Source organism: Typopeltis vanoorti, chromosome 6, assembly GCF_054136105.1.
Source record: "Typopeltis vanoorti isolate ZY-2024b chromosome 6, IOZ_Tvanoo_1.0, whole genome shotgun sequence".
NCBI classification, from domain to species: domain Eukaryota; kingdom Metazoa; phylum Arthropoda; class Arachnida; order Uropygi; family Thelyphonidae; genus Typopeltis; species Typopeltis vanoorti.
In genome coordinates, this window is record NC_143554.1 from 149,450,603 (window position 1) to 149,594,781 (window position 144,179).

The following is a 144,179-nucleotide window of genomic DNA, read 5'->3' on the forward strand; positions in this document are numbered from 1 at the left end:
TTACTATTATTATCTGAGACCTCCAGAAAGACAACAGCTCATCAGGCGAGGCAGTAAATCATCCAAACCAACTATCATACCTTCCCTTAAATTCATTCACACTAGATGCACTAACTACCAGTAAGGGCAAATTATTCCACTCACTCACTGCTCTCTATGAGAAAAACCGAGCTCTTACCCCTTTCTTGACTGCAAATCAATTTAACTTCCATGGATGACTCCACCACCTTTCATATAACGAAAAATTTCATCATTTGAAATGCTATAACACCCATTCAAAAGTTTATAGACCTCAATCTTATTATCCCTCTTTCTCCTGTCAACCAGAGTCTGCAATCCATATACTCGCAATCTCTCTTCATAGTCTAAATCTCATAATCCGGAAATAATCTTTGTGACTTTTCTTTGCACCCTTTCCACAGCTTCTTTATCCCCTTGGAACCCAGGAGACCAAATCTGCGCACAGTAATCCAAGTTTGGTCTTATCAAAGCCTTATAAAGAGGCAAAATTACTTACTTATCCTTACATCTCAAGGTTCGCTTCAACATAACAATTATCCTCTGAGTTGTATTTGCAACTTTTGCTATGTGACCTTTGAACTTTAAATTCTAATCCACCAATACGCCAAGATCCTTGCCTCTTCAGTTTCTTGTAGCATAATCCCGCTAATATAATATGCCGCTGGAAATCTAATCACACCAAAGTGCATAACTTACACTTACTAACATTAAACTGAGAGCTAGATTCGTTTGCCCAGATTTCCAGTCTATTCAAATCTTTTTATAACTGCTGAATATCAGTAGAATCCCTAATTGTTCTGCCTTATCTTCGCATCATCGGCAAACAATTGCACATCAGATTTTAATCCTTCCTGATGTGATTAATGTATAGATTAAACAACAATGACCCAAGAACTGAACCCTGAAGTACTCCACTTGTAACCGTAAATCTGGCTGATTCAGAAATGCCTTAGAAAAATCCAACAGTGTCATAGTGTATCCATTCCCTTTATCCAACTCAGCCGTAACATTGTTATAAAATATGAGGAAATTGCTAAAACATGACATTTCTTTAGTAAACCCATGCTATTCCTTGCAGAGTATAGCATCTTTGTCTATCCATTTCTGTGTGCGAGTTCTTAGCAACTTCTCTAAAATCTTTACTACCACATCAGTTTTTGTACCACCCTTGTGCAATGGAACTATCATACATGCCTTCCGTTCCTGTGGTATCATTCCTGAGCTGAGACTCAAGTTATACAAACACGTGAAAGGCGTAGCCAGTTCAGCTGAACATTCCTTTAACAAACGGACAGATATTCCATCTGTCCCTATTCACAAATTCTTATCCAGGTTATGCAAGAGCACTTCAACCTCATTTTCATGAACCTCTAACTCTTCATCCAACGTAGCAATAGCACCATGCACCATGCTACATACACCATCCGATACTCAAGCACCATCTTCATTCAATAAACTTATTCTTCCACATTCATTCTTTCTTTTGCTTGCGGCATAATGATAAAATTCTTTTGGATTGCCTTTAGCTTGCATGGCCAATTTCTTTTCATGCTCCGATTTAGCTTTCCTCACCATACTCGTTACTTTTCTGGTCGGAGCTTTAGATACTTTATAACTCCTCTCACTCTTATTCTCACGATATTCTTTCTACATCATCTTCTTCTTGTGGAGTTCTCGCTTAATGAAGTTGGACATCCATTTCACTCCCAACCTCTTTATTCTTCGAATTCTAGGGATACCGGTTCATTTGAGCACTTTTTCAAAGTTTCCCGTCCGTTCTGACATTTTTCCCATTGATACCATGTAACTGATACCATGGGACCAAAGATATTGTGGATACAGTGCAAATAAGAGTGTTAAAATTATATTAGAATTGTGGATTACGGATTTTAAAGACAGATTGACATTTTATATTTTGCAGATAGTATCAAACAGGAGAACGATAGGTGATATGATTGAAACTCACAAACTTCTGCAAGGATCATATAGAATGCAAAGAGATGGAATTTTTTATTTTATGGAGGGTGGTGAAAGGAGGAGAAGGCATACTTGGAAATTGAGAATGAATGCCGTCAAAAACGGTGATGATAACTTGATTTTTCTCTCAAAGAGTGGTGTGTGGCCTCCCTGGATGAATCCCAGACTCTCTGGGCTATTAATAATAGTAATATTAATATTAATAATAATAATGATAAATCAAAATCAGCTAACGCCTTTTATTTTGGTATAGGAAGTAGGTGAAGACGCTTTAGCCCTATCTCACTTTTGGAGGCTGAGAGGCAGTTCAATCTCCACCAGTAGCCAATGCAAAATAGTTGGCCTAAGACTAACACTAATTATACATGGTTTCCAGTGAAGAGAGGAGAGTGCCGCCATCTCGTGGTCCCTACTCCTAACACTATGGTTCCTGTCTGAAAATAGTGTGGGTTCCATGGTGAATTTAATTTTCTTGAGTTTACAGGAGGAGAAACCCGAGAGTTTCCGGGAGGAAAAATCCGGAGATCGGTTAACTTGGGAACCGATTCGAAAAAAAAGGCTTCGCAAAAGTTCCTCTAGACTAGAAATGTACTTACAACAATGGCCGATCTTGCCGATTTTTCTATGGCCGATCTAGTGCCATAGATCGTGGACCACATATGCCACTTCCACTGGGCTACAGGCGCTAAAGGGACTCAAATAATAATAATAACAATAAACTGACCTACTTGGTAACCGGTCGAAATAACGTTTACTAAAAGTTCATCTAGACTAGAACTGAACCTACAATGATAACAATAATAACAAATCAAATAAAAAATCATCTGAACCTACAATGATAACAATAATAACAAATCAAATAAAAAATCATCTAACACTTTTTATTCTCTGATAGGGAGTAGGTGAGGCCGTTTTATTCCTATCTAACTTTTTTGGGAGACTGAGTTGGCAGGTGAATCTCCACTAGCAGCTAATGAGAGACAGCTGGCTCAAGGCTATCCTTAATTTAAGTGGCACCAGTGAAGAGACAGCAAACAAGTGCCGCCATCTGTTGGTCCCTAATAGAATATTTTTAATGTCTGAATTAGTGTGGGTTCTACGTTCGATTTTATTGAGTTAATGGGACGAAAAACCCGAGTTTCCTTGACTAAAAACCCTTTTGTCTCTGCCAGAGTCCACCCGTTGCACTTGGGAGTGCAACCTCCATTTTTACTTAGCTACGCAGGTTAATTTAATAATCATTTAATCCATTGAATTTAATAGTAATATTATTATTTAATAATTTAATAATTATTTCTGAGGAACGAACATCGGCCTTGAATAAAGGAACTGTATTCATTTTGTGTTATACATTACATATTTATGTTTGTATATTCTGTGTAGATATTCAAACATGATGTTAGCAATCACAATGTTGGCTGCAGGTGACATCCCGCAATAATGACCTGAAGTCCATAAACAGACTTCTTGGTATTTGGACGAGAAATCAGCCGCTAGCTGACCCTCTGACGTTGTGTACAGCGTGCACGTAATCTGCGCGATCAAACCAATACCACTATTCCTAGTTGAAGCAATCATTGTTATAATAAGTCTGTGTTCGACAATTAGATTTCCAGGGATATTTGGGATTCACCAATAATGAAAAAAATTGAATTCGTTTCATTATTATATCAAGTTGGCTTTCTTGTGAACTGCAGCAAATTGGAATGGAATAATTTATTAATGATCTTATTATTTACAAAAGGTAAACCAACGGCATGTGTTAAAATACAAAAATTATTAACATTATTTCAGTTCATAGCTGTGAATCGTTCTTTCATTGTACATTTCAGGTTTGATTATTGAAGGAGACTGATCAATTTCGTCGGGAATTTTGAACACCTCTTCTAAAATGTAGCAGCATCATATGCCTCTTTAATTTCGTTGGCGTTATGACAAGTTCGCATTCTGACTTTTTAATCTTTGAATACTCGCAATGCCGTTCATGTTCCTGGGAAAAAAAAATAAAATAAAATTAGCCAATTATTTTAGATTAGAAGTTAAAGCTTTATTTCATAATTTTTATACAGGTTAATTTTTATTTTAATTATCACGTTTGCCCACACATCTTGGATTAGCAACCTTGATAGTTTGTGCGATGTCTAATCTCAACGGTTATTCGCAGATGTAACTGAAATAAATATATTTAGGTTCTCATAAAAAATAATAAGTATATAAACATGCACCATCTGTCCAAAAAGAAACCGAACTTTTCGGAGTGGCGCACCTCTTGTATCTTTTTGTTGTCGAAAGCGGCAATCTTCATTAGTGTTGTGTCAACTGTTTATGACATTTGTTTCGTTAGAAACCGAGTTATAGTGCCAAGAGTGATAGTGTGTTTTGATGAACGGTCTGTCGTCACGATATTCATGCCGTACGCGACGAATTCTCGCTATCAATCGCTTCAAAACTACGAGATAAAACTTATCATTGACCGTTTGGCTAGGTGGAACGAATTCTTTCTGGATAATGCCCTTGGAATAGTAGAAACAAATCAGCATTGTCTTTACTTTTGACTTCTCCAAGCGACTTTTTTCCGATGCCCCTCTTCTGGTGGTCTCCACTCAGCACTCTGACGCTTTGTTTCTGGCTCATACTCAAAACACCACTTTTCGTCACCAGTAACGATCGTTTCAAGGAAGTTTGAGTCTTTATCAGCGGTTTTAATGAGATCCTTGCAGTGTTCAATTCGATACATTTTTTGGTCGTCGGTCAACTTGTGGGGAACAAATCGCGAATTCAATTTACGAAGACCCAAACTCTCGGTCAAAATGTTGCGCACAGTTCATTTGGAATCCCCAATTCATCTTCAATCAATCTCACGGATGATTTCAGGTTTTCTTTGATGAAATCACTCACTTTTGGAGGTTAACTTCGCTCAGTCCAATTTTTGGACGGCCCGGCATTTCGTCATTCTCAAACGTCTCACGATCACTTTGAATTCGCTTAATAAACTTGAGTACGGGATAACCATTCATTACCGTATGCCATTTGAAGCATTTGGTGCGTTTCGATAAACCGTTTACCAAGTTTAACAGAAAAGTCAATCGCAGCTCTCTGTTTGAAACTCATTTTCCGACTAAGGCGTATCTTAAAAGGTCTTTACGCTTGAAAATATTTATTTAGAGTGTTCGCTAAATAAATAAGTGATCGCTCTTTACCTGGTTTTGGATATCGTAGAATCATTTATTTAAATCATCATTAACTGCGCATCCAAAGTGCAACCAATATGGACATACGCTGCGTTTCTTGAAAGTTCTAGGTCCGAATCTCCTTTAGGATGTAAAGAATATTTATAAGTGTTTTAATTCAGAAGCCGAATAAACCAGTTAGCCAAGGATTTTTAACTGAGGGTATTGTAAAGAGATGTTGGACAGCTGTCACTCTTGTTTTAACAGATCCAACGTAAAGAGGTGGAATGATGAGTACCAGATGAATCTAGAAGTGCCCGCGGAAAGTACCTGTAAAAATATAGAATTAAAAAAAACAAAAATGTGGGGCATTTGTTGAAGTAACGTGTTAAAAAAGGGATCATGCATCAGCCCAATAAATCTCCTGTGGACAGCACCAAAAATAAATTTTAGAGTAGTTTAGCGACCATTCCAAACATATGACCAACAGCATTGTGATGGGAGATACGGAATTTATAGTGTTAGTAGTTGCACATGAGGAAAGCAGCATCTTGAGATGCAAGAATGTCTGGTTTTTAGAAGCTGGTGGAACTATTGATTTTATGAGTTAGGAAATGGTAGAGTTAATATCAGTTCAAGGGATGGAGTGAGAGATTTCGGATCCTATCTGAAGATAAGGGTAAGTGAGATAAAATTGCTTTGCAAAAAAAAATGGCAAGCTGCATTTTGTTAGCACACCGAAGGCGATCAAGTTATCCTTGACCATATAAAAAAATGTATGAAGATCTCTGTTTTTGGTACTTCTTATAGAGAATCTTCACGTTTCAGATGTCTAAATTAATTATTTATTCGATCAACTGTTTTTTGTTTGTTGTTTTCCTATAAATTGGCTTTCGTAAATTTTCGTTCGATAAATGTTCATTCAACGAATTATTTTTAACATTTCTTCATAGCGGACAAATTATTTGTGACTGAGAATGGGTTATATATGTAAAGTTAAAACTGTAGAGAGCGGAAAGAACTGAGTTCGTAGGCACCACTGCACTGGTAGAGAAGCTCGATGAAAGGAGCCATCTAACATAACATACAGTAAATGGCCAGAAAGAAATCTGGCTACCTACACCTGCAAAAACAGGAAAGTAAACCGAACGATGGCATTTTACTAAGCAGGCCTCAGTGCGAGACACGAACCGAGTTTCTGGAAATATCAACAGTAACAGCAGAGGTTTCTCTCTACAGCTTTTTGAATGACATTAAATATCGGACTCATAGCTTGCATAATTCACTCCAAAGCACAGAGATGGCAACTGTTGTCCCTAGCAGCATCCTTCATCTTATTTAATGAACCCTTTCTACGTTATTTTTGTAAGCAATTCTCCAGTGCATAAACATGAAGCATCTTTCAATGAAAATGTCAGTTAAAATGCAGTGATCGAACCTCCTCCAACCATTCGTAAGTCACAGCGTACTTCAAAAACATAGCTTTGAATACTTCTTAGAAACAAATCCGTCCCTGATCAACCCAAAAGAAGAAAATAAATGAACGATAGATTTGCGGAACATCTGGTTAGTTATTGGTTTGACATTTACGCGTATACCCTCACAGTACCAATGCAAGCTTTCTTAACCAGAATAAGATGTTTAATCTTTATTACCCCGGTATTTCTGTCTTGTATAATGCAGGTGTTGCTCTGCTTGGTTGACCTCCTTTGAGGGATGACAAGTGATAACTTCTTGGAGCAAAAATCCTGCTAACCGCGGTATGAGACCGGCTAACTCACTTTTAGTTAAAAGCTCTGATAAAGAGAGTAATTCGAATCCAGACCTTTCCAACCTCGATCACGTCCACAACATCCGTTCTTTCATTTACTCTTCGTTTGAGAAAATACATCACAGGAAATTAGTACGAAAATAATTAAACATACATTCTGTGGCCTTTGCCATTAGAATATACAAAGCTATAGAATATTAGGATCGTCGGAATCTAAAGGTTAGATAAATCTAAGTATTTATATATCTTATTCTACGGTTCTTATCGGGTCTGTAAGCGCTCATACGGACAAAGATAACTTTTGATTTCGAAACCATGATAAGGTGGTTTGTATTGGTTGGTTTACTGAGAAATAAAAACCCAAGTTTACAGGCGAAAAAACCCTGCCATCTCCGTATAAGACCTGTAATTCAATTTAGCTTAAAAAGCATGGATAAAGGCTTCTGTGTCCTAGTGGAGATCCGAACTCATGTCTTTCTATCCAAACGGTATCTTTGAAACCTACTGATCTACGAATGCCACTCCAATATTTCTATATGTAATAAATATAATTTATTCATTATATGATTCAGTACGATTTTATGTAATTAAAGATTACATTCATTTATAAATTTAATTTTAAAATAATTATTAAAAATGCACCTCCGTGTAGTTCGTAGCTCTTGGACATATTCGTTCGTTGGAAAAGTAGGCCTGAATGTCGTCCAAGACGCTAGGGTTCCTTTTGTTATCAACAAAACCATATGGATTAAGGGACCTTAATGTAAACAATTCGCTTTAGTTAGCCTTCGGTTGTTCTAAGTAACATTTAGTTTAGAAAAACGATAACTTTAACAGATTCACTCATACCTGATTAATGCGTACTACAAAATTATTCATACGAAGCAGCATGAATAACTGCAGAATTATTCAGGCATCAGAAAATTTCATTTTCTGATGATAAATATGGCAGAATGTTACTTACATAACCCATCTTACACGTATACTTGAGGTTTTTCTCTAGTCGGCGTGGATTATATGAATGTCTTTTGGTAGTAAAGAAATTTTGCCTTTCAGTTCCAGATCACAACCTCACTTACTGGATATTGGAAGAAGGGGCACCGTAATAAGTGCACGCAGATAATTGAAAAGTTCGTTAATGCAAGCATTACAGGTAAATTTGAAAAAAGATGTTAAAGGTAAGAAGTTTGTATTGGTGGATAGTAACAATTTAGCATGGATACAAATAAAGGACGTGGCATCCAATGTGTTCAAATGAAGTTTGCTTGGTATTGTTTGGGCATTCTGCTTTTAAAATGATATTGGAAAATTCCCATCACAGTCTTCTACGTAGAAAAGAATACAAATCTGCATTTGAAAGGTTAAATCCAGAAACAATCTGAAACAATCACAGGGGCTCACAGTGAGTACGGGCATGGCAAACCCGAGATACCCAAGCTAGACCTGATCTTACTTCATACAATATACACTTGGTATATCATATCTGTAGACTGATCTTCTACTCTTCTTTCCCTCTACTCTCTTACTTCTTAGTCCCCCCACCCCAGTGCTATTAGAGCAACTCGAGGGCGAGAGGGTGTCTCTTTCCTCTCAAACTGTAGTTTCCACTATCTACTGAAAGTGGAAACTACAGTTTCCACTTTCAGTTCAGTTTCCACTGAATTCAGGTCAAAGAGTGGTGGTTGACACTTTACGAAAACTTAACCATTGAAACCGAATGAACTCTAACCAACCTAAAGATACATGCCGGCTCGACCGTCGCCCGGTCAAACAAGGGTCATGCCCACTATTAGGGAACCAAGATAGGGAAAGCGAAAAATATATGCTATTGGAACAAAACATCACCTACTAGACAGGAAAAAACATAACAAGCATAGGAACATGGAATGTAAGAACTCTTCACCAGGAAGGAGCATTGGAAACAATACTACTGCATGAATTAGACAACTACCGATGGGAAGTGATTGGACTCTGCGAATCCAGATGGACTGGAAAAGGAGAATTCCACCATGGACAGTACAACATCTTAACTTCAGGCAGGGAGGACAACAAACACCAAGAAGGAGTAGCACTTATATTAAAACCACTCAAAACTCTTTAGTGTCCTACAATCCTATCTCATCTAGGATAATTAAAGGAAGATTAAAAATATCAATCGAATCACTAACAATTATTCAGTTATACTCACCAACTTCGACATCATCAGAAGAAGACATTGAGGGGTTCTATATAGATTTGCAAAAAGCAGTACAGCAAACATCAAGTCAAGATCTCCTAATTTTAATGGGGGACTTAAAAGCAAAAGTAGGCAAAGACCGGGACACCTGGCCAAGAGTAATCGGAAAGTTCGGGTTTGGAGAAAGCAATGGACTTGGCGAAAGACTGCAAAACTTCTGGTTAAATAATAGACTAACAATAACCAGCACTCTCTTTAAACATCCAAAACCCCAAAGAAAATGGACATGGATATCACCAGACAGACAAACCAAGAATATGATAGACTATATTATTGTAAACCAAAGATGGAAATCAAGTATCCTAAATTGCAGATCCTTCTCTGCATATTGTGGATCAGACCATAAGCTAGTATTAGCAAACCTAAGAATAAAGTTAAAATCCGAAAGCACTTTTAGAGTCAAAAGGAGACTGAATGTAAAAAAAAAAACAGAAGACAACAATATTCTAAGAAAATATCAAACTAGAACTAGATAAAAACCTGAAGGAATTACCAAAACAAATATAAACATCGACGAACATTGGTGCAAATTAAAGGAAATAATATTAAATTCGGCAGAAAAAAACAATAGGTTACACAGAAAGAGGAAGTAAAAAGAATTGGATCTCGAATGAAGGAAAAAGGTTAAGCGATCAAAGGAAAAGCATAAAACTAAAACAGAACCATAACAGAAATGAATATAATAGATTAACGAGAGAAATTTTAAAACTGGTTAAAAGAGACGAGAATAACTGGTTAGAAGAAAAATGCAAAATGGCAGAGAAGCTATCAAAAGAAAATAACCTTCATGGATTATTTAAACAAATAGACCAAATTAGTAAGACACGGACAACAAAAATTATAATGATCAAATCAAAGAGGAACAACTAATTCAAAGTAAAACAAAAAGAATGGCCAGATGGGAAGAATACTTCAAAGATTTATACAATATAAACTACTCCCAGGATACTACGATTCCAGCCACTGAAATGGAAGAGGAAACAAATATCTTTACCAAAGAAATAATAGCACATAGCATAGAAAAACTCAAAACAAGGAACGCGCCTGGCATTGATCAAATACACGCAGAATTCTTAAAAGCAGGAAAGGAACAACTTTTAGGACCATTAAAAACATTATTTGGAAGGATTTACAAAAACGAATCAGTGACTACTGATTGGACCAAATCAGTCATAACTCCTATATACAAAAAAAAAGAAGATAAAACAGAATGCAATAATTGCAGAAGCATTAGCCTCATCAGTATTCCAAGTAAGGTTTTTACGAAAGTACTCCAAAAACAAATTAAGTCATGTATAGAACTGGCACTAGGAGAAGAACAAGCAGGTTTCAGACCAGGGCGAAGCACAGTTGATCAACTATTCACCTTAAGACAACTAATAGAAAAGACACTAGAGTACAACCAAAGCTGCTACATAAATTTCATAGACTTTCGTTAGGCATTTGATTCAATCTGTAGAAGAGAACTATGGAAAAATTTGGAAGAATTTGGAATTCCCAACAAAACCATAAGAATAATAAAGAATCTGTATGAGAAATCTGAAAGTGCAGTATGAATAGAGGACACCTTAACCAACTGGTTCCACACAGAGAGCAAAGTAAGACAGGGATGCAATCTGTCACCAATCTGTCAATCGTACACTGGAAGAAGCACCCAATAAGACCTTAAACGATAAAGACTCCGGAATCAAAATATATGGGGAAAATGTGACAAATTTAAAATTTGCAGACGAAATTGCATTACTTGCAAGCACAGAAGAAAATCTACAGCGAATTTCCAATAAAATAAACGAGGAGTGTATAAAATCTGGATTAAACATAAATATAGACAAAACAAAAATTATGCAAATAGGAAAAAGAAGCACCAATCTGAAAATTGAAATTCATAGTAAGAATGTAGAGCAGGTAGAAAACTTCACCTACCTTGGAGGAGTTATTGAGTACAACGGTGAAATTATAAAAGATATAAACAGACGAATCAGTCAAGCATCCCAAACTTTGGACGACTTAATAAAATATAAAAGACAAGAGACATCAAACAAGTAATAACAATATTAAGAATCTATGAAACAATGGTCCTCCCAATAGTCTTTTATGGAAGTGAATGCTGGAATCTCAAAAAGCCTGAAGAGGAAAAATTATTAGCGACTGAAATGGATTGGCTAAGAGGATTACTTGGAGTATCTCTGAAATAACAAGAAATAGCAATAATAGACAAAACCCAAGAAAGAAGATTGCGATGGTTTGGCCATGTGAACAGAATGGGAAAAAAAGACTGCCATCTAAAGCCCTGAATACAACGATGTAAGGTAAAAGATCCAAAGGACGGCCCAGAATTAGATGGATAAACAAAATAAAAGAGAACCTGAAAACCAAATCACAACAAGCGACACCAAACTGGACAGAATTGTTCGGACCGTCCCGGGACAGACAGAAATGGAAAGAGTTCATTTGGCTTCATCATCATCATCCACGTAGATGATGGAAGAGAGACGAAGAAGAATCTGAAATTGGTTATCGTGCCACCTTGCCATTTTAGAAGACCTCTAAGGCTTGTTAAAGGAAAAATAACGCTTAATAACTGAAAGTTTATTTTGAATCAGAAAATTCTAGTCGAACAGATCCCAAGTACAAAAGCCGGAATATTAAAAGGAATGCTTTATGATAAAAAATGAATCAGTTAATTGCTTCTATTTTGTGTTTGGTACACCAGTTGTAAGAGATTTTGAAGCTATTAATAGGTTTTAATATTAATGTTTCTGTCCTCATCCTTATAAACTCTCTGATGAATTCAAGTTACTGAGAAAACATATTTGCAACGGAATTAGCAGTTCCGATGGAACAGATAAAGAGATATAGAATACGTACATTACGGAGCCAGATTTAAGCAAGCAGTTGGTACTCATCTAAATGCATTTAAGAATACACACTATGCTAGTAAAGAAGATAAGTAAGATTCTTGATGTAAAAATAAGACTTGTGTTCATTATTAAGGCCATTGAATAGATGATGTGATGCAGCTCAAGTGTTCATAAAACTTTCATTGCTTAATCCTGATATCATCTTAAGCCAAGCAACAAAGAATAATTATTAAGATCTACTTATGATGCATTTAGCTCAAATAATAATTTAGAAAATATTGAACACCAATATAGGAAAATTAATTAACGGATTGGAGAAGACATAACGTCTTTGAAAACGTTGGGGAGAAGTTGATTCCAAAAGATACAGTAAAATTGTGGATGGGTATCAGTCGACACGGAATTTTAAGAATTTCGCAGGGAGTGCATTTAACTGGCTGGTCATACCAGCAAATAATGCTGTTGTTGAAAGAAAATTTTCTCTTTCTGGTGTTAAAACATGAGGCCAGAATGCGACTTAATCAACTAGATGAATTAGAGCAGATCTGCTCAAAAATCCGATGCTGCAAGGATTGCCCTGACAAATAGTACACAACCTCGAATGTAGGAAAAAGATGAAGAAGACATTGATTCCAACTATATTTCAATGAATTTTAATTTTTGTCTTGTGTTGCAGTATTTTATACACAATATAGGAATTTAGAAACCATCTGGCAACTCTGGTTTGGTTACTGGATTACCCTCTTTTCTCTCTCCAGTGATGCCTATTGTAGACTTATGGCAATTTTCCTAGTTTCCATAATGTTACACGGCTATAACACACACACACACACACACACACACACACACACACACACACACACACACACACACACACACACACACACACACACACACATTACTGTTCCTTTTTAATTCTAGTCGCCGACCATTGTAACATTTTCAGTCATTTATTAGTCCGAGTTAGTCGATCTTTGTCTCAGGCAAAATTATTTTTTCTTCTGGAAACTAGGTTTTTAACCATCAACAAACCAACAAATTCAAAAGAATTTGTTGGTTTGTTGTTTGTCTCCTTTGCAATTGCATAATATGCTGGTCTCGCAGCTCAGGCTGCGAGACCAGCATATTGCGTTTTTTTTTTTTTTTTTTTTTGTGTGCTGTGGTTTTGAGCGGTTCTGGATACTGGAAACCTGTGTTTTTAGGAATCGGAAAAATAAACAGCCAAATAACCACTACTTATGAGAACCAGCTATTTCGCTTGAGAAAAAAAAAAGTATTTCCTGCCATAGACGAAAGATTTTAATCTAGACTAAGTTAGATTTTACTAAGTAGAAAGAGTCCACCATATTTGAGACGATGTACCACTTATGGTTTAGGAACACGAGATGGAGGAAGTTACCTGCCTTACACAATCATCAGCACAAATAAGGGCAGAAACCAACTGCCTGCAGATTTCTAAAAGATATATCGTTATTTATTTTATTTTATTTTATTTTATTTTTTAAGAAAAATATTTAAGATTAAAAACTGCTTGAAACATACCTGTTTCACTTTCCGTAGAAGCTTCATTACACAGAAAGAACAGGTGACCTCCTCTTCTGGACATTCTTCATTCCTGTGCCTTTGCAAATCCTGTCGGACTAATTCAGTACGGCATCGTTCACACTTCACCGGAACTAAGTCACAGACACTTCTGTGGTTCTGGAAATAGTATGGAAAAACATGTAACGAGTAACTACAAAAAAAACGTTTAATTGTTAAAATAATTTCACTGAGTCTTCTAAGTAACGTTACACAGATTTATAAATTCATCGGTTAATCAATGTGCGCATGCGCAGATTTCTTCAGTAATTTGATAACGCATGTACTATCTAGCAAAAAAGTCGTAGCACTTGTTTCTAATTATATATATATATATATATATATATATATATATATATATAATATGTATACAGTGGAGTAGCTGGGGGGGGGGGATGTCATCCCCGTGCGGCACTTTGAACCTTACCCTATACGTCGTGTATTATTTGTTTTATTTTTTTGGTGTGTATTGAGAGGGGCGGCAAAAGCACGCCGTTTGAGTGTGTGTGTGTGTGTGTGTGTGTGTGTGTGTGTGTGTGTGTGTGTGTGTGTGTGTGTGTGTGTGTGTGTGTGTGTGTGTGTGTGTGTTAGGGGGGGATCTTCCCCCTTGACGCTACGGCGCCCAATCCCCCGAGTTCTGGGCTGGTAAGCCAGTTCTCTATTGATTTGAAACGTCCAACAAATTGTTGTCTCATGAAGGCAAACACATTGTTGGACGTTTCAAAACAATGAAGAGACAAAAAACGTGACATAAAAACGTTTCAAATTTCGGCTTATCAGCTTAATCCTCTTATCGGCTTATCCCAGCTCAAAACAATGAAGAGACAAAAAAACATGGTATAAACACGTTTAAAATTTCGGCTTATCTTTTTATATATATAGAGTAGATATATATACTTGCTTCTAAACTTACCGGCATAGCAACTTGTTCAACTTCTTGGTGGCAGAAGGAGCAGTTTACAAGGATCTTCGGGCATGCGTACTCCACATGAATTTGACTGCAGTTGCGTTTCAGTGTAGCGTCACATTTGTCACATTTCACCAAATCGCAAACCTCCTTGTGGCTCTGAAAAGCACATGAATAAATAAATAAAAACATTACATAATGAAGAAAAAATCAGCTCATAAAAATACCCTTAAAAATTCTTATCCTCCGGGATGTCAGAATTTAAGAATAGCATGAGTAGAAATGAATTAACAAATATTCAGAATTGACAAATATTCTGAATTATGAATTAACAAATAATCTGAATTAACAAATATAACATCTGGGACAGTACAATAATTACTAAAAGAAAGAGCCATACTGCTTCATTTTGGCGAAGTAAAATTACATCGGCAAAGTGGATATCAGATCCAACGTTATTTCCAAGCCGAATGTTTGTAGCAACTATGAGAGTTTCGTATGTGGATGAAAGTTTTAAGTACTCGTAGTGCGCTAGCAACAGAAAAGGAAATATTAACATTTATAAACATATACATATTTAAGACGTTTGAAGTATTTTATCAAAGAAAATTAGCTTATTCTAAACGTAAGTAAATACGAAGTTAGATAAAAGTATTTACAAGTCTCTGAGTCAAATCTGTATCTTTACACAACATGGAACTTTGTTCAAGTCACTTCAAGCCGTGAGCGGAACGGTGGTCTCCCACCGTTCGATAGATGGTGGGATATCTATCCCACCATCTATCGAACGTCCATCTATCCACAGGTAGTCTCCACCTATGGAGAGATGGACGCGATTATCCGTTGGTATAAGATGAGGGATTTGAACCCGCAAGTAACTTTCCTTAGATCATGTATTTTCAAAAAAAAAAAAAGAAGAAGTTTAATTTCAACAAATGAATTATATTTTTATCTTTTGAAATAATCAATTCTAGAAATAAAAATTGCATTTGTCTTAACTGCTAACTTCACTTGTAATTCTTCAACTAACGATCGACTCACCTCATTCTTCATTTATTACGTTAAATTCAATGGTCAGTTACAACCAAGTAACTTCGCTTCTTAAAAGCTAGTTGATATGTCACATATATTAGAAGCTAGTTGGCAATGATAGAAAGTTTTGCCGAAAATTAAATTTTCGGCAAAACTTGATACGCTATTTATAAAAGGTACTATTGACTACAACGACGTTCATTTATTTTAAGTTTAGTAGAGATTATTCTACCATAAGAAAGTATGTTTTTAATTCAGAATAATCGTCTGTAAACCACACATACATATACAGTAGTAGTTAGTAGTTAGGACGAATAAAAGATACGGGGTGCTTTCATCTAGCATAGAGGCAGATAATACACTCAACTACACGGATGATAATTCTAATTTAAAATTTCTTGTTTATTTTTATTAATTTATTAATTTTTTTCATTTCTTTATTTCATTATTTTTATAATGAGAAATTTTGCGCCTTACTTTGTATTCTTTTCGCAGAAATGGCATTCCACACCCGGGACATTTGACTTCTACCTCTGGACATTCGTTTTTGATGTGTCCAGGAAATTTCTTACGACCCACTCCAGCACTGCAGTGCCGGCATGTAATCATATCTGAGCTACAAGTACGTTTATGATCCTGTGGAAAGAGAAACATTTATTACTAATAAACTTGATTCATAAGTCAAAAAAAATCAATTTTCGTTCTGAAAAAAAAAAAAAAAACATAACCGGTTTTATGTTTTAGATTTATTTTTCTAGACATCCTAACACATTGCATATTGTTAAAGTATAATTATTATTAACTAGTTGCCCTGTTTTGTGGGATGAAAAACCTTCTACTTCCGGTTGAAACTGACTCATCATCAGTCGAAGCAGATAAAGGTTCCTTGCATCATAGACGAGAATCGAACTCAGGTCTTTCCACTCAAATGGATTCGTCTATACCTATTGAGCTACGGTGGCTCCTCAAGTGCAGTTGGTGATAATCTAGTCAATGTCTCCGTTATAGAAACCCAGTTCCATCTTCTTACCAAGAAGAAAAATCCTACTTCACTCCTCATTTTTGATAATGTACTAAATATCAGTTCAATAGCAGTTGTCCTTCTTGGGTTACTTCAATATCTCGCTTATTCAAACAAAAAACGCATCGCATCCATAGTGTGGTGTCCTTGACATTCAAAATCTTTGTATTCTTCCTTTGTTCAAAGAACCACTTCTGTCCAGCTCGATTCCTGACACTTCATAAATCCCGATATTGATCGATCTTAGAAAAATGTTCTCTCATTTCAGATGCTTCGCCCAAAACGTCTAAGAATTACGGATTATATAAAGAAAAAGTCAATCAGTCTAATAAGGTGACCCCTCTCATAGACTCCATCCAAGCACTTTCTAATATGAGCCTGTTTCTACATTATGCATTTTTAAAGTACTTTCATGGACATTTCTCTTACTACCTTGCCATTACCGTTCCTCTGCTTTTCTTTAATTATGTAAGAAGCAGCCTTCACTGTACTGTTTTCCTCAATAACTACAACCCTCTCCAAGCTCTTTTGAAAAACATCTTAATAGATTACCTCTTCGTCTTAACCTCTTGTCGAGATACATCTCTAGTATGCTATAGATCTTTACGTCTCTTGTGTTGTATTAAAAAAGAAGTTTCAGGTGATTTTATATCAAGAATGACTTGCGTGATATAAACATCATATAATTCAACGAACATCATATAATTTAGTAAAATTCATAAGCATCGTATAATTTAATACCTGTCAAAATCAAATAAAAAGAAATGCAAATATATTATCTGCTCACATTCAACAGGCATAGGAAAGCATGACCTATATTTTCCCAATGATTGTAATAAAATGGTTTAATAAAGTACAAAGTACGGCATACACTGGGCTGTCATATTTTATTGTTGTTTCATACTTGATATTCAAAAATCAAATTAAACATATTTGATCGTTTGAAAGTTAACCATAAAAAACTTATTGTTTAATACTGACCACATACAAATATTTTAACAATCTTTGCCTACCAGTTTCGCTAGCAAACTGTTCTAGCTTTTTCAAGGAGTTGACGGAAAAGTATAAAAAATACTAGTAAATGCAAATTGAAAGGAACATTTAAAACATTGTAAACACTCGAGTAGCTAAGGTTGCACGTTCGCGTGACAGAAACTGAGAGGACGTATTGTTCTTAATCATTATCACGCATGCGTGATAATGATTTGTTATAAACGCATAATGTGATTACTGGCTAGCTGTATTTCAGATGGATTTAGAGAGGGGATGAGGTTTTCCCATGAACTGTTAAGAATAGTAGCTTGGTTTCTGTTGAGGTTTCCGCCAGTTTTTAACACTACTGCGGCTTCCTTGAATAAACTATGTCTATAATCGTCGTCTAAATATGGCATGGAGCTATTTTGCCACTCTATCGTGTGGTTCGAAGTACAGAAATGATGTGCTAAGCCGGAAGAAATACTTCTGTTGTGGTTTACATCACCAACGTTCTCTCTCTGTCTGATCTCCAAACTCCGTGAAGTTTGTCCAATGTAGGCAAGACCACAGGAGCAAGGAATGTAATATACTCCTGGATATTTGTAGAATGGCACCTTATCTTTTGGGGATCCTAAAACCTGTCTGATGCTGGTGGTTGGTTTGAAGACCACTCTGATGTTGTAGGCTCTTAGTATTCTGCTATTTGATAAGAAATTGACTTGATGAAAGGGATCACTACAGTAGAAATGTGCTGGGAGTTTGGTTTTTCTTGTCTGGGGGTTGTCACCGTATAGATATTTTTTGATGATGTTCGGAGGGTATCCATTTTGTGATAATGTTTTGGCTATTAGTGATATTTCAGTCTGTGTATCCTCCTCTTCTGATATAAACGTACGTGATCTATTTTTCAACCTACGGATAATGCTTAGTTTGTGTGTCACTGAAAGATACCTTCTTTATACTTCTAACCATCACAAGACACACATACTAAGCATTATCCATAGGTTGAAAAATAGAGCACGTAAGTTTATATCAGAAGAGGAGGACACACATAGAGCACAGTTACTGTTATTCCATGGATTGCTTCTGCTGGACGGGATCAACTACAAAAACAGTCTTACTGCTGAGATAGATTCCAGACCAGTTTATCGTCCCCAAAACTGGTCAGTATAACACGCGCAAATTACAGCCAAAAGAATACTTGTAGACATAGGATTAACCAGATTATCCTCGAATTACAGTTACGAATTCCAGGAATACATGAAAGGGGTGGTTAGTGCCTGTTAAAACCACTGATGATAAAGATATATTTTTGTTGTTGTAAAACACTGTAGTTTGTTCAGTATTGCTAAGTAAAGGCGTCCGTTGAAGTTTGGTTTTAGTTATAATTCATTAGCAATGTGACGAGCTAATTTTCAGAAATTTGAAAACCAACATACGATCTCATAAAACTGTCGAGATTTCGGCACAACCAGTTGAGTACAAATGCACGCTAACCAAGCCACATTAAATATATAAATATATCTTTCCAGAGGTCATATAAAAGCGTTAGTAACTGACTTCAAATTTAGCTGAAAATATGACGACACATACGCTTCCTTCTAACAAGAAAAGTAGATGATTAGCTACAATGAAAATCAATTCGGTTAATAATACAATCAGAGTTTAGTAACTCTTCAAGGGCACTTACAAGGATGCTGCCTTGTTCTACCATCTGGTCACAGTTAGGACAATTCACAAGTATCTTTCGACACGCATATTTTGAATGAAATTCGTAATTTTTCTTTTTCACCATATTGCCACACCAATCGCACTGGACCTTCAACAAATCACATATTTGCATGTGCAACTGAAAAATAAAATACGATCTTACTACACGGAAATTCGATTAAATCTGCACACAACAACAACAACAACAACAGCAATAATAATAATAATAATAATAATAATAATAATAATAATAATTTTTTTTTTCACGTTTAAACATTTTATTATGTCTCAGATAAATTACATACATAGATACAGTAATAATTATAGTACATTACAATTGTGAATAACAGATACCTGAAAGTTAATAATATTTTTAAATAATAATAATAATAATAATTTTTTTTTCTGTATAATGTATTATATTCTTTCTTTGGGAGGCATTTCTGATTTCTTCCTCGAAGCTTAGCAGAGCTTATCTGAGGAAGATAATAAATGATGGATGGCGATGGTTTCATGGTTATGTTTCTATATTGGTCGCAAGCCAGGTGTTGATTTTACTGTTTGTTGATACGTGCTTGGAAGACTTCAATAGCTATTACAGTTTAACTTTTTTTTTTCTTTTTTCTTTTTTTTTTTTTTTTTTGCAAGTAGGGTTGGATTTAGATATGGTGTGTTTGTTTCCTTGTGTTCTTGTAGTGACGGTTTTTGAGAGGGGGTTTGTCATAGTGTGTGTGTGTGTGTGTGTGTGTGTGTGTGTGTGTGTGTGTGTGTGTGTGTGTGTGTGTGTGTGTGTGTGTGTATGTGTGTGTGTGTGTGTGTGTGTGTGTGTGTGTGTGTGTGTGTGTGTGTGTGTGTGTGTGTGTGTGTGTGTGTGTGTGTGTGTGTGTGTGTGTGTGTGTGCGTGCGTGCGCGCGCGCGTGCGTGCGTGTGGGGGGAGAGAAAAACAGGAATTGCTCTAATTTTCATTCTCGCTATAATATTTATATAGTGCCTGTTTCAGCTCTCTGTATGTTCCTAGGTTTCTGTCGTCGAACGGCAGTTTGTTTATCATGTCAGGTACGTAGAAGTTTCGGGCGGCTTTGCCGTAGTGATTGTTGTACTTATATGTTATGTAGTTTGTTGACTGTGGTCTTGTTAGTTGATATGTTGTTCTGGTTACTCTATAAGTTGGGCTGTAATAGTGTTTTAACATGACTGTGTAGTGGCATAAGTGTTTCACCTTAAATATTTTGTGTTTTGTCCGTGCTTCCTGCATAAGTGTGGGTTGTTCCCAGAATATCAGTTTTACCATTTTATATTCCAACCATTGTAACCTGTTAAGTCTGTAGTCTGCACAGAATGCGTATGATGTGATTGCATATCTTAAAATGTTTTCACATAATGCTTTATAGATTAGTATTTTTATGTGGGTTGGGGCAATGTCTTTTAATCTGTATAGTTTGCTTGCTATTATCCTAAGCTTGTATGTAGGTAGTTTGTATGGCTATTCCAACTTTGATCAGCATCCAAGTGAAGTCCAAGATAGCGTGTTGTTTTCACCTGTGTGATGGTTGTGGTTTTAGGTTCTGCACTTTGTTTATAGGAAGATGAATGTTGGACAGTGAGATATTTAGTTTCTATGGGCAGGGTTTGGGAGTTTTTGAATACCATTAGCTTTGTTTTTCCAGGGTTTATATATATGCCGTTTTCGGTTAACCAGTTAGTGATTTGATTGATGTCGTGTTGCATATTTGTGTAAGCGATATTTGCGATTTTACTTTTTAGGGGAAGGTGGCTTATATTGTGTGTGTATATGTTAAATAGAATGGCAGATAGGACAGCTCCTTGCTGTACTCCACAGGTTACGTGTACCTCTTTGCTGTACGCTGATCCTATACGTGTAGTGTGCTTCTGTTTTTCATGTATGCTTTAAACCACTGGAGTAGACGACCACCAATTCCGATATGCGTTAGTTTCGTTAACAAGGTTTTGTGTGTTAGTGTGTCAAATGCTTTTGTTAGGTCAATGAATACCACTAATGTTATTCTGTTTTTATCCAATGCACCGTTTATTAGATCTGTGAAATCTTCCAGGAGTGTTGCTGTTCCTTTACTTTTTTGAAAGCCATATTGTGTTTTGGGTATGATTAGAAATTTTTCAACGTTTGTGGAGAGTTTGTGATGCACGATGCGCTCCATGATTTGGTTGATTACAGACAATGTGGCGATGGGTCTGTAATTACTTATAATGTTTCTTTTTTCATGTTTGTGTATGCGTGTGATTAATGCAGTCTTTAGTATTTTTATTAAATAATGATTTAATATAGGTATGTGTCCCTTTTCGAAGATTTTATTTAACAGTTTTTGTATAACTGGAAGTAGGTCGGTTGAGTGTTTCTTGATGTCTTTTGGTCTGATTCCGTCTATCCCCGGTCCTTTGTTAGGGTTAATTTGTTGAATTGCCAGTGATAGTTCTTTTGTTACTGTGGGGAACCACATCGACTGGGTTGCTCGTGGACCTAGTGGAGAATGTTCGTTTATGTGAGGAAAGGTTGATTTTGCATTCAAACTATGAAATTAATAAATATGAAAAAACAAACTATGAAAATAATAATAATAATAATAATAATAATAATAGGAATTCATCCTTATTTCATAATTTAAATGGTTGAAGAAGAAAATTATGGTAATATACTTACTTCTTTCTCTTTTCGTATGAGAACTATTCCACAACCAGGACAGCTGATCTCCGCCTTTTCACACGTTTCTAAATGTTGTGGTAAACTTTTCCGGGTTACTCTGGCACCACAGAGGCCACATGTATCCATGGCTAAATTACAAGTACGCTGATGGTTCTATGGAAGAAGATATAGTACACTGATTTTGCATTCAAACTACGAACCACGACATAATGATTTAATAATCTGTTATTTATTATTTTTTAAATTTGTTTTTAATTTTTAAATTTTATTATTATTATTATTATTATTATTAGAAAACTACTAAATTCGACCTCATATTCTCGAAAAAAAGAAGAAAAAATCATGTATTATGTAATCCTTGAATATGATTAGTACTAATGCAAAGAAAAATGGGGGAGGGGAACGCAATCTTCCCCGCATATATTACGCGGATGCATCACAATTTGAGAACCCCTGGTGTACAGTTTCTTTTAATTCATCTAACAGCAGCAGCCATACAGATTTTCCGGAGTGTTCATCAAATTATCGCACGTTTCAACAAGGGTGATACAGATAATCAAAACTTGTTCACTAATATTTATAATGAGGTGTTCTCCAAACACTTACAAGAAAAATGCCTTGTTCTAACTCTTGCTGACATGCACACTTCACAAGTATCTTTGGACAGGAAAAGTTTATGTGAAATTCGAGGTTTTTCCTTTTTATTTTATTATCGCACTTCTGACATTTCACTTGTATAGATTTACAGGAATCCGTATGGACCTGAAAGGGAAACAAAATATAAAAACTAAATCACATAAATCATGCCTTGACATTCGTTTTAACGTAGCAATCGTAAAGTTCGATTAATGTATCTTAGATAAATAAAATACGTTTTCGAATAACTACAATGAATACCGAGGCAACTAATATCAAAAGGTAAACTCTATATGCCATTTTTTCCTTACAAAATACTGAACCTTTGTTAAAATTTACAAAAATGATGTTTTTCTTGTATGTGTGTGTGTGTTATGTTCCATCGAGTCGTTTCTGACTCCTGGCGACTCCACGAACATACACTCTCCAATCCGATCTGGCCCTGAACCATGTCTTTCAGAAGCTCCAAGCGCACTCCAGTTGCTTCTATAACTCCATCCACCAATCTAATTCTTGGCCTTTCTCTTCTCCTGCTTCCATCAACTTTAGCAAGCATCATCATCTTTTACAGCCTGTCATTTGCTCGCATAATATGTCCGAAGTATGACAATTTTTACTTGATGATCATAGCTTCGAGGGAGCAATCTGGCTTCATTCTGTCTATCACTGATTTAATGGTTTGTTTTCTAGTCCATGGTATTCTTAGGAAGCGTCTCCAAACTCATAATTCAATTGCACCTATCTTCCTTCTTTCACTCTTTCTCAAGGTCCAACTTTCACATCCGTACAGTACCACTTGCGAGGCTAATATCTTTAAAGATCTTGCTTAAATTTATCATTGCTTTCTTTCGAGTAATAATCTTCTTCTAATTTCTTCAATACAATAACCATCTTTATCAATTCGGGATCCTAGGAGCAACAAAATGGTTAACTGCTTCCCTTTTCTCCCCATCTACTTCAAAGTATTGTATATGAGGAAATCTTGTATATAAGGAAATGTTTAATCTTATAGTGCATTAGCACTGTTCAACAGTGTAGCTTGTTTTCGTTTTCAATGGCAAATCCTTAGCTACTTGTCCTTTTCTTAGTTTGCAAAATATCTGTATATTTCATAAAGTATCCTACCAGTGGTGCCCTTCTGCCACTGGCAACTGTCCTAATGCCATAAAGTTCTTGGGCCACTGGTACGAGGAGTGGGCGAAGAATTTTTTCTTTGTTTTTTAATTTTTATATTTTTTGTATTTTTTACTTATTTTTATAAAATCCGCAAATACTACTCTAGGAATCAAACATGAGCTAGATTCGAATCCGTATCAGATAGGATTGCACTGGCATTTTATTAATTTATTTCACTCAAAGATAAAATTACATTTTAGGCAAAAAACTCACAAAAGCTCACTCGCTATTAATAAACAGCACTATTGACTACACAGACGTTCATTTATTCTAAGGTTAGTAGAGATTATTCTCCCATAATTTATTAATATATAATTATAATAATTATAATAATTATATAATATATAATATTAGTTAGGATGAATAAAAGACACGGCGTGCTTTCATGTAGCACGACGGCAGATAATGCACTCAACTACAACGATGATAAAAGTAGAAACGGGAGCAGTCTACGAATTTTCAAAAGTTGGGAATAAAATGCTGTTACTTTCTCTTTAGGGAATAAAAAGGCATGAAAATATGTATTTAGTTCTTTTTTACTGATGAATAGCTCTATATTAATTGGCAAAGCTCATGATTATTAAAACAGTTTATTTAATTAATTCTAGTGTAAAATTTCCTGTTTATTTTTATTTATTTTTTCTATTTCTTTATTTCATTATTTCTATAATGAGAAATTTTGCACCTTACTTTGTACTCTTTGCGCAGAACTTGCATTCCGCATCCGGGACATTTGACTTCTGCCTCTGGACATTCGTTTTTGATGTGTCCTGGGAATTCCTTACGACACACTCTAGCAGTGCAGTGCCGACATGTAATCATATCTGAGCTACAAGTACGTTTATGATCCTGTGGAAAGAAAAACCATTACTACTAGTAAACTTGATTCACAGGTCAATAAAAAAGGATCGATTTCCATTGTGGGAAAAAAATATTAACTGATTTGTTGTTTTACAGTACTTTTTCTAAACATCCCGAGACATTGCATACATAAAATTCATATAATTACATATAAATAAAATAATAATACTAAAAAAACAATATCTAATATTTATATCAATTTCAGTATTTTGGATAAATAAACGATAGTATTCATATAAGATTCAAATATAATTATTATAATGGAAAATAAAATCCAAAACTTACAAAAATAGTTTCTTGTTCAAACTGCTGTTCACAGAAAGAACAACTGACTAGTATTTTTGGACATAAAGAGTTCATATGAGATTCCCGGTTCTTCCGATTCAATTTAGCACCACACTTCTCACACTGTTTCTTCACAAATCCGCAACTTTTCAGATGTTCCTAAAAAGAATATATAGGGATGGCTCTGTTAGTCAACTTTCACTTGCAGTTTATTATTATTATTATTATTATTATTATTATTATTATTATTATTATTATTATTATTATTATTATTATTATTATTATTATTATCATTCAACCATACCTTCACAAACAATATCACACAACTCAATAAAGACAATCTGCTAACGATAAACAAAAAACTACCGACACATAGTCAACAACAAACTATGTATTTTCCACCTGTAACAAAACAGGAACAGAAAGAAGAGCACTCTTACAACTAAAACCAAAGACCACTGCAGGAATAGACAAAATAAGACTCACAGACCTTATAACACACTTTGAACAAATAAATCCAATACTTTTGAAACTCGTGAACACAATATTCGACACGGGCATTATTCCACAATAACTAAAAACTGCAATAATGACTCCAATTTACAAACATGTTAAAAGAAACGATACTCAGAACTACAGACCAATAGCTATCCTATCAGTCATTTCAAAAATTCTAGAAAAAATAACACACACCAGACTACAGAACTATTTACAGAAGTACAACATCATCTCACAAAACCAATATGGCTTTCAGAAAACAAAAAGCACCATCACATTATTAGAAGGCATCACCGACGCAATAAACAAAGCTCTCGACAAAAACAAGTACGCCGACCATATACTGCTGGACCTAACCAAAGCATTTAAAACACTTGAACATGACATACTACTCACCAAACTATACTCAATAGGTATAAGAGGGACACTGCATACATGGTTCAGGAACTACCTCTCAAACAGAACACAGTTAACAAATGTAGTTACATGTCACAGCCGGAGTATACAAATAAAACACGGTGTCCCTGAAGGCGCCATATTATCACCCACTCTATTCAACATATACATTAACGATGTTCGTAACATGCCCATAAGAAGTCGAATATTTCAGTACGCAGGTGACACCGCACTACTAGCAATCCACACAGACATCAACACGGCTCTCTACAAAAGCACAAGAGCTAAATGAAATCACAACATACTTCTAACAAAATGCAATTCTAATCAACGGCACCAAAACACATGTTGATAATATACAACCCAAGAATCATGCGCCCCGCACCACTATTGATACATTGTCACACATACCGCTGTATTAATAACAAAAATAATTGTCAATATCCTGAAATCAAACCTGTAACACATGCAAAATACCTCGTTCTCTATATAGATTGCCACCTTAAATGTCTTTTACTAAACTCCGGATTATCGCAGCAAAACTCTTCCAAGTAAAAGACATTATTCCGTCTAACATAAAAAAACTCCTACCTGCGCATCCCTACTCAGATAGGGTATAACAGTCTATGCAAAAACATCAATCAGCCACCTAACAAAATTAGAAATATTACATAGGAAAATTGTGTCAACAGTGATTTGGACACCTTATACGATACCTTATAAGCAACAACCAATATCCGACCAGTACATGGCGATACACAAAATCCTGAATCACCTATCGAAACAACAGAGACGCATGTCGTATAACACGACCTACAACAACTCTCTATATCCCTACACCTTTCAGTAACTCATAAGGTTCTTTTTTGAGATCACATCAGATACCCACGCAACTCAACAACCTACCAAGAAATTTAAAACACACAGATAACTACAGAACATTAAAACACGAACTCTGGAAAATATACCAACAAAGTTACCATGCCATTAACGCCAATATACACATATACAAACACAATATACAAATCACCAGCCTCCAATGCCTACATCCCATCCATGAACAGTAATAACAACATAAATAGTGAAGGCTAATCCCACTATCTTCATAAAAGCTAACCCAAGCATCGAAGTAGGTGGGATTAATCTGCCTCACTTATCTACACGTAATCCTCATAATCAACGACTGCAAATTATGTTACAAAACAGTCAGTATGGCGTAAAATAATAATAACGAATTTGTTTCCAAAGAAAAATACTGAAAAGAAATAATGTGCCTTAAACCACGTACAGTATAATGTACGGAGCATCAAGTGTAAATTCATTAATTATAAATATGTAAATACTCTGTACGATGAAAATAGAAAAATTGTTATTTTATACGTAATGTTCATCTGTGATAATCATGTGTATGTAATTTAACGGAGCCATTATTATTATTAGTAGTAGTAGTAGTAGTAGTTGTAGTAGTAGTTCGTATTAGTAGTTCATAATTGAGACGTAGTTCTAAAGTTAGGCCATGCAATTGACATCCCCTTACAGCATAATAATATTCAGACCATAAATCGGTTTCCCAGGAAGAACAGAAAGCAAGGTTCGTCACGACCGGCACCAGTCATAGTTCGTCTGACAAGCAAGGCTACAAGAGACAATCATAAAAGCCAGCAGACTGAAAAAACCAGTAGTCAAGGATTTAAATGCATCGCAAGACAATGCACCAATCTTTCTATCTGAATATTTAACATCTTTCAATCAGAATCTTTTGTACCAAGCAAGAAAAGAAAAAACAGAAAAAAAGTATCAATTTTTATGGATCAAAGACGGCAAAATATTCTTGAGAAAGTCATAGACTTCAAAGTCTATACAAATAAAAAGCTCGGAAAATATAGACAGGTTGCCAGAGTGAATCAAAAGACTCTAACTTAGTTCAATAAGAAGATCTCAACACAACAAAAATGAATGTGAACCATCAGATAGATGTAATTACACCAGAATACATCAGTAATTGTACTTTCGAATCTCTTGATGCATGGAAACAAAACACGGTACAAGCGATAGGTCTCTCAATCTTGCATATTAACATCAGAAGCATCCGAAAACATTGGTTATTATTACAGGCTTATCTGAGGAATTACACTGATATTATTGATATATTAATTCTTACAGAAGTATCCATAACTAATGACGAAGCGACTGCTTTCCAAATTCCAGGCTTCCAACAACATAGATCATGCCGCCAAACAAGAAGGGGGGGGGGTGGAATACTAATATTTATGAAACAAAAATTAATAGCAAAAGAAATTGCCTATCAGTTTGAGCATGCTGAAACCATCTGCCTCGAAATCATTAATACCACGAATACACAGCATCCCATAATACTAAATGCTATTTACAGGCCACCAAACCTAAACATGGTAAAATTCTTACACGAACTCAATTGCTGGCTTTCAAGCCAAGAAATATGCTCAACCGAACACCTAAAGATAATTGGCGACATAAACATAAATATTGCAAATGAAAACCAGAAGAACACTGTACAATACCTAGACACACTATCCATGTACAATCTAATACCAACAATAACATCATGTACTATAGAAGAAATATTCGGAAATATTATCACTGCCTCCTGTCTAGACCATATAAACGTCCGAGCATCACCAAATAGTTACACTGCATCAGTCATAAAGTGCAAAGTAGCAGACCATTACTTCATCGCTCTAAACCTGCACACCAAGACAATACCCATGCAATGTCCCACAGAAGAAAAACGACAGAAAACAATAATAGACGAAGAAATAGTCAACCACGAAATAAGAAAAACAGACTGGGAACACCTGGCATCAGATTCAGCAGATATCTTATACAACAACATTAAACTCACACTGGAGGAAATATATAAGAAAGCTACAAAGAAAGTCCGAATTTCAAAAACAACACAAAATCCTTGGATAACACAAAACTTAATCCTAGAAATACACACACAGAAAGGACGCTTTATGGAAAGAATTAAAGCGATATCCAAATAACACAACCTTAAAAACTGAATATAAGATAACAAGGAATCGCCTTACAACACAAATCAGAAATGCAAAAAGAAGCTACTACAGAGACAAACTAACCTCCGCACAAAACAACATGAAAAAAACCTGGCATCTGATTAATGAGATGCTAGATTCTGTTCCCAACACCACTGCCTCCGAAACCATAAAATACAGCTTCATGAAAGACGCAAAACCTATCCAACAACTAGCAAATGACATTAACCAATACTTTGCAGACTCCATCCAAGAACTTCACAGAAATATTCCCCCAATCACAAAACGAGACCCTCCACTTGGACCGCGATCAAAACAGACATTATGGTTCCCAACCATAAAAGAAGCAGAACTTCTCTCAGCAATACATCAAATCAAACCAAACAAAGGCCCAGGAACAGATGGTATCAGACCTAAAGATATAAAGCAACATGCAACTAGTTTAAGTCCAATCCTACTAAAGCTAATAAATAAAATATTTAAAGCAGGACAGATACCAAGTATGCTAAAGACCGCCATAATTACACCCATATACAAACAAGGAAAAATAATTTAATCAGCAATTACAGACCCATAGCAACATTACCATTTATCAATCAAATCATGGAGCGGATCATACTGAAGAAACTCACACCATACACTGAGATCTTTAATATTATCCCCAAAACACAATATGGTTTTCAGAAAAATAAGGGAACAACATCTCTCTTGGAAGACTTTACAGACGTAATTAATACCGCCTTAGACAAAAACAAAATAGCCATGGTAGTCATTATAGATCTAACCAAAGCATTCGATACACTTACACATCAAACCTTGTTAGAAAAGCTGAGGCATGTTGGAATAGACGGGCCTCTTCACAGGTGGTTTACAAACTACCTCCAAAATAGAAAGCATATCACACGTATCGGATCAAACCGAAGCAGAGAGCTACCAGTAACCTGTGGAGTGTCACAGGGAGCTGTACTCTCCCCAACTCTATTCAACATTTACACTCACGATATTAATCAGTTACCACTCAAAGGTAAGATATTCCAGTACGCAGACGATACAGCAATAATATCCATCCATAATAACGCAAGCATAGCCCAAACAAATATGCAACATGATATAAATCTGATCATAGACTGGCTCACGAAAAACTCCATACACCTAAACTCAGAAAAGACAAAATTAATGATATTCAGAAATCCACTGACTCGACCAGTTGATAACAAATATATAACTGTCCAACATTCACTTTCCAACACAAAAAACACACAGTACAGCAAAACCACTACAATCACTCAGGTTGAAACAATACGATATCTTGGAATTTACCTCGATTCAGATATGAACTGGAATAGCCATATAAAACATCTACACAACAAACTCCGAACAATAAGTTGCAAACACTACAGATTAAAAGACATAGTTCCCATACGCTTAAAAACACTAATATACAAAGCACTATGCCAAAATATACTAAGATACGCTATAACAACGTATGCTTTCTGTGCACCCTACAAATTAAATAGATTAATGTCGCTACAGAACAAAATGACAAAACTGATCTTTTGGGAACAAAGAGAAAATCACGACCTTATAAATACTGACAGCAAAACATTTATGTCACTATGCAGCCTTTCTAAAACATTATTTCGATGCCAACTACAGGACAGTCAGAAATACATACCGTATAACAAGACCTCAGACTACTAATTATATCACATATAAATACAATAATCACTACGGAAAGGCCACGAGAAACTTCTACATCCCAGACATGATAAACAAATTACCTTTTGAATACAGAAACCTTACAAACTACAATAGCCTGAAAAGAGCTCTAAGGACATACTACGAACAAGAAACAAGCACCCAAAATACCGTACAAACTTAATGAAACACAATATATTCGCTCAGGCTTCCAGTTCAGCGACGCATCAGTACATTCCAATTTATTGTGTGTGTGGGGGAGGGGTGCGTGCGTGCGTGTGCGTGTGAGTGCGCGCGCTCGAATTTCTCAATCATAGATTCCGTAGCATCCAAACACAGCAAAAAAAAAACAATACATAATAACCAACTGGTGTCATCCTCAGATAAGCTTACATTTAAGCTTCGAGGATGAAAGGAAAAAAAAATTAGTTCTCATCCAAGATGTATCATATGTAACCAAATGCATGTAATGTACGTATTACAAGAAAACCAATGTGTGTATTATATGTAAACCAATGTACGTAATGTAAATATCACATGTAAACAAATGTACGTAATGTAAATATCACATGTAAACAAATGTAAGTAATGTATCATATGTAAACAAATGAATGCAATGTATATAATAATTCTAACAAATGTATGTAATGTATATAATAATTTTAACAAATGTATGTAATGTATATAATAACTGTAACAAATGTATGCAATGTAAAAAAAAATATTTTAAAAGTAAATCATGCGTTTACACCGTATGTTTGTGAAAATAAGGACACATATTATTCAGATTGCATATGTGTAAATACTGTTGTATAATCACACCTTTTCAAACTTGAAAAAAAAAAAATAGTAAACCACAACATGTAATATTTTACAACTTATGTAACTCTGAACAATATAATTGTAAATTATTATTATGATTGTTATATATAAAAAAAACTGTTATCATCATTACTATTTAAATCTCATTATATGTAGCACAAAGTGCTGAACCTTGTAAAATAATATACTGAATAGATGATCATTGTACATATGTAAATATTTGAAAGAACAATAAAAAAAAATTATTATTATTATTATTATTATTATTATTATTATTATTATTATTATTATTATTATTATTATTATTATTATTATTATTATTATTATTATTATTCCAGAAATAGCTGCGGATAATCTAAGAGACACTGTAATACAACTAAGGCAAAAAATTGGCTCTCCCATTGAATCAAGAGACAAAAATCAGTGCATCGGTTACCACAAAGAAGGAAAAGAGAAAATAATACCCGTCCTTCTCCCGTCGTAGTGCGACTCACCAACAGCCCAACAAAAACTACACTTATAAAAGCTAGCAGGATTAAAAAACCAGTAGTCAAGGATCTGAAAGGAGACCACAACAACACCCGAATATACTTGTCCGAATACCTAACGCCATATTATCAGAAAATATTCTACCAAGCAAGGAAAGTAAAAACGGAAAACAATTGCCAGTTTATATGGATAAGAGACAGCAAAATATTCCTTAAAAAGACACAAGACGCAAAACCAATCGAAATAAAATCCGTAGATGACCTCAACAGGCTGCCACATTGAAAGGAATATTGACAACTTGTAAAGAAGGAACAGCACACCAATCAACATGAATGCAGACCATCAAGCAGACGTAATCACCCCGGAACATGATAATTGCCACATTCTGAAATCAATAACGGAATGGAAACAAGTGACAATTGCCAAAAAGGACTATCTATTCTCCACATCAACATCAGAAGCATTCAAAAATACTGGCTGACCCTGCAAGCTTATCTGAAGGAAGATATAGACGAAATAGACATTTTAATACTGACTGAAGTATCTACGACAAATGAAGAGGCATCCACCTACCAAATGCCACATTTCCAACAACACAAACACTGCAGATAAACAAAACAAGGCTGAGGTATAATAATATTTACCAAACATAAACTAGAAGTAACAGAAATAAATTATAAATTAGAATACGCAGAAAACATATGCATCGAAATTAAAAACATCAAACAAGAAAACTCCGTGATATTAAACGCAATATACAGACCACCCAACTTAAGCACCACAAAATTCCCAAAAGAACTAAACAGATGGCTTTCAGCCACGGAGGTAGATACCTCAGAAAACTTGATGATAATAGGAGACATTAATATAAACATTAGGAACATAAATAACAACACAGAACAATACCTAGACCTATTATTGGCATATAACATAACCCCATCCATACAGTCGTATACACGAGAAGAGATAGTCGGAAACACAACAAACTCATCCTGCATTGATCATATAAATATAAGGGCCCCTCCAAACAGCTACACAGCAGCCGTCATAACATGCAAACTGGCAGACCATTATTTCACAGCATTACAGTTACACACTGAACCAGAACCCATAAAAATCACTGAGACTACAAAACAGTATTATAGCATTCTGAACGAAACAATAGTAAACGATGAAATCAGAAAAACGGACTAGATGCAGATAGCATCTTTAGACCCTGCTGAAGCAGTATATAATAATCTTAAACTTGCATTTAACAAAATATATAACAAAGAATTAACAAAAATAAAAATATGCCCCCAAACGAAACAAAATCCATGGATAACAGACAACATACTAACAGACATACAAAGAAAAGATGCCCTATGGAAACAACTTAAGAAATCGCCGAACAATATCGCTTTAAAAGCTGAATACAAAAGAAAACGGAATCTCCTAACAACGCAGATTAGAATGGCAAAAAAGCAACTATTCCAGCAACAAATTAACAACAGCTCAGAATGACATAAAGGAAACCTGGCACCTGATTAATGAAATGCTGGAAAATATACACAGAACCACTGCCTCAGAAACAATAAAACACAGCTTTGCCTGCGACCCCAAATCCCTCAAACAGTTTGTAAACAACTTTAATCAGCATTTCGTAAACTCTGTCCAAAAGCTACAAGAAACAACCTTTTCTTACACGAACGAACATTCCCCACTAGGTCCACTAGCAACCCAGTCGATGTGGTTCCCCACAGTAACAAAAGAACTATGACTGACAATTCAACAAATTAATCCTAACAAAGGACCGGGGATAGACGAAATCAGACCAAAAGACATCAAGACACTCAACCGACCTACTTCCAGTTATACAAAAACTGTTAAATAAAAGCTTCGAAACGGGACACATACCTGAAACACTGAAGACTGCATTTACAAACAGGGAAAAAGAAACATTATAAATAATTACAGACCCATCGCCATGCTGTCTGTAATCAACCAAATCATGGAGCGTGCATCAGAAACTCTCCCCATACGTTGAAAATTTTCAAATCAAACCCAAAACACAGTATGGCTTTCAAAAAAATAAAGGAACAGCAAAACTCCTGGAAGATTTCACAGATCTAATAAACGCTGCATTAGATAAAAACAGAATAACATTAGTGGTATTCATTGACCTAACAAAAGCATTTGACACACTAACACACAAAACCTTGTTAGCGAAACTAACCCATATGGAATTGGAGGTCGTCTACTCCAGTGGTTTAAAGCATACACGAAAAACAGAAAGCACATCACACGTATAGGATCAGCATACAGCAAAGAGGTACATGTAACCTGTGGAGTATCACAAGGAGCTGTCCTATCTCCCATTCTATTTAACATATACACACACGACATAAGCCAACTCCCCCTAAAAAGTAAAATCTTCCAGTACGCAGACGACACGGCCATAGTATCCATTCACAACAACAAATATCGCTTACACAAATATGCCACACGACACCAATCAAATCACTAACTGGTTATATATAAACCCTGGAAAAAAAAGCTAATTGTATTCAAAAAACCCCCAAACCCTGCCCATAGAAATTAAATATCTCACTATCCGACATTCATCTTCCTATACACAAAGTGCAGAACCTAAAACCACAACCATCACACAGATGGAAACAACACGCTATCTCGGACTTCACTTCGATGCTGATCAAAGTTGGAATAGCCATACAAATTACCTACATACCAAGTTTAGGATAATAGCAATCAGACTATACAGATTAAAAGACATTGCCCCAACCTACATAAAAATACTAATGTATAAAGCATTATGTGAAAACATTTTAAGATATGCAATCACATCATACGCATTCTGCGCAGACTACAGACTTAACAGACTACAATGGTTGCAAGATAAAATGGTAAAACTGATAGTCTGGGAACAACCCACTCCTATGCAGGAAGCATGGACAAAACACAAAATATTTAAGGTGAAACACTTATGCCACTACACAGTCATGTTAAAACATTACTACAGCCCAACATATAGAGTAACCAGAACAACATATCAAATAACAAGACCACAGTCAACAAATTTCATAACATATAACTACAACAATCACCACGGAAAAGCCATCCGAAACTTCTACGTACCTGACATGATAAACAAACTGCCGTTCGACAACAGAAACCTAGGAACATACAGAGAGCTGAAACAGGCGCTATATAAACATTATAGCGAGAATGAAAATTAGAGCAATTCCTGTTTCTCTCTCCCCCACCACACACACACACACACACACACACACATACAAACCTACGACAACCCCCCCCTCTCAAAAAACTACCACTACAAGAACACAAAGAAACAAACACACCATGTCTAAATCCAACCCTATTTGCACAAAAAAAAAGTTAAACTGTAATAGCAGTCGAAGTCTTTCAAGCACGTACCAACAAACAGTAAAATTAACACCTGACTTGTGACCACTATAGGAACACAACCATGAAACCACCACCCTCTGTCATCTATTATCTTCCTCAGATAAGCTCTGCTAAGCTTCGAGGAAGAAAATTACTAACTTGCAAGTATCTGTTATACACACTTGTAATGCGTTATAAATATAATATACATATAATTACTACAGCAACTATGTATACAATTCATCTGAGATAAAAAAAAAAAAAAAAAAAATTCTGTATAATACTTATTGTAAATACTGTAAATATTATTATTGTATGTAACTTATACTGAGACATAAAAAATGTAAAAAAAAATTATTATTATTATTATTATTGAATTGTGTGTGTGTGTGTGTATGCTGCATTACTGCATTGTATCGTGAATTGTGTGCACATTGGTGCCAATCCATATTTAGCTAGTTTAAAAAAAAATGTATATTCATATTTATAAAATGTACTCTGCATTTTGTATATCGAATTTTCGTACTGTACAGAAAATATAATATGTTTTTCATTGTGTGTGTGTGCAGATACTCTGTGATAGTAAACCTTATCATTTTAATTGTAAAAACAAATAAGTCGTTTATAAAAAAATAAAAAATAAAAATATTATTATTATTATTATTATTATTATTATTATTATTATTATTATTATTATTATTATCATTATTATCTATATTCTATATTCAAAAATTCTGTATAATCTTTATTGTAAATATTAGAAGAACATGTGTTGTAAATACAATAATACAGAGGCAAAAAGTATTTTTTTAAATTTTAATTGAAATCCATGGTTTCTGTTGTCGAATGTTTTACAGAAAATGTAGCACTTTGTGCTGAATTCTGTAAAACTATAAGTTGCAATGTCACTCAAGATGATTATTGTATGTGACATTGCAACTTATAAATATTTTAACAGATCAATAAAAAAATTTAAAAAATTATCAATTATGCAAAACTTCCGTGTAATCTTATGTTAGAAGAACACGTGTTGTAAATATACATGCAAAAAAGTATTATTATCAAATTTTAATTGAAATGCAATGTAGAAAATGAATCACATACGCAGCACTTAGTGCTGAATTTTGTAAAAATTACAAGCTGGAATGTCATTGAAGACAATTATTGTAATTGTGTGAAAAAATTTCAGAAATCAATTTAATTTTTATAATCTTTGAATTTTGTGATTTCTTAAATTTATAATGTAATTATTATATGTATGCAAAAAATAGTATTATTATAATTATTATTTTAAAAAACATCCATGGAGTCAAAGACTCATCGCTGGAGGTCCCATTGTTACACACAGTTTATCATACCGCGCCTTAAATATATTCACTGTCTCTGCGCTCACCACACTCTCGGGCAATGCATTTCAATTACTCAACATTTTCCATGCAAAAACGAGCTCCTCACCCCCCCCCCTTGCTCGTACACTCCTTATACAGCTTCCAAGGACTAAGGATGAACTCTATCTTCACCTGTTCTCTGCAAAACCTCCCCGACATTAATTTGGTAATAACCTCTTAACAGCTTATATGTCTCAATCATATCCCCCCCCTCCTCCTTCTATCCACCAATTTCTGCAAATTGCATTTTTTTTCAATCTGTTTTCGTACTCAACATTCCGGAGACCAAAATCCACCTTAGTCAATCATCTTTGGACCTTTACCAATACATTTTCATCTTTTTGAAAACACGGTCACGGTGACCAAATCTGTGCACAGTAATCCATGTCTGTCCTGAACAAAGCCTTATACAAAGGAGCCATAACATCCTTACTTCGACAAGTCAGTGCCCTCCGCATCATTCCCATTATCCGCTGTGCTGTCTTCACAATTTCAGAAACATATCCCCTCACAATTCTAGTACACAGGGACTGGTCTATAATTCAAAGTCCTCTTATCAGATTTCTTGTGAATCGGAACAATTTTACCCACTTTCCACTCGGTTAGAACTTGACCAGTGAGAGACTCATGTTGAAAATATATGTGAAAGCAGTTGTTAGCTATCTGGAACATTCCCTCAAAACACGTGATGAAATAGCTTCAAGTCCTACAGCCTTATTTACATCAAGTTTACTCAATTCCTCATATACCTCCTGCTCACTTACTAACAGTTCATCCTCCTCCTCTTTTCCCGCTGCATTCAAGTGCTGAAATACCTTTATAAATTGCTCATTAAATCTCAACTATACCCTCTGCAGTGGTTAACATTCCTCCGTTTTTCTCCAGTCAAACATATCCTACCATAATCATTCTTTCTTCTACTGGACACATATCGAAAAAACTTCTTAAGATTTTATTTTGACCGCTTTAACTAACTGTTGCTCATACTGCATTTTTGCTACCCTTATCAAGCGAGTCGCCTTCCTCATCTGTTCTTTGTACTTCTCATGCAACTGGTTGTTATAACCACTCATCTTGTGCTTCTTCCAGATTGCACACCTTACCTCGCGATTCATCCATTTCACACCTGCTGTGTTTATCCTCCTGACCATTAGAATACATTCTGATATTGCCTCCACCAAATAGTTCTTGGGTAGGCCCAAACATCATTGATATCCCTTCCATCAGATACCTTATTCCAAGTTATTGTTGCAAGCTGTTTCCTGGGCATTTCATAATTACAAGCCTTATAATTAGATACAGAGTCTTCGTAACTCAGTCGGTATAGATGATGCCCTTTGTTCGGAAAGACCTGAGTTCGATTCCCGTCAACGACGTGAGGAACATTTATCTAATCTCTTTTGACTAAAGGTGACTTAGTCGGTCTCATATTGAGGTGGGTTTTTTTCACCAGAAACTCTGGTTTTTCGTCCTTCAGTAGAACACATGCAATTAACATACAAGAATGCGCTTAGAGCCATATGAGTAACCGCCTTATCCTCATATTATGGTTGCGAAGAGTCTAAGGATACTTAGAAGGCCATGGGCGCTTAAGTGCCTGTTAAAAAGCGAATGATGGATAATTCCGCATGCATCCCTTTCTAACAATATGGAAAAATAAACATCTTAGAGTAGAGACAAAAACCAGAATTTAAAAAGCAGTAATCAGTCCTATTATGACATATAATGCAGAAACAAGACCAGACACTACAAAAATAAGACAAATGTTAAACACGGGTGAAATGAATATATTAAAAAAAATAGTAAATAAACTACCCTAGATAAAATAAAAAATGCAGATATAAGAAAACAATGTGAAATACAAGCAATAAACAATTGGTAACAACCCGAAGAATAAAACGGATTGAACATGTGAAGAAAAGTGAAGATAGAATAATAAAATAAGTTTATAGTTGGAAACCCAAAGAACAACAGAAGAACAGGAAGACCAGTCATTTCAGAACGTCTGTTAAAAAGGGGGACCTTCTTCTTTTTCACGCAACAGATATCACATCTAATGCATGAAGAAGAAGAAGAAGATCCCTTTCTAACAGATGTCTCAATTTTTTTTCTTTCTAACAGATGACTGGTCATCCTGCAAAGGATCACCTCGTGGTCACTTTCACCAACTGGTGAAAGATTCGACACCCCATTTATAATAACATCATCTGATGAGATAACCAAATCCAATACCTTTATCCTCATGTACCCTCCGTGAGGTGCTGCCTAAGGTAATTGTCTTTCAAAAACTCCAAAAATTCATTTTCTTTACCCCAGATGCAGTCTCTTGCTTCCAGTCTATATTACCATAATTAAAGTCGCCCATAATGATAAATCGTTTCTGGCTAGAAAGGGTAATTTGCCTATACATTTCCTTCTCATTACCCTCCATATTACCAGGCTTGTTAATACCAGGTCTACGAGTGTAGCAACACCGAACTAATTATTTCATCCAGGTCGCCTCTACTTCGCACTGAACTATTCAAAACCCTAGCCACTATTTGCACCTTGCAAATCCATCTTAAATGGGCACAACTCATCTGTTATCATCAACTGTACTCTTCCTCCTTTTCTTCCCTGTCTATCTTCACCAAAACTATCATATCCACTCAACTTTATTCTTGTCAGGATGTCATCATGATCGAACCATGTCTCGCTGATACCAACAATTTTGGGGCGAATAAACTCAAGGAATGCAACAATGTAGTTCCCCTTATTTCGAATATTTCTGGCATTAGTAAACAAAATGTCTTTTTTTTTTAAATTTTGGTCAAAATTTTGCAGTTATTTTAATGTTTTCATTATAAAAAAACACCAATTTCTTATTTATAAATGTTGACTGTTATTTTAGACAAAAAAGATATTATATTTTTCTATGAATAAGAAATTTTGAATCTTATTTCAATTTCAGCTTGTTTATTTTAACCGCTCGTTAATTAATTAGATTTTGATAATGCTTGTTAATAATCCAAGGAGATCTATGCTTACTTTCATCATTTTCCTTTGATATATTTTTCCACAGGCGGGGCATTTATCATCTAACTCCGGACATACATCTTTTTGGTGCGTTTCCAAATCTTTCCGACGTACTTCAGCATTGCACTGTTCACATATGAGAATACCAAACTCGCAACAAAGCTCGTGCGTCTGGAAAAAATAAAAGAAAACCATCAGATAATTTGTTAATTTTATTAAAGGAAATCTCCCGTGAAATAATTTTAACAATATGATCTATAAACTTCGTTTTTATCTGCTTCAAAAGAGAGTAGGAAAAGAAGAAAAAAAATGTATGAATGAAATTATTTCGTGATTTACTTCTTTTTCCTTCCTATTTAATGGTGAGCCTCGTCTTTGGACACTCACTTTTTGTAAATGTTCAGGTAAATAATGGCGAACTACTTCCATATCGCAGTGTTTGCACGTGATAATAGATCACATTACATGTTGCTGCATAGCTCTAAAAATAAACACACACACACACACACACACAACAAAATCCATTTTTTATATACTTTTGTCTATCGCTATGTCGCATCGCTGAGACGTTGTTTAAAGACCAAAGCAAATTTTCCTTGTTTATCCCAGTAATAAATAAGAGGGTGGTCTGAAGCGTTCTGTGCCTAACAATGAAAAAACGAATTTATAATTTGAAAATTATTTTTATTTTTCAACATAATCTCCCTTAAGACTAATACATTTATTCCAGCGATACTCCAGCGCCATTATCCCGTGTAGTGGTTCTCAGTAAGATCTGCAAAATACCCCTCTACAACTGCAATCACCTCTTGATTCGAAGAACAACGCTGACCAGCGAAGAGGATTTTTAGTTTTGGGAAAGGACAGAAGTCAGAGGGAGCCAAATTTGGAGAATAGGGTGGATGATCCAATAATTCATAGTGCAGATCCATCAGGCTTTGTCCTGATGAAGGATGTTTTTTTTCCCTTCTTCAAACCGTGTCTTTCCTCACGACTTTTTTCATCTAGTCTTTAAAATATCGAAATAATATTCTCCGGTTATTGTTTTACCCTTTTCAAGATAATTAATAAACAAAATGCAGCATCCCAAAACACCGATTCCATGACCTTTCCTGCTCATTGAACCGACTTTGTCTTCTCTGGCGCTGAACAACCGGCTTCTGTCCACTGTTTTGACTGCTGTTGGATTCTGGTGTGTAATGGCGAATCCATGTCTCATCCATGGTAAGAAATCGACGCACAAAATTAGTTTTATTCTTGTTAAAACGCTCTAAGCATTGTTCAGAGATTTTCATGCGAGTGCGTTTTTGATATGATGTGAACAAGCGCACCACCCATCTTGCTCAAAGCTTTTTTATTTGCAATTCTTCATGCAATATATATCTTACACCTTCTTTTGAAATGCCTCTGGTCTCAGCAATTTCATGCAATTTGACTTCACGTGGATCATCTTCACGGCCGGTACGGCCACGTTTAAACTCTGCAGCCCATTTCTTAATTTTTGAAAACGAAGGAGAAGAATGCCCATAAACTTTTATGAACTTCGAATGAATTTCTTTTGGGTTTAAATCTTCTTTCACAAAGAATTTTATAACATTACGATACTCAATTTTATCCATTTCAAGGAATACAGACAACACGTTTTCTACAGACAGCTGTATAAAACAAACTACTTGATAGAATGATTTGCAATTTCACATGGATGCTTATGACAAATGTACCAACTTAGAAAAAAAAAATCTTGCTGATAGTGTTGCCAAGTATGGTCGAGACCGAGAACATTTCAGACCACACTCGTATATCAACGTTGTACTAAATATTTAATAAAATAGAACATATAATTTAAAAATTTCAAATAAAAAAAATACAAATACTGTGACCAGAATAATGCATACATAAAAGATGTGCTTACTTCGATTGCTGATCTGCTATACAACTTTCCACAGGTATCGCACTTGACGGCGGTCTCTGGACACTGATCACGTAAGTGCTCCTCCATATTCCCACGAAGTACTTCAGCATTGCACTGTTCACACGTGACCAGGGTGAGGTCACAGCTTCTTTCATGAATCTGAAATGCACAAAAAATAATATATATATAAATGAACAGAGCCTATATTTCTACCCACTGCGAGAAGTTATATATATATATATATATATATTGTACAGACGAAGCCCTTTGGGTGGAAAGACCTGGGTTCGATTCCCGTCGGTGGCGTGAGGAACGACAATGATTAAAAGAAATATACCTCTATCAGGTGTCTTTCGACGAAAGCTGCGTTCGTCAGTCGCATACGAAGGTAGGGGTATTTTCATCTGGAAACTTGGGTGTTTCGTCCCATGAACATACGCATCTACAGACACAGGATACACCGGGAGGGAGAGGGCTAACGACCTTATCCTCGGGACTGGTACTATTTGGAAGGACTAAGAACAGCTCCGTAACAGGCCACTAGGCCTAATGCGTAAAAGGAAGAAAAAGATATTATCAATATATGTATAGTTCAGGTGGAGGTTGCGTGTGCTCTCCATCGCGCTAGATCACCTGAAGAAAGAGTGTCATAAATGCTATTCTAGTCGCCGACTAGAGAAACTTTTACTAAGCCGTTTTTCGACTTAGTGTTAGTGGATCTTTGGAAGGGTCAAGCGGTTTTTTATCCCCGAAACTCGGGTTTCCGTCCCGTAAACTCAAGAAAATCGACCCTAGAACCCACATTATTTTCAGACAGTAAAAATAGTATTAGGATTATGTTCCACGAGAGGGCGGCACTTGTTAGCCGTCTATCCTCACCGGACGCCATATACAATTTGTCTTGGGCCAGCTATTTCTGACTGGCTACAGGGGTGTGGATTGAACTTCCCCTACAGTCTCCAAAAGTTAGATGCGGTTAAAACGGAATAAAAGGCGTTAGTTGATTGTTATATTTTATTTTTGTTCATAGCACTCTTCAATAGTTATTTTGATAAAATCGAGAGTCATCTTGAGAGTGAATACGTGTCAAGCACTCCCATCTTTTTCCAGTGTACTGATATTGAATAGCAATTACTATTATCAGAAGTAGAAAAGAAAAAAAAGAAAAAAAAAGTGTTTTCGTTCTAGTCAATACGAGCATATTTGTCATGATAAAGTTCACTAAGATTATACCAACACCTATGATAAGAGAACTCTACTATCAACGTCTCTTTTTCACTGAATCATGATAATGCACGGAACAATACAGCATGTCGTCTGACTTTGATCAGATCGATCCTGATATAAGCTGGTATAAATCTTATTTGTGTTCACTATGTTGACTTTATTCGCGAAAAGATATATATGTGTATATATAAAGCTCAGACAACTCCACTATCATGAAATGACTTAAAAAATCTGTTCCGTTTTCATGTCGTGGACAAAACATCTGAAGGGATGAATTACATTTCTTGTTTTTGTTTACAACTGGAGGATTCAGCTCCCTAGTGCTTCGAATGATAATTGTCTATTTCACTTCCTTTTATCAATATTATTTTTCCTCCCGGTTTCTCATCTAGTAATCAACGATCTGCAATACTGGAGAAGTGTAGCCTTTCAACAAATGCACCCACGTCCGTTACAACAAATTCAGAAAGAGACACGTTCAATCACTAAAACAACATCGTTCACTCCTGTGTCTAAAGCTTTGCTCTAATTTATGAATCATGAAAAGTAACTATAAGTTCATAACTATAACGTATGCTACAGTAATTGACTTTTTAATAATATGTAAATATTTAAGTATCGTAAGACATCATCAGTACAGTTATAAATGACAAAAAACACATTAGTGCACATGCTTATATTGGAATCCCTCTAGCATGCGCGTTAATGTGTTTTTTTTTAATGTAATTCCTATTGTTGTTTATAACCGTGCTACTGATGATGTCTTACGATACTTAAGAAGAAATATTTTCATATTATTAAAACGTTAATTATTGTGGCTTACGTGTGAATTTATAGTTATGAATACTGCACAGGTTTTTCTATATAAAAATAATCATGAAAGATTAGATGAATGTCAATCTGAATCCACCATCTTAAAATCGGATATTACTGTACACACAGAGAGAGAGAGAGAGAGAGACTTAGTGCCTAAGAATGCAAATGTCCACGCCAGCGGTACATACGTGGGTGTGGGTGTGTGGGTGGGTGGGTGGGTGGGTGGATGTGTACATAAGGGGAGGGATTTTCCTCTATTAAAATATTAAACCCATCTTACTGAAATCCGCTAGTCCCTCTGCAAGTGAAAAAATTCGTATGAATGTTTATCGCGTCGAAAAGGAGGATGGACTCATCTGTAGCCACTGGGCTGAGGATGATATATCATATTACGTAAAACTGATATATCGACACGATATATCAATTGTTGATACATTCCACGTCTGATTGAAACCATCAGTTGACATCACGTTGGACATTCCTTGTTCTGTGTTCTAGGTTCACATCTTTCCAGGATGTGAACTAACTGAGCAATACAATTACTTGTATTATTCTGGCCAACCTGTCTACCTTGCGGGATGAAACGCTGAAGTTTCCTGCAGAGAACAAAAACTTCTCAACCGCCGTATGAGATGGGTTAACTTGCCTTCAACTGGAAAATTTCTTACAAGTCAGGCAACCGCAAATCACAGGTATTGATGGCAACATAGATTATGTTAAAAGGAATTCGGACTGTTGAAAGCATACTTAATGACTAAAGAAATGGTGATACACGACAGTGGAGTTGTTTTGGGCAAATCCGCCGTGAATTTTGTTTTGCCTTGTTTGCCATTAACATGATCTTGAAACTAGTCGACAAAATTTAATGAAGATCCTACTGAATATCAAATTTCATTAAGTGTTCAGTTATTAACATGTTCAAGCATTTCTGCAAACGTCTGCCAATAAAAGGACCGATTGAAACTAAATTCTACTTTGAGAGATTTTTTTTTATTCAAGAAACTCGGGAGGTTCCTTTCGTAACATAGACAGGTTGATCAGTGTTATACGCACAAGATAATTAACATATGGACTGTAAATAAGGCAAACATCATGTTGCACTAGAATTGTACATTTGTATATCTTAAAATTTAATTACAATGAGATAGTTTTCAGAAAATATTGAAAAAAGATTTTTTTTTTTTTTTGCGCAAAATTACTTGGTTTTAAAACCTTACCTCTAATACTTCTACTTTAAAACGCTTTGAACATCCACAACAATTCTTCCAGGCGAGTGGACATCTCCTTTTTATATGCCGTTCGAAATTTTTTTCCAATAGCAGAACACTGCAGTACGAACATTTAAGACTTTTGTGCAAACTACACTTGGCTACGTGTTCCTAGTAACAAGAACGAGTACAGTTAAGAATAAAATAATATAAACAAAATAAATAATTTAAATAATAAAATAAATATGTACACCTATCGACGTCGACTGCAATAACTGTCTATAATTGGCTTTCTTTTATATTTTTCCCACACATGTGTGAACAAGTGCTGGGTGAGAGTAATCCGATGATATTCTTCTTGAACTGTTGGAGATTGTAGTCTTTTGGAAATGTTTTAGGCATATCTTATGGGAACCACCAGAAACATGAGCGCAGTATTAGAATGTTTGTCGAATTTGGGATTTATAAAGAGTAAGTAATTGTTCGGCAGGAAAGAACCAGATTTGCCGGAAAAGAATGCCAAATTTTTGGAAGCTGTTGATGCTATAGAAGTGATATGATTGTGCCAGGAAAGGTTTGGAGTAAGAGTTAGTCCGAGAAGAGAGAGATTTGGATTTGGCTGTTGAGCTGAGCATTATCAAAAGAAAGTGGAGATGATCTGAGCTGTGTTTTTACGATAAATCTTCTTTCACAAAGAATTTTATAACAGTACGATACTCAATTTTATCCATTTCAAGGAATACAGACAACACTTTTTCTACAGACAGCTGTATAAAACAAACTACTTGATAGAATGATTTGCAATTTCACATGGATGCTTACAACAGATGTGCCAACTTTGAAAAAAAAAACAATCTTGCTGATAGTGTTGCCAAGTATGGTCGTGACCGAGAACATTTCAGACCACACTCGTATATCAACGTTGTACTAAATATTTAATAAAATAGAACATATAATTTAAAAATTTCAAATAAAAAAAATACAAATACTGTGACCAGAATAATGCATACATAGAAGATGTGCTTACTTCGATTGCTGATCTGCTATACAACTTTCCACAGGTATCGCACTTGACAGCGGTCTCTGGACACTGATCACGTATGTGCTCCTCCATATTCCCACGAAGTACTTCAGCATTGCACTGTTCACACGTGACCAGGGTGAGGTCACAGCTTCTTTCATGAATCTGAAATGCACAAAAAATAATATATATATAAATGACCAGAGCCTATATTTCTACCCACTGCGAGAAGTTTTGGTTCTACTACTCCCATGGTGACCCAGTCCAAAGAAAGAGACCTCTATCGTCCCATATATATATATATATATATATATATATATATATATATTGTACAGACGAAGCCCTTTGGGTGGAAAGACCTGGGTTCGATTCCCGTCGGTGGCGTGAGGAACGAGAATGATTAAAAGAAAGAGACCTCTATCAGGTGTCTTTCGACGAAAGGTGCGTTCGTCAGTCGCATACGAAGGTAGGGGTATTTTCATCTGGAAACTTGGGTGTTTCGTCCCATGAACATACGCATCTACAGACACAGGATACATCTGGAGGGAGAGGGCTAACGACCTTATCCACGGGACGGGTACTATTTCGAAGGACTAAGAACAGTTCCGTAACAGGCCACTAGGCCTAATACGTAAAAGGAAGAAAAAGATATTATCAATATATGTATAGTTCAGGTGGAGGTTGCGTGTGCTCTCCATCGCGCTAGACCACCTGAAGAAAGAGTGTCATAAATGCTATTCTAGTCGCCGACTAGAGGAACTTTTACTAAGCCGTTTTTCGACTTAGTGTTAGTGGATCTTTGGAAGGGTCAAGCGGTTTTTTATCCCCGAAACTCGGGTTTTCGTCCCGTAAACTCAAGAAAATCGACCCTAGAACCCACATTATTTTCAGACAGTAAATATAGTATTAGGATTATGTACCACGAGAGGGCGGCACTTGTTAGCCGTCTATCTTCACCGGACGCCATATACAATTTGTCTTGGGCCAGCTATTTCTGACTGGCTACCGGGGTGTGGATTGAACTTCCCCTACAGTCTCCAAAAGTTAGATCCGGTTAAAACGAATAAAAGGCGTTAGTTGATTGTTATATTTTATTTCTGTTCATAGCACTCTTCAATAGTTATTTTGATAAAATCGAGAGTCATCTTGAGAGTGAATACGTGTCAAGCACTCCCATCTTTTTCCAGTGTACTGATATTGAATAGCAATTACTATTATCAGAAGTAGAAAAGAAAAAAAAAGAAAAAAAAAGTGTTTTCGTTCTAGTCAATACGAGCATATTTGTCATGATAAAGTTCACTAAGATTATACCAACACCTATGATAAGAGAACTCTACTATCAACGTCTCTTTTTCACTGAATCATGATAATGCACGGAACAATACAGCATGTCGTCTGACTTTGATCAGATCGATCCTATTGTTATTTATAACCGTGCTACTGATGATGTCTTACGATACTTAAGAAGAAATATTTTCATATTATTAAAACGTTAATTATTGTGGCTTACGTGTGAATTTATAGTTATGAATACTCCACAGGTTTTTCTATATAAAAATAATCATGAAAGATTAGATGAATGGCAGTCTGAATCCACCATCTTAAAATCGGATATTACTGTACACAGAGAGAGAGACTTAGTGCCTAAGAATGCAAATGTCCACGCCAGCGGTACATACGTGGGTGTGGGGGGGGGGGGTACATAAGGGGAGGGATTTTCCTCTATTAAAATATTAAACCCATCTTACTGAAATCCGCTAGTCCCTCTGCAAGTGAAAAAATTCGTATGAATGTTTATCGCGTCGAAAAGGAGGATGGACTCATCTGTAGCCACTGGGCTGAGGATGATATATCATATTATGTAAAACTGATATATCGACACGATATATCAATTGTTGATACATTCTACGTCTGATCAAAACCATCAGCTGACATCACGTTGGACATTCCTTGTTCTGTGTTCTAGGTTCACATCTTTCCAGGATGTGAACTAACTGAGAATACAATTACTTGTATTATTCTGACCAACCTGTCTACTTTGCGGGATGAAACACTGAAGTTTCCTGCAGAGAACAAAAACTTTTCAACCGCCGTATGAGATGGGTTAACTTGCCTTCAACTGGAAACTTTCTTACAAGTCAGGCAACCGGAAATCACAGGTATTGATGGCAACATGGATTATGTTAAAAGGTATTCGGACTGTTGAAAGCATACTTAATGACTAAAGAAATGGCGATACACGACAGTGGAGTTGTTTTTGGCAAATCCGCCGTGAATTTTGTTTTACCGTGTTTGCCATTAACATGATCTTGAAACTAGTCGACAAAATTTAATGAAGATCCTACTGAATATCAAATTTCCTTAATTATTCAATTATTAACATGTTCAAGTATTTGTGCAAACGTCTGCCAATAAAAGACCGATTGAAACTAAATTCTACTTTGAGAGAATTTTTTTTATTCAGGAAATTCGGGAGGTTCCTTCCGTAACATAGACAGGTTGATCAGTGTTATACGCACAAGAAAATTAACATATGGACTTTAAATAAGGCAAACATCATGTTGCACTAGAACTGTACATTTGTATATCTTAAATTTTAATTACAATGAGATAGTTTTCAGAAAATATTGAAAAAAGATTTTTTTTTTTTTGCACAAAATTACTTCGTTTTTAAAACCTTACCTCTAATACTTCTACTTTAAAACGCTTTGAACATCCACAACAATTCTTCCAGGCTAGTGGACATCTTTTTATATGCCGGTCGAAATTTTTTTCCAATAGCAGAACACTGCAGTACGAACATTTAAGTCTTTTGTGCAAACTACACTTGGCTATGTGTTCCTAGTAACAAGAGCGAGTACAGTTAAGAATAAAATAATATAAACAAAATAAATAATTTAAATAATAAAATAAATATGTACACCTATCGACGTCGACAGCAATAACTGTCTATAACTGGCTTTCTTTTATATTTCTCCCACACACGAAAGACAGAAGAGACTGTAGCAAAGAAATGCCGTGTGTGAACAAGTGCCGGGTGAGAGTAATCCGATGATATTCTTCTTGAACTGTTGGAGATTGTAGTCTTTTGGAAATGTTTTAGGCATGTCTTATGTGCACCACCACAAACATGAGTGCAGTATTAGAATGTTTGTCGAATTTGGGATTTATAAAGAGTAAGTAATTGTTCGGCAGGAAAGTACCATCTTTGCCGGAAAAGAATGCCAAGTTTTTGGAAGCTATTGATGCTATAGAATTGATATGATTGTGCCAGGAAAGGTTTGGAGTAAGAGTTAGTCCGAGAAGAGAGAGATTTGGATTTGACTGTTGAGCTGAGCATTATCAAAAGAAAGTGGAGAAGATCTGAGCTGTGTTTTTACGATAAAACAAGCAAAACTGCTTTTGGAAGCATTCAACTGAACAAGTTGACTAAATTATTACTTTCAACCCAATCTAGATGCTGTGGAGATCAGTTTTCGGGACACTTATTACAGATTATTTTGAAGCTTTAAATGTTTGAGCGCTGCACGGCTTGTCCGAGTGGAGTGTGCTATCATCAGCAAACTCATGAAGAGGGTTTGCAGTCAATGACAGTAGGCCATTTATATAAATTATATAAATCAGGAAGTGGGTGAGTGAAATGGTAGAGCCCTGAGAGACATCGGCATTGACAGGAAAGTCTGAGGACAGAACGCTATCCACTATTACACGTAGGAAATGATCTAAGAGGAAACTAGCAATCCAGTTACATAATAATGAAGGTAGTCCAAACGATCGTAACTTGAAGAAAAGCCCTTTAGTCGACCCTATCAAGAGGCTTGGAGATGTCAAGAGAAATGTCACAGGTTTCTCCCAACCTCTCCATGGAATGGGTCCAAAGGTGAAGGATAGGTGATCTCCTGTGGATCTAGCCTGGTCAAATCCATACTGTGGGCATTATTAGTTTGCAGTTTTCAAAGTGTTGAAAAAGTTGACAGTTAATAGCGTTCTCCGTTACTTTATACAAAATTGGTGTGAGAGCAATAAGTGGATAGCTTGATGGTAAACATGTATCTTTTTTTTTATGAACTGGTTGTATATGAGCTTTCTTATATGCTGAAGAGTGGATGCCAGATGAGTACAGTTTAGTGAATAGATGTGTTAGATCGGGAGGATATCTCTTTCAGAACTGGCGGGCTTTGTGGTATACAATTTATTTAATATTTAATAAGTGGCAAATTAATTTTAAGCCACAGGAGGTCAAAAAGGGTGAGATTATAGGTTCGGGATACTTTGGCAAGTAATATCAGAACACATTATGACTCCGCCATAAGGGTTCCCTTATGTTTAGAGGGAATTTAATTTTTAGTTTAACTGCAGGGACACTGTACGTATTTAGGCTTAGTTGCATTTTTAATGTTACAAAAGGCGAAGAGAAAAAAGAGAATGGAAACATGCAGATTCTTGAACATATTTCTAATACAGAGCATCCAGTCTCAAAACCACAATGTGGCCTCAGCAGCGTCCCCCCCCCCTCCGGAAAGTAAGACTTTCAAGACACTATAAAAAAGTTTCTCCGGTCGGCAACTAACAATAACATGCAACTGCCTTTTATTTTTTTCTAATGTAGTATCATGAAGATTACAATGAGGATGTGCAGAAGCCCATGAAATAGTTTTAAGATATGAAACCATTCTAGCATCAAATGACAGTACCAAGAACAATAAAAAAAAGGAAAGAAAAACAAAAATTAGAAACATCCTCTTCTGATCAAATGCTGTACGCACTCCATGTTACTGGTTGTTAATATTAATATCCTATGATTTTAAACACATAAATAATATTTGAAATTTACATTTTATTGCATAATTAAAAATATAATTAATTTCATATAAATTAATTATATTTATAAAATGCAAGCGTCTTAGGTACCTTTGTGCAAATTTTCGTGACGCGAGGTGAAGAAGAAAAAGGCCTTAACAGGTTTGATTCCAGTCACGCATTACAATTCTTTTCAAAGCTCTTTTGCTTCCGATTGCAGAATTAGTCGATCTCTGACATAGCAAGTTTTTTTTTTTTTTTCATTTGGAAGAAACTTGGCTTTATAATCATTTGCAACTCAACAAAAAAAAAAAAAAAATGAACATAAAGCAAAGGAGCAACAATAATATTAGTTAGGATTATGAATACGAAAGGAAGCATATGTTTGCTGTATTCATTTGTCCCTTTGTTTTATACACACCAGTTATAATGTATCACAAAGTCATGGAAACTTATCACAAAACGATTCATAGGTACTCACTCTGGGGAATTAAAAGAGTGTTAAGGATTGAGGGCGATACAATTTGCAGTATATACTCTTCCAAGGAAAAGAAGTGGCATTTTGTTTTGTATAGAAATATAGACGGAGGAGAATAATTAATATATTTTATAAAGAATGCAAAGGAAAAATATGATGGTTAGAAATTGTTTCTCCAATGACCCTATGCTTCTTTTCACCAACTAAACATTTCATCATTTTTCCGACCTGCTTGTCCGAGTGGTTAACGTACCCCTTCTCCAACTAACAGGCCATAGGTCCGAATCCTGGTGTTAGCATGGATGTTTGTAATTGTCTTGAGGTGGGATTTTATCATGAAGTGTGAAACCATTGCTCTGCTTATTGAAGGCCTGAAGTGACTTGAAAAAGATCCATGTTTGTTATGGTTTCTGGACTACGTAAAAAAATATAATAATAATAATAATAATACAAGAAACAAAAAATAGAAACCATCCTTATCCTCTCTGTGGTGCTGATGTTACAACAGATTTAAATTTTTCGTGAATGGGAGACAAAAAAAATCTGGAGAAAGAGAAAACTTTTTTCCAGAATTAAGGAGAAAATCCAATAATAATTGTCATGATTTTGATTTGCTCATCTGCTCTGTGCCTATTCATCAGCATAGAAACAAATCTTTAGCATGCATGGGCCTAAAAGAAATGAGAGATAAAATTCAGCCATCAAGCTATCGGCCCTTTGTCTTAAACTCAGTACGCACCAAAATGAAGAAGGTCCTTTACAATCAACGTTTTCACCACATGGAGGCCTAAGTATTAATTTATGATCCCCAGCAAGGATTCTGCAACTTGCTCCACAGCATATCTGCATATTATATATATATATATATATATATATATATATTTACTTAATCCCCCCCCTCACCATCCTCCCAAAACTCCGCCAAAATCTAAGGCACTATTAGACTCTTTATTAAAATAGTTATAATAATAATAATATACTTACGTCGATATCACTCTTTTTAAATTTCAGTTCACAATTGGGACATTTTTCCATTCCTGGGCATGCGTTGGCGATGTGTTCCAGTAAACACTTGGCAAAGATATTGGTATTACAGTACACACAGCACACCTTGTTCACTTCACAGATCTCTATATGTGCCTATTCAAACAAACAACAGTCTCAGAAACGACGCATCTAAAATATCTTAATAGTTCGAGTAAGTAATATTATGAATTAACTTTAGAATGCTGAAATAAAAACTTTCATTTCCGTTCAGTTACATTTAGCATGACCACATCTTTACTAAATTCATCTAAGCAAAATGCAATATCAGTTACACGTTGCAGTATTAATTATAACAATGATTGTATCACATTTTAAAGCAGACACGTTATAACGTACTTCAAATGCTTCGATTCGAATTATTTTTGAACAGCCAGGACATGTCTTTCCCGTTCCTAGAGGTTGTCCCGGTAAAGCATTAATGCAGTTTGGCCATTTAATCTTGAATTTCTTTTTTTTCTGTTTCTGTTAAAGCAAATAAAATGACGATTAGTAATGGATTTTTTTTTTTTTCGTTTCAACAATGCGCATGTAGATTGCCAGAAATCTCGCATCTTGTATACTACGCATGCGTTAACTCTCAAAATAGCGTTTTACTTTCAAAAAGAATTAGGGGAATTAAAGCAAAGCCAATATTTTTAAAATGAAAAGTAATAAATTTATTTCTTCTCATATTCATGTTTAATATATAACTGGCATTCAAAAAATAAATACGAATAAATAAATCAACATCACAAATTAATTAATAAACAAATAATAAAAATAAATAAATATAAAAATGAATAAATATTATCAATAAATAATAAAAAATAAATGTATTTATTTTTATTATTATTTATTTATTTATTTATTTATTTATGAATAAATACATGTAAATAAATAAATACATTTTAAAAATAAGAGCTTGTGTAGCTTAGTAGAAGAGGCGGAACAAATTCCTCTCCTTCATACCTAGGATAACCCAGCAGGAGGCGGAAGAAATGTATGTCCCGATAACAGCAGCAGAATTCAGACAAACAGTAAAGCATTTACCAGACAAGAAATCCCCAGGAGAAGACGGTCTTACAAGCGAATTTTACAAGCACTGCTTTCAAAAATTCGAGCATTTATTATGAGAATGACGCAAGAAATATACGAAACACAAATAAATCCAGACAGATTCAGCACAGGGTACACCACAATTATCCCGAAAACTTCAGATACAGAGAAAAAGACACAAAGCAATGCAGAAGGATGACTCTTTTAAACACCGACTACAAGATTATCTCAAAAATCCTGTCTAATAGAATACAGAAGTACCTACAGAAATTAATATCTCCCGCACAGACCTGTGCAATTAAGGGCAGAAACATAGCAGACACAATTACTCATTTAAGATCAATATATGAGTACTATACTCTGACCAACAAACCCTGTGTCCTACTAAGCCTGGATATAGAAAAGGCATTTGCCACCATAAGCCACGTGTATATATTCAAAATTGTAGAGGAAATGGGATTTGACCCAAAATTTAGGAACTGGCTGCAAACGTTCTACGAGAATGCAGAAAGTCAAGTACTCGTAAATAAGAAGCTATCCACATCATTTAAATTGAAATGCTCAGAGAAACAAGGAGAGGGGTCTCCTCTTCATCCTTGCACTTCATCCTTGGCCCTCTTCATCCTTGCACTAGAACCAGTCATCAGAGCGATCGATTCCAACAGAGAAATCAAAGGAACAAACATTCACCGGGAGACCCAAGCGAATGTCTTGGCATATATGCTGACGACATCACGTTAACACTATAGACGGAAACATCAATAGAAGAGTCAATGAAATTACTAGAGGCGTTTGCAAGAACTTCTGCCCTGAAAGTAAACGTGAGTAAATCTCATTGCATGCTAATAGGAAAATGGAAAAAGAACCCTGAGATTCTTCCAGCAAAAGAATTCAAAAATACTTACCGGTTCTGGGAGTTAAAATAGGCGGCCCAGAAACGTATGAAGAACACTGGAAAGAACTCTACGCAGCTGTTGCGCGGAAAATAAATACCATGCGTCCAACACAACTATCTGTGAGAGGAAAAGCAAGAATATGCAACATATATTTACTCTCTCGCCTCTGATACAAAGTAAACAACATCCCGTACCATGGGAAGTGGGCAGACTGTGCGCCACCTATATCTGGGGTTCTCGGTACGAACCAATGAGGAGAACAACACTCTTTCACAGATTAGAAGCCGGAAGTCTAGGTCTACTTAATATCCACTTAAAAACAATTATCAACACAGCGAAGATCGCAGAAAGAGCAAACACTAAGTCATACCACGGATATGCAATAGCATTCCGACAGAAATGACTTCCACACAGAATAATCAGCACAATGCCAGAGATTCTCGGAAGAGTTCCCAGGATGTTTACAGAGATGGCGGAGGGATACGTATTTGTGATAGAGAGCATCAGCACTGAAACCTTAATAAGTCAAAAAACAAAAGCAACATACTACACACTAATTGGAACAACCTTTTCCATACCACAACATAGAGAATTAAGAAGAGGACAAATTACGCTCAGTCCTGTAATAAGCAATGTCTTCAAGCTACCAATAAATCTGAGATATAAAACCTTCTTCTTTAAAGTACACCATGCCTGCTTCCCAAACAAGACGTGGGGATAGTGGCTAAAGGTACACCTCTTGAAGGGCATGCAACATGTCAATTTTGCCGGGAACCGGAAACACTATACCACCTAATGATATATTGCAAAGAAGCGGAAGTAACTTACAAAGCTGTTAAAAGATGCTTCCTGAAATCCAACTAATCAACGAGGAAATATTATTCTGACTAAAAGGAAAACATATAAACAGGGTGCAAACAACAGTTAAAATCCTAACGATGTACGCAATTTGGGCGCACAGGTGCGACCATGTGTATGGAAGAGAAGACATTCCCGGAACCATATCGAAACTACATCTAGGAAGCGATCACCAGTTCAATCCAGTCTAGAAGAATGGCTTCAGAGGAATGGGCACACTTAACCTCCAATCTTACATCAGATGAGCAATCCATCCAGCCAACAACAGAACGACACCATCATCACTTCCCGGTGGAAATAAGGCCAATCGGAAGAAAATTTCCTAGCTCCCCACTTCCATCCGAAGAAACAGCGCCTGAATCATGTGGACCAGATAGTCCACCGCAGGAAAAAGAGCGATCCCCTATCTCAACGGAAACAGCGAACTCAGTGCTTCATATTTAACGAAAAAAAAAAAACTATAAGAAAAACTAAGATTCCAGAATATATTTGAAAACTATGTATATGACTATAACAGCTACTTATAATATAAAATAGAATAAATTCCGCATAGGATTGTATATGAATGTTATTTCGCTGCACAGATGGCATATATAATTGATTTTGTAGAGTATATGTGAAATATATATAATAAGTATGATATATATGGTATTTAAATATAATTTACTGCGCATTCCTTAAAAAAAAAGGAAGAAAGAAAAAGAAACAGTCTTAAACCCAACTGAGAGGGGAAAAAAAGCTAACAAAGCTGAAAAATACCTCAACTTAATTAATATAACAGAAAATAATGTATATGTAACTGCCAGTTATGAGACTTCCTGTTTATAAATGAAGGAAGTCAAGACATTGTAAGTGAGCAGTAAGGTATTGAAAACATTGTAATATAACAGATGAAACTTCGATTGAAATGATCGTATAACAACCTTATTTCGATATACATATTGTATGTATAATTCATTATGATGTAAATAATTGCAACAGTTGTTAATAAAGTTGTTTTTTTCTTGCAAAAAAAAAAAAAGTAGGTGTGGCTTTTGCACACCACAGCACTCGACCGCACGAAGAAAGTCTTGGTATCAAATCTACTCGGCAACTAGAGGAATTTTTTAAAATTTTTTATCGACTAACCCGGTTCCCAAGTTAGTCGATCTCTGGCACTGGCAAGCGGATTTTTTCTCCCGGAAACTCAAGAAAATCGACAGTTGAATCCGCACTATTTCTGACATTAAATATATTGTGTTAGGTTTAGGGACCAAGAGATGGCGGCACTTGTTCAGCTGTCTCTTTAGTGCGTGCTGCTTAATTAGTGATAGCCTTGGGCCAGCTATCTCTGATTGGTTACCAGTGAAGATCGAACTTCCCACTCAGTTTCAGGATAAAACTGCCTCGCCTATCTTTTTATTTAAGGTGTTAGCTAATTTTTTTCTGTATATCAAAAATAAATAAATACATCAATAAATAATAAAAATAAATAAATAAACACTTTTTAGAGTATCATACGCCGCCTGATCAAAAATATCGAGTCGTCTGCTCATCTCAGCTCTCTCTTTAATATGAAAGATATTAATATGGAGTTAGTCCACCCTTTGCTGTTATAACAGCATTCAATCTTCTGGTAGGGCTTCGACTAGATTCTGATACGTTGCTGCAGTAATTCGTTTGCATTCTTAGGATATTAATTACGTCAGCCAATGATGTCAAACGATTCGAACTAATCACAATCAGCGTTCCAATTTATCCCACAGATGATGGGGGTTGAGAAAAGAGCTCTATGCTGGCCAGTCATATTTTTCAGCACTCATGTCGTCAAATATCATCCCTACACAGTCGCCATTGTGCTGTTGTTTCATAGCATCACTTACAGTTGATTGCGGCATCTGCAGTTCTTTGTCTATGTTTGTCTATGAAGACTGCAAGACCGTGTGTTTCCGTGAAATATGGAAAGGCAGATAGCAGTCGACCAGAAATCCTGATATATGGATGTTTAAAAGTTTTACTGTGCCTGTAAAAGGGGGAATAGAACCTGAATACTAGGAAAAATTTAGCCAAGAATGCTTACGAAGAGGCTAAGAAAATTTTTTGAAAGAGAATCTTAGAAAACAGCTGGATTCAGGCCATATAATGGTTATATGGATCAGATTATCGCTTTAAGACAATTACTGGAGAAACCATGGAATTATAACAAGGATTTGTGCTTAAGTTTGCAGTGGATTGGAGTATGTGACGAAATGCTTAAGTTATATGAAGTAAACAGTATTATATCGAACTATTCGCACTACAATTCATTTAAGTGTAAGTCAGCGGTTAGAACTGAAGAAAGTAACGGAAGGTGGTTAGGTGTGAAAGAAGGTATACAACAAGAATGCACTCTATCGCCACTGTTTCTCATCATCTACATGTATCACATAAGGAAAAAAGGTCGGAATGGGCCTAATATGAAATCTAGATATCATAATCTCAGCTTTTTACTTCATTTAGATTATATTACTCTCCTATATAATTCCGGTACCAGTATTTAGGTGCTGAATAACTGGAGTAACAAATACATTCTGAATAGAACTCAGCAAAAGTGACGAAAACTATAAAAATCGCAGATACCAATACCTTAATTAGAAACTCATAGGCATGAGACTTCTAACGCCGATCTTCTTGAATTCCCTGCGTATATTGGGTGAGAAATGGTCGGACAGCCTTCATTAAATGCTTCTGTCGATTGCTGCACACAGTAAGTTTTGTTTGTCCGCACAATCCTTCTCAGACGACCGCTATCTCTTTCCTGACAGACTATCATCTGGTCATAGTTACGCCTCTTAGAGAAGCAAGGTGGGTTATCTTTCCATTGATTAACACGGGAATATCTCCCGCTTTTGAGAAACCAGTCAGCTCTGATGTGTTCAAAATGGTGGCTTCAGCCGGATGGGCATCCACAAAAAGCCCTTTATCGAACTCCGAACGAACCCTTGTTTTTCTCTTGTTTTTCTCTAATCATCAAAGTCTGATGAACACTTTGACGATTACTGACCATTCTTAAGTAGTTGCCTAAAACACATTGTGGTGACGTGCACGCGACCAAAAATTTTGCATACAAGCTGCGTAAATGACGTTTACGTAAATCTACATAAAAGCTTCATTTTGGTAGCGGCATGTGTAGATAAGCTGGATGCGATAGTGTTTCGTATAGAACTAGCAGCTAAAATGACGAGGCCAGCGTCAATAAATCGAGTATATTGTTTCGGCTAGCTTGTCTGTTGTGTTGGATGAAAAATCCTGAATCTCAAGTTTAAGAACCCTGCTGGCTCCGAATGACAGCGGTAACTTACCTCCAAACACGGAAAAGTTGCAAATTCTGTTTCTCCTAAACAGGATTTGAATCCGGTTCTTTCCATCAAAAGGGTGTCATCATTGATATCTACTGAGCTAAGAAAGGTCCTAAAATAGAAAATAGCATATCAGACATCAATTACATTTTTAATAGAAAAACCATTCGAAGAAGTAAAACATTTCAGCTGTTTAGGCACAGTTTTAGTGAAGATGGGAAATTAAACATGGAAATAGACAACAGAATTAGTACAGCTGGTATGGTAGAAAAAACATAATAAATTCATATGGAATAAGAGAGAAATTAGTCTTAGTCTAATTAGCAAGATACTGTTCAAAGTAATTTTTACTTATGGACCTAAGAGCTGGGTTAGAAATAAAACCACTTGATCAGAGATTGGCGACCATAGATATGAGAGCTCACAGGAAGATTGAGGAACTTAAAACATGTCATCAGTGGCAAAAAAACACATTAAAATAAAGAATATTATTATTATTATTATTATTATTATTCCTAATACCTCCAAGGAGTCCGAAGACTCATCGCGGGAGGACATCTTCAACTGTCTCTACACCTTACCTCTACTACGAATCAACGCCATCTACCGCCCACCTCCAACACCACCACAACTAGTAATTTTTGTCTGTAAATTGCGTGTGTTCTGAAGGGCCGATTTGTATGTATGCGGGATGAAAAACCCGAGTTTCCGGGAGAAAAAACCCTGCTACCTCCGTATGAGATCGGCTAACTCACCATCGATTGAAATCGACCAGATAAAGATTCCTCCCGTCGCGACGAGAATCGAACTTAGGCCTGTTCCAATCGAAGGGCGCAATGTACCGTCGTTCTTCCAATTGCGCTACGGAGGCGCTTTATAACATAACTTACATTGCTAGCATTCAAGAATGTGTTAAGAGAGCCTCAGGTGGTATGGCCACTTAAACATAATGCAAGAGGAAAGATTAGCTAAAAAAAGTGTACTTTGCCAGAATGGCAGGAAAAAGACCCAGAGGTAGTGCAAGATGAAGGGCGATTGATATCGTAAAAACGGGCCTTAGAAGACTATCTATAAGATCTAATAATACTGATAAATAACAATAATTTGGAAGAAAATTGTTCATTGGGAATAGTAATAATATAAACTTAATGTAATACATGAGGATAAATATCAGGAATTTGCTGATTATGTGATGATGATGATGGTCAATACTTAAATCTCAGTTGCAAACTACTAGCATCCAGGACAATATATCAATTATTATTCCATGCATACTACAGGAAACTATATATGTATATAGAAACTATAATCTATATATAAATAATATATATATGGGGGAGTCTGATAGGTTCTCTGCCTCGACCATAAATTGCAACATTATCGGCAAGATAGGTTTTCCCTAAGTTGCCACATATGTCATAAGCATCCATGTGAAATTGCAAGTCATTCTATCAAGTAGGTTTTATATAGTCGGAAGTCAAAGTGTTGTCTGTATCCCTTGAAATAGATAAAATTGACTAACGTGCGGTTATAAAATTCTTTGTAAAAGAAGACTTAACGAAAAATTTATTCGAAGCTCATAAAAGTTTACGGGCACTCTTCTCCTTCGTTTTTGACAATTAAGGAATGGGCTACCGAGTTTAAACGTGGCCGTACCAGCCTTGGAGATGATCCCATGAAGGACGTCCAAAAAGTGTAACAACACTGGAAATCATTGATTAATGCACGACCGGCGAGTCAAAGTTAGTGAAATGGCTGAGACTATAGGCATTTCAAAGGAACGAGTATGGTATATTTTGCATGAAGAATGGCAAATGAAAATGCTTTGAGCAAGAGGAGTGCCGTGCTGATCAAAAACGCACTCTCATGAAAATCTCTGAACAGTGCTTGGAGCGTTTTAACAAGAATAAAACTGAATTTGTGCGTCGATTTATTACTATGAATGAGACTTGGATTCACCAGTACACACCAGAATCCAAACAGCATTGAAAACAGTGGGCAAAAGGTGGTTGTTAAGCGCCAAAGAAGACAAGGGCAATGCAGCGGTGATTTGGGATGCTAAAGGCATTTGTTTATCAATTATCTTGAAAAAGGTAAAACAATAACAGGAGAATATTAGTCCGATCTTTTAACCAGACCAGAGTAAAAAATTCGTGAGAAATGATCCGGTTTTCAGAAGAAAAAAATCATCTTTCATCAGAACAATGCACCTGCCCACAAAAATAGTTTTGGCAATGGGAAATTAAGGGATCTGCAGTATGAATTGTTGGAACACCCATCCTATTCCCCAGATTTGACTCCCCCTGACTTCTATCTCTTCCCAAAACTAAAAATCTTCCTCACTGGACAGCGTTTTACTTCGAATCAAGATGCGATTGCACCTGTAGAGGGATATTTTTCAGATCTTACTAAGAACCACTATAGGATGGTATAATGGCGCTGGAGCATCGCTGGAATAAATGTATTAGTCTTAAGAGAAGAGAGATTATGTTGAAAAAAATAATAATTTTGAAATTATAAATTCGTTTTTTAAATCATTTTAAAAAACGTTAAACCACTTTCAGTTAAAAAGTCGTTATAATATTTTTTTACTTTCTAGCGGAGACATATAAGGAACTGCGCAACTCATGATGATAATTACATACATTATATTATCTGATGTGATTATTATTTTCATGAGTAACTTTGACTAATGTCTCTTTTAAGTAATTGAATTTAAGTAATTGAAAATTGCCTAAATTGAATAAAGGAATTACCGTTTGGAAAGATTGCTTTCATCGCAAACTTACATTTCCATTTTGAAGCAGTTTGGAGCGAAGAGAACAGTCTTCGAAGCAGTCATGACTCAAATGAAACTTCTTATCCTCACTGTAGATAATCATTCCACATTTGGAACATCTCATAATCTCAGGATTCCAAACATCTTCGTAAATCTGTTGAGAGAATTCAAAACAGTGAACACTAACTTCAAAGTAATTTATCGCTAATTATTTTTATTCCATTATTTTATTTATTTATTTTATATTCTAGAAGTATTGTCACAAAAATAGCTCATCCTTTGACTGTTTTCTGTCCACTGGAGGGCGCTTTAATTGAAGCTATTGTAGTCATTATACTACTTACACAATTTTCATATATTAATAAGCGATTTATTAAACTTACATCAAAACATTTCTTGGAAAATTTCTTTGAATAATTCAGATATTTCACGCATGTCTTTGGGCACATCTGTTTCTTATGATAGCTAAAACGTTTGCGTTTTAACCTCACCTTACACTGAGGACAGTCGATTATAACATCGCTACACCAAGTCACATGGTTCTGAAAAAAATAAAAATAAAAATAACATACATATATATATCATGCGTATAATTAACTAATCAGATCGATATGCATATAAGCAGGAAAAGAAAAAGCTATTACAGTGATATCAGTTATTACAATGAATACTATATTCGACTTACTTCGATGCCAGTTTTTTCAACCATGCATTTGCAGGTTGGACATGGGATGTGTAATTCTGGACATCTTGTCAGATGATCATTCAAGTGCTTAAAATTGATTTCAATGTTGCAGTGCAAACAGCGGAGAATCTTTGCCATTTGACAGTTATCTTGGTGTTCTTATAGCTAGAAGAAAGAGTAAGAAATAATATCTGCGTACAACATATGTATGCACATAACCTGTCTACCGTTGATATATTCCTGAAGAGTATATACTACTACTACTGTTTGGTTACTATTAACATCGCTTCGTTTGTTACTAAAAGGAATGGTTTTATTCTTGATATTCAAAACAACTAAAACTATGTCACTTACAGAGAGAAATCAGCAGCTTCTCTTCTACGTAAACCACGATGAAATAATCTCAACCACATGTTATACAAAGAGAATTATCAAAGACTGTTATCTGTTATTTTTATCTCTCAGTCGTTGGTTTTATGTTTGCTTTACCGACATAATTCGCAATGTAGTGCTATGACTGTTAACTGTGAGAACTCTAGAACAAAATGGTTGCCAGACATTTACTATTCAAGCGTTCAATTGAAATATGGCCCACAAATATTTGCGAGTAATTCGAAATGCACCTGATAATGCAATACATCAAAAAGACAATCATGCTATCATGCGCAGAGCGATGTGAAGTGATATTTTCAAAAGAAAGAGGGTGGGGAATTCCCTTTTATCGTTACGATAACAACCCAGCGCGAAGCGACCACCTACTCTTTACTGAATGCTACTTCGGGACCTTTCAAAAAGAAAACTCACTTCAAACAGTTAGTCTTCAGTGAGTTTTATTATTATTATTCAGGAGCGGCTCGTGCATAGGCACTGCGGAACTGCAGCACCCCCAATTTCTCTCGATATATAAATATATTTATTAATTTATTTAGATTTGCTTGTAATATTTAATTTTATCATCAACAATCCTATACAATTCTCTTATTTTGTATAAAAAATAATAAAAATCCATCTTGTAGCACTTAGGAGGACGCTAGCAGCACTGTGTTTACCACAGTGTCATATTGCTACGCGTGCAAACATATGCACGTCATAGTGAGATGCGAGCTATTAATGCAATGCGGCACTGTCCGTCGCGCAGTTCCACTATTGTTTATATGCAGTTTGCGCCAGTAGTACAGTGTTCATAGAGTATTGTACAGTAGACCCGATATGCATGATTATTGTAAATTAATGGAGTTGTTAAAATGTATAACAGAAAGTAATTTTGATTGTGTTCTTAGTGAAATTACTGTATTAATAAAAATTCTCTTGACAATTCCTATGACTACATCAGAGCCTGAACACTATTTTTCAACATTAAAGAGAATAAAAACATTTCTGAGGAGCACTCTGAATCAGGATGGGTTAAATGCACTTGCGATGATTTCAACGGAGAAAAAATTCTTCAACAGTCACACAAACCCGCTCACTCCGATTCTCGCAGATATATTTCTCAACGATTTTGAAGAAAAAGCTATTAACTCCTTCCACCTTAAACCAAAATTCTGGTATCGCTATATTGATGATATTTTCCTCATCTGGGAAGATGGTGTCAACAACCTCAATTTAATTTTAGACCACCTAAACAAGTGTCATGAAAAAATCTCTTTTTCCTTCGAACTGGAATCCGATGACTGCTTCCCTTTCTAGACCTGAAACTTACCAGATGTGCTGAGAGCATTAAAATCTCAATTCTTAGAAAGCCTTCTCATACTGATAGATGTCTTCATGCTTCCTCCCATCACAAATTTGGTATTATTTCCACCTTAGCTCACCGAGCCAAATCGTTACTTTCAGAAGAAACAAAAATTGAAAATGAACTTCTTTTTCTTAAAAAAAACTTTTATTAATAATGGTTCCTCTACTAAGAAAATTGTCAAATTTCTTTGCCCCAGGCACTCAACTATTTCTGAAGATCCTTCTTCCCCAAGAACCTTCATCTCCTTGCCTTACATCAGCTCTCTTTCACCCAAACTGCCAAAAATTCTCAAGAAGTTTAACTTCAGAACTTGCTTCACTACGCTCCCAAAACTTCCTTCAATACTTAGTAAACCTAAAGAGAAACATCTTCCAACTCAGTTTCCAGGAGTGTTCAACATTTTATGTGATTGTGGAAAGCAATACTATGGCCAAACTGCTAAATCCATCCTTCTACGTTTGGATGAACACCGTAGAGATATCTCCTATAACAGGACTAGAGCCAGCGCTCTCTCTAGTCACGTTCTCTTTTCAGTTAACTCAGACGAATGCCGCCAACACATTGTGAACTGGAATCGAACTTCTAACATCTATGTGTGCTATGATGAGCTCGAAAGAAAGATTGTCGAATCTAGAGAAATTTTAGTATCTTTTCAAACATATCATGTCATCTTTTTATCTCTCGGTAACAGTGATTAAAGTTTTTTAATAATATTACAACCAAGTAAAAATAAATTCTGAAAAAAAAAAAATATATATATATAAATGTTTGTGTGTGGTCTGTGTGTTCTTGGATGCAGTTGACGTGGTGCCTGACTCATTTCCAAGGTTTTGTTGTGTGGTGTGGGAATAGGGCGACGCAAACTGACCACCGTCGGGAAGCCTTTTGGCACAATCGAAGTAGATACCAATGTTCCTGTAGCCGACGACAGGTCAGATCGCAGATGACTAGGGGGCAGCATTCTGCTTCGGCGAACAGATAATAGGAGACATTGATCACAGACCGCAATTGTAAGCGGTGGCCTTCCTTCATTATATCTCCGGGTTGCTGTTTGTAACTGATGGACGTGGTTCCACAGTCTGTGAACCATCATCTGGCGATCTCCGTCTAATTTTGGTTACCCTCTTGTCTAATGATGGTTCTCTACCTGAATTCCTTGGTTAAATGATGTCTCGCATCCAAGAATTTTGATATCATAAAATGTCTTCTTCTCACTCCAGGCATGAAATAGAAAAAGATTCCAAAATGTCCGTTTTTATGCTGTGTCATTTGCATACACCGTCATATGCATATACCGCGCTCATTTATATACAATAACCAGTCTCAGAGCCTCTTTTCGTTTACACAAAGTACCTGACTTTCTAATTTTTCCCTTTTCTCCCCCAGTTATTGCGATTTTTCTCTTTATTCCTTAATCTATGAAAACCAGTGTATATGTTCTTCATATTTTTCTTCTTCTTTCAGCTTAATGGCCCATTGAGGTCAATTGCTATCATTAGGTTTGCTCATCGCTCTCTATCATACAATGCATCTGGTGTGAAGTCTTCATCCAGCTGTCTTAAGTGTCTCAATACCGCATCCATTCATTCATTGTGTTTGGGGGCTTCCTGTGAGTGTTTCTTGTCAATTCTATTCGTAGGTGTGTTACATAATATAAAACATTGATAATAAAAACATATAATTGTCCGTTTTAAAAATATCCTTAAAAGTAAAATAGAATTCCATAGTACACTTCCTAGTGATAAATCAGAAGCAAAAACCCCATGAATACAACTAACTAATTTTATTCTTAAGATGATTACATATTAGTAAAATCACTCTCTCTCTCTCTCTCTCTCTCTCTCTCTCTCACACACACACACACACACACACACACACACACACACATGTACTGATACCTACGACAAAGTATTTCTTTCTTGGCATACCAAGGAAGGAATCTTCAAATTCACCTTACCACATTTAAATTTCATATGCTGTCGCAAGCTTTTGCGTTTCACCATAACATTGCACTGTTGGCAGCTCCTAAGGCATAATCACATCTATTCTTGTGTTTCTGTATAAAGTAAAACAGAATAACTTTTAGTTCTATTTTACAGGGTGTATATTAACATATTCAGCGATTTAATTTAAAAATGAAATATAAATATGTTGTTTTTAATGATAAAGATCCTAACCAGGAAATATTGTAAACTTACATTAGCACCATATCTAAGCTAAGGATTTTTTTTATTTTTATTTGTTTATTTTTATATATTTTAAGATTTATTTTTTGTGTATAGTCAGGAAACCCAGTTCCAGAGACCGAATAAGCAACTTTTTAAAACTACTTCATGCATTTAATAAAGGGAGCGGTAAGCACACATCGAAGGATAAAATTCATGTCCTATACAGGAAAACTATATATATATATATATATATATATATATATTATTAAAAGAAACGTGATCACATGATATAACAATATAGCAACTTTATTCGGTGTACGTTTTTCCGACAATTGTTTTGCAGTAAGGACACCTGAGTGTCATTTCTCGGCATTTGACCAGGTGATAATTTAAACACTTATGAGGAATTTCGGTATTACAATGTGGTCAATGATCTTTTGACATTACACACTTGCTTTTTTGTCCCTGTTTAAGAAATACACTAATAAAAAAAAAACTATCAAGCAGTGAACTAGAAGAACTATGAGCTATGAGCTACAAAGTTTGCGCGTGAAGTATCTTTCAGGAGTGGGGCAACTCGTGGCAAAAGTGGTGTAACTTCTCATCACTTCCCTCAGTATCCCATAATGCAAAGCCATAATGCATTATGGCTTTGCATCATATTGGTTCATTCCTCGTTCAAAGCTACTCCCATTTCTGATGCTGATGACGGAAGCTGTAATGTGGAGCGAATTAGGAATCGTCCCAGAGATGTTCGATGGCGTTCAAATCTGGATTCTGAGCTGGCCAGTCCAACACTTCAACGTTGTTTGACACGCAGTCTAGTATGGCATGGATGGAGAATTGTCGTGCAGAAACATGCAAGGGTCACATCCGAAGTACTTCTACATCGTCGGAAGCATGACGTTTTACAGATAGCCATCAGATGATATGGTTTTAGGCATGTCCACCAATACACCAAGCTTCATCTAACGGAACATCTCCATACCATTACCGAACCGCTCCCAAAGTTGACAGTTGGAATGATACAGTCCTGCCGAAACCATTCCTGGGGTTATCTTCAGATCCAAACATGACCATCAGAGTGAAACATTTGGAAGAGTGATTCTTTACTCCACAGAACCCTTTTCCAATCATGTACAGTCCAGGAACGGTGTGAAAGACACTGGTCAAAACGTCTTTTTGAGAGGAGTGATGTATAGCTTGTTCGCAGCAGCTCTGCCGTGGTAACCAAAGGCATGCAACTCGATGCGGACAGTTCTAATGCTGACAGATGTTCCGGCAGCATTTTCCAGTTGACCGCGACGACCGCGGTGTAGATGTGCAGAATGCTCGAGCATTCTGAGACAGGTGGGTTTGGTTTATTTGGATTTACGGCTGAAGCAACTCGGACTATGAGGCCATGATGATCTGAGACAAAGCACTTCGATCTCTGTCTGTGAGTGTCAGTGATCTCCCAGGGCGTTTTCCTGTTGTGGTAGTACAATCAACTCTCCATACACGAATGACATAAGCAATGGTGGATTTCGATATACTGAGACGGATACCAAGGTCACAGAGGCCACTGATGTGACACCACCATCCCACGTTGGAAGTCTGTCAGTTCAGCTCAACGTGGCATTTTGCTATCGAGTACAGTGCAAAACATGCAGCACATCCTACATTTTATTACCAGACTTATGCAGTCACTCACTGAATATTTGTATTTGGTAGGATCCTAAATTTCCATGGCACGTGAGGTGTCTAAATACTTTTTTCAACATAGTGTATATTGTTTTACTTAAGTTCAATATTAAACTATGACAAATAATAATACAAATAACTATAAATTATTTGTTATTGTTATTAGTAAAAATATGTAAACTGTTCCCAATTATTACGATGTGCATCTACAATGCATATCTTCTTATACAACGTTATTCAAAGTTCATGTGTTACTTGCCAAGAACAGATAATGAGAGTCTTCGGTCAAATTAGCAGTCCAAACAAGCACACACACACACACACAACATATATACAGTATGTATACTGATAGTGTAATAAAAAACAAGCCCATTGTCTTGATAATCATCGGGACTCTGGAATGAACTGTGGTCATTATCTTCTCTATTTTGGATATATTTATCATTCATTGATTAATCATTTAATAATTCCCCTAAGATATCGATATAAGCTAAATGTAGTTGACTATTGTAACTTATTTAGCGAAACATTTTGATAAAGCTCTGTGTGTGAAATTTAGTGCCCCATGAAATAAGAAAAAAAACGTACATGTTGAGTTATTTAAATATAAAGAGCTAATAAGCTTCATTTCGGCGATATAAACAATATTTTAAATTAAGGGGATATAAAATCCACATTGTTTCAAAACCGAATAAGAAACTCAAAGATTGGAATCAGAGAGTTTCATGCCGAATATAGTAAACTATAAAGTATCGGCGACACTAGCGTGAGCTAATGCAAGTGACTCTAGTACGTAGTACTATACCGGACAACTCGTTGCAAAGGTGGAGAAAGTTCAGATCGCTGTCCTTAGGTATTTTCCATAATGTAAAAACACATTTCCTAGGAAATGTATGCTGTTATTACATTATGGAGGGAGGTCACTACCCAGACCGGTTTCAGCCTTATGAATAAGTAAAGCCGTCTCTAAACATTCGGACGATCCCTAGGCCACTCAATCGTGGGCGAAAGACCGTCCATCTCAGCGTTGACTCCACTCAGTGATGACCTTCCACCCACACGCCACCACCGAGTAGAACCGCTCAAATTCCGAAGAAAAGCATTCACCGACAAAACCCCTCAGCGGGCCGTGCCGGAGAACACTTTCGGAGAAGCCTCAAAAAAGGCTGAAACCGTACCGATTTCAGCCTTTTTTGAGGCTTCATCAGTGAGTAGCTAGACCATAATACCAAAGTGTATAGTGAAACGAACTTATGTACTCTGCTATACGAGTTTCCAAAGAGGTGCAACCATTACGTTTATAGTTTATTGTTTACACTTTATAGTTTACTATATATTCGGCATGAAACTCTCTGATTCCAATCTTGAGTTTCTTATTCGGTTTTGAAACAATGTGGATTTATATCCCCTTAATTTAAAATATTGTTTATATCGCCGAAATGAAGCTTATTAGCTCTTTATATTTAAATAACTTAATGGTTGCACCTCTTTGGAAACTCGTATAGCAGAGTACATAAGTTCGTTTCACTATACACTTTGGTATTATGGTCTAGCTACTCGCTGATGAAGCCTCAAAAAAGGCTGAAACCGGTGGGGGCTATTATGAGTTCGCTCTCTTAAGGTTTTTGCCTTAAGGGAGCAATTTGAGTCTCCGGGGAAAGTGTTTTCCGGCACGGCCCGGTGAGGGGCTTTGTCGGTGAATGCTTTCTTTGGAATTTGAGTGGTTCTGCTCGGTGGTGGCGTGTGGGTGGAAGGCCATCACTGAGTGGAGCCAACGCTGAGATGGACGGTCTTTCGCCCACGATTGAGTGGTCTAGGGATCGTCCGAATTTTTAGAGAAGACGGCTTTACTTATTCATAAGGCTGAAACCGGTCTGGGTAGTGACCTCCCTCCATAATGTAATAACAGCATACATTTCCTAGGAAATGTGTTTTTACATTATGGAAAATACCTAAAGATAGCGATCTGAACTTTCTCCACCTTTGCAACGAGTTGTCCGGTATAGTACTACGTACTAGAGTCACTTGCATTAGCTCACGCTAGTGTCGCCGATACTTTATAGTTTACTATATATTCGGCATGAAACTCTCTGATTCCAATCTTTGAGTTTCTTATTCGGTTTTGAAACAATGTGGATTTTATATCCCCTTAATTTAAAATAAGTACATGTTGAGTTTTAGATAGTTCAAGATTCTTTCTCAAATAAATGAAGATCCTTCCCACTGTGATATATTTAAGAAGCAGATGACTTTTCACAGTATAAAACTATCTCTCTCTCTCTGCTCATCGGAGGTTTGAAGTGTCTTGAAAAAAAAAATAAACAGCAATGGTCTCTTGTGTTGGATTCCAGGATTACGTAACTCATAGTCAACCCATGGTAATAATGAGACATGACGTTTTATAGCATTTTGGATCCGCAATTTATTAAAAACTAAAAACTATATATAGTATACCTATACTGTATCCAGAAGGGTCTTGCTAACCATTAAATTACTCTACAAGGGCATTTAAAATTCATTGATTAGTGAATGAACTAATGATGACAATGATGACAACTAATGATGACAATGCGTCGCGACCGCGCAACCTTATGTAATTTATGCCAAGAATCCTTGCGTGCGTGTTAGATGGTATCTAGTGGTCGGCTCTGAGTAGAAGAAATGAATCGAACAGATATGATAAATTTGCTCTCATATTTTATTCCTAATTTTGTCTTGTTCTACAGGATGGTGGTACTGAACCATTCACGCAGTTATCACTTTTCTTTTTTTTTTTTTTTTTCTACATGAAAAGTCCACTGACTTCATAAGAATATATTGCACTTAAGTACAATTTACAAATTGTACTTAAGAGAATCCTACAGATTGAATAAGGTAAAAGAAAAAATCATTATTATTATCTTAATATAGGCGTAAAAGCATAAATAATTCAAAAACGAAAGTTCAGTTTAAAATATATATAAATTAAATTAATTTCATTCGAAATAAATAACATATCTAAATATCGTGAAATATTTATAATAAATAAATATTATTTATTTTATTATAAATAAATATTTATAATAAAATAAATATTTTATAAATATTTATAAAAACTTCTAAGGTCAAGGCTTATATTCGTATTTTAAAAGAAATTTTATTATCTATTATTTGTGTGTGTGTGTGTGTGTGTGTGTGTGTGTGTGTGTGTGTGTGTGTGTGTGTGTGTGTGTGTGTGTGTGTGTGTGTGTGTAAAGATATAAAGATTGCATATCTCGAGTGCAACCAATCTTGTTTAACTTATCGCACTAATACAACTTCATTTGACAGTGAAAAGATCACCTCGCTAGTACTGATTTAAAAAGCGCCATCTATCTATTACGTGTTTTATGTTTGTTGAGTCTAGTTCGAGATATCATGATGTATTATACGGACTGTTAAATTACCAGCTAAAACTTATTGTATAACAATTAACAAAAAGCTTTACAAAGTGTGTTATCACAATTAAGGATTACCAATTCTAAGTATAGTTTGCTATTTCCCAGTAGCATCGAAAGGTAAGTGCAACGAGATGTTTCGTGTTGTTTACAGATCTTAATTATACATATAAGTATACTTAATGTTACACAAATAATCAAACTTAAGGTCTACCACACTGAATTATGTGCTTCAATAACAAGGCTTTATGACTTGGTCTACAGCATATCCTGTAAATGAAGACATATCCAGAAATTGCCATGGCGTTTCTCATTGCATTCTTTAGTTGTCTGATAAGAGAGTTAAAGGTCAATTGCACAAACATTCATATGATAAACACCTTTTTATCTCGCATTAGTCTGTTGGAAAATTTATATATAAAGAAATAGCTAACTTATAAATACAAGCGAATATAAAGAAATAGTTAACTTGTCAAAAAATAAGATAAGTACATATTAACACATTTTGTGATAATGTGGTTAAAAGAATGTTCCGAGGACAGTAAGAGAAAAATTTGTGTGTGTGTGTGTGTGTGTCTTTTAACTTGATGAAATATCTATTTTATGTAAGCAGCTCAATGTAAGAAAAATCGAGCAATTATCTTGCACCAGTTCTTGTCGTCTTTTATCAAAAAATCTCAAAAACCACCTGGCCTCGCATGTAATGTCTTCTACAACTTTCGTTGTGCTTAACTGTAACTACTTAGCCGTTAATTACTGGTAGAGTGTTAAACTAATAAATATTTTTATAGCTACCATTTTCCATGTCTTTATACCAAAAATCGTACGAGAAATATACTGTATGTTGCATCTCTCAGCAAAATTTGTATACAAATACAGTGAGCTGGACTTAGGAACCCAGTTAATTCAACAGATAAATTTAACATCGCTTGAATGTGGCAAAAAAAAAAAAGAAAAAAAGTTTACCAAAATTAAGTCTTACTTGAAATCAAAAACAAAAAATTCCTTGAAGCAAAAATCCCAACAGTGAATTCTGATTTTGTTTATCTCTATAGAGGTTTAACTCTGAATATGACTATACAGTATATAGTTATATGTGCTGTTACATTTTATTCGATTTTTTTTATACTACAAGATAAAAAAGTAAATTAATTTTGAATATATAAATGAACATTTTAATATTTCTGATTGGGTGAAATACCAAAGAGAAATCCCAGATGACATATGATTTAAATCTGTCTTTGTTGCAGAATAGCTCATGGAGACAATGAAAGAGGTATTACAAAATTTAATGAAGACTCCAAGATACGCCGATGTGGCCTTCATACTCGATAAAGGTGACCAAATAGTAGAAATCAAAGCTCATAAACTGCTGCTTGTACTTCGAAGTCCTGTTTTTGAAGCCTTGTTTACTAGTTCTCCCATACAACAGTACCAAATAATAGTTCCTGAATTCACAGCAGAAGCATTCTATATTATGATCAAGTGAGGTTTCTTTGTAATTCTCCCTACATAGCTTCTTGCATATTCTGTATATTCTTATTGTAATTTCCTACAACATTTCTTTTTCAGGTACATATACACAGATGAAGTTTCCATTCATTCGATAGATACAGCCATGAATGTTTATGCTGTTGCAAACAACTACGAATTGCTGTTTCTTAAAGATAAAAGCTTAGAATATTTATTAGCATATACGACAGTTGAGAACGAATGTGTTTGCAGAGTTTATGAATTTGCCAATCATAATAAATTAGAACATCTTCTGTGTAGATGTCTGAACATCATCGAAGGACACACGGAGACCATCATCAGATCTCTTGATTTCTTAAATTGTCAAAAAGAAACCGTGAAGTTCATCGCAAGTAAAGAGACTCTAACACTTCGTTCTGAATATTCTCTGTTCGATGCTGTTCATAACTGGGGATTGAACCGATTTGCAAAGCAAAAGATTCAAGTGATAAGAGAGGAATTAAGAAGCTTTTTGACAGATATTTTCATTTCTATCAGGTTTCGTGTGATGTCAGCAAGAGAGTTGGATAATGTGATCCAGACAGGGTTGTTCACATATGAAGAGATGGGCCCATTCTTGTCTAAATTATTAAACCCTGATAATCCGCCTACAGTTCTTCCAGACATTGGAAGCAGGTTGAATTATCCACGTAATTCGGCTGTAGGTGAAGCAAGCTCCATGTCACTATTTTTAATGTAACATGTTTAAACATTCCAGTACCAGGTTGAACTTTAGAGTTTTCTGGAAAAGAAAAAACTGTTAATTCAAGGATGCCAATTTCAATATTATGAATTGATAAGAATGATCATTACAATGAAATTGTGTTAAGATTAAAAAAATGTTGAACAAAATTACGTTGTATCTTATGATTATATATTATGGTTGTTTGAGGATTCTCATGTGTAATTATTGGAAAATGATGTACCTTGTTTAATTATGACATTTCAGTTAATAAAACAAACTAAAATCTACGGCATTATTTTAAAATGATTTTCACAAATTTAAACACTTTTTTATAGTTCTGAAATCCATAAATGAAATTCGTAGTGTATTTGACTCGGGTTTTTGCCGTTTTTCTCTTAATTGAGAACTCCCTTCCTCCAATGCTTCTTATAGCTCTATTTTCTCTTCACGTGTGATAACAAAAATGATGATTCAAGGATTTAACTTACCTCAATTTTATTCCTAGGAAACTTACTGTTGCAGTATGTACGTTGAACGAATGTTTTCGAACAGCTATGCTCCAGGTGCTCAGAAAGGTTTCATCGAATGATTCTAGAATTGCATTTCGGACATTACGCAATGGCATGTTTACAGGATGCATCTGGATCTTAACGAGTAGACAAATATGCAGAATTTGTTCACTTTAACAAATAAATATACAAAATAGTTGCGTATTTCCAAGTACTGAGCAATTCATCATGACTGACTAACAATGATAATATAACATGCACTTGGAATTTTGTGATTCGTTGTAAACTTACTTGAAATTTAGATTCTTAGATAAGATTGTTGCATTCGGAACAGGTTTTAAACACGTCTGCGCAATAAGTGGTCGTTCAGATCTTCTCTGCAGATATCAACCCCACACTTGCGACAATAAATAGTCTGGAGATTCAAAAGATCATCATGAGTCTGTTCAGTGAAAAAAAAAAAAAACCAGGCAATTAAAATTGTTTCTCTCTTACATCAAGAATTAAAAATTAGTTTAGAGTTACATTGTGTACCATGATAAATGATGACGCTTTGGAAGTGTCACGTGATAAAAGAAAACACTAGAGATTTGAGTTAAAAGTAAAACTGAAATTAAGTGTGAAATAAGAAAGCGCATTACCTAAAACTTTTGTGTAACTGGACTAAAACGAAATCAATTATACCGTACCGTACCGTATGTAAACCTTCTGACCTTAACCCATATTAACCATACAACCTACCATTATTTCTACCTGTACCATTTTTCCTTTGAATATCTAAAAACGGTACATTTTTAATATTATGCATGAATTTATGAATTTATATTACAGGCAGGCACGTGCACACACACACACACACACACACACACACACACATGTACATGTCTCTCTCTCTCTCTCTCTCTGTGTGTGTGTGTGTGTGTGTGTGTGTGTGTGTGTGTGTGTGTGTGTGTGTGTGTGTGTGTGTGTGTGTGTGTGTGTGTGTGTGTGTGTGTGTTTCTTTACATGTTTCTTCTCATACCGAGGAATATTCAAACTAACTTTACCACATTTAAATTTCATATGCTGTCGCAAGCATTTGTGTTTCACCATAACATCACTGTTTCAGCTCATTAAGGCACTATCACATCTACCCTTGTGTTCCTATATAAATCAAAACAGAAAAACTTTTAGTTCTATTTTACAGTGTGTATATTAACATATTCAGCATTTAGCGATTTAATTTAAATAGGAAATATGCATATGCTGTTTTTAATTGTACAGATCCTAACCAGGAAATATTGTAAACCTAAAACAACATATTCGCTCCGAATCTAAGCTAACGATTTTTTCTGATTGTTTTTTAATTCTTATTTATAGTACTTTGTATATCTTTTAAGATTTATTTTTGTATATAGTCATGAAACCCAGATTTAAGAGACCAAATATGGAACGTTTTTAAACACTACTTCATGCCTGAAATAAAGGAAGCAGTGGGCTCACATCGAAGGATGTGAGCCCACCGCTTATTATTAATTAATGACCAATTATTGATATTAATGATCAATTATTAATTAATGATCAATTATTAATTAATGATCAATTATTAATTAATAATAAAAATCAGTTAAGTTAACAATTAATTATTAATTAATAATAAAAATCAGTTAAGTTAACAATTTATTATTAATTAATGCATTACAAAATAACCAACGTGTTTCGTGAAAATTTCAGGATTTCTGAAGTGTTCCGTCGTACGAAGTTTGGGAAACGCTGATCTAATCTATGCCAAGAATCCTTGCGTGCAACTTAGATGGTGTCTAATTGTCGGCTGTGATCAGAAGTGATGAATCGAACAGATATGATAAATTTGCTTTCATATTTTATTCCTAATTTTGTCTTGTTCTACAGGATGATGGTATTGAACCATTCACGCAGTTATTTATTTTTCTTCTTTTTTTTTCCTACAGGAAAAGTCTACTGATTTCATAAGAGTATATTGCACTGAAGTACAATTTACAAATTACATGCAGCAGAAAATCCTACAGATTGAATAAGGTAAAAGAAGAAATTATTATTATTATCTTAATATAGGCGTAAAAGCATAAATAATTCAAAAACGAAAGTTCAGTTTAAAATATATATAAATTAAATTAATTTCATTCGAAATAAATAACATATCTAAATATCGTGAAATATTTATAATAAATAAATATTATTTATTTTATTATAAATAAATATTTATAATAAAATAAATATTTTATAAATATTTATAAAAACTTCTAAGGTCAAGGCTTATATTCGTATTTTAAAAGAAATTTTATTATCTATTATTTGTGTGTGTGTGTGTGTGTGTGTGTGTGTGTGTGTGTGTGTGTGTGTGTGTGTGTGTGTGTGTGTGTGTGTGTGTGTGTGTGTAAAGATATAAAGATTGCATATCTCGAGTGCAACCAATCTTGTTTAACTTATCGCACTAATACAACTTCATTTGACAGTGAAAAGATCACCTCGCTAGTACTGATTTAAAAAGCGCCATCTATCTATTACGTGTTTTATTTTTGTTGAGTCTAGTTCGAGATATCATGATGTATTATACGGACTGTTAAATTACCAGCTAAAACTTATTGTATAACAATTAACAAAAAGCTTTACAAAGTGTGTTATCACAATTAAGGATTACCAATTCTAAGTATAGTTTGCTATTTCCCAGTAGCATCGAAAGGTAAGTGTAACGAGATGTTTCGTGTTGTTTACAGATCTTAATTATACATATAAGTATACTTAATGTTACACAAATAATCAAACTTAAGGTCTACCACACTGAATTATGTGCTTCAATAACAAGGCTTTATGACTTGGTCTACAGCATATCCTGTAAATGAAGACATATCCAGAAATTGCCATGGCGTTTCTCATTGCATTCTTTAGTTGTCTGATAAGAGAGTTAAAGGTCAATTGCACAAACATTCATATGATAAACACCTTTTTATCTCGCATTAGTCTGTTGGAAAATTTATATATAAAGAAATAGCTAACTTATAAATACAAGCGAATATAAAGAAATAGTTAACTTGTCAAAAAATAAGATAAGTACATATTAACACATTTTGTGATAATGTGGTTAAAAGAATGTTCCGAGGACAGTAAGAGAAAAATTTGTGTGTGTGTGTGTGTGTCTTTTAACTTGATGAAATATCTATTTTATGTAAGCAGCTCAATGTAAGAAAAATCGAGCAATTATCTTGCACCAGTTCTTGTCGTCTTTTATCAAAAAATCTCAAAAACCACCTGGCCTCGCATGTAATGTCTTCTACAACTTTCGTTGTGCTTAACTGTAACTACTTAGCCGTTAATTACTGGTAGAGTGTTAAACTAATAAATATTTTTATAGCTACCATTTTCCATGTCTTTATACCAAAAATCGTACGAGAAATATACTGTATGTTGCATCTCTCAGCAAAATTTGTATACAAATACAGTGAGCTGGACTTAGGAACCCAGTTAATTCAACAGATAAATTTAACATCGCTTGAATGTGGCAAAAAAAAAAAAGAAAAAAAGTTTACCAAAATTAAGTCTTACTTGAAATCAAAAACAAAAAATTCCTTGAAGCAAAAATCCCAACAGTGAATTCTGATTTTGTTTATCTCTATAGAGGTTTAACTCTGAATATGACTATACAGGGTGTTCGGGATAAATTTGACAGTTTCGTAAGGAAAAAGAAAATCTTCTTTGTATCTATTAAATTTAATGAATTGACAAAAAAACATTACAGGCAGAGTTAATTACAATACTATCAACAAGATTTACTCAAAATAACCACCATTAGCATCGATCACAGCTTCAATTCTGCTTCGGAACCTCGAACAAGCTGATGCTACAGTCTCCCTGGGAAGGGCCGCAAAAACTGTTTTAATTTTATCCATTAACTGGGCTTTTGTATTACTGGAAGTGCGATTGGTGTCTTTTTCAACTGCGCCCCATACAAAATAATCCATGGGGTTAAGGTCTGGGGAGTTTGGAGGCCAAACATTTGGACTGGTGAAGTCGTAGAAATTTTCAGACAACCATTTTTGACTTTTCCCAGAGGTGTGGCAAGGGGCCGAATCCTGCTGCCATACATACGGCCTACCATTGGCTACCCTTGTTATCCAGGGCTTGACTACAGTTAGCAACTCCACGAACAAAGCCCGAATTCCAATGCCAGGGTTCTTCAACACCTGTTCCTGCAGATTTGCGAGGAATTCTGCTGTACGAACGCAATCAGATCGTCTGCTAGGGATCTTTCTTCTTGCTACATCCTCGTAGTCACCATTGCAAGTCTCTAGTTCATGCCTGATTGTTTTTACTGTATTCAGGGAGCATTGGGCAGCAGTCGTAATATCCTTATTTTGATGGCGGGCACGAATCATCATGATACAAGTTATTCTCTTCCATGATTCAGGTGGGTTCCAGCTATCCATCCTTTCTGACATCTTGTATATGAATGAAGAAGGGTCCAAACTTTTAAATGAAGAGAAGTGTGTGTTAATACATGTAACTTACGGAAAAATATAATTAATTATAAATATGTCAAATTTATCCCGAACACCCTGTATATAGTTATATGTGCTGTTACATTTTATTCGATTTTTTTTATACTACAAGATAAAAAAGTAAATTAATTTTGAATATATAAATGAACATTTTAATATTTCTGATTGGGTGAAATACCAAAGAGAAATCCCAGATGACATATGATTTAAATCTGTCTTTGTTGCAGAATAGCTCATGGAGACAATGAAAGAGGTATTACAAAATTTAATGAAGACTCCAAGATACGCCGATGTGGCCTTCATACTCGATAAAGGTGACCAAATAGTAGAAATCAAAGCTCATAAACTGCTGCTTGTACTTCGAAGTCCTGTTTTTGAAGCCTTGTTTACTAGTTCTCCCATACAACAGTACCAAATAATAGTTCCTGAATTCACAGCAGAAGCATTCTATATTATGATCAAGTGAGGTTTCTTTGTAATTCTCCCTACATAGCTTCTTGCATATTCTGTATATTCTTATTGTAATTTCCTACAACATTTCTTTTTCAGGTACATATACACAGATGAAGTTTCCATTCATTCGATAGACACAGCCATGAATGTTTATGCTGTTGCAAACAACTACGAATTGCTGTTTCTTAAAGATAAAAGCTTAGAATATTTATTAGCACATACGACAGTTGAGAACGAATGTGTTTGCAGAGTTTATGAATTTGCCAATCATAATAAATTAGAACATCTTCTGTGTAGATGTCTGAACATCATCGAAGGACACACGGAGACCATCATCAGATACCTTGATTTCTTAAATTGTCAAAAAGAAACCGTGAAGTTCATCGCAAGTAAAGAGACTCTAACACTTCGTTCTGAATATTCTCTGTTCGATGCTGTTCATAACTGGGGATTGAACCGATTTGCAAAGCAAAAGATTCAAGTGATAAGAGAGGAATTAAGAAGCTTTTTGACAGATATTTTCATTTCTATCAGGTTTCGTGTGATGTCAGCAAGAGAGTTGGATAATGTGATCCAGACAGGGTTGTTCACATATGAAGAGATGGGCCCATTCTTGTCTAAATTATTAAACCCTGATAATCCGCCTACAGTTCTTCCAGACATTGGAAGCAGGTTGAATTATCCACGTAATTCGGCTGTAGGTGAAGCAAGCTCCATGTCACTATTTTTAATGTAACATGTTTAAACATTCCAGTACCAGGTTGAACTTTAGAGTTTTCTGGAAAAGAAAAAACTGTTAATTCAAGGATGCCAATTTCAATATTATGAATTGATAAGAATGATCATTACAATGAAATTGTGTTAAGATTAAAAAAATGTTGAACAAAATTACGTTGTATCTTATGATTATATATTATGGTTGTTTGAGGATTCTCATGTGTAATTATTGGAAAATGATGTACCTTGTTTAATTATGACATTTCAGTTAATAAAACAAACTAAAATCTACGGCATTATTTTAAAATGATTTTCACAAATTTAAACACTTTTTTATAGTTCTGAAATCCATAAATGAAATTCGTAGTGTATTTGACTCGGGTTTTTGCCGTTTTTCTCTTAATTGAGAACTCCCTTCCTCCAATGCTTCTTATAGCTCTATTTTCTCTTCACGTGTGATAACAAAAATGATGATTCAAGGATTTAACTTACCTCAATTTTATTCCTAGGAAACTTACTGTTGCAGTATGTACGTTGAACGAATGTTTTCGAACAGCTATGCTCCAGGTGCTCAGAAAGGTTTCATCGAATGATTCTAGAATTGCATTTCGGACATTACGCAATGGCATGTTTACAGGATGCATCTGGATCTTAACGAGTAGACAAATATGCAGAATTTGTTCACTTTAACAAATAAATATACAAAATAGTTGCGTATTTCCAAGTACTGAGCAATTCATCATGACTGACTAACAATGATAATATAACATGCACTTGGAATTTTGTGATTCGTTGTAAACTTACTTGAAATTTAGATTCTTAGATAAGATTGTTGCATTCGGAACAGGTTTTAAACACGTCTGCGCAATAAGTGGTCGTTCAGATCTTCTCTGCAGATATCAACCCCACACTTGCGACAATAAATAGTCTGGAGATTCAAAAGATCATCATGAGTCTGTTCAGTGAAAAAAAAAAAAAACCAGGCAATTAAAATTGTTTCTCTCTTACATCAAGAATTAAAAATTAGTTTAGAGTTACATTGTGTACCATGATAAATGATGACGCTTTGGAAGTGTCACGTGATAAAAGAAAACACTAGAGATTTGAGTTAAAAATAAAACTGAAATTTAGTGTGAAATAAGAAAGCGCATTACCTAAAACTTTTGTGTAACTGGACTAAAACGAAATCAATTATTATGAGAGTATCACAGCATACCGTATGTAAACCTTCTGACCTTAACCCATATTAACCATACAACCTACCATTATTTCTACCTGTACCTTTTTTCCTTTGAATATCTAAAAACAGTACATTTTTAATATTATGGATGAATTTATGAATTTATGAATTTATATTACAGGCAGGCACGTGTGCACACACACACACACATGTCTCTCTCTCTCTCTCTCTCTCTCTCTGTGTGTGTGTGTGTGTGTTTCTTTACATGTTTCTTCTCATACCGAGGAATATTCAAATTAACTTTACCACATTTAAATATCATATGCTGTCGCAAGCTTTTGTGTTTCACCATAACATCACCGTTTCAGCTCAGTAAGGCACTGTCACATCTACCCTTGTGTTCCTATATAAATCAAAACAGAAAAACTTTTAGTTCTATTTTACAGGGTGTATATTAACATATTCAGCATTTAGCGATTTAATTTAAATAGGAAATATGCATATGCTGTTTTTAATTGTAAAGATCCTAACCAGGAAATATTGTAAACCTAAAACAACATATTCGCTCCGAATCTAAGCTAACGATTTTTTTCTGATTGTTTTTTAATTCTTATTTATAGTACTTTGTATATCTTTTAAGATTTATTTTTGTATATAGTCATGAAACCCAGGTTTAAGAGACCAAATATGGAACGTTTTTAAACACTACTTCATGCCTGTAATAAAGGAAGCAGTGGGCTCACATCGAAGGATGTGAGCCCACCGCTTATTATTAATTAATGATCTATTATTGATATTAATGATCAATTATTAATTAATGATCAATTATTAATTAATAATAAAAATCAGTCAAGTTAACAATTAATTATTAATTAATGCATTCCAAAATAACCAACGTGTTTCGTGAAAATTTCAGGATTTGTGAAGTGTTCCGTCGTACGAAGTTTGGGAAACGCTGATCTAATCTATGCCAAGAATCCTTGCGTGCAACTTAGATGGTGTCTAATTGTCGGCTGTGATCAGAAGTGATGAATCGAACAGATATGATAAATTTGCTTTCATATTTTATTCCTAATTTTATCTTGTTCTACAGGATGATGGTATTGAACCATTCACGCAGTTATTTTCTTTTTCTTTTTTTTTTCCTACAGGAAAAGTCTACTGATTTCATAAGAGTATATTGCACTGAAGTACAATTTACAAATTACATGCAGCAGAAAATCCTACAGATTGAATAAGGTAAAAGAAGAAATTATTATTATTATCTTAATATAGGCGTAAAAGCATAAATAATTCCAAAACGAAGTTCGATTTAAACATATAGAAATTAAATAAATTTTATTCGAAATAAATAATATATTTAAATATCGTGAAATATTTATAATAAACAAATATTATTTATTCATTATAAATATTTATAAAATAAATATTTATAGAAACTTCTGAGGTCAAGGCTTATATTAAGAGAAATTTATTATTATTATTAGTGTGTGCGCGCGTGCGTGTAATTGCATATCCCGAGTACAACCAATCTTGTTTAACTTGTCGCACTAATACAGCTATTTATTTGATAGTGAAAAGACCACCTGGCTAGTACTGATTTAAAAAGCGCCATCTATCTATTACGTGTTTTATTTTAGTAGAGTCTAGTTCGACAGATCATGTATTATATCGTCTGTTAAATTACCAGCTAAAAGTTTTTGTATGAAAATTAACAAAAACCTTTACAAAATGTGTTAGCGCAATTAAGGATTACTAATTCTTACTGTAGTTTGCTATTTTTGTAGTGTTTGTGTAGCATCGAAAGGTAAGTGTAACGAGAAGTTTTGTGTTGTTTACTGATTTCAGTTATACATATAAGTATACTTAATGTTACATAAATAATGACAAAGTGTGCAAAAGAATGTCTCGAATCTAAATTCCGATATTAGCATATAATGCAATTTGTTACCTTTCAGTGAGAATAGTGCAACTTACTAAAATTAGGGCTCGTTTCAGGAATTAATCCATTTTGAAAATCGGACTCTTTCCTTTCAAGAGGCTGGTTCTTTAACATGGTAGCCTATGGGAGACCGCAGTATTGCGTGAGAGGGCACCTCGTCTTCGTTCGCTACCGGAAATGACGTCACCGGAAGGGGGAGAAGCGGAGGTAACGTCATAATGACGTCACGGTGACGCTCGTCTCTCTCTCCGTCAGCTGCTAGCATAGCGGCGTGGTCTCAGTATGTGTCTCTGGTTACGATAGGTCGCTTGCGTGAATATGCGACCGAGCACACGCGGCCTGTTTACCGAGGCTCCGTATCGGGGTTTTTACGGTATGTCACCACACGCGGGCAGGGCGATGCCCAGCTTTCGGTCAAAAAAACTTGCCGCGCTTATTATTTTCGTTACGGAAACCGACGTATAGGGAAATAAATAAAAGCACTATATCAATTTCAAATTAGAAAAACTCCGCTCACAACTAGCAACACTTACAGCAATTGTGAAGAAAATTCTCAGTAGTATTACAATATTTCGAAACGAGTTCTCGAGGCTGTATTTTAGAAATAACTGCCAAAAAATTTCAAAGTGCTGCCCCTCCCTAGCTACGCTTCTGCAATGTTCGGTTTCGAAGTTCCAAAACCAAAGAAAACTGACAATATTTCATCCCCCCACCCAATGCTACATCGGAGTTGGTCGTTTGTCATCCCTACGCCCTTTAACAAGTTCAATGGACCTGACAAGTAAAAACGTGTAGTGTGCTCTGTGAAACTGCCCTCGCTGTACTTTGCTATATGGTGTTGGAGAAAGTATTTTAAGAAGAAAAGTGTAATAGTGCATCGAAGATATGAAGAGAACCATTGAAAACAAATTAAACAATTACTTCTCAAAACTTAAAAAGAATGAAAATTCTAGTACGAGTTCGGAATATGATGCCAAATTTCTGCCGCACGTCTTGCTGTGGATTTTGTTTCCAAGCCCTGGCACTATTTCTCTTAGGACTACACCCCCTGGGAGAGGTACAAACAAATTGCTTGTATCGATTGGATAACACAGTCCAACACAATATTTGCTGACTTTTATGAGACTTGTTTTTTACTAATTTGGGTGCGCTGATTTCAAATATCAAACCCATTTTTCTCTATCACGTCAGGTTTTACCTCTATGGCATTTTCTTTTTGCTAATTTGTAAGTTTTTGGTATTTTTAAGGAGGCAGTACTATTTAGAGAATCAAAAAAATCGATTTTTTAATATTATTTTCTGAAAGTATGTACTTTTAAAAATCTGTTCCTAACTTTTTATCAAGAAATTCGAAAAATTCCCGAAGATATAGCCTATTATTCAAAGCGGTGCGCAGATCAGAATCTGAGCGCTCACCGCTCCCGCTTGTTAGTCAACGAATAAAAAAAAATTGTAAGAACCTGCAACGGCATGTACTAGCGCTTTGAATGCGAGAGAGGCCGATAATTAGATACATAAGCACTTAACAATATTCATTAAAAAATACAAGAATATTTATAAAAAAATAAAAATTTTACATACACATGAGTTTCAGGGAATAAATTTTTGTTTGTAGCAATTTCTGCTGTGTGTTCTGTTTTGGCAATCCCTTTGAATACTCCAACAGTAGTCGGCCATCATGTGAGAATCCCATCTTCCTTGGTACCGATCTTCCATAGTTTTTAAGTCTTCATGAAATCTTTCTCCTTGTTCATTGCTTACAGCACCTAAATTCTCGGGAAATCTATCAAGATGACTGTATAGGAAATGAAGCTTTATGCTCATGTTGCAACCTAGGCGCTGGAAATTTTCAAGCATTGTTTCCACTAGATCTTTGTAATTGCACGCTTTTTTGTTTCCAAGAAAATTATTCGCAACCATCGTAAATGAAGTCCAGGCCTCTTTCTCAATTTCGTTCATAGAGTTGATGAAATTTGGGTCTCTCATTAAAGTTCTAATTTGCGGTCCATCAAATACACCGGCTTTAATTTTTTTCATAACTAAGTCGTGGAAATTTTTCACATATGTATTGGAAACAGTCACCTTGTAAATCTAAAGCTTTAACATACTGCTTCATAAGACCTAGTATGATGTGTAGAGGTGGAAAAATGATTTTTTCTCTGTCGATTAAAGGTTGATTTATAACATTCTGTTCTCCAATATTTAAGGATATTCTAAGAGGCCAATGTTTCTGACTCCAGTGTTGGTTTCTAGCTCGACTATCCCAGAAGCATAGAAAACACGGAAACTTTGTATATCCTCTTTGAAAGCCAAGAAAAAGTTCACCATTTTAAGATCCACACAGATGATCCAGTTATGGTCTGTATATTTTAATAACTTCAGAACCTTTTTAATGTCCTCATATGTTTCCTTTAAGTGGATTGAATAGCCAATAGGAATTGAGCCATATACATTCCCATTGTGTAGTAAGACACACTTGAGACTTCTGCTTGAACTGTCGATAAATAAACGCCACTCATTTGGATGATATTGTACAACACTCATTTCAGTTAGTAAACCTGACACATTGTTACAGTAAACAAACCCACACTCGTGTTTAAAATATTGTACAAGATTACTTTCCCTGCTACGATAAAAAGTTATCTTCGTATCTTGCTCCAGTAAGTTTTTTCATTTAATCTTGAAGCTAACAATTCCGATGATTCCTATAATAGGCCCAAATCTCTTACTAAGTCATTCAATTCCGCTTGAGTAAAACGTTGCGGTCCAGAACTAGAAATTAAATTTTTATTGTCTAAATCACCATGGTCTTGCTCCTCAAGAACATCTGGCATATCCCGATCATGCTCGTTCTCAAGTAAAGGAAGTCGTTTATAAATTGGCACGGCTATTTCATTGAAATGAGTAACTGGCCGAATTGCTGAGTGGAGATTTGGATACACAATTTTTTTCTTATTCTTCTTATTATAACCAGAAGTCTGAACTAAACAAACATAGCAATCATCTACGTGATTTTTCTGTTCACGCCAAATCATTGCAATGCCAAAAGCTAATTTTTGGCGTTTTCCCTTGCTCCACTGTCGTAAATTTTCTACACATGACTTACACACTTTATTTGGAGCTCATGACTTATCCTGATCTGCAATTTTTACGTTAAAGTATGCAAAGTACACTTTCTTAACGAAATCAGTGATTTCGTTAAGATTCCTTCTGCTACATTTCGTTAAGAAATGTAGCAGAAGGAATCTACACTATTGACACATTTTCGAGTAGTAGACATGATGTATTTTCTTCACTGCCGACTAACATGCAATTAACAAGACAAAAAAAAAAACCAGAGACTTTATTGAAACGTTATAAGCGCTCATCATACTTTCACGATCGATTAACGATTGACTGATTTCGATCGTTCTTTGTCCGCTACGACGCATATAGCAATCATTTGTTTTAGGCAGTTGTCATCGCCTACTTTTCATCACCTAAATGTATTAGGTCGGTAATCGGCCTCTCTCGCATTCAAAGCGCCAGTACGTGCCGTTGCAGGTTCTTTCGCTTTTATTCGTTTACTAACAAGCGAGAGCGGTGAGCGCTTCGATTCTGATCTGCGCACCGCTTTGAATAATAGGCTATATCTTCGGGAATTTTTCGAATGTCTTGATAAAAAGTTAGGAACAGATTTTTAAAAGTACATGCTTTTAGAAAATAATATTAAAAAATCGATTTTTTTGATCCTCTAAATCCATCAATATTTGCTGGATTCAGCAAATATTGATGAGATTCATTGAATATTATTCTAGTCCGATGATGAGAATAAGAGTCGAATGTAGATGAAAGTGATTTAGAAGATGATGATTATGCGAATGTTCGTTCAGAAGATTCGGATACCGAACAAGATATGAATTAGATACAAACGAAGAGTATTTTCTTGGAAAGGATAAAGAATCAAAATGGAAAAATCCTATAAGAAGACAGAATATGTTGTGTCAACTTCCGTTAGTTCAGCCAAACACAAAAAATACCAAGACAGACAGGACCGAATTACTTTTTCACAGATGATATTTTTGATCTAATCTTATTATATACAAATACATACATCGATTCTATTTCGAAACGGTACTCAAGAGAAAGAGATGTTAAACGAATAGACAACACAAATTGGAAAGCATTTTCGGCCTCTTATATCTAGCTGGTTTACCTCGCAACAATTGGCTAAATTTTTATTCTTATATTGTAAATGAAAATAAATAAACCCTTCTTCTTCTGCAGCTTGTCCCACTTAAGTGGGGTCGCTGTTAATGAAGGGTCTCCTCCACATCCTCCTGTCTTGGGCTGTCACCACATCCACGTTCTTCATCCTCAAGTCCTCTTTTATCAGCTCCCTCCATCTCTTCTTCGGCTGCCCACGCTTCCTCCTTCCTTGCACATCCATCTGCATGACCTTTCTTCCCACATATTCGTCCTCCTTCCTCATCACATGACCAAACCATCTCAACCTTGCTTCCTGTATCTTCGCTCCTAAGTTCGCAACTTTCACTGTTCCCCTGACATAGTCATTTCTCAGGCGATCCTTTCTGATCACACAGCACATCCACCTAAGCATTCTCATCTCTGCTACCTCCATCCTACTGATGTTATTTTTCCTCAGGGCCACAGTTTCCATAGCATATATCAGAGCTGGCCTCACTACTGTCCTATAGATTTTGCCTTTCAGATTGATCGGCACCTTCTTATCGCATAGCACTCCAGCCATCATCTCTCTCCCCTCTCTCTCTCTCTCTCTCTCTCTCTCTCTCTCTCTCTCTCTCTCTCTCTCTCTTTCTCTCTCTCTCTCTCTCTCCAGTTCTTCCAACTCGCTTGTATCCTGCATCCCACTTCCTTCTCAGCCCCTCCATCTTCTTCCACTGTTGAACCTAAGTATCTAAAGTTCCCTAACCTTCCTGATGACATTTCTTTCCAGCTCCAGATCTGTCTTCTGGCCACCGCCCACTGTGCAACACATATACTCTGTCTTACTTCTGCTCAGTCTCATACCTCTCTCTTCCAGTACTTTTCTCCATCTCTCCAGTTTAGCTGCCACTTCTTCTCTTGAATCTGCACACAGCAAGATGTCATCTGCATACAACATTATGCAAGGCGAGTCTTCTCTCACCTCCTCCATCACAATATTAAACAGAAACGGAGTTAATGCTGACCCTTGATGCAAGCCAACTGTTACTTGAAAACTTTCTGTTTGTCCCAGACAGGTCTTGTCTTCACATTTCTGTACATCTCCTGCACCAACCTAATATATTTCTCCCGTACCTTCTTCTCCCCCAGACACCTCCAGACTTCTTGCCTTGGCACTCTATCGTATGCTTTCTCCAGATCAATAAACACCAGATCTAGCTCTCATTGTTTCTCTCGAAACTTTTCCATCATCTGCCGTAGCCCAAAGATAGCATCTGTCGTTGATCTATTAGGCATGAAGCCTTTGCAATTTCCACTTCCTTACTCAATCTTCCATCAAGAACCCTTTCTATGATTTTCATTGTGTGGGATATCAACTTTATTCCTCTGTAATTCTTAGTCTTCTGCATCCCATTTACCCTTGTAGATGAGGTCAAGAGTACTTTCCCTCCATTCCTCGGGTATATTTTCCTGTTGCCAAACTTTCATAAACAGGTCGCACAGCAGGTCAATTCTCTTGCTTCGTCTCTATCTGTACACCTCTCTGTCCTCTTCCACTGTTGACTCATCCCACCTCTTCTTTGTCTTCCTCTTAGCTGTCACTGCGTCTTGTACATTATTATTCCACCACCAACCCTCCTTCTGCTCTCTAATCTTTCCAGATGTCTCACCAAGCACCTCGATTGCACAGCTCAGGATTGCTTTTGAATTATATTTCCAACAATCTTGTACACTTTCCGGTCCATCCGAAATCCTCTCTAACACACCTCTCCCTAAAACGATTCCTCACACTCTCTTCTTTTAAGCGAAACCACTTAATTGTCTTCATCTCAAGGCGTCCAGAGGTTCTTATCTTCGATCTTATTTTAAAGTCTGCGCACAGCAGTCGGTGTTGCTGTGCCACTTGATCTGTTGATCAACTGTTAATTAATCATTTCGTACATTAATTGTATATGTATATAAACCATTATCAGCAGTACCATTATTTGGAGTAGCGGGGGAGTCTTCATTTCAGAATTAAAAGTATATAAAAATCATGGATTGCAATTTCCAGAAGACGAATAAGTTTCTGCTGAATTATCACCGCATATATACTTTTTATATAAAAACAAGGCGTATAATCGTAACTTTATTTCCTGTTCATAAAAGTAGAAACACTCGTTTCTCAAACTGAAGCATGACGATTCATATAATGGCATTTTCAATGGAAGGTAAACAAAAGCTTATATATATTATAATGTATTATAATCTGATGATTTTCCAAACAAGCATTTGAAAATTCTGCAGTTATATTTCTAGGAAATGAAAGAAGATAGATGTTTTGTTTTTTTGTACGGATTCGAAGAATAAAAGACAGCAAATTTAATACTACCATTAAATATCATTACGAAGAAGAATCTGTTGTCATAACATGGACTGTTTATTTACCAACACAGCCAACATCGTAAAACATACAAAAATGCATATAGACTAGAATTACAGATACATAAGTTGCCGATTACTGGCTATCATAACTAAAGATGCACACACTAACTAGAAAAATTGCACAATAACAAGAAACGTTTATTTTGTAATGGAAAAAGAAATGTATGAAAAATTAAATCATTTAACACTTTTTTTTCTTGAGTTTTGCCGATTCAAGTATAACATTAAGATTTTCAAATTTCCGATCTCAATTGTTTATTAGAGTAGATTACATTGTTTAACGCGTTTTGTGATTCAGTTAAATTTCTGTTTGGATTCTGACGCATTTCACTCACTACATTGATCCTGCATAAAAGATTATAAGTGAACACAAACATTCACAATCTTTAATTTTCAAAGCTAATGCTTTTGCTTCATATTTTGTATTATTGTCAATTTGAATATGATCATAAATTTAAACAAAAGAATCTAAAACTTCTCCATTTTAATTACAGACAAACATCTTTAAGTACACGAACGCAACTATTAATCACTCCGTAGTTAGATGAAGGGGGATGTCAGTGGGACAGAGCTAACACACTCATTCATCTACCTGCTCATGGCACACATCCCCATTCATCTGCTTATAAATTAGCAATGTTCTAATGTTCCTGAGAATTAAAATGTGCATGTTTTTTTCTTAAGAACTAACATGTAAAATGATGTTTTTGACTAGTAATAATACCACAGTCACTAGCTATTGCTGTACTTCTTTTCGCACGAGAGAAAAAAAAAATGATCTGCTCCCCTCCGATTTTGATACCTTAAGTCATAGGTAGCCAACAACAGGACTGCGGGCCGCATGCGGCCCGTAACGTGATTTTGTGCGGCCCGGGGCATGATAAAAACTATATTAAATTATATGTACTGTATTGTTAATTTAACTATTGGTTTCGACCGCAGATTTTCTGATTGATATACTAGTTATATTTTCCCAGATGAGTCTTTGACTCCATGAGGTCTTGGGTAATAATAATAATAATAATAATAATAATAATAATAATAATAATAATAATAATAATCATTATTTCTGATAACGGAAAAAATTATATCCTCAACACGGAATCAAAATAACTTTAAAAGATTACTCAATTTATAAAATTTACTGCTTTTCTGTACTAGTTGTAGTAGTGGGAGTGGTAGATTTCTATGCGCTCCAGAGTAACGCATCATTGAAAGTCACTTGCTCTGATCTGGTTACAGAAATATGCAATTAAATTTAATTTAACAACTTCTTTTAAATCAAGTATTTTATATTGTTCTCCCAGTAGTAAAATGAGTTAACAAATATAGTAATTCAATACATTTAACTATTGCCTTAAAATATGCAGAGTTTATTTTTATTTAAGTTCTGTCTAAAAGTGTGCGGCCTGTAACGCTACCACTCATCATATATTGGTCCTCGTATAGAATGAAGTTGGCCACGCCTGCCTTAAGTGACTTGTTCTGATATATATATATATATATATATATATATATATATATATATATATATATATATATATATATATATATATATATATATATATATATATATATATATATATATATATTTATTTATTTATTTATTTATTTTTTTTTTTTTTTTTTGAAGTCATTAAAAACTTGTAGAGTTGATTCGGAATTGGGATATGTTCATGCTTTTTATCTACTGACTGAGATCCGAGAATTAGAATAATTAAATGTCTGAAACTGTCATAACAACATTCACTACATATTTCCTACTTTTAACACGTTTGTCGAATTTAACATGGTTGAATTTTATTACTGCACTGCGTTTGACCATAGGGGGGAACCCCAAGAATGAGTTTTTAGTTAACGTGTTTTGCGGTGCTACATATGATTTTGCTGGAGTCTAATTAGCATAGTTTCTGTGGGAAGGGGCCTTTCTTATCTCAGTGGTCTCTCTCTCGAATTGCACTATTTGTTGAGAAATATATCACACAGACTGCAACTGTCGCTTATTCAAGAAAATTACTTGCCTTTTCTTGCGTCTGTGTGATTTACGACGAGTTACTATATCCCTGACCTAAGTATTTATTCGGATTTTTTTTTGTCCAAATAAATTTCGTAAATTTGTTTGGACAAAAAATTAATTTTTTGTCCAAACTTGTCCCAAACAAGTCCCAACTTGCAGTTGAAAAATGAAACGAAACAAAAAATTTGTTTGGTTTCGTTTTTCAACTGCGAGTTCATTTGAAAAGCAATGAATATAATTTTGTGATAGTTTTAAAGTATCCTTGATTTTGGAATGTAATGCAATTTAACATATCTTTTTCATAAAAGCGGAAAGAGATACTAAATATATGAAAAGAGTTGTTCTCAAACAGCAGCAGTATATCTGAAGCTGTAAGCATACATCTATCTTGGAAATCACCAAAATATTAGCTTGAATTTCCTAATTGAGGAAATCCAAAGTAACACTGGTTCACTCTTCTAAGTCAGGAGGTCAAAACCATTACAAATCCCCTATAGTTAGTCATTTCCATTATTTCCGATGTTCAGTTGACAGTAATAGCCAGAAAATAATGATGTGCACTTTTCTAAAATCACACAAAGAAAGTACATTATAAATTACTTCATTCTAATAATCTCCACTCAATGAAAGTACCGCATCTTTTCATATCATTATTATTATGATTATCTGACATATCAGTACAAACAAGAAATGACCGCATATTTAAAAAAGATATTTCAGCTAGTTTAGATCGGTGGCAATTTTTGAAATAGCTATGTACTTTTAGTACAATAAAATGCACGAGTATGCTCCCTAACCTAAGCGCTTTTCGTTCGTAACAATTGTGTTATGAACGGTACTGAAAATATTTTTTTTTTTAACATCAGCAGATTAATAGGTGGGTCCTTCCCCCACAAAAAAAAAGAGAAAAGTTGGATTCTTATGTAAAGGTCCGGTTTTACCATTAGGCGAACTTCTGGGAGCCAGATTTTGCTACATATTTCGGGGAAAAATTACAACCTTCGAAAAAAATTGGTAAAACCTTGATTACTAATTAAAAAATCAAAAAATTTAAATAAGTCAAGCCGTCCTGCTGCTCGCTGATGATCCTACATTATTTCGCAATTTTTCCCCGAGTTTCTCAAAATTAAAACTTAAAAAAAATTACACTCGCTCTACGATGGCTCAGGAGGACCGACTCACTGGTCTAATAATAATATCTATAGAGCATGAAATTGCATCTACAATCAATATAGATGAATTAATTCAAAACTGCTTGAGGCTGTTTAGTGTGACTTCTGAAAGAATACAACCATTCTTTCTCAATAGCATTGAGAGTAATCTAAGCTTTTATCCTTTACCTCCAGCTGAGAACATTATTGTCTATTATTTAAGTTAAGGGATATTACATCCCATATTGTTTCATAGCCGAATAAGAAACTCAAAGAGTTTCATGCCAAATATAGTAAATATATAAAGTTCGGCGAGTCCAAGCGTAAGCAAATACCTGGATAGTGTTACAACTGACCCTTTAGGGAGTGCAACACTGAGGCAACTCATGGTAAGGCTGGAGCAAGCTCCGATCACTATTCTGTCTGGGTAGTGACCTTCTCTCACTCATAATGTAGAATAGTAATACAGCTCCTAGGAGCTGGGTTTCACATTATCAAGAATAGTGATCGGAGCTTGCTCCACCCTTACCATGAGTTGCCTCAGTGTTGCACTCCCTAAAGGGTCAGTTGTAATACTATCCAGGTATTTGCTTACGCTTGGACTCGCCGAACTTTATATATTTACTATATTTGGCATGAAACTCTTTGAGTTTCTTATTCGGCTATGAAACAATATGGGATGTAATATCCCTTAACTTAAATAAGTTTATGTCGCCGAATTGAAGCCTTTGGCTCTTCATATAATTAATTATTGTCTAGTATTTCGGAGACCAAAGTGTTTCCTGGGAAGAGAAGACTATTGTCTAGTGTTTGTGATGATGAAAATATAAAAATTTATTTCCAGTCGCAATAACATTGTCAGTATTTGAATTTTTTAAGAAACAAACTGACGCTCCACTACTGAATTTGTTTATTATTATATATTTTATTTTATTAACTGAGAATAATGTCAACACACACACGCAAAGAAATACGCTGGAATTCTCCGAATAATACAACAATATTCTTGGTATTCTTATTTTAATAAACGTTAAAATGAAAAAAATAGAAATTGATTACTGTCTAGTGAAAACTTTCAGTAGAAAATTAGAGTAGTTCTTTATAATTCGTGGGAGAGGGAGGGGGGGGGGGGTAATTGGAAATGTTCATAATTAGCATAAATTCTGAATCAGTCTATGCAGAATATCGCTCATATATTTTCTCCATATCTACGGAGTTTCATATATATCATCGTTCTATATATATACATAGAAGATTATTATTATTATTATATATATATATATATATATATATATATGAAAAAGCTTTAATGACTGAAACCGAGAAATAAAAAGATGACAAGATATATTTTAAAAGATACTACTAGTTTACTAGTTTCGTTGAATAGATCAACATCTTCAGATATCACAATCAAAAAAGTATATAAAAAATTACAGAGACTTAAAATTGTGCTAACAGAACAAGTATAAAAAGACAGTAGCGTGTTTAAAAACAAAATGCCAGCTTGAGTTCCAAACAAACGTATACTACGCGCTGTCGCGAGTGCGCCAGCACTGAACAGAGGCAACGTGTGCGTCAGAGAGATTGTAACTCAGGCTGTTGTTGATATGAGAGGAATCTAGAGAAATTTCCCTAGATTCGACAATCTTACTTTCGAGTTCATCGTAGCAGACATGGATGTTAGAAGTTTGAGTCTAGTTTATAATGTGTTGGCGGCCTTCGTCTGAGTTAACTGAAAAGAAAACGTGGCTGGAGAGAGCGCTGCCTCTAGTCCTGTTATAGGAGATATCTCTACGGTGTTCGTCCAAACGTAGAAGGATGGATTTAGCAGTCTGTCCATAGTATGGCTTTCCGCAATCACACAAAATCTTGTACACTCCTGAAAACTGAGTAGGAAGATGTTTCTGTTTATGTTTGCAAAGTAATGAACGAAGTTTTGGAATCGTAGTGAAGCAAGTTTTGAAGTTAAATTTCTTGAGAATCTTGGCCAGTTTTGGTAAAAGAGAGCTGATGTAAGGCAAGGAGATGAAGGCTCTTGGGGAAGAAGGATCTTCAGAAATAGTTGAGTGCCTGGGGCAAAGAAATTTGTCAATTTTCTTTGGAGAGAAACCATTATTAATAAAAGTTTTTTTAAGAAAAAGGAGCTCATTTTCAATTTCTGTTTCTTCTGTAAGTAATGATTTGGCTCGGTGAGCTAAGGTGGAAATAATACCACATTTTTGTGGGGGATAGTGATGGGAGGAAGCATGAAGGTATCTTACCAGATGTGCTCTCAGCACATCTGGTAAGTTTGAGGTCTAAAAAGGGAAGGCAGTCATCTGATTCCAGTTCGAAGGTGAAAGAGATTTTTTCATGCACTTGTTAAGGTGGTCTAAAAATAAATAGAGGTTATTGACACCGTCTTCCCAGATGAGGAAAATATCATCAATAAAGCGGTACCAGACTTTTGTTTTAAAGTGAAAGGAGGTAATAGCTTTTTCTTCAAAATCGTTGAGAAATATATCCGCGAGAATCGGAGAGAGTGGGCTGCCCATATCCAGATCTGAGTTTTGTGAGTAGATCTTATTATCATATTTGAAGTATCCTGACTTTATGCAATGGGAGAGAAGAGCAAAGAGTTTTTTTGATAATTTGTTCTTGAGAAGATCGAGAAAATTAATTCTCATAATATATATATATATATATATATTCAGGCCCGCATTTACCATTAGGCGCATGATGCGCAAGCTGGGGGCCTCAATCCCTATGGGGGCCGCACAGAAAAACCTTACTCCTCACCGAGAACAATAAAAAAAAACAGCATAGTTATAGTTGGGAGGACTAGGGGCCATCCATGGAAACTGGATGACCCCTAGTCCAAGAGAGTGTGGTTAGCTAAGGGTGTTAGAACTATGTTTTTTACTTGAAGAGTGGTTAAGGAGTGAAATAAGTTGCCAGAGTCTGTTGTGGGTGCCATGACTGTCAATAAGTTCACTGTGTGGATGATGAGTAGTTGTTTAGGGTCTCCCTCGATTAATCTAAGGACTCCTTGGAGTTGCCCGTAATAATAATACTAGTTGCAAAATAAAATACTTATTTATAAATATTAAATTCATAATATAAAAACTAGAGGCCGCTGAAAAATTTGTGAGGCCTCCCGCTTCCATTTGAAATACATTGTTCTTTCCTTAGAATATAAAGCTAACAGGAACTGCTGTATGTATTCCATGAAATTAATGTTTGTAAGTGTACCATTTCTTTGCTGGACGTATATACACATCCAGCAAACTGAATAGTTATTATTTTTAGTTATTAGTGATTATTTTTTTTTTAATTTTAATATGAACTGATATGAAGCAAATACCTGGATAGTACACCAGGGCAACTCATAGTCCACCTGGTAGTGCAACACAGAGGCAACTCATAGTAAGGGTGGAGCAGGCTCCGTTCACTGTTCTTTGTATTTACCCATAATGTATCGCCCAGCTCCTAGGAGCTGTATTACTGTTTTTCATTATGAGAGAAGGTCACTACCCAGATCGAATTCAACCTTTATATATATATATATATATATATATATATATATATATATATATATATATATATATATATATATATATATATATATATATATATATATATATATATAACAAATTGAGATTTTTTTGAAAACGCAACATGTTTCGCAGAGATTGACTTCATCAGGCGTTAAGAACATAGAAAGGTAATAGCTTTCTATGTTCTTAATGTCTTTTAATAGCTTTGTATGTTCTTAACGCCTGATGAAGTCAATCTCGAAGAAACATGTTGCGATTTTAAATAAATCTCAATTTGTTATAATTCTTGGATTTTTAGTTCAGTTTATATTAATATATATATATATATAATTTATTTTTTAATGCAAATATATACCAATTTTGTGTTATTTTTAGTTTATTAAAATCAGTTATTATGGAAATATCGACTTTTATTTTCAATAAACTACAAAAAAAAAAAAAAAGCGTATGAATTTGATTGTTTGAAATAGACTTGTTCTTTGGGGGTCGCATTATGATGTTGCGCCTAGGGCCTCAAAAAGTATAAATGCGGCCCTGCATATATATATATATATATATATATATATATATATATATATATATATATATATGAAAGCGCCATCTTACCACAGCTGTTGTATTTACTGGCCATCTTCATCCACGTGGCGGTTGCCAGCTGTAGAGAGTTAGTTGCTGTTCGTGATATGTGCGCATTCGTTTTGTAAAAAAAATCTAACTTTGTCCTCTCTTACTTAGTATGTGCTGTTGGTATTGGCTATGTTTGGATCTGTATGTATGTATTTAGGAATTGTCCATTGTATGGAAACCGATGCTGCCATACAACCCACTACATCCAGCAATGCACCGACGTTGTCTGCGTATGGCGGATACCATGTTCGGCTGCATTTTCCCGCCAGTGACGGAACCGTAACACTAGCCAAAAATATGGAGTCATGATAGCGTTTGTGTGGTGATAACAAACACGAAATGAATACCCGACTCATTTTTACTTCATTTCTGGTATGCTGGTTTTATTTACAGGGTGTTCGGGATAAATTTGACAGTTTCGTAAGGAAAAAGAAAATCTTCTTTGTATCTATTAAATTTAATGAATTGACAAAAAAACATTACAGGCAGAGTTAATTACAATACTATCAACAAGATTTACTCAAAATAACCACCATTAGCATCGATCACAGCTTCAATTCTGCTTCGGAACCTCGAACAAGCTGATGCTACAGTCTCCCTGGAAAGGGCCGCAAAAACTGTTTTAATTTTATCCATTAACTGGGCTTTTGTATTACTGGAAGTGCGATTGATGTCTTTTTCAACTGCGCCCCATACAAAATAATCCATGGGGTTAAGGTCTGGGGAGTTTGGAGGCCAAACATTTGGACTGGTGAAGTCGTAGAAATTTTCAGACAACCATTTTTGACTTTTCCCAGAGGTGTGGCAAGGGGCCGAATCCTGCTGCCATACATACGGCCTACCATTGGCTACCCTTGTTATCCAGGGCTTGACTACAGTTAGCAACTCCACGAACAAAGCCCGAATTCCAATGCCAGGGTTCTTCAACACCTGTTCCTGCAGATTTGCGAGGAATTCTGCTGTACGAACGCAATCAGATCGTCTGCTAGGGATCTTTCTTCTTGCTACATCCTCGTAGTCACCATTGCAAGTCTCTAGTTCATGCCTGGTTGTTTTTACTGTATTCAGGGAGCATTGGGCAGCAGTCGTAATATCCTTATTTTGATGGCGGGCACAAATCATCATGATACAAGTTATTCTCTTCCATGATTCAGGTGGGTTCCAGCTATCCATCCTTTCTGACATCTTGTATATGAATGAAGAAGGGTCCAAACTTTTAAATGAAGAGAAGTGTGTGTTAATACATGTAACTTACGGAAAAATATAATTAATTATAAATATGTCAAATTTATCCCGAACACCCTGTATATTCTCCTCAGTGCTGCTTATGCTTGTGTTTGTGCTCCATGCAAAAAACCTGCTCCTCACTCCCTTGCTCACACCCTCCTTATACAGCTTCCAGGAATGACCTCTTGTTCTCCTGCTATCCTCACCCATTCTGTGCAAAACCTCCCCGACGTTAATCTGGTAATAACCACTTAACAGCTTATATGTCACAATCATACCCCCCCCTCCTCCTATCCATCAATTTCTGCAAATTGGTGGATAGAAGGAGGAGGGGGGGATAGAGAATCCTTAATTCTACAAGTCAATGTCCTACGCATGATTCCCATTATCCGCTGTGTTGTCTTCACTATTTTAGTAACATGTCCCAGAAATTTTAGGTCCTTGTCTACAATCACTCCCAGATCTCTCATTTCCTCTACCTCTTCCAAGATATTCGCACCGACTGTGTACTTTACATCTCATCTCTGCTTCCCAAATTTCAAAACCTTACACTTTGAAACATTGAATTGACATCCCCACTTATTTATCCATTCAGACAGTGTATTCAAGTCCTCTTGCAAAGCTACAGCATCCATGCTACTCCTGATAACTCTGCCCAACTTTGCATCATCTGCAAACAATTGCACATCACCATTCAGACCTCTCCAGATATCATTTACATAAAAAAAAAGCAATGGACCCAAAACAGACCCTTGAGGTACACCACTAGTAACTTTCCTCTTCTGGGATATCGCTCCTCCATACACAACTCGCTGATACCTATCAGACAACCAATCTCCAATCCAGTGAACCAATCTACTGTTCAGCCCCATCCGTTCCAATTTAATTACCAGCTTGTCATATGGCAATTTATCAAACGCCTTTGCAAAATCTAAAAATATCACTGTATATGCAATACCCTTATCCAACGCATTTGTCACTTTATTATAAAAAGTAAGCTGGTTGCTAAAGCACGATCTTCCTTCAGTAAATCCATGCTGGCCGCTAAAGAGTATTTTTCTAGTGTCAACCCAATTCTGAACTTTGTTCCTAACCAACTTCTCTAATACCTTGACCACAACTCCAGACACACAGACTGATCTATAATTCAAAGCCTTACTCTTATCACCTCCCTTATGAATTGAAATAATTTTACCATCTTTCCACTCTTTTGGAACTTGACCTAGTGAGAGACTCGTGTTGAAAAGATATGCAAAAGCTGTTGTTAACTCTCTGGCACATTCCCTCAAGACACGTCGTGAAATAGCATCAAGTCCCACAGCCTTATTTACATCACGTGTATTCAATTCCTCATATACATCCTGTTCACTTACTAACAGTTCCTCCTCCTTTCCCACTGCTTTCAAGTTCTGCATGATACCACATTCACAAGAATGACATACCTTTAGAAATTGCTCACTAAATATCTCAACTATATCCTCCGCAGCGGTTATCATTCCTCCGTTTTCACCAATCAATCCCATCCTACCATAATCATTCTTATTTCTACTGGCGACATATCGAAAAAATCCTTAGGATTTTTTTTGGCCGCTTTAGCTAACTGCTGCTCATACTGCATTTTTGCTACCCTTATCAAGCTAGTCACCTTCCTCGCCTGCTCTTTGTACTTCTCATGCAACTGGTTGTTATAAATACTCATTTTGTGTTTCTTCCATAATACCTTCTTCCAGATTGCATACCTTATCCCTTGATTCATCCATTTTACACCCACTCTATTTACCCTCTTGACCCTTGGAATACACTCTGATATTGCCACCACCAAATAGTTCTTGAGCATGGCCCAAGCAACATTGATATCCTTTCCATCCAGTTTTTTTTCCAATTTATTATCGCAAGCTGTTTTCTTAGCTTTTCGTAATTACCAGTCTCATAATTCCACATATATCCCTTTCTAACAGACGTCCTCGAATGACTGGTCACCCTGCACGTGATCACCTTGTGGTCACTCTCTCACCAACTGGTGGAAGATTTGACACCTCATTTATAATAACATCATCTGATGATATGATAAAATCCAATACTCTTGATCCTCGTGTACCCTCCGTTACGTGCTGCCTAAGGTAATTATCTTTCAAACCCCTAGAAGCAGTCTCTCGCTTCCAGTCTATATTACCATAATTAAAGTCGCTCATAATGATAACTCGTTTCTTGCTAGCTAGTCCAATTTGCCTATACATTTCCTTCTCGGTACCCTCCATATTATCAGGTCTATATCAACATCCAACTAAATATTTCGTCCTGTTTACTTCTACCTCACACCATACCGCCTCAAAACCGTGACCACTATTTGCACCTTGCAATTCCACCTTAGATGGGCACAACTCATCTGCTACCATTAACAGTACTCCTCCTCCCTTTCTTCCCTGTCTATCTTCAAGAAAAATATCATATCCGTTCATCTCTATTCCTGTCAGGTTGTCGTCGTCATCTAACCAGGTCTCACTTATACCTACAATTTTGAGGCGAACAGACTCGAGCAAAGCAACAATTTCGTTCCCCTTATTTCGAATACTTCTAGCATTAGTGAATAAAGATAAGTCATGTTACATATTATTTCAAGTTTTTAATAAAAAAAGGTAAAAAGTAAATTAATTTTGAATATATAGATGCGCATTTCAATATGTCTGAATAGGCGAAATATCCACGAAATGGGAGATGACAAATGATTTAAATCTGTCTTTGTTGCAGAGCAACTCATGGAGACAATGAAAGAAGTATTACAGAATTTAGTAAAGACTCCAAGATTCGCCGACGTGGACTTCATAGTCGGTAAAGGTGACCTTTTAGCAGAAATCAAAGCTCATAAACTGCTTCTTGTACTCAGAAGTCCTGTTTTTGAAGCCTTGTTTTCCAGTTCCGCTATTGAACAGTACCCGATAATAGTTCCTGAATTCACAGCAGAAGCATTCTCTCTTATGATCAAGTGAGGTTTCTTTGTAATTCTGCTTACTTAGCTTCCTGTATATTCTGTATATTCTTCTCGTAATTCCCTATAACTGATTTTTTTTTCAGGTACATATACACAGATGAAGTCTCCATTCCTTCGATAGACACAGCCATGGATGTTTATGCTATTGCAAACAACTACGAATTGCCGTTTCTTCAAGATAAAAGCGTAGAATATTTATTAGCACATACGACAGTTGAGAACGAATGTGTTTGCAGAGTTTATGAATTTGCCAATCATAATAAATTAGAACATCTTCTGAGTAGATGTCTGAACATCATTGAAGGTCACACGGAGACCATCATCAGATCTCTTGATTTCTTAAATTGTCAAAAAGAAACCGTGAAGTTCATCGCAAATAAAGAGACTCTAACACTTCGTTCTGAATATTCTCTGTTCGATGCCGTTCATAACTGGGGTTTGAACCTATTTGCAAAGCTAGGGATTCAAGCTAAAAGAGAGGAATTAAGAATCTTTTTGACAGATATTTTCATTTCTATCAGGTTTCGTGTGATGTCAGTAAGAGAGTTGGATAATGTGATCCAGACAGGGTTGTTCACATATGAAGAGATGGGCCCTTTCTTTTCTAAATTATTAAACCCTGATAATCCGACTATAACTCTTCCAGACATTGGAAGTAGGTTGAATTATCCAAGGAATTCGGATGTAGCTGAAGTAATCTTCATGTAACTATTTTCAAAGTAACATGTTTAAAAATTCCAGTACCCGGTTCATCTTCAGAGTTTTCTGGAAAAGAAAAAATCAGTCAACTGTTAATTCGGAGATGTCAATCTCAATATTATGAATTGATAAGAATGGTTATTACAATGAAATTGTGTTAAGATTAACAAAATGTTGAAAAAAATTATGTTGTATCTTATGATTTTAAATTACTGTTGTTTGAGGATTGTTATTTGTAATTATTGGAAAATAATGTAACTCGTTTAATTATGGAATGTTAGTAATTAAAATGAAATAAAATCTGCTTCATTATTTTAAAATCAATTTCACAAACTTAAACACTTTCTTTTTTATACTTGTGAACTTCATGAATGAAATTTATAGTGTATTTGTCTCGGGTTTTAGCCGTTATTCTCTCTATTGCGAACTCCATTCCTCCTACGCTTCTTATAGCCCTAATTTCCCTTCACGTATCGTAACAATAATTATGAAGGCGAATGCATTAATAAAAAGAAATGCAAACTGTTACAGTTAATGTGGAGCAAGGACCCGTAAGTTTATATATACATACATACATAAATCTTCAAGGCCCACCTTTCCTAATTGGGTTGTGGGGGCAACAGCTGCAAGAGGAACTTCCAATGGTCACGATCCTCTGCCACCAAGCTCAGGTGTTCTGGTGGGATTCCCAAACGTGTCTACGTTTTGGATAATATCCAGCGAGTCCTTGGCCTTCCACGCAGGAAGGCCAAGGACAATCTTGTGGCATTCTGACCAGGTGCCCGTACCAACGTAACTGTGATCTCTCTACACGGAGAAGCAGTGGTTGAGTATTGAGGGATTCCCGAATTGCAGAGCTTTTGAATCTGTCGAGTCTTGTCAGCCCCGCAATCCCTCGAAGGAACCTCATTTCAGCCGCTTGGATTCGTGTCCGCATTCTTTCGGTCCTTACCCAACTCTCATGACCATAGGTGAGGATGGGGACATACACTGTATTGAAGACAGCCAGCTTTGCCTTCTGGCTTAACTCCCGCTTCAATACTTCCGAATGGCCAAGCTCCCGAAATATTGAGCTTGCTAAGCCAATTCGAGTATCTAGCTCTACGTCCCATTTTCCATCATTCGTGAATATGGAAAAATAGAAATATAAAAATATAGAAATATAGAATATGGACCCAAGGTATTTAAACTTCTCCACCTGCCTCATTGGGACTCCACCTACATGTAGAGTGCACTGGGATGAAGGTTGTCTTGAGACCACAAATGTTTCAGTTTTGGCCACACTGATCTTCATTCCGGCATCTGCACAAACAGCTACAAACCTATGCAGTGTCCGCTGGAGGTCATCTGTGAAAGAGCTAAGCAGAACTAGGTCATCTACAAAAAGCAGACGTTCAATGATACATCTTCCAATTCTTACACACTCACTGCCTCGGCTGTGTCTATCAATCCAGTCCATAAACATTATGAAAAGGAGGGGTGACAGAACACACCCTTGGCGAAGGCCAACGGAGACTCTGTGAAAGGTTCAGACTTTGTGCTGTTTACCCTGACACAAAACTCTGGGCATTCATACAGGAAATTGATGGCAGCTAATAGTTGGCCATCCACTCCATACTCCTGTACTACTTGCCAAAGCTTATCCCTAGGAACCCGGTCATATGCCATCTCCAAGTCCACAAAACATCTGTAGACATTCTTGGCATATTCCCAAGGTTTCTCAGACTTGCCTTAAAGTGAAGCTTTGGTCAGTTGTGCTTCTACCAGGACGAAAGCCACATTGTTCTTCTTGGAACTTTGACTCAACTATGCTCCTGCACACTTTCCCAGGCAGGCTGAGCAGAGAGATGCCACGATAGTTACTGCAATCCTTCGGGTCTCCCTTCTTGAAAAATGGTATTATTATGCCTGTCTGCCATTGCTTTGGTGCTTGCCCAGATATCCAAGCAGCCTGACACACTCGAGTCAGCCAGAGAACACCGTCTCGATATAAGGCTTTTAGCATTTCGGGCCGAATTTCATTATTGCCAGCAGCCTTGCCCGATTTTAGCGACTTTATTGCTAAACGGACCTCTTCTGCTGTGAGACTAGTCATTGCCCCGATCTGCACCTCTTGGATGTCTACAGATGCTGGGCCACCTGGGTTAAGAAGGCTCTCAAAGTATTCCCTCCATCTGTGTAGGATATCCTTCTCGGTTGTTAAAAGTGCACCATCAGAGGCCTTAACTGCCTTGTTGTGCATGATTTCCTCCCTCGAAGGCGGCGGATGGTCTGCCAGAATACTTTGTATTTGCATAGGATGAGTCTAATCTTTCTCCAAATGATTCCCAAGCCTTCTGCTTTGCTGTTTTTACTGACTCAACAGCAGCTTTTCGTGCCGCAGCATAACACAAACGCATATCAGGGGACTGACTCTAAGCCATGTTAGGTAGAACACCTTTTTTGCCCGGACAGTTTTTTGGACTTCTCGGTTCCACCAAGATGTCCTTTTCTCACTGCCCGTTGCTACGCCGAGCCGCTTTCTGCCACAGCATGAGAGTGCAGAGGCAGTGACAGCTGTTCTGAACACCTTCCACTCCTCAACATCTGCAGTATGCTTGGGAATCTCTTTGAACCTGGAGGAAATGTCATCTGCAAAATTCTTCTTCACAGCCTCATTTTCAAATGTCTCCCATTTCACTCAGTATAGCTGCTTAGGCCTACCAGCGTTGATGGTAGCATCTGGTTTCTGCAGCCGTAGAGTGCACACAAGTTGGTGGTGGTCAGTTGACAGTTCTGCCCCTCTTCTCACACGAACGTCCAACACTGAGGAAAATAGGTCTGCTGAGATTATAAAGATGTCAATCAGAGACCTTTGTTCTAGTGTATCCCTGTACCAAGGTATACTTATGGACTTCTCGGTGCTGGAAGAAGGTATTCATTATGGACAAGCTGGTAGTACAGCAAAAGTCCAATAATTTCAACCCATTCGCGTTAAGGTCAGGGGCGCCGTTCCTCCCAACCACACCTCTCCATGTCTGGTCATCTGTTCCAACATGTGCATTGAAGTCACCCATTAACAGGACTGATCCCATGTCTGCCACCCTGTCAAAAGCAGCATCCACTTCCTCTAGGAAGGCAGAGTATTCTGACTCCAGATTAGGTGCATAGGCTTTCACCACAGCCAAATCATGGTTTTTCATCTGACGTCCCCCCAATGGGATCCACTCAGCAACACAGTCTGACAGCTGGGAGCTTGTGAGTATCCCCACACTCGCCTGAGCAGACATTGTCGGGCTCACACCAGAGTAGTAGAGCTTCCACCCCTTATCCAGGTCGACAGTTCCAGAACCACTCCTTTGGTCGAAGAAAGCCCGACTAAGTCTAGCTGGTAGCGCTTGGCTTCCTCGACCAGTTCCAACTCCGTCCCCGTCAGAGAGATGTTCCAGTTGCCTAAAGCCATAGTCTGGTGCCGTTGTCGTTGCCATTTCCGTCCTTTTGCAGAACCAATTCTTTGCGCTGCCTCTAAACACCTCCCCAAACGGGTAGCGGGCTCATTGATGGAGTTTCCTCTAGCAGAGTGATGTGGAGTGGTGTCTAAGGAAGACTGTAACATATTTTTCGAACGGGTCCCTCTGCCTAAAAGAACGCGTCCCTTGGTAATCCGCGCGACGGACGATACGGTATGATCATTTTTTGATGGCCTGATCATGTTACGGTGTTTGGTAATGTCCTGTTAGCACAAGACAAAACGACACAGCAAAATAGGAAAGATTCCCCTCGAATACTCTAATAGCATTCGGAGAAAGGAGCAAGAAGAGAAGAAAGAAAGAAACAAGGGAGGAAGAGGAGAGACCAGTCTACAGACAATATAACAGATGTATATTACATGAAGTAAGGCATGGTCCAGCATCAGGTACCACCATAAGTTTATTTATTTCAAATAAAAATAAAACTGTTTTAAGTGAGCTAGTGCTATCTTCTTTTTTTTTTTAGTAAATGAGTTAGTATATATCACACATGCCGGCCACTGAATTAGAAACTTATGAAATACCTTGTTGGACTTCCTTTAGCCCAAATTACAGCACATATGCGGTTTAACGTGGATTCTACAAAGTGCAGGATTTCATCTACGTCTGAACTGCACGAAGCGTTCACCAGACGGTCCTTTAACTCGTTCAGAATTGCAAAAAAGGACTTTACACCCGGATTTATGTTTCTAACATGTCTCTTATATTCTCAATATGGTTCAGATCCGGGCTTTGTGTTGGCCAGTGAAGATGATGGAAATCGCCGTCAACTTCTGAATAAAAAAAAAAGTTAACATTGCAGAAAGAACTTGATCGGCAACAATGTCCAGATATTCCTTGGATGACAACTGACCCATCAACAATATCAGGGGACCCATTCTATACCAACAAACATATCCCACACCATGGCAACCACATCCAGAACCTTGAGTTGTATTTACAAGACAAGTTGGATTCATTGCGTCATGAGGCCTCCGCCAAACTCTCTGCTTACTGCCAGCTGCCGGAACAGAACAACGTTGCTCGGTGTTCCTGACACCACTGAAGACAAGCTTTCTAGTTCTTTGCAAAAATCAATGGTTTCCGTATAGACATGCGACTGCTAATACCGATCCTCTTCAATTCCTTGTTCATAGTTCGGTGAGATATGGGACGGGAAAAGCCTTCATTAAATCTTCGGTCAATCGCTGCACGCAGGAAGTTCTGTCCGGACAAGCCTTTTCCGATGACCACGATCTCATTTATAACAGACTCTCTTAGGACCAGACCACAGTTCCGCCTCGTAGACAAACAGCGGGGTTATTTTTACACGGATCTGCTGTATTCAAAATCGCGGCTCCAGCCAGACGAGCACTCACAATAAGCCCTTGATCCCGATAAATTCTCTGTTTTTTCAATTGTAATCAACACTTTGGACATATTATACGAGCAAATGACAGTTTGGAGAAGATGATGATGCTTGCTAAAGTTTATGGAAGGAGAAGAGGAAGATCAAGAATTAGATGGGTGGATGAAGTTTAAGAAGCAACTGGAATGCGCCTGGAAATTCTGAAATATATGGCCAGGGACATCCGTCCCTGAATGGAGAGTGTATGTTCATAGAATCACCAGAAGGCGAAAACGACTCGATGGAACATAACAACACAATCAACACTGTTGACAATTACTGACAACTAGAATGCATGGTAACGCACGTATACACAGGGCATATACAAATAATTTGCATATGCCCTGTGAATACACATGAATACAACCACTCATGAATATATAATGTATCTACTAATGATAAAAAAATACAGAATTTAAAGAACTATCTTTAGATTTGGACTTTCTTGGTATTTTTAAAGCTGACTTTAAATAAAAGCTAAGAGCAAGAGCTGAGAAACGTCCAATTCTCATACAGACCAAAGAAATCATCAGTGAAGGAGGTAAAAGTCTTAATAGAAATAAAAACAGATAAAGAATATCGAAAAAATATATATATATATATATATGGGAATAAATTTTTAACTTGGGTATATTGTATATTAGGATATTAGGATAACCAAGCAATTTTATATGCTTGGTTATTTTAGCTCCTAATCCCAAGTATGCAAACAATTAAGTTTGCGCCTGAAACAAAGTTCAAGTCTAAAGATGGTACAACACCAGGGCAACTCATTGTAAAGGTGGTTAAAGCTTTGATCACTATTCTTAGTATTTTCCATAATGTAAAGCACATCTCACTAGAAGATGTATACTGCAATGCATTATGGGTGGGGTCACTACCCAGACCGGTTTCGACCTTTTTTGAGGTCTCCTCAGTGAGTAGCTAGACCCTAAATACCAAGGTTTTAGTAATACAAAGCCTTATCAACTTTACCTATATAAGTTGCAACAAGGTGTATTAAGTTTTAATAAAAATCTCTGGAGGAGATATTGATGGGAATAAATTTTTAACTTGGGTATATTGTATATTAGGATATTAGGATAACCAAGCAATTTTATATGCTTGGTTATTTTAGCTCCTAATCCCAAGTATGCAAACAATTAAGTTTGCGCCTGAAACAAAGTTCAAGTCTAAAGATGGTACAACACCAGGGCAACTCATTGTAAAGGTGGTTAAAGCTTTGATCACTATTCTTAGTATTTTCCATAATGTAAAGCACATCTCACTAGAAGATGTATACTGCAATGCATTATGGGTGGGGTCACTACCCAGACCGGTTTCGACCTTTTTTGAGGTCTCCTCAGTGAGTAGCTAGACCGGTCTGGGTAGTGACCCCACCCATAATGCATTGCAGTATACATCTTCTAGTGAGATGTGCTTTACATTATGGAAAATACTAAGAATAGTGATCAAAGCTTTAACCACCTTTACAATGAGTTGCCCTGGTGTTGTACCATCTTTAGACTTGAACTTTGTTTCAGGCGCAAACTTAATTGTTTGCATACTTGGGATTAGGAGCTAAAATAACCAAGCATATAAAATTGCTTGGTTATCCTAACATCCTAATATACAATATACCCAAGTTAAAAATTTATTCCCATCAATATCTCCTCCAGAGATTTTTATTAAAACTTAATACACCTTGTTGCAACTTATATAGGTAAAGTTGATAAGGCTTTGTATTACTAAAACCTTGGTATTTAGGGTCTAGCTACTCACTGAGGAGACCTCAAAAAAGGTCGAAACCGGTCTGGGTAGTGACCCCACCCATAATGCATTGCAGTATACATCTTCTAGTGAGATGTGCTTTACATTATGGAAAATACTAAGAATAGTGATCAAAGCTTTAACCACCTTTACAATGAGTTGCCCTGGTGTTGTACCATCTTTAGACTTGAACTTTGTTTCAGGCGCAAACTTAATTGTTTGCATACTTGGGATTAGGAGCTAAAATAACCAAGCATATAAAATTGCTTGGTTATCCTAATATGTATATATATATATATATATAACACGTCATATGATAATAAAATTAACAAAAATTCCTGAAAAAAGTGGAATGTGGAACATTTATTGCTCTTGAAATCTTCAATTCTTTCGAATTTTACTTTTTATAACACCGTAATCACGTCAAGAAATATCAAAAAGCTTTGCGTTCAGCTTATGCTTCTTTTTTTGTTTGAACGGATCATCCATTTCAAGTTTATGTTGGAATAAATAAGATGTTGATGAAATAAGATCTGTACTCTATTTTATTTCATTTATAATCGCACTAAAATTGAGATTTCAGCTGTATTATTGTCGGCTTTCCACCACACCATTTTTATATAAGTGTAAATGGCAACGGTATGTTCTTCCCTTACCACCCAAACTTCTTATTTTATACTGGAAAATGCTTCCTGTAACACTAGTCGTACGAATATATAGCTTCGTGAATGCTTTTCCCCACTGTTCTCTGCACAGCGTTGACTAGTACGCCTGCGTGCAGGTCCGTATTACATATACACTGCTTGAAAAGAAGTCAGCGGACCGCATAGTGTGAGGAACAAACACCATGGTGCCCACCTTAATAAGATGTAGATCCACCTTTCGCTGCGATGACTGCAGCAATCCTACATGACATAATTACCCTACCCTATGACAGCGATCATGAAAATTTTGGACCATTCTTACTGTAGGCATGTAATGAGGTCCTGGACTGTTGTGGGGCTGACGTCCCTTGAGCTCATCCGGTGCCACAGTTCATCCAACAGATGTTCAATATGGTTGAGGTCAGAGCTCTATTTAATCCAGCCAAGTGTAGTGACGTTCATGTCCACAATCCACGTAGAACAGCGGCCTTATGACACTGAACATTGTCTTGCTGAAAGAGACAATGGTCAGTTCCATAGAAACGCCACGAAGTAGGAAGCATTGCATTGTGCAGAATGTTCAGATACTTCTCGGAGTTCAATGTTCGTGGCACAACAAACAGAGATATGAGGCCAAACCTGGAAAAATAGTACCATAACACCACCACCACCACCTCCAGAATGTGTTACGCATTCTGGTAAGAGATATTTACTGGCATCCTCCACACACACTCATCCATTTGCTCAATAGAGGGTTAGTGTGATTCGTCGCTCCATAACACAGCTTACCAATCTTGCACTGTACGCGCTCTTTGCGCCACTGAAGATGACGCTGCATGTTGGTTCGGTTAATGTGTTTTCCAAATTGCGGTTATTCCATGGAAACCAATGTTGTGAGCCTGATTGTTTTTGTGCAGATGTCCGCCGATGCCTAGAACCCCGCATTCAACGTGACGACGGACAACGAATTGTGGACTTTACATATTATGCTTCGTAGCGTGGCACCCTACGATCACGTTCAGTAACTGTGATTGGTCGTCCACTGCTGGTAGCACTTGCGGTTCACTCCCTGCGTTTCCATCTCAGTATGGTATCACTGATTGTTGATCTGGGATGATCCAGTTTGTTAACAATTTGCCGAACAGATAAGCATGCCAGATGGCAACCTATCACAACGCTTCTTTCAAACTCTGTCGACACTCTTTTCGTAGCCAATTCACCCTTCCAAGTCAGTTGCACTGACCTGGGAGTATTATATTCCTCCAATTTAAACGGGCTGCAAACACGTGATCCGTTTCCGTTACATAGCAGGATGCACCCTGCCCATATGGGTTGTCCGTTGACTGCTTTCTAAGCAGTGCGTGTATACACACACACACACACACACACAAACAGACACACACACACACATATATATATATATATATATATATATATATATATATATATATGTGTGTGTGTGTGATCTCTATTTAAGGAAGAACATCAGTATGTTTATCGAAGAAAATATAGCTAAAAATACTAATGTAATTTCTTCGATAGCAGACAGACAATGTATGTGTGTGTGTGTGTGTGCGTGTGTGTGTGATTATATATACATCTCCACCTTCAAGTCCAGAAGATAAAAATATCGTTATTACTACCCAGACACAGAATGTTGATATATATTTTATTTTATTTATTATTTTCTAATTATTATTTGCGATGATGAAGAGTGGCAAATTGAAATTTTTGATATTCGAATATTTTTTTCAAAAAATATGAATTTAAAAAAAAAGAGAAAGAAAGAAATATGAACGAGGATCATTTCAAAATGTACATTTTTTTTCTATCATCTCTGCGAAAGTTTGGGTAAGGCTTAGACAAAACCATTCAATGAAACTTATTATTATTATTATGTTATTATTATTTATATTATTATTTCTTTAGCAGAAACCTCATCAATGGTAGTTAGTCAATGGTAGGTGATTTAACCGATCTATCTGACACGGAAGTAGAAGGGCCTTTTTCCCCTCCAGGAAGCTCGACTTTTCACCACTCGTACAGGCAGATCGTCCAAGAGATACACACAGTTTACAAATACAAATTTGTGGCAGTTGTAGGCGGTAATCATTATGTATAGTTGGAAGAATAAGTAGGGGAGACGGTGAGTTGTGTATGGTAGAATAAAGTGGACTCTCCTCCTACGCCGAGTGCTTGGTCTGCTTGGAGGTGTCACGCAATAACAATAATAGTAGCGGTAGTCAATAGTTTCTCATGGAATGTTTCTTCCAACTTAGAAAACAGATCGAAGTCTGAAGGATTCGTATCAGTACCGCGCATGGAAGGGGGCGAGCACTTGTTCACATACTTGGGAATCGCGTAGTCATGCAAAGTGTAGGATATTCTACCCGACAAGCATGAAGGTGGAAAAAACTATTGCATCACACACTTGCAAAGTATGCGTGTAAAGAACTTTTCAAAAGGCTCTCTTCTACCAAGACAAATTCAACTTTAATAAATTTAACCCCAATATGTATGAGAGCAGAAAGAAGACAAATATATATATATATATATATAAGAAGTTTTTTTACCATTATTTCTACCTGTTCTTTGAATATCTAAAAACGGAACATTTTTAATATTATGGATGAATTTATGAATTAATATTACAGCACACACACACACACACACACACACACACACACACACACACACACACACACACACACACACACACACACACACACACACACACACACACACACACACACACACACACACACAATGTGTATGTGTGTTTGCTGTGTGGTCTTGGTGCAGTTGACGTGGAGCTTGGCTCGTTTCAAAGGTTCTGTACTGTGGTTTGGGAAGAGGGCGACGCAAACTACCAGTCGCATAGCATACGGACCACCTTCGGAAAGCCTTTTGGCGCAATGGAAGTTACCAACGTTCTTGTAGCCGACGCTAGGTCAGATCGTAACTGACTATGGGTAGTACATTGATATATAATTTGATGGTATTATTCCAAAAAAAAGTGGTGTTATGAGCCAACAAACCTCAGAAATACACTTTTTTCGAAAGGTTTCCACAGTTTTGGCCACTAGTGTAGCTGACTAGGGATAGCACTCCAGTTTCGGCGAACAACAAACTGAAAGGAAGGTGGCCTTCCTTTCTTATATCTATGGGATGCTCTCTGTAACTGATGGATGTGGTTCCACAGTCTTTGAACCACCATCTGGCGACCTCCATCTAAGTTTGGTTATTCTCTTGTCTAACGATGGCTGAATTTATCGGTTAAATTATGTCTCGCAACCAAGAATATTGATAACCAATCTCAGAGTCCCTTTTCTTTTACACAAAGTACCTGACTTTCTTATTTTTCCCTTTTCGCCCCCAGTTATTGCGATTTTTCTCTTTATGGAAACTAGTGTATATGTTCTTCTTCTTCGTCTTTTTCTTTCTTCTTTCAGCTTAATGGACCATTCAGGTCAAATGCTGTCATCAGTAGGTTTCGCCATCGCTCTCTGTCATAAGCTGCATCTGGTGTGCAGTCTTCATGCGGCCGACTAACTTAAGTGTCTCATTACCGCATCCATCCATTCATTGTGTTTGGGGGCTTCCTGTGAGTCTTCATTTGGTTAACAATTATATGCTCGTGTGTGTGTGTGTGTGTGTGTGTGTGTGTGTGTGTGTGTGTGTGTGTGTGTGTGTGTGTGTGTGTGTGTGTGTGTGTGTGTGTGTGTGTGTGTGTGTGTGTGTGTGTGTGTGTGTGTGTGTTGTATCAAAATCCCATTGATATAACTATCTAATTTTATTGTTAAGATGATTACATATATTAGTAAAATCACATTCTCTTTCACAGACACATAAATATACTGATATGTATGACAAAATATTTCTTTACATGCTTCTTCTCATACCGAGGAATATTCAAATTAACCTGACCACATTTAAATTTCATATGCTGTCGCAAGCTTTTGCGCTTCACCATAACATTGCACTGTTGGCAGCTCACTAAGGCATTATCACATCTACCCTTGTGTTCCTATATAAATCAAAACAGAAAAGCTTTTAGTTCTATTTTACAGGGTGTATATTAATTTAAATAGGAAATATGCATATGCTGTTTTTAATTGTAAAGATCCTAACCAGGAAATATTGTAAACCTACAACAACATATTAGCCGCGAATCTAAGCTAAGGATTTTTTCTGATTGTTTTTTAATTTTTATTTAGAGTACTTTGTATATCTTTTAAGATTTCTTTTTGTATACAGTCAGGAAGCCCAGGTCAAGAGAACAAATATGGAACTTTTTAAACACTACTTCATGCCTGTGATAAAGGGTGCGATGCGCTCACATCGAAGGATAAAATTCATGTCCTGAATAGGAAAAAAAAAAGACTTCCCTATGACAGGATTTAAACATATAAGCTCTTCTCTTATTGCTGTGGGGATTTAGTGATATGGTAGAATATCACTGCTAAGAAATATCGGGAAAAAATGAAGGAGGAACAGAATTCGAAAGAATCACGGTCACTAGCATGGTATAGTTCGCCCGCCGATTAGAGACCCTTCGACACTTCTGCGCATGTCCCAAAAAGGAGAATCCATTCCGATAATAGGGTAATCAGTCTGTCTTCTGGGATGAGTTTGTTTATTATTACAGGTCGGAAAATTTAGCTTTTCTTTTACGAACATTGTAGTTTTTAAAGTGTAACTATTTTGCTTGTATAACAGTTGAAAAAAATGTACGTAGAATATTAAGAAAATTAAAAAAAGATATAGCATAAAACAAAAATTTAACTAAGTTTCTTTTTAAGAAAGTCTTCTATAAAATAAAAATAATTATACAGAAAAACAGAAATTTTTTTCAAATAAACTTAAATATTCTCAACTTACATTTGGGAGAACTGAGGCACTTTAATGTCCTAAACCGATTAATTATTTATGACTTATTGTGACTCTTTTAACAAACCCATGCAAAAAAAAATGTTGGTAAAAAATACCATTATCAAATCCTTTTAATCTTCAGAGTCATCTGAATCTGTGTCCGAATCGCCATCACTTTCACTTAAACTGATCACCAAAGGTTCGCATAATTCTTCGATAATTCCGTCTCTGTCCCAATACATATTTTCCAATGAGGTGACACGAGAGCAAGTTTTTCCCCAGTTTTGAACCGTGATACTTTCAATCGCCTGTTCTGAAAGCTTAAAAAGTTTCGATATGTCAATATCCCCAGTTACGTTGCGATGGCGAATGAAACTTTTCACTTCTGCCCAAACATACTCAATAGCATTAATATCACAATGATATGGTGGTAGCCTCAAAGCTAGAAATCCATGTTCTTTGAGCATCGTGTCGAATTTAAATAGTTTAGTTGTGGGCAAGTTTCTTTTGACCAAATTAAGCAATTCAGTTTTTCGCATATCTGGGGAATGAGAAATGTTATTTGCAGAGAGCCAATCCATAAGAACTTGCTTCTTATTAGACCAATTTGGAACTTTGTTTAATCGAATAGAGTGATATGAAGCGTTATCAATTATAACAACAGCATTTTTAGGAAGGTTTGGAATCAATTTTTCTTCTGCCCACTTTTCGAAGATCGTAGAATTCATTTGCCCATGGTAATCTCCAGTAGTTGATTTGGCTTTGTATAGTAAGTTTGAATTCGTTAAATAAACCCATTTCTCCAACCGCACACAAAATTATTATGCGCCGCGAGGCATTTCCGCATTGTAGCACTCCACATTCTTCTTTAGACTGCCAGCATTTTCCGTAAATTAAATTACTATCAATCCAGGTTTCATCTAGACACGCAATCGGTTTTTTCTCCTCTCTGAAACGTCTTATTGCTCTCAAATACTGCGTTCTAGATAAAACAATGTCACTTCGCTCCATGATAGGTTTCCTTTTATTCTGGAACTTTTTAAAACAAAATTCGATTTCATGAAGTATTTTCCTTAAAGTTTCTCTTTTTCAACGAAAATTAATTTTTTCTTTAAGCACAGGAATCGATTTCGGAACAGTTGGCACTCTTTTCTCGACCACGTAAAATTCGTGAATAGTTCTTCTTATAACGTCTACATCAAAATCATTCAAAGCTACGGTTTCGATGGTTTTCTTTCTCTGGCGCTTTTTTTAGGAGATTTAAATTTTGGCTTACCTTCACCTTTTGATTCCCTACGAATTGTTTTAACAGTCGACCCCGATACGCCCGCAATTGCACTTGCACGTTTTATGACTTGAGAAAGGGGAACAAGGAGACTGCCTTCTGACGATTCTTTTTCGAAGAATGTCAGCACATTATTCAATATTTTTTTGCAAGAGCTACAGAAACGTTTAACAACGGAACTTGTTGACTGTACTGTATCCATAATGATGCAAAAAAGCGACAACAAAAATCAAGCTACTGCTAGCTAGTACAGCGACACAAGAAAGCACGTGATTTCACATTTTGGCGACCAATTCGTACATCCTTCATTTCTTTCTCACCTTCAGCATGACTCGACTATTCTTGGCAAGACGCCAAGTGGAGACCTACACACGGTGGGTGAACTATATCATAAAAATCTGATCTTTCTACTTAATTTTGATATGAAGATGCAAACGGCTATCTAAGATTATATTATGAATTAGAAATGCTGATTTTGAAGAAGAACTGGTGTTACAATGCAAATGCAAGTGATATCATATATTTTGTATATCACAAAAGATTAATAATATTAAAAGAAATATGATCACATGACATAACAGTATATTAACTTACTTTGATGCAGGTTTTTTCGACAATTATTTTGCCTTAAGGACACCTGCTGACTCTCATTTCTGGGCATCTGACCAGATGATAATTTAAATACTTATGAGAGATTTCCGTATTACAAGGTGGACAATGTTCCTTTGCCATTACACCCTTGCTTTTTTTTATACCTGTGGAAGAAATACACTAATAAAAAAAACTATCAAGCAGTGAGCTAGAACTATGAGCTATTTCTACGGAATTGCTCATTGGTAATGACTTAGAAATAACCTTCTTGTAATATAAGTTGTTCAAACAAATATTATATTATTATATAGTATACTTTTATCCCAGAATAGGCAAATCTGCAGTCTAGATTGCAGAGTGACCGACCACCAAGCCTGATCGTTCAAGATTAAGGTTAATAAAAGCATTATTGAACTCAGTTTTAAGCCAATTAAAATCAATAAGCATAGCAATCAATATGTGACGAATATGGCTTATGACTTAGCCAAATTACTTCTGTTAAAAGGACCATACGCACTGAGTGGACACTTTATTAGAAACACCTAACCATTTAGAAAATGAGGTGTTCGTATTAACGTGACCACTCAGTGTACATGTATGTTATTAAACTTATTAAAATATTTGCTATAACTAGTATTAAATAATAAATTGCTTTTTTGTGTATTGCTTTCTCCTTAATTCTGTGGATCGAAAATTTTCTATATTTATTGTTTTTTACAAATATATTTTTTTCCCTAAGAAAGATTATTAATTTTTTTGTTCCAGTTCAATATAATGAGATTATACACTAATTTTTATCAAATTATTTGGACACCTGGTTGCAGTTAAAAAATGCGTTTCAATTACATTTCTAGTACCGAGCGGGTCCACCTTTCTACCCTGAATAACATCTACCCTTCGGGGCATGCTTTCAACCATTTTCTCATATGTCACAACAGAAAGATTCGTCCATTCCTCTCAAAGCTAAACCCATTTCTGATACTGATGATGGTAGTTGTGATCTGGAGCGAATTAGGGGTTTTAATTCGTCCCAAATATGTTCGATGGCGTTAAGATCTGAATTCTGAGCTGGGAATCTACAATACACTTCAACTTTGATTTTGGAAACAAGTCTCTGACATGCAGTGCAGTATGCATGGGGTATTGTCGTGCTGAAACATGCAAGGGTCACAACCGAAGTACTTCTACAGTGTCGGAAGCATGAAGTGTTACAGATAGCCATCAGACGTCATGGTTTAAGGCATGCCCAGCAATAGAGCAAAAGCCCCATCCAACTGGAACATTCCTATACCATTACCGAACTGCAAACAAACTTGAGAGTTAGAATGATGCAGGCCAGCCTACGCATTCCAAGGGTCTTCTACAGATCCAAACACGACCAGAGTGAGATATTCCGAAGAGTGATTCGTGACTCGACAGAACCCTTTTCCAATCATTGACTGCCAGGAACGGTGTGAAAGACATCAGTCAAAACGTCGTTTAGAGGAGAGCGGTGATGATGGCTTGCTCACAAAAGTTCTGCTTGGTAATCGAAGGTATACAACTGGCTGCGGACAGTTCTAGTGTTGACAGATATTCCTGCAGCATTTTCCAGTTGACTGCGTGGTCCGTAGCTGATGACTTGAGGGATACTCGAGCATTCCGAGACAGATTGGTTTGGTTTTTTTTTTTGGATTTACGGCTGAAGCAACTCAGACTATGAGGACAGTGTTATTATGTGTGGTTAATTGCGTGTATTCTAATATCCGGTTTGCCTGATTTTCAGGATGATCCGAGAGAGTGAGTGTCAGTGACCTCCAAGGACGTTTTCCTGTTGTGGTAGCACCATCAACTTTCCATATACGAACGACATAAGCAACGGTTGATTTCGCTATACTGAGACGGTTACCAATATCACAAAGACCTCTGATGGGACACCCAACTACCATCGGACGTTGAAAGATTGTCAGTTCAGCTGAACATCTTGACATCGAGTACAGTGTAAAACATATAGCACGTCCAGTCTTTTATTACCAGACCTACCCAGGCAGTTCCTGAATATTTACATTTGGTAGGGTCCGAAATTTTCATGTCACGTGAGGTGTCCAAATACTTTTTTCAACATATGTATATTGTTTTACTCTTAAGTTCAATATTAAGCTATGACAAATAGTAACACAAATAACTAAATTTTATTTGTAATTGTTATTAGTAAATATATGGGAACTGTTCCAAATTATTTTACAAACCTGTACACTGTAAAGTAGGTTATTTAAAGTAATTTGAAATACTAATAGACGATCACATACGATGTGCATCTACAATACATATCTTCTTATACAACGACACATACATATATTCATTCAAAGTTCATGTGTTACCAAGAAGTTACAGGTAATGAGAGTCTTCTATCAAATTAGCAGTCCACACAAGCACCCCATATATACATATATGCTATTAACTATGTTAATAGCATAGTTAAAACACAAGCCCCATTGTATTGATAATAATCGGGACTCTGGAATGAACTGCAATCATTTTCTTCTCTATTTTAGATATATTTATCATTCGTTGATTTATGATTTAATAATTCCCCTAAGATTAAGTGAAAAATTTTGATAAAGCTCTGTATGTGAAATTTATTGATCCTTGAAATAAAAAAAAAACCTTGTATGTTGACTTTTAGATAGTTCAGGATTCTTTCTTTAGTAAATGAAGAGCCTTCCCACTGTGGTGTCTTTAAGAGGCAGATGATTTTTCACTAATTACAGTCTAAAACCATCCCCTTTCTGCTTATCGGAGGTTTGAAGGATCTTGAAGAAAGTCCCAGCATTAGAATTTAATGTTTGATTAGAAGATTATGTAACTCATAGTCTACTCACGGTAACAATGTGAGATGAAGTTTCATGGCATTTTTGTGGATTTACGGCTAAAGCAACTCAGACTATGAGGCCAGTGTTATTATGGCTGGTTAATTGCGTGTATTCTAATATCCGGTTTGCCTGCTTTGCACGATGATCCGAGAGAGTGAGTGTCAGTGACCTTCCAATTTATTAAAAACTAAAAACTGCATATAGCATACCTGTAGTGTATCCAGAAGGGTCTTCCTGACCGAGTGACATTCTACAAAGGCATTAAAATTTCATTGCTAGGGAAATGAACGTCATTCCATTTAATGCAGATCTGAAGTGACTTGAAAAGAGTTCAATGTTTGATTATAAATATTTTATAATCAAATGTTTTATTCCTAATTTTGTCTTGTTCTACAGGATGGTGGTACTGAACCATTCACGAAGTTATTTCTTTTTCTTTTTTTTTTTCCTACATGAAAAGTCTACTGATTTCATAAACGTATATTGCACTGAAGTACAATTTACAAATTACATTAAGATAAAAGAAGAAATTATTATTATTATCTTAATATAGGCATAAAAGCATAAATAATTCAAAAATGAAAGTTCAATTTATAAATATATAAATTAAATTAATTTCATTCGAAATAAATAACATATGTAAATATCGCGAAATATTTATAATTAAACAAATATTATTTATTCATTATAAATATTTATAAAATAAATATTTATAGAAACTTCTGAGGTCAAAGCTTATATTCGTATTTTAAAAGAAATTTTATTATCTATTATTTGTGTGTGCCCGCGTGCGTGTAAAGATATAAAGAGTGCATTACGGAGTGCAACCAATCTTGTTTAACTTGTCGCACTAATACATCTATTTATTTGATAGTGAAAAGATCACCTGGCAACCACTGATTTAAAAAGCGCCATCTATTCATGACGTATTTTATTTTCTTAGAGTTCAGTTATAGATATCATGATGTACTATACCGTTTGTTAAATCACTAGCTGAAAATTAACAAAACCTTTGCAAAGTGTGCCGAAAGGTAAGTGTAATGAGACGTTTAGTGTTGTTTACAGATCTTAATTATACATATAAGTATACTTAATGTTACATAAATAATCAGACTTCAAGAATACGCCTTTATGACTTGGGCTATAGCATATCCTGTAAATAAAGACCTATCCAGAAACTGCCATAGCGTTTCTCATTGGATACTTTGGCTGTCTGATAAGAGAGTATAAAGGTCAATTGCACAAACATTCATATGATAAACACCATTGCGTCTTGCATTGTGTCTGTTTGAAAATCTATAACCAACAGAGTTACCTATTTCTTTGAATTCGCTTGTCAAAACATAAGACAAGAACATATTAACATATTTTGATATGTTAATATGTTCTTCTTATAATGTAGCTGAAAGAATGTTGCGAGGACAGTTAATGTTAGGAAGTGAAAAGGTTTTGAAAAATGTCTGTGTGTATGTATGATTGTGGCTTTTAACTTGATAAAATATCTGTTTTATGTAAGCAGTTCAAATGTAAGAAAAATCGAACAATTATCTTACACCAGTTCTGTCCTCTTTTATTTATAATCTCAAAAACACGCTGGTCTCGCATATGATATCTTCTACACCTTTCGTTGTTCTGAATTATTGAACTATTTAACCGTTAATTATTACTGGTAGAGTTTAAACTAATAAATATTTTAGTAGTTCCATTTTCCATGCCTTTATACCAAATATTTACGAGAAATATACTGTGTTGCATCTCTCAGCAAAATTTGTATACAAATACAGTGAGCTCCAGTTCAGTGAGCTAAAGTTAGGAACCCAGCTCCTTTTTACTAAATCAACGGATAAATTTAACATCGCTGAATGTGACAAAAAAATAAAAATAAATAAATTAAAAAATCCTAGGAACAAAAAATCATGATTCTGTTCATTATCTTGAATTTTTTCTTGACAATTTTCATAAGACTATTACACTTTTTTTATATATAATCTTTGTGAAGTAGCTTTATTTTATCCTCCTACATGTTTCGCCAAATTTTTTCTATTGGCATCCTCAGGGAATACAAACTAGTAAGCTAAAATGAAGATTTTATATATTTATATTTATATTTTTATATATAAAAAAGTGTAATAGTCTAATAAAATCATGATTCAGTTTTTCTCTATATATAGTTGTAAGTCATGTTACATTTTATTTAAATTTGTTTATATAAAAAGTTAAAAAAATTAATTAATTTTGAATATATAAATGCACATTTCAATATGTCTGATGAATAGGCGAAATATCTTCAAGAAATGCGAGATGACAAATAATTTAAATCTGTCTTTGTTGCAGAGCAGTTCATGGAGACAATGAAAGAAGTATTACAGAATTTAGTAAGGACTCCAAGATTCGCCGACGTGGACTTCATAGTCGGTAAAGGTGACCTATTAGCAGAAATCAAAGCTCATAAACTGCTTCTTGTACTCAGAAGTCCTGTGTTTGAAGCCTTGTTTTCCAGTTCCGCTATTGAACAGTACCCGATAATAGTTCCTGAATTCACAGCAGAAGCATTCTCTCTTATGATCAAGTGAGGTTTCTTTGTAATTCTGCTTACTTAGCTTACTGTATATTCTGTATATTCTTCTCGTAATTCCGTACAACTGATTTTTATTTTCAGGTACATGTACACAGATGAAGTTTCCATTCGGTCGATAGACACAGCCATGGATGTTTATGCTGTTGCAAACAACTACGAATTGCCGTTTCTTATAGATAAAAGCGTAGAATATTTATTAGCACATACGACAGTTGAGAACGAATGTGTTTGCAGAGTTTATGAATTTGCCAATCATAATAAATTAGAACGTCTTCTGCGTAGATGTCTGAACATCATTGAAGGACACACGGAGACCATCATCAGATCTCTTGATTTCTTAAATTGTCAAAAAGAAACCGTGAAGCTCATCGCAAGTAGAGATACTCTAACACTTCTTTCTGAGTATGCTCTGTCCGATGCCGTTCATAACTGGGGATTGAACCTATTTGCAAAGCAACGGATTCAAGCGAAAAGAGAGGATTTAAGAAGCTTTTTGGGAGATATTTTCATTTATATCAGATTTCGTGTGATGTCAGCAAGAGAACTGGCTAATGTGATCCATACAGGGTTATTCACATATGATGAGATGGGCCCATTCTTGTCTAAATTACTAAACCCTGATAATCCGACTACAATCTTCTTTCCAGACATTGGAAGCAGGTTGAATTATCCAAGGAATTTGGCTGCAGGTAAAGCAAGCTCCATGTTACGATTTTCAAAGTAACATGTTTAAAAATTCCAGTACCCGTTCATCTTCAGAGTTTTCTGGAAAAGAAAAAATCAGTCAACTGTTAATTCAGAGATGTCAATCTTAATATTATGAATTGATAAGAATGGTTATTACAATGAAATTGTGTTAAGATTAACAAAATGTTGAACAAAATGACGATGTATCTTATGATTTTATATTATGGTTGTTTGAGGATTGTTACATGTAATTATTTGGAAATAATGTAATTCATTTATTATGGCATGTTAGCAAATAAAATGAAGTAAAGTCAACGGCATTATTTTAAAATCAATTTCACAAACTTAAACACTTTTTCTTTACACTGGGAGGCACTGCTAAACTTGTAGTAAGAAAACCATGGCAGGGAATAGAAATTCATCATATTAGTTAATAACAGGAGAAATGAATCCAAATCTAAGAATTTCTCTACCCAGTCTCAGGAACCAGTTATACAAGCCCATTTGAGAAAGGGTTGAAATTTTAGAAGGCGAAGAACAAGTAGTATGTGTAGGTGAAATAAGGGATTAGATTTTCAATGTAAAACTTATGAGAAATTGTCACGAAATTATGGGATAAAATCAGGATCTCTATTTAGTTGTAAATAAAAAAAGTGTTGGATAAGTCATCAATGTAGACAATATCATTAAAGACAGTAATGATAAACATGATATTCAAATGGAAAATAATAATCAAAGTGCTTTACTCTGTGCAGACGATGCAAATAAAGCTGCTTTAAGTTTTGAATCGTTTTTATCCAAAATAATGATAATGTCCTTGACAAGTATAGTATGATATGAAAGCCAGGAGAAAAAAGTTAAAAACAGTCAATAAAACGTATATTTGATGAGCAAACTGCTCATCTCTCAGAAAAACAACGGTTATACAACCACTCATAAATATATAATTTATCATTCTGATGATAAAAAAAATACAGAATTCAAAATACTTTTTTTTTAGATTTGGACGGTTTGATATTTTTAAAGCTGACTTAAAAGCTAAGCGCTACAGCTGAGTAACTTCAAAGTTAAGATTATTTTTCTGGTTACAAGATTATTACGGCTGTTAGAATGTGTGTAAAGATACTATTAAAAAAAAAACCCAACTAAACAACCAAAGCTCCTGAACCTATTCAGTATGGGACTCGTTCCTTATATATAAATATATTTTTTAAATAAAAAGAACCTTTCGAATGTGTCCCTTTTTTAAGCCTAATTTTGAAGCAGCTCTGTGGAATCATTTAAGATTTTTCTGAAAGTGATTCATATCACTTCTAATATATCCCATTCCAATAATGCGCTGCAGGTTTGAAATGTCAAAAGTACTTTCATTTTGACTGTCAAAAATGGAAATAATTTATTAAAAAATCAAGAACATATCTCTTAAGAGCCACCATCTTTCTCTCATATAGACCAAAGAAATCTTCAGTGAAGGGTAAAAGTCTTAATAGAAATACAAATAGAAAGAAAATTTAAGATTAATATTTATATAAGAAGTTAATTAACAGAATTTAATAAGCCGAAAGGCTATTTTACCGATGAATATGTTAATAGAAAGGGGGGATAGTAAATCCCTTTATGTTTTTATAGCCGGGTACGAAACTCGGATCGAAATCCATAAAGTTTCATGCCGAAAAAACTATCGGCGAGCCCAGGTGTAAATGATCACTTGGGTAGTACAACACCAGGGTAACTCCATGCAAAGGTGGAGCAAGCTCCTTCACTAACTTTAATATTCTCTCATAATGTAAAACCCAGCTCCTAAGAGATGTATGTATATATATTGTTTTACATTATGAGAAGAGGTCACTACCCAGACCGGTTTCAACCTTATGAATAAGTAAAGCCGTCTCTAAAAATTCGGACGATCCCTAGGCCACTCAATTGTTGTGGGCGAAAGACCGTCCATCTCAGTGTTGGCTCCACTCAGTGATGGCCTTCCACCCACCACTACCACCACCACCGAGCAGAACCATTCATATTCCGAAGAAAAGCATTCACTGACAAAGCCCCTCACCAGGCCGTGCCGGAAAACACTTTCCCCGGAGACAATATGCTCCCTCAAGGCAAAAACCTTAAGAGAGCGAACTCATATCGGCAATAGCCGAGCCTCAGTTAAATTTCATTGGCTACAGCACTACCCAGACAGGTTTCAACCTTTTTTTTAAGGTCTCATCAGTGAGTAGGTAGACCTGGAATATCAAGGTTTTAAGTGAACATGAACTTACATACCTCTACTATCGAATTGCCGAAGTGGTGTACTCCTATATTTATTTATTGTTAATTACTAATTTAATAAGCGGCAAGGCTATTTTACCGGCGAATATGTTAATAGAAAGGGGGGATAGTAAATCCCTTTATGTTTTTATAGCCGGGTACGAAACTCGGATCGAAATCCATAGAGTTTCATGCCGAAAAAACTAGTGGCGAGCCCAAGTGTAAATGATCATTTGGATTTCGATCCGAATTTCGTACCCGGCTATAAAAACATAAAGGGATTTACTATCCCCTCATTCTATTAATTAACAGAAGTCGCAGAATATGTGTAATCTTTTAATATATATATATATATATATAATTTTTTAACTTGGGGATACTGTATATTAGGGTTACCAAGTAATTTTATAAGCTTGGTTATTTAACTCCTAATCTGCTCTCACTGAGGAGACCTCAAAAAAGGTTGAAACCGGTCTGGGTAGTGACCCCCCCCATAATGTATTGCAGTATACATATTTTAGTGAGATGTGCTTTACATTATAAGAAAATACTAAGAATAGTGATCAGAGCTTTACCCACCTTTACAATGAGTTGCCCTGGTGTTGTACCATCTTTAGACTTGAACTATGTTTCAAGTCTAAAGATGGTACATGTCTCGTATGTAAAATTTAGGTGTATGTAAAATAATATAAATATATATAAAAAACTCAACAGATTTTGTACATGCCATATGCATTAACGAAATTAACGAAAATTCCAGAAAAAGATGGAATGTGGAACATTTACTGCAGTTCTTGAAATCTCAACTCTTTCGAATCTTACTTTTTATAACACCGTAATCACATCAAGAAATATCAAAAAACCCTGCTTTCAACTTATGCGTTTTTGTTGTTGTTGTTATTCTAGCAATTTTATTGCAATGCGCGTGAAATTTCAAGATGAACTTGCATTTCGTACGGGACTGTGTGGCGATCACTCAGGATCATTCTCAAGAGGTATCCTTACAAAATCCAACACGTACAGGAACTGAAACAAACCGATTTCGAGAGAGGTCATGAATTTGCAAATTGGGCTTTTCAACAGATGGAAAACAATACGGACTGGAGTATATATAATACGTACAATACATGACGAGGCGCACGTTTCGCTTAATGGAAGCGTAAATGCACACAACTGCCACATCTGGGCGAGAGAGAACCCACACTCGATTGTGGAAGAGCCTTTGCATCAGCCAAAGGTGACAGCATGGTGTGGGTTCACTGCGTCATTAATCATCGGCCCCTTTTTCTTTGAGGAAGTCCACAGTGGTACATTTCGAACTGTTTCTGTCACAGGCGAGCATTGTTCTGCGCTTTTAAGATACACCATCATTCCCTCCTTGTAAGAGGCAAGCGATGGAGCACCTCCTTGTAAGAGGTGCTCCATCCTGCATAGTGTAACATGCAGGATGGAACACCTCTGCACATCACAGGTCCTGTCCAGCACCTGCTGCGATCGACAATTGGTGATGACCGTGTCCTCAGTCGCTCTTTCCCGCACGAATGGCCACCAAGAACTCCAGACCTTACACCTTGTGACTTTTGGTTATGGGGCTACTTGAAGTCACAGGTGTACAGAGGTCGGCCGACGTCATTGGCCATGTTGAAAGAAGCTATTCGCCATCATGTGACAGCAATTACAGCTGAAACCCTCTTCGATACTGTGCAGGGTGTCGTGCCATGTCTGACGTCCATTCTCATAAATGACGGCCGTCACATTGAATATTTGTAATCCTAGCTGCGTTGCTAACTGTGCTGCGCCACTGCACAAACTACTGACACAACTGAAGCGCCGCCTATCGGTGGCAAATGTAACTATTCTGGTAATAAAATTTTTTGTTATTAAAAAAAAAATCCCATGTCTTTCTGTGCATTTCTGTGAAAACCGCATCGTTCTACTGTCTATACTTTTCGAATTATTGAATTTTTACTTTTTCTGTTACTTTTGGATCACTCGGTATATATATATGTAATCCAGAAAATTTCAGTTGAGAGCTGTACGTTGTCTTCTCATAAAGTAAAAGAAAGAAAGAAAGAAAGAAAAAGGAAAAAAAAAAGTGTTGTTTAGAAATACTTATTAGTCTTCTTACAAAAGACTCATTTTTTTAAAAAAAATTAATATGCTTTATTCTTTCCATAATAAAATATGCTTCAAAGTGATGATTTATATTATAATTTTCAAAAAAAATTATTTTCTGTTATTTATTTAATTCAAAATTCCCAATACTTTTGTTCTGAATTCATGAATGAAATCAGCTATGAGTGCAACTGACAGCATTTCAAAGTTGTTATTTATTTGTAGTTGTTTTTCTTTTGCAGTTGATGTTGACCAAATTATAAAAAAAACGAATATCAAAAGCAGTACAAAATATTTAAATATGCTTCCATTACTAGCAATTACCTTTTAGTCAATATTTTTAATATTTTAAAACTTGCTATTGGTAGAGTTCTTTTAAAGTGCCAAATTTCGTTTTATATTTTCTGTACGTTTGGAGATGTGACAGAAAACTACACATCGGCATAAAGTTTCGTTATCGCCAATGCAGCTTTCATACTTCAGCTTGACGTTGCAATAATCCTCGTTGTTTGATAAAGAACACATTCCCGGTTAGCGGCGATCTAGAAAGCGCCATCTAGCAGAAGACGTCATTTCCTGTTGTTTAGTTTAAGAAGTTTTCTCTCGTCAAAAATTGTGAAATTTGTTAAATCGTTGCTGATATTTCTGAACAAAAAATAATTTAATTTCATTATTTTATCATCAACTGGGATTGTATTTAAGCACTTGTATATTCACAGTGTTTGTCGTGGTATTAAAACAGGTAAATGTCGTCGTTAATTTGCAATATTTTCTTATTCTTAGTTACACTTATAAATTTAGTGTTACGTGGGAATCAACCTAGGTATATCTCATTGTAATTGCTGCAAAAATACTCTTTTTGTTTGTTTTGAGACTACGAAGCTGTCCCTCCAGGATTTATTCAGAAAGTACTATAATTGTTTCTTACAGCAGTTTTAAACTACCTGATAAGTAAATGACAGAGAAAAATTACTGTGCATTCATAAGGGCATTGGATTTATTGGATACTTGTTTACTGTTTCTTTCACTTCAGTTGTAAAATATATAACTAATATATAAATTAATTCGAATTCTTTGTATTATCGAAACACATATTATCCATCAGAGATCTTAATTTTTTTCCCCATTACTAATCATAAATATAGTGAATGAATGAAATTAATGTTATTATTTTGTTACATTACCATTTAAGATGTTAATCTGTTCTATGGAAGATATTAATTCTTATTTAATTTTTTTATTGATCTGCTGTGTATGTATTCATCTCGATTCTGGACATATATTTTCCAACATTGAAAAATTCATGGTCATGACTTTTGATCGAGTTTTTGATGTCCTTAAAGAATATGAGAAATAAATTCTTCATTGCTTTAAATTGATATCTACCCAGATGACTCATTAGAGTATTGTATAAATCAATGGGTCTTAGAGATGTCTGAATTATAGGCTAGATCTGTAGACTAGATTTTTACGATTTTATCGTTTGCTACATCCTGAATAAGACACATTTTTGATTGCTTTTAGACAACATCAGAAATAATCCGCGCACGCGTGTGTGTCAGAGAGAGAGCCAGGTTAACTGGGTCACAGAGACCTTTCATCACCTTATGATTTCTAAAGCCGACCACTTGTGATGGAGATTGCTTTTAATATTTTAATATAATGAACTTATACACGAGTCAGTTTGAGATCAGGTTAAAGTCTGTCTGAAAATGATGAAAGGCCATTGAAAGTTGTTTATACATTGTGGTTCAAAATTCCACGTACAAACTCTGAGGGGAGGTAGAGAACATCAACGTCGACCGTATTCACATAGGAAAGCATGACCGGAAACGCCACCGGAAGGTACTAACTGGGACACAAAGATATAGAAATAACACAAGGCAGTAAGTAGTGTGAAAAACTTTATTAGGCGGAACTGAACAGTTCAATAGTAGTTGGATACATAATATGGTAAACAATGTGCATGTCTACCATCTCAGCGTTCGTAAAACGACGCATGTTCTTCGTACGACGTCGAAAGCTTGAATGAGGAAGCCCCAATTGCTCATCTGGAGCGCTGGCGAACAGCGCCACCTATCACTTTTGGGTGGCGTTTCCGATCATGCTTTCCTATGTGAATATGGTTGATTTTGATGTTCTCTATCGCCCCTCAAAGTTTTTACGCGGATTTTTGATCCACCCTGTACATGGATATTATCTGTTATTTGCATATTTACAAAATTTACACTCTAACAAATTGTCGAATAAGTAAAATGATGACATTGCCCTTGTGAAATATTTGAAATACTTGAGACTGGTTAAACGTATGGTTCGTGATGCGTACGCCTTAGAGTGGAAGAGTGGCAAATTGAGTGCTGTACAGTTTTTTTGCTTTGGGATCACTGCAGTTTTGTACACTGATGACACAGCATCTAATTAAAAGAAGGGAATTCAGTTTTTGCAGATAACGAAAAATTCGGAGTAATATCGTTAAAAATAATTCTTATGTAGTATTTACTAAAATATATAGTTTATAGTTTCTGTATTCGGCTTTGAAATAATGTTGGATTTAATATCCACTTAATTTATATAATTTTGCATCACCGAAATGAAACCTTTGGCTCTTTATTTTAGTGAATTCTTTACGCACCGACCTAGAGTTTGCTTACGAAAAATGCTTACCTCTCTGACACTTCAAGGTCCTTAGTATTGAGAGTTTTTGCTCTCTTAGGATTTCTTCCGGAATTTCGCCCCGGTGAGAGGGCTTGTCTTGAGAAAGAAATTTGACGGGGATAAACAATATATATATATATATATATATATATATATATATATATATATATATATTGTATATAAACAATATATATATATATATAAACAATATATATATATATATATATATATATATATATATATATATTGTTTCGGGAATGGGCTGAAATATTTTCAAGAAATATAAAATGCGTTAATATGAACCTCTTTTCGTTTTAGAGATTACCATGGGGACAATGAAAGAAATACTGCAGTCCTTAGTAGAGAATCCAAGATTCGCCGATGTAGTGTTCGTAGTTGGTGATGGTGATCAATTAGAAGAAATTGCAGCTCACAAACTGTTACTTGTGCTTCGAAGTCCTGTTTTTGAAGAAATGTTTTCTGATTGTAAGAATCAAGTGGTCCAAATATTGCTTCCTGATGTTACAGCAAAAGCGTTCTCTGTTTTGATCAGGTGATTCATTTCAATTATTTCGTTCAATAGATTTTGTATTTACTGCATTTCCGCATTCTAATTCGTTCGTTAATTTTTTTTTTTCAGGTATCTGTATACAGATGACATTTACATACCATCTGTGGATACAGCTATGGGTGTTTACTTTCTTGCAAACAACTATAAATTGCCGCTTCTTAAAGATAAGACTGTAGAATTTTTAATGGAAAATACCACAGTTGAGAGCGAATGTGTTTGTAAAGTTTATGAATTTACCAAGCATAATAACCCGAAGCATCTTGTTTACAGGTGTCAATACATCATTGACAGACACAGAGAGCATCCTCAAGTCTCTTGATTTCTTAAATTGTCAGAAAGACACTACTGTGCAGTTCATAGCTAGTAGACGGGCTCTAACTCTTCGCTCTGAATATTCTCTGTTCGATGCCGTCCATAACAGGGGATTGAACCAGTTTGCAAAGCAACGGATTCAAGTGAAAACAGAAGAATTAAGAAGATTTCTGGCTGATATTTTTATTCATATCAGGTTTCGTCTGATGTCAGCAAGAGAACTGGTTAATGTGATCGATACAGGATTGTTTTCATATCAAGAGGTGGGTCCATTGTTGTCCAAATCATTAAATCCTGAGAATCAAACAAAAGTTCTTCCTCAATTTGGAAGCAATCTGAATTATCCAAGGAAATCGTTTGCACCTGAAGAAATCTTCATATGTTGATATTTATAAAAACAAGTAAAAAAAAAAAAAAAAAAACGTTTCATCTCCATTTTTTAAAATTATATTTAAAAATTATATTTTGCAGCTCAGTAGAAGTGGCGTTTGCACTCTACAGCGCTTGACCGCACGAAGAAAGGATTTGGTGGTTCAAATCTAGTCGCCGACTAGAGGAAATTTTTCTAAGCCTTTTTTCGGCCGGTTCCCGAGTTAGTCGATCTCTGGCATGTGCTAACGGGTTTTTCGTCCCGTAAACTCAAGAAAATCGACTGTAGAACCCACACTATTTTCAGACATTAAAAATATTGTGTTAGGGTTAGAGACCACGAGATGGCGGCACTAGCTTGCCGCCTTCTTTACTGCGTACCGATGAATCAGTGATAGCCCTGGGCCAGCTATCTTTGATTGGCTACCAGTGGAGATTGAACTGCCCACTCAGTCTCCATAAGTTAGATAGGGTAATCGGCCCCGCCTACTCCCTATACGGGAAAAACATAGGTTAGCTGATTTTGTTTTATTTTTTATATTTTGCAACGTTTAGTTGAAGATACACACTGCTGTGGAATTATGGTAAAAACGTTTAACAAAATGTTGAGTACAACAAGTTGTTATATTGCTGCATAAAACTGTGCCAACGTACTGTTTAATATGCAAAATTACTAAAGCCTAATTATAGAAATATATTTTCATGGACATTTTAAAAACTGTAACTCTTGTATTTCCAATTTTTGTTTAATTTGTATTAAAACATTGAGTAGACAAAGGTAATAAATTTCCCATCTCAAAAATTGAGATAATCTTTAAGAAACACCCTTAATAGTATTATTCATATAATAATAGAATTTGCTTTTTGTGCTGAAGAGACAAGAGTAAATTCTATTCCTCCGAAATCCTGTAGTGCTAGCAAGCAATCACAAAAATGAAATTTAAATAAAGTTTTAAATTGAATTAAATATGGATGCTTATTTCACATGTATAACGTAATGTTTCTAACAGCCATATTGCTATACATCTGACACAGGACGCCGTCAGATTTGTCATCTTAATGAATCACAACTATAAAAAAAATAAGAACTAAGTAATTTACTTTCACAAATGTTATTCCGGGAAAGGCAATTGGTTCCACAATGGTAGACAACTTGAAGAAAAACGCTAACAATTCTAGTACGATTCTAATCGCCAAACTTTAAATAGGCCTTTTTTGAAAGCCAGTTCTCAAGTTAGTCGATTTCTGATATCAGGATTTTCAACTGGAAACTGCAGACAATAATACACTGCTTAGAAAGAAGACAGCGGACACCGTAGTGTGAGGAACAAACAGCCATGGCGAACACCTGATTAAGATGTAGGACCTTTTTCGCTGCGATGACTGCAGCAGTTCTACAAGCATACTTTCCACAAGCATACTTTAGTGATCAATGGGAATTTTGGACCATTTTCCTGTAGGCATGTAATGAGATCCTGGACTGTTGTGTCCCTTGACCTCACCAGTTCATCCACAGATGTTGAATAGAGAAGAGATCAGGGCTCTGTGGAGGCCAATTGTGGTGACGTTCATGTCCACAAACCACGCAGTTATTATAGCACCAGTCTTATGACATGGTGCATTTCTTGCTGAAAGAGACAAGGGTTATTTCCATAGAAACGCTGAAAAGTAAGATGCATTGCATTTTCCGGAAAGTTCAGACACATGTCTCTGAGTTCAGTGTTCGTGGCACCACAAACAGAGTTCCGAGGCCAAGCTAGGAAAAATAGGACAATGCCATCTCCGAATCTCAAAGTTGTGGTTACGCACTCTGGTAAGAGACGTTCACTAGGCATTCGCCTTACCGGCACCCATCCATTTGCTCAGTAAGGGATTTATCGTGTTTGTCACTCCATAACAAGCTTTTCAAGCTTTCACTTCCTACAGTACATGCCCTTTGCACCATTGAAGATAATGCTGCATGTTGGTTCGGATAATGTGGACTTGAATATTACGATTATACCATAGGAACCGATGTTGTGAGCCTCGGTTCTGAATGTTTTTGTGCAGATTCGTGTTCCGGTGGAATTCGTGTTCCAGTAGAGACTTAATGCGCGGAACCGTCGTGACCGTGGTTGGTCGTCCAATGCGAGTATCATTTCTAGCTGATTTCCAGCGCTTCTATCTCAGTATGGTGTCACTCACTGTTGATCTAGTCAGGCCCAGTTTGTGAAACATTTGCCGAAGAGATAAGCCTTCAACAAGGTTCTGTCACAACACCTCTTACAAACTCCTTCAATTCCTTTCTCGCAGACATTTCACCCTTCCAAGTCAGTTGCACAGAATTTGAAGCATATTTCTCCTATTTATACCGGCTGCAAACTCGTTACATGGTATGATACACCTTGCCTATGGGAGTGTCCGTTGCTTTTTTCTAAGCAGTGTATTTAGCGAATAACACGGCTGCATTTAAAAGGAAACATACACATACACAAAGAATGTCTGTACTATTAGAAGAGATAAAGTTGTCCTTTAAAAAAAAAAGGAACTGAAATGTTAATATATATATAATATATTATGTATACAGTATATGGGTATGGGTATATATGTATGTATATGAATATATATGGTAAATATATGTTATTAAATATGTTATTAAACAAAGATTTGTTACAATAACGCAATGTATATTAAAGGTAAAAAATTAATGCCTGCATATTCGAATGCAGATGTAAATATGTAACCCACCAGCTGTATAGGTGTGGGAATAGAAATGAGTGATGTAAAGAGTAAAAATAACATGAAAAAAAAGAAGATATATAGCACTAATGTAATTGGTTAGTAACATATATGAAAATAGAAATATCTAAAATATTATGTGTAAAAACAAAAGGAGAAAAAAATCTACTTGCAAACTGATATTGTCAACATATTAGAATAATATGTAAACAACAACAACCATGTTATGTAAATATTGCACATAGATTGTAAATATTTGTATATAGTTCCGCATGTACATAGCATGTTGATTATACAAATAAAATGTCAGTGGTAGAGCATTCAACTGCAGATCGAGATGCTGGTTCAATCCCGAGCTTCCCCTGTACTTTTTCCCCCTTGCCTTTGCATTAATTTTTATAATAAAAAAAATACTGTTGATAACCATAATTCACAAGTTTAGGAAAAACCAAAATTTTCAACTTTGATGTACCACCAGATTTTGGCTTTTTCCATGTACCTTTTCAACTTTTGTTATGCACCACGAGATGGCGGCAGTTGTCCGCCGTGCACTCATTTCCGGATGACTATAAAATTATTCATGCTACCATAGTGAAGGTTAAGTACAGAGTTGAGTGCTTGCAATTTTCATAAAGTTTCAGTAAAGACTAAACGGCCACACATATTTCCATCAGGGGATAAACGACGTTAGTGGATTTATTAATTTTATTTTTAAAATGAAAGACATTCTAATTTATAGGAATGCTACATTGCAAACTGCCTTAAGCTCAAGGTTGGTTGATTGGTAGACCGTCTGCTACTAATGGCTCACGCAAAAAGTTAAGCAAGTTTGAGAGAGGTTAGTAGTTGGAAGGATTCAATCGTTCGATGCTGTTGGTACACTCTCCCTTGATGAGTCTTTGGACTCCCTGGAGATGTCACATAATAATGATAATAAAATTTTCTGTTGAATATATTTCAACTAAATGCGTTTTAATGTAGTTTAGTAGTTCCAAGCTTTGTAAAACCAATAAACAAAGAAAGGCACACCATGATTGGACGAAAGACTTCTCAATCTATAGCCAAATGCTCTACTACTACTAAGCTACCAATCCATTTATTATTATTATTATTATTATTATTATTATTATTAACTCACTTGGAGTCAAAGATTTATTCAGGGAGAGAGTTTTATAGCATTACAACATTATACAATTAATACAAACGTTAATAGAATCCACAGACATCACAGAAGACTATTCTGCTTGCAAGATACCCATCAAACGGGACCTGAACTCATACGCACTGTTAGCATTCGCAACACATTTAGACAATGTAATCCTTTTACCGTCAACACTCCATCTAGAAAAATAAAACTGGAAGGGACTTTATTCTTATCGCTTTATTTTATTCTACCATCTAAAAACTCTGTTTTCCTGTAAATACCTTCCAACTGCTTAAATGTCTCAATCATATCATCGCTTCGTCCTGTATCTGCCTGCATATTACATGCTTTCAATCTTCTTGGCTAAATCAATCTATCCTCATTTCTACACTGATATCATTTCTGCCAACCTGTCTTTGCATCCCTCTCCTAAATTTCTTCAACTACTTTACATTAACGTAACCAGAATGGAACACAATAGAGCAGATGTAGGTTGATCAGCGCCCGTATCCAGTAAAATCATTACTATTTTATTATTTTATTCCTACTAATTACTGCACTCCAAAAGTAGGACAGCAATTCTGTAAGCTGCCTTTACAACATGCTCCTTGAATTTAAATATCGATCCCCATCATCACCTCAAAATTCCGTGTCTTCACCATCATATACAGAACCATGTTGTCTTCTGCATACAGTGTATCTCGACATATCAAGTCTCCCATCTGCAGATCCAAAACGTCAAAATCTTTCACTTAGCGATCGAAGGCTAAAAGATGATATCCATATCATCACCTTTCAGCCTTTCAGCATATTCAAATCCTCCTGAAGAACAAACTTAACAACCTTCCTTATCTTAACATCATCCAAAACTAACTAATATTTTATTGGAGACCAATGACAATATCCCTGATATCAACGTCTAAAAGCTTTGGTACGGATATAGCGCCTTGTGGAAGCCTACTGGTATCTTTCTTTCTCCCATCGGACAGCCTTTTTTTTTTAATCTTTTCCTTTTTTTTTTTTTTTTTGCTATGTTTTGTATTACCTCTAAGAAATCCTCCAAGTCAATGAAATCTTATTGGATTTTCTATTATACAATACATACCTTTAGAATTAATCGTTCTATCATGTGTATTAAGCAAGTTTGTTTCTAGGAAGCTTAGTTAGCCCTGGGCCGTACTAGGCCGTTAAGCCTAACGCGAAAAATGAAAATAGAAGGGCATTTGTATGTGTATACATAGACTGTGTATGTGTTTAAATAACAGTTTCGTGTTTTTTAAGCTAGAAAAAGGCAGAAAATGAAGAACAGTATAAACAAAGAATATATCTTAAGGGGATGGTTTCAAATCTAGACAAGTGTCGTTCGTATATTAGTCGGATCCAGCTATCACTTCGAGTTCTAAATACAAGATGCCCTAGTATCCATTCTCTATTTCTGGGACGCTCTTGTTTCTTGATTTCCATGTTTACACCTATTCCTATCTGCTGGCGTAACGCAGATAGCAACTGTGTCGTAACAAAGATTAATTTCTGTATGAGTACATAACGATTAGATTCCCAGAGAATGGAAATTCGTTTATGATATCATTCTTCAATGTGAGTCACATCGATTGATAATAAATTGCTTTATAAGTGACAGAAATATATTTACAATCAGCTGCTGAGTGTAGTTTAAAAGACATTAATTGTATGACGAGTGTTGTTGCTTCTCACGGAGTCTGCTTTCATAATTAAGGATTTTTGATTACAAATTCAATTGAGGATCTTATAATCACTGGTTTTACCGGTCCTACAAGAGGTAAGTGATGTGCGTATGGTATATATTATTTATTTACAAAAATATTTAATTATATAAATCAATTAAATAAATTACACAATTATATATAACGGATATTATATATCCTTTTTTATTATAGCCAGAATCACATCTTTGGGAGCTAATGAAAATAAAACCTTTTGTCATAGAAGTTGCTTTGATTTCCATTACTTAAAACCCTCTATTTAGTGATTCCTGTGTCAGAAAGATATATTATCATAAGTGAACTAACTCTCTATAGGTGCGCACATTGTAACCTGGTCTCTTCTATGAATCAACAGTTCGAAAACTGTTGGTTCAGGAAAGTTATCGGAAATATTATTATTAAATTAAATTATTATTAAATTATTAAATTATATCGGAAATATTATTCATAAGCTTTGAAAAATGTGAATCTGGCTATAATAAAAAAGAAGGATATATAATATCCTTTACATATAATAACTTAATTATGTATGCCAGAATGATCAATTACATAAATTTCTTATTAATCCTCTGATTTTGTGATAAAAAGATAAGATCGAGACAATACATTTTGACGATATATATATATATATATATATATATATATATATATAGTCAAAACTTCATCGGGACTTACAGTAATGTATACTGTGTTGTGGTGTTATGTTAACTTATGTACTGTATTCTAATTTTTTCCCTTTTATATTAGATTAATTACAATATTAATACTATGCTGTGATTTCTATATCTACATTATAATAATGTAAATTGATGTGTAAGAAGCTGTCAGTAGTAAATGTACAATTTGTGGCCGTCTTATTATACAAGTATAGCACACAATGAACGTTATGAGAAGAAATTTTCGGATCTTATACGTCCAGTCCCTTTGTACGCCGTCATATACTGTAATTAAAATTTGGAATAATTTCGAAATTGTTGTTAATTAATTAGTAGTTAATATTCACTTAATTTTAAACCGTCAATGGATAATTCGAAAGATATTTGAAAACGAAATAATGATAATATGCTAGCTGGAAGCTCTGGATTTGAGAATACAGTATGTGTTAGTTGAATCAGTAATTTGTATCAATGCGCGACGTAGGATTGCCCTACATTTGTAATACAGATTACTGATTATGGCATATCGAAGAGCATGTACTTTTTTCCGTATCTGTTTACACAAACACGTTACAAAAACGAACTCACAAGAAGTGTCAGATACTCTGGTTCCTGTTAGGCAAGTAGTCGCTTATCAGCTGGTGAACACACAGCTGATAAACGCTACATTTCGATTTTTAAAAAAAGCGAGATCCTCCTACTCTATTTGTCTTGGCGTGATGTTTATCTTTAAATATTTCAGTTTGATAAACACGTTATCAAACGTTAAGCTGGTGACGAATAATCATATTGAAGAAATTCTCACTTTATTCATAGGCCTACCTTTTTGTGAAATCATCACTGAGAAAGCCCTTGGAAATGTTTGAAATGGAAAATATTGACGAGAATCCAAATGTGCATCCGAATGCCGATGATCTAACGATACTGTTAACGCCTCTTGACTGTCACCACAATGAACTTCAAGGCGAAAACTCTCAGGTATGTGAATGATTTTACTTTTTTGTGTGTGTGTGCGTGCGTGTGTGTGTGTGTGTGTGTGTGTTGCATAACTCAAAATACATTATAGCAATTCGAATCATGCATACACACACACACACACACACACACACACACACACACACACACACACACACACACACACATAGAGAGAGAGAGAATCAGAATTGGTTATTCTACTGTGACATTGGTCGAGTTCGTTCCCGACCTGTCTACATCAGAAGGAACTTACACATGGGCATCAGAAATTAGACCACACTGCCAACACTTGTAACATACTGGACTCATGGTCCCTCCTGCTTTAGACATAGTTCCAACCAACTCAATCCAATAACTAACCTTAACCCTTTTAGAACAATTTTCATGTTTATTATCATAATCCAATATGATATAAAGATAAACATTTGATCAGCGAGTCATTAAGATATTAAAAAATTCGCTGTTTTCCTCTTTCAGGCCCATCAAAATACGCGTGAAAATTCAAAGGTAACGTGTAGCCATTGCAAAACTAGTCTGCTAAGGAAAAGACTGCAAGTACATTTAAATAGGAGGTGTCCTAAACTATGGAAGAAATGTCCAAGCTGCTGGAAGAAATTTTCTGTCAAAGATTTTCGAGTGAGTATATAATCGTTTTTTTTTTTTTGTTTTTAATAATAAGAAAACATAGTGAACGTTAGATTACGATAAGTCAATAATTATTAATTGGTATGAATCGAAAAGTCAATATATATTAATATACAAACAAAACGTAAAGCGCGAGAGTATAAGTAAGAGTATTAGTATATCTTATTTTTTTATTTTATTATTTTCACAGGAGCACGCCTTTACCTGTCGCGATTCTGTAACAGAATGCGATAGCACTAGTCCATGGATAAATGAATGTGAGACAAACTTCGACAATGACATGGAACAAGAATGTCGAATTACATGGAAGGATTGTCCTCATTGTTCAACGAAGATTCCGGATGAACATTTCGATGTAAGTATAAATAAATCAATAAAAAGTTGAATTAATAGATGTTTCGACGCATCCACCTATCGAAATCCTACATAAAATTATGGATATATATTATGATCGAATCTTCCGGTGTGATAGCACCGCTATGCATCTTTCCAAATGGTTAGCTCGACTTTGCAAAATACGTAGAAGATTTCTAAATTATAACTTCTAAAGCTTTAATCGTTCCAAACACATAAAGGATTAAGTCCTGTCTGATTTACAAAGGACTAAAAGCTATTAATGTTCATCTAAATGGTTAATACAAACCTCAAGAAGAAACTCTTGAAATATTATTAATACTTAATGTCATTTTCCTTAATTTAACTTTAATTAAAACTACATATTTACTAAAATTACGCCTAAGACTATGTGTGGTGAATTTATCAAGTAAGCGAATGTCCCATTCCTTTCACAGGATCACACGCTGACATGTCTTTTAGGTATGACCCAATGTGACCATTGTCAATGTACTCTGTACAAAAAGAACTTGAGTCGCCACCTCAGTTACAAGTGCCGAGAAGTCTGGAAGAAATGTCCATACTGTTCTCAAAAAGTACTTGTCGAAGATTTTAACGTAAGTATGATCAAAAGATCTTTACGAAGTAAATTTGCATTTTCATAGTATTGAGAGAGAGAGAGAACCAACAAACGTATAATTTATTATTAATACTAGTTTGGCTATTATATGTCTGTTATTGTCATTATTAATTATCAAGGTAGTCTCTTTCGCACAACCGGTAACTATTGCAAAAATTTGGATCGAATCCAGAAAAGTGTTATAAGAACTTTTGAATAAAGGAGATAGTCGGTTGCGCAAGTTTCGCAACTTCCCAGAATTTTCTTCACAGGAACATTTTTTTTTTCTTTTCTTAAAACACACAAACCAGTCAGAAAATGTGCTCAATACATATAACGCACTGATCTCACAACCTTATTTGCTTTAGTCATAATCAGGGGATGCTGGCGCATAGGCACTACGGAACTGCAGCACCCCAAATTTCTCTCGATATATAAAGCCGTTAGGGAAAAGAACACCAGGACGTCCTCTTAAACGATTCAACGATGACTTCTAAGGCCGGAACAGGCCATGCTAGGCTTAAATCCTTGATACGCATGATGATGATGATGATAAATGTATTTATTAATTTATTTATATTTGCTTGTAATATTTAATTTTATCATCAACAATCCTATACAATTCTCTTATTTTGTATAAAAAATAATAAAAACCAATCTTGTAGCACTTAGGAGGGCGAAGGAGTGTAATTCACGATTATGTAAAAATAAAATCCATTATCATAACCCCAATAATGTTCTAAAATTAAAACTATAACAAATGTTATGCCTTTAATTGTAATGTCCAAATATTTAAAAAGACGGAGTAAACACGATAAGCACTACGAACAGTCTACTACTGGCGCAAACTGCATATAAACAACAGTGGAACTGCGCGACAGACAGTGTCGCATTACGCTAACAGTTCACATCTCACTATGACGTGAATACGCTTGCGCACGTAGCAAATACTAGCAATATATCACAGTGTCACGCTAGCAGCACTGTGTTTACCACAGTGTCATATTGCTACGCGCGCAAGCATATGCACGTCATAGTGAGATGCGAGCTATTAGCGTAATGCGGCACTGTTTGTCGCGCAGTTCCACTGTTGTTTATATGCAGTTTGCGCCAGTAGTAGACTGTTCGTAGTGCTTATCGTGTTTACTCCGTCTTTTTAAATATTTGGACATCACAATTAAAGACATAACATGAAACAAAACAAGAAGAATATATTTTATATTTAAGTAATTTTGAATTATACCAAACTGTATAATTTTATCGATAATAAACAATATAGTTTCATGTTTATTTTTTTTTAAATTCTTACCATAATTTTGATATTTTATCCAAACACGTATACACTGTATTTACAGCATGTATGTATATTTCGAAAGTTGCAGCACCCACGCGATTTCAAGCCACGAGTCGCCAATGGTCATAATTGCTACATGGTTATCAACAATAAAGCTCAGGTCTGTAGCATCAATGCTTAGACAAACAATCTCTTTGATAAAATATCAGCAGAAATCATCAAACATAAATAGAACCATAAGATGAGTGAAGGATAAATGATCAAATATTTCATATATGTTGACACAGCTTCGCATCTCAACAGTGAGGCCCAGTGACACGAAGACAGCAATGGGGATGAGTAACAGGTTTGGGGATGAGTAACAGGACTAAATACAACATGGATGTGGTCACGGACATCCTGTACTTTCTCTAGGTTTTAACACGTTCATTGCCAAGCTGAAAATTGGAATTTCGTGTGGTGGCCAAATTTTTTTTATTACTTTTATTTAGTTAGCGACGTTCACGCGATATCGCGTGATTGGCAATGAGCGTGTTAAAGACTTAAAATCAAGATATGAGATCGAAAGATTCGTTTCCCAGACCTAGAATTACAAGCAATCTGAGAGCAATCTCAAAAGGTGGCCATTAGCAGTGCCTTTAGCAGTAGTACCTAAAAGGGTGTTGTTGGTTTATTGTGACTGTCCGGAAATACTTGCGTAGCACCTTCGTAGTTATTAAGCAGTTTTGACACTTAATTTTTGCACATTACTTGTTCTGGTCGCATTGAAACATTACTGACGATATTCGCAATTAGAACACATTTATTGCAGCAGTAAAAAATCAATTCACTGTAAATATTTACTTACATTATTAAAATTTAATTTCGACCATTTGTTTTTTTCCACAGAGTCATGAAATCATATGTGGAACAGAACCAATTCATTGTCCGAACTGCGATACTGAGTTGAGTGGAAAAATTCTAAATGAACTCATTACCGACCGATATACTACAATGCAAAAGAAATGTCGTTTGTGCCAAGGTGTATTCCATAAAACTCAAATCAAAGTAAGTAGTTGCTTAATGATAAATTTGGGCAGATTTTGATGCCACTTTCGCCATTATTTCTGTGATTTTTAAAACGGTTTTTAATTATTAACTTACTTCGTTCACTCGAGTATCAAATTATGAATAAAAATTACAAAGATAATGTGACGAGAGATGGCGCTACAGTTTCTGAATATTTATGCTTCTGTAATAGATCAAATTTCTTATCTATTGACAAGTTAGTGCTTGAGTTTAAACGGTAAATTGCAAGCGACTCAAATGAAAACAACTACATAATTCTGCTGAACAAATATTTTGTAATAAAGATCAAACAAGTAAATTTTATTACCAGCTAGAAATTTAGCAAATTATATTCACATGTTTTTCAGGTGTGTTTCATATGTGTTTTCTCTCATAGGTACACAAAGCGAACTGTGGGTTTGCTTGGATATTCTGTCCCCTTTGCGACACGAAAGTTCAAAGGCAAAGCTTGGATAAACACATCAAGAAAAATTGTTCGTACTTTGAAGAGCTGTTCCAAATCTTTTGACGTAAGTAAAATATTATAAATTGTCCTTAACTGCGACCTATTCTTACTAGAGTTCTTCACGATATTGCATAATTTTAGATTTTAAAACAACCACAATATAAAAAGATTGTCATTATTTATATATATCTACAATAATAGGCTTTTTTTTATTTTTTTTAGATCCTGATCGCAAGCGAAGTTGTCTAAGGGAATAAGCACTCATCTGTCGTTCTGCAAGTTGCATGGTCGTCCCCGAATAACTTATTTTTGTTCTGTAACTCCACTAAACGTTTTGTAACTTCAACAGCTGTATTGACTACCGTTCTAATTTCTTGTTGCGATCATATAACATTTTTCACGTAAATCTGCGTATGTGTAACTAAATTCAAGCATGATTTGCATTATACGTAAGCCCTGATAATTATTTATTGTTTATACTGATAAACTGTTTGGTCTCTTACATAAAAACGTGAACGATATTGTACAGAAAAACTTCTTAGCCGTTCAATTTGAATTTGCCATATTTGAATTTGCCAGTCACCTTTTGTTACATATTTTCCACTTTTGTAGAATAATGAAGTCAAAATAAAGTTTGAATATATTATTATTGTTATTATTATTATTATTATTATTATGTGACACCTCCAGGGAGTCCAAAGACTCATCGAGGGAGGGCACCTACTCTACAGCTCTCTCTACCACTCAATCCACCAACTACAACGAAACGCAACTACACAACCGCCATCTATCGCCCATATATGAAGCCACTAGTTTTGAGTTGATTAGGCAATTGTTGTCTACTTTAATGATTACCATTTATTTTGTGCAAACTGTATTAAAATAATCTGTAGGAATTTAAATTTTTAATGAAATTGCTTAGATTAATTACCTCTCTTAATCTAAATTATAAATAATTTTATGAGCGCTTGCGACAGCAAGAAATGCAATTTTTTTAAAATAATATACGACAAGGCTGTCATTCGTTATTTCAACACAATGAGGCGTGGCCATATTCTGAGGCGTGTACATTCAGAACGAATATCAAGCGAGAGAATAACGTCTCTGATTCGTTACTGGATACAAGGCAAGCCCTTCCCGAAGTAACTAGATCCACTCATATCCTTTGTAAAGTATTTTACTTTCTGCTACTACTACTCTCTAGTGGCGACATCTGATTTCATGATTTTTCACCGACTCTTTATTTCTTTGTAATTTTAATAAATCATTATAAAAAATTATTATTTATTGTGCATTAGTATACATTTTATATGCCTTATATAATTTTACATTTATTATACATTTTATACATAAATACGTAGTAGATTTCCTTTCATATAAAACACAGATAACCGACTTTTCAGCTAAAATCATATTAATGTCAAACCTTTCATACAGTATGATGCAACTACTACATTTGTAACGAACTAGAATTCATAACAATAATTTTACCATATATAAAGCAAGTAATGTTAGTATACATAAATGAAAAAGTAAAATTCTATTGTTAAAATATTCGTGTTACTCAAAAGAAGATCAAAAAAGCTTAACGTCTTTTTTTTTTTTTTTTTTCACTTTTAACTAGTAGTTTCCATGTTTACCAACAAAAAAAAAAAAAAAAGACAGTACTGAATCATCTTTCCCTTTTACTTTACGCCGGAAGAAGGCTGATTCAAAAGATTTATTTCTATTTTAAATATGGAGATTTCCATTTTTTAAAATGGAATGTACTTCGTGGATGCTAGGGATCGAACTTGGGACCATCCGCATGTAAAGCGGATGTAATAACCACTACCCCACTAGGAATTTGATCTTCCGTAATTCTATTAAGATTAATTATATATAAATAGCATATGATTAATAAAAGATCGTTAGATCATTTTACTTTTTACAGATCAAATAATCTCTATAATAATAGTTAACCAATTTGCTTAGACGTCCAACTGCCTTCCACAAGCTGCTTTTGGAATACGTTACATCATTTTCAACACAGAAAAAGTTCTTAGGTTTTCCTTGAATTGTTGTTAATCGTAGACGTGTAACGATAGAATTCAAATATTTGCAAAACCCTATACATTTTTGGTCATAGAAGTACATATGGCAAGCATTTCACAAATGAAGGTAAAAGTACTATTACGAAATCAGAAAGCAAAAATATTGTCACGTGATGCTCGTTTATTTATTTATTTACTTTAAATATTGTTGCTTTTAATTTTTAAATGACTACCCTTCTTCCTTTTTGCATGTGGTGTTTTGAATTAAAATATTGCCATTAAAACGAAAATTCTGCTTAAATACATCATGGAATTGTGTTAATTGTAAAAGCGCCACTCAGTGAGAATCATATTACTGCAAAAGATATTGGCTTTAGCGCAATTACCTTAGGTGCCTTGGAAGAATATCCAATAACAGCCAAAATTGTATATGTGGTAAAGTTTAGTAATTATTTTTTTCTATAGATATTACTGTTATAAGACAAAAATCCTCCCACATGTGCCCTCCCATGATGAGTCTTTGGGCTCCCTGGAGGTGTCACGTAATTTAACGCATGTAAAAATATTACTTTAAAAATACGATAAAACAATATCGGAACAACGGATATATATGTGTATATATATATATATATATATATATATATATATATATATATATATATATATATATATATATATATATATATATATATATATATATATATATATATTGTATTTTCACTTCCTGACGTTTCTTTGACACTGTTGCGATCTCTATATGCAACACAATGACACGTGACTCTGATTATGTAGTCGGTATTTGTTTATTATTATTATTATTATTATTATTATTATTATAAAAATCTCCATGGAGTCAAAGACTCATCGTGGGAGGTCCACTGTTATACACGCAGTTTATCATACTGCGCCTTAAACACTGTCTCTGCGCTCACCACACTCTCAGGCAATGCATTCCAATCACTCATCATTCTCCATGCAAAAAACCTGCTCCTCACT

At 35.6% G+C, this 144,179-nt stretch overlaps 6 protein-coding genes across 14 annotated transcripts; 5 read left to right on the forward strand and 1 right to left on the reverse strand.

Annotated features, from left to right (window-relative positions):
• Positions 1-3,705: 3,705 nt before the first annotated feature.
• LOC150106088 (uncharacterized) lies at positions 3,706-62,177 on the reverse strand. The gene is made up of 19 exons (XM_090393838.1): positions 62,080-62,177; positions 61,726-61,890; positions 61,424-61,582; positions 61,051-61,194; positions 52,093-52,248; positions 48,513-48,671; positions 45,837-45,995; positions 44,819-44,980; positions 41,559-41,717; positions 39,659-39,817; positions 24,901-25,059; positions 24,445-24,603; positions 22,549-22,704; positions 21,940-22,095; positions 19,243-19,401; positions 16,034-16,192; positions 14,531-14,683; positions 13,579-13,737; positions 3,706-3,988 (listed from the first exon to the last, which is right to left on the reverse strand). The coding sequence occupies exons 2-19, from the start codon at positions 61,861-61,863 to the stop codon at positions 3,854-3,856; spliced, it is 2,790 nt and encodes a 929-aa protein (XP_090249964.1). The 5' UTR covers positions 61,864-61,890; positions 62,080-62,177; the 3' UTR covers positions 3,706-3,853.
• Positions 62,178-70,666: 8,489 nt separating this feature from the next.
• LOC150106089 (BTB/POZ domain-containing protein 6-like) lies at positions 70,667-73,214 on the forward strand. Of its 2 annotated transcripts, none has more exons than XM_090393840.1 (3): positions 70,667-70,850; positions 71,986-72,215; positions 72,303-73,214. In XM_090393840.1, exons 2-3 carry the CDS (start codon positions 71,989-71,991, stop codon positions 72,940-72,942), a joined length of 867 nt encoding a protein of 288 aa, XP_090249966.1. In that variant the 5' UTR covers positions 70,667-70,850; positions 71,986-71,988; the 3' UTR covers positions 72,943-73,214. The 2 variants fall into 2 exon arrangements, with proteins under 2 accessions (XP_090249966.1, XP_090249965.1); XM_090393839.1 differs by having other exon boundaries at positions 70,670-70,850; positions 71,981-72,215.
• Positions 73,215-75,079: 1,865 nt separating this feature from the next.
• Positions 75,080-121,548, forward strand: LOC150106090 (BTB/POZ domain-containing protein 6-like). 6 transcript variants are annotated; one of them, XM_090394478.1, is made up of 3 exons: positions 75,080-75,473; positions 78,183-78,412; positions 120,628-121,548. In XM_090394478.1, exons 2-3 carry the CDS (start codon positions 78,186-78,188, stop codon positions 121,268-121,270), a joined length of 870 nt encoding a protein of 289 aa, XP_090250604.1. In that variant the 5' UTR covers positions 75,080-75,473; positions 78,183-78,185; the 3' UTR covers positions 121,271-121,548. The 6 variants fall into 6 exon arrangements, with proteins under 6 accessions (XP_090250604.1, XP_090250605.1, XP_090250603.1 ...); XM_090394479.1 differs by lacking the exons at positions 75,080-75,473; positions 120,628-121,548 and adding exons at positions 75,951-76,137; positions 78,500-79,411 and having other exon boundaries at positions 78,178-78,412; XM_090394477.1 differs by lacking the exon at positions 75,080-75,473 and adding an exon at positions 75,957-76,137.
• Positions 81,914-101,378, forward strand: LOC150106091 (BTB/POZ domain-containing protein 6-like). Its single transcript, XM_090394480.1, has 3 exons — positions 81,914-82,107; positions 100,140-100,374; positions 100,464-101,378. The coding sequence occupies exons 2-3, from the start codon at positions 100,148-100,150 to the stop codon at positions 101,086-101,088; spliced, it is 852 nt and encodes a 283-aa protein (XP_090250606.1). The 5' UTR covers positions 81,914-82,107; positions 100,140-100,147; the 3' UTR covers positions 101,089-101,378.
• Positions 121,549-125,819: 4,271 nt separating the features above from the next.
• LOC150106092 (TNF receptor-associated factor 4-like) lies at positions 125,820-141,796 on the forward strand. Of its 3 annotated transcripts, XM_090394481.1 has the most exons (9): positions 125,820-126,346; positions 128,578-128,812; positions 136,588-136,749; positions 137,224-137,382; positions 137,582-137,746; positions 138,183-138,341; positions 140,526-140,684; positions 141,082-141,214; positions 141,373-141,796. In XM_090394481.1, exons 3-8 carry the CDS (start codon positions 136,630-136,632, stop codon positions 141,211-141,213), a joined length of 894 nt encoding a protein of 297 aa, XP_090250607.1. In that variant the 5' UTR covers positions 125,820-126,346; positions 128,578-128,812; positions 136,588-136,629; the 3' UTR covers position 141,214; positions 141,373-141,796. The 3 variants fall into 3 exon arrangements, with proteins under 3 accessions (XP_090250607.1, XP_090250608.1, XP_090250609.1); XM_090394482.1 differs by lacking the exons at positions 125,820-126,346; positions 128,578-128,812 and adding an exon at positions 133,034-135,171; XM_090394483.1 differs by lacking the exons at positions 125,820-126,346; positions 128,578-128,812 and having other exon boundaries at positions 135,822-136,749.
• On the forward strand, positions 128,586-129,528 carry LOC150106093 (BTB/POZ domain-containing protein 2-like). The gene is made up of 3 exons (XM_090394628.1): positions 128,586-128,812; positions 128,900-129,048; positions 129,101-129,528. Exons 1-3 carry the CDS (start codon positions 128,586-128,588, stop codon positions 129,526-129,528), a joined length of 804 nt encoding a protein of 267 aa, XP_090250754.1.
• Positions 141,797-144,179: the final 2,383 nt, after the last annotated feature.

What these genes read in the sequence shown, in the direction of transcription:
- LOC150106088 (XM_090393838.1), bottom strand. Translation starts at nt 61,863, where the DNA reads ATGGCAAAGATTCTCCGCTGTTTGCACTGCAACATTGAAATCAATTTT. An exon ending in TTGAAAAAACTGGCATCGAA is followed by an intron (nt 61,583 to 61,725) that starts GTAAGTCGAATA and finishes TATTTTTTTCAG; the next exon opens with AACCATGTGACTTGGTGTAG. An exon ending in TTAAAGTAGAAGTATTAGAG is followed by an intron (nt 41,718 to 44,818) that starts GTAAGGTTTTAA and finishes TGTGCATTTCAG; the next exon opens with ATTCATGAAAGAAGCTGTGA.
- LOC150106090 (XM_090394478.1), top strand. Translation starts at nt 78,186, where the DNA reads ATGGAGACAATGAAAGAGGTATTACAAAATTTAATGAAGACTCCAAGA. An exon ending in GCATTCTATATTATGATCAA is followed by an intron (nt 78,413 to 120,627) that starts GTGAGGTTTCTT and finishes TTTTATTTTCAG; the next exon opens with GTACATGTACACAGATGAAG.
- LOC150106091 (XM_090394480.1), top strand. Translation starts at nt 100,148, where the DNA reads ATGGAGACAATGAAAGAAGTATTACAGAATTTAGTAAAGACTCCAAGA. An exon ending in GCATTCTCTCTTATGATCAA is followed by an intron (nt 100,375 to 100,463) that starts GTGAGGTTTCTT and finishes TTTTTTTTTCAG; the next exon opens with GTACATATACACAGATGAAG.
- LOC150106089 (XM_090393840.1), top strand. Translation starts at nt 71,989, where the DNA reads ATGGAGACAATGAAAGAGGTATTACAAAATTTAATGAAGACTCCAAGA. An exon ending in GCATTCTATATTATGATCAA is followed by an intron (nt 72,216 to 72,302) that starts GTGAGGTTTCTT and finishes TTTCTTTTTCAG; the next exon opens with GTACATATACACAGATGAAG.
- LOC150106093 (XM_090394628.1), top strand. Translation starts at nt 128,586, where the DNA reads ATGGGGACAATGAAAGAAATACTGCAGTCCTTAGTAGAGAATCCAAGA. An exon ending in GCGTTCTCTGTTTTGATCAG is followed by an intron (nt 128,813 to 128,899) that starts GTGATTCATTTC and finishes TTTTTTTTTCAG; the next exon opens with GTATCTGTATACAGATGACA. An exon ending in AGTTGAGAGCGAATGTGTTT is followed by an intron (nt 129,049 to 129,100) that starts GTAAAGTTTATG and finishes TCTTGTTTACAG; the next exon opens with GTGTCAATACATCATTGACA.
- LOC150106092 (XM_090394481.1), top strand. Translation starts at nt 136,630, where the DNA reads ATGTTTGAAATGGAAAATATTGACGAGAATCCAAATGTGCATCCGAAT. An exon ending in TTCAAGGCGAAAACTCTCAG is followed by an intron (nt 136,750 to 137,223) that starts GTATGTGAATGA and finishes TTCCTCTTTCAG; the next exon opens with GCCCATCAAAATACGCGTGA. An exon ending in TACTTGTCGAAGATTTTAAC is followed by an intron (nt 138,342 to 140,525) that starts GTAAGTATGATC and finishes TTTTTTCCACAG; the next exon opens with AGTCATGAAATCATATGTGG.